The 143436-nt window shown below is 39.4% G+C and overlaps 8 protein-coding genes, 3 long non-coding RNA genes, 4 other non-coding genes and 1 pseudogene across 19 annotated transcripts; 8 read left to right on the top strand and 8 right to left on the bottom strand.

Moving 5' to 3' along the window:
* Positions 1-25145: 25145 nt before the first annotated feature.
* Positions 25146-28962, bottom strand: LOC133741200 (uncharacterized). The gene is made up of 3 exons (XR_009861682.1): positions 27133-28962; positions 26358-26434; positions 25146-25427 (listed from the first exon to the last, which is right to left on the bottom strand). It is a non-coding gene; the product is annotated as an uncharacterized LOC133741200 (long non-coding RNA).
* A 1733-nt stretch (positions 28963-30695) lies between these two features.
* Positions 30696-34974, bottom strand: LOC133741059 (uncharacterized). The gene is made up of 3 exons (XR_009861584.1): positions 34237-34974; positions 33462-33538; positions 30696-32531 (listed from the first exon to the last, which is right to left on the bottom strand). It is a non-coding gene; the product is annotated as an uncharacterized LOC133741059 (long non-coding RNA).
* Positions 34975-48660: 13686 nt separating this feature from the next.
* On the top strand, positions 48661-49719 carry LOC133737090 (E3 ubiquitin-protein ligase SINA-like 10). The gene has a single exon (XM_062164713.1). It carries the CDS (start codon positions 48661-48663, stop codon positions 49717-49719), a length of 1059 nt encoding a protein of 352 aa, XP_062020697.1.
* Positions 49720-50321: 602 nt separating this feature from the next.
* On the top strand, positions 50322-54251 carry LOC133740365 (endo-1,4-beta-xylanase 5-like). 2 transcript variants are annotated; one of them, XM_062168315.1, is made up of 7 exons: positions 50322-50473; positions 51456-51502; positions 51603-51822; positions 52280-52389; positions 52489-52587; positions 52703-53491; positions 53778-54251. In XM_062168315.1, the coding sequence occupies exons 1-7, from the start codon at positions 50416-50418 to the stop codon at positions 54117-54119; spliced, it is 1665 nt and encodes a 554-aa protein (XP_062024299.1). In that variant the 5' UTR covers positions 50322-50415; the 3' UTR covers positions 54120-54251. The 2 variants fall into 2 exon arrangements, with proteins under 2 accessions (XP_062024299.1, XP_062024298.1); XM_062168314.1 differs by having other exon boundaries at positions 52223-52389.
* Positions 54252-56957: 2706 nt separating this feature from the next.
* On the top strand, positions 56958-59924 carry LOC133741067 (uncharacterized). The gene is made up of 3 exons (XR_009861595.1): positions 56958-57874; positions 58550-58625; positions 59675-59924. It is a non-coding gene; the product is annotated as an uncharacterized LOC133741067 (long non-coding RNA).
* A 554-nt stretch (positions 59925-60478) lies between these two features.
* Positions 60479-64633, top strand: LOC133740978 (endo-1,4-beta-xylanase 5-like). The gene is made up of 7 exons (XM_062168911.1): positions 60479-60597; positions 60735-60781; positions 60859-61078; positions 61161-61327; positions 61432-61530; positions 61653-62444; positions 64204-64633. The coding sequence occupies exons 1-7, from the start codon at positions 60540-60542 to the stop codon at positions 64543-64545; spliced, it is 1725 nt and encodes a 574-aa protein (XP_062024895.1). The 5' UTR covers positions 60479-60539; the 3' UTR covers positions 64546-64633.
* A 9843-nt stretch (positions 64634-74476) lies between these two features.
* Positions 74477-75562, top strand: LOC133737089 (endo-1,4-beta-xylanase 5-like; annotated as a pseudogene).
* Positions 75563-79839: 4277 nt separating this feature from the next.
* LOC133739035 (endo-1,4-beta-xylanase 5-like) lies at positions 79840-83114 on the top strand. The gene is made up of 7 exons (XM_062166748.1): positions 79840-80034; positions 80195-80241; positions 80376-80559; positions 80674-80840; positions 81027-81125; positions 81234-82028; positions 82280-83114. The coding sequence occupies exons 1-7, from the start codon at positions 79980-79982 to the stop codon at positions 82628-82630; spliced, it is 1698 nt and encodes a 565-aa protein (XP_062022732.1). The 5' UTR covers positions 79840-79979; the 3' UTR covers positions 82631-83114.
* Positions 83115-85282: 2168 nt separating this feature from the next.
* Positions 85283-88140, top strand: LOC133740352 (ADP-ribosylation factor-like protein 8a). The gene is made up of 6 exons (XM_062168298.1): positions 85283-85596; positions 86442-86523; positions 86629-86661; positions 86793-86914; positions 87297-87458; positions 87704-88140. Exons 1-6 carry the CDS (start codon positions 85559-85561, stop codon positions 87819-87821), a joined length of 555 nt encoding a protein of 184 aa, XP_062024282.1. The 5' UTR covers positions 85283-85558; the 3' UTR covers positions 87822-88140.
* Positions 88141-90986: 2846 nt separating this feature from the next.
* On the top strand, positions 90987-96281 carry LOC133739574 (LIM domain-containing protein WLIM1-like). Of its 3 annotated transcripts, XM_062167357.1 has the most exons (9): positions 91336-92870; positions 92948-93128; positions 93324-93422; positions 94635-94648; positions 94737-94919; positions 95231-95327; positions 95488-95534; positions 95757-95840; positions 95939-96281. In XM_062167357.1, the coding sequence occupies exons 3-9, from the start codon at positions 93407-93409 to the stop codon at positions 96134-96136; spliced, it is 639 nt and encodes a 212-aa protein (XP_062023341.1). In that variant the 5' UTR covers positions 91336-92870; positions 92948-93128; positions 93324-93406; the 3' UTR covers positions 96137-96281. The 3 variants fall into 3 exon arrangements, with proteins under 3 accessions (XP_062023339.1, XP_062023341.1, XP_062023340.1); XM_062167355.1 differs by lacking the exons at positions 91336-92870; positions 92948-93128; positions 93324-93422; positions 94635-94648 and adding exons at positions 90987-91166; positions 91269-91317; XM_062167356.1 differs by lacking the exons at positions 91336-92870; positions 92948-93128; positions 93324-93422 and having other exon boundaries at positions 93469-94648.
* On the bottom strand, positions 91516-91587 carry TRNAP-UGG (transfer RNA proline (anticodon UGG)). Its single transcript has one exon. It is a non-coding gene; the product is annotated as a tRNA-Pro (tRNA).
* Positions 92448-92519, bottom strand: TRNAP-UGG (transfer RNA proline (anticodon UGG)). Its single transcript has one exon. It is a non-coding gene; the product is annotated as a tRNA-Pro (tRNA).
* On the bottom strand, positions 93049-93120 carry TRNAP-UGG (transfer RNA proline (anticodon UGG)). Its single transcript has one exon. It is a non-coding gene; the product is annotated as a tRNA-Pro (tRNA).
* On the bottom strand, positions 93591-93662 carry TRNAP-UGG (transfer RNA proline (anticodon UGG)). The gene has a single exon. It is a non-coding gene; the product is annotated as a tRNA-Pro (tRNA).
* A 349-nt stretch (positions 96282-96630) lies between the features above and the next one.
* On the bottom strand, positions 96631-107153 carry LOC133739572 (uncharacterized). Of its 2 annotated transcripts, XM_062167353.1 has the most exons (18): positions 106928-107153; positions 106564-106627; positions 105311-105404; positions 105065-105173; positions 104948-104986; positions 103836-103919; positions 103651-103712; positions 102952-103054; positions 101316-101456; positions 100294-100362; positions 100137-100193; positions 99797-100060; positions 99119-99202; positions 98855-98965; positions 98210-98280; positions 97666-97854; positions 97474-97567; positions 96631-97345 (listed from the first exon to the last, which is right to left on the bottom strand). In XM_062167353.1, exons 2-18 carry the CDS (start codon positions 106622-106624, stop codon positions 97043-97045), a joined length of 1935 nt encoding a protein of 644 aa, XP_062023337.1. In that variant the 5' UTR covers positions 106625-106627; positions 106928-107153; the 3' UTR covers positions 96631-97042. The 2 variants fall into 2 exon arrangements, with proteins under 2 accessions (XP_062023337.1, XP_062023338.1); XM_062167354.1 differs by lacking the exon at positions 106928-107153 and having other exon boundaries at positions 105065-105168; positions 106564-106605.
* A 14454-nt stretch (positions 107154-121607) lies between these two features.
* On the bottom strand, positions 121608-129690 carry LOC133740135 (tricyclene synthase TPS4, chloroplastic-like). The gene is made up of 7 exons (XM_062168055.1): positions 129471-129690; positions 129107-129383; positions 123448-123829; positions 122970-123188; positions 122669-122810; positions 122283-122531; positions 121608-122196 (listed from the first exon to the last, which is right to left on the bottom strand). The coding sequence occupies exons 1-7, from the start codon at positions 129600-129602 to the stop codon at positions 121888-121890; spliced, it is 1710 nt and encodes a 569-aa protein (XP_062024039.1). The 5' UTR covers positions 129603-129690; the 3' UTR covers positions 121608-121887.
* Positions 129691-143436: the final 13746 nt, after the last annotated feature.

Below are 143436 nucleotides of genomic sequence, written 5' to 3'. Positions count from 1 at the left end.
AGTATCAAAAAATAAATAAATTATATATATATATATATATATATATATATATATATATATATGAAGACAAAATAGAGTTATTTTGAAATACCTCACCTTTAGAAGTTGTTGGTGATCATGGCTTGGAACTAGTTTGCTGCAAAACCACCAGGCCAGAAATGGACCAGCGCTAAGCTATGCAATAGTTTATGCAGGTAGCCAGAAGAGCTTTTGGCCTTTTCCAGAGAGGTGAGTAATACTACAAAAGAGAAAGAAAACAAAACAGAGGTATTTTAGAATACCTCATCTTTTTTATATTGCTTTCTTCTTTCTTCTTCCTCTTCCTCTTATGCCGGTCGAACTGATGACTTGACAGACCTTGATATTTGCTCAAAGCCAACAAGCCACGCAGGGACCAGCGATAGATCCCCTTGGTTCGATATATTTGTATAGTAGTGCAAGTCTGGTTTCATACAAAGAGAACACCGGTGAAAAGCCAAAAAGTGAAAAAACACGAGTGAAAATCCACCAAATTTTCAAAATGGATTGTATCAATATATTAAATCTGAAGAAATTATAATTGAATAGGGGTATCAACAATAACGAGGTCGATCACAAACCTTCCTTCAAAAACCTGATAAAAAATAGGGTCCTTGACCAAAAGCCCCAAAATGAGCCAAAGTTATCCTACTTACCCCAGCAACAGATTTTTATTCCCCACTACCCAATTTAAATTAAAAAGACAATTTTACCCTCACTCAAATTAATAAATTACACCATATGCCATCTAGCTCTCTCTCCTCTCTCCCCTCCAATCTGACTCTCTCTCCTCTTCGATCTGACTCTCTCTCCTCTTCGATCTGATTCTCTCTCTCTCTCTCTCTCTCTCTCTCTCTCTCTCTCTCTCTCTCTCTCTCTCTCTCTCATCCGGCGATAGTCGTGCAGTCCAGAAGCCGGCGACGAGTTTGTGCAGCCCAGAAGACGGCGGCGAGTTCGTGCAGCCGGCGTCATCGATCGTACAGCCGGCGGCGAGTTGGTGCAGCGAGCTCGGAGCTCCTTTACGTCACCTCCGTGCAGCTAGGTCGGAGTTCCGGTTCGTGCAGCGAGCTCGGAGTTCGCGCCATCCATTGCCGGCGGCGAGTTCGTGCTGAAGACTGAAGTTACCGGTTGCTTGGCTTCGCCGATCACGAAATCAAAACCGCAGCTCATCTCCGGCGGGAATTGGCACTCGAGCTCGACCTCTGGTGCTCGACCCAGGCTCTCCGGCCTCGACACAGGCCGGTGGCAGAGGAGAACATGGATCTGGTATGCCGGTGGTGGAGGAGAACCACGATTTGGTGCCCAGAGCTTTTCTCTGGGTGCCCAAATCAACTTCTTTTTTTTTTTTTTGCTGTAAATTGGTTCAGAAGCCCAAAATGAAAAGAAAGAAAAAAAAAAGGTTCTATTGGGGCAATAGAGGCCTCTTAAAGATCTATTGGGGGGGCAATAGACGTCTATTGCGTCTATTGGGGGGCAATGGACGTCTATTGGGGGGCAATAGACGTTTTGAATTGACGTAATCTCCTCTTTTTTTTCTTTAATCAAAGTTTTATTTGTGTAATTTTAGGAAAATTAGTTCCCATTTCGGTAATCGAAACGTCTATTGGGGGGCAATACATGACTGATAGTCGTCTATTGGGGGGCAATACATGGTTGATAGTCGTCTATTGGAGGGCAATAGACGTCTATTAGGGGGCAATAGACGTCTATTAGGGGGCAATATACTATCGGGGCAATAGGCGTCTATTGGGGGGCAATAGGGGGCAATAAAGGTCTATTGGGGGGCAATAGATATCTATTGGGGGCAAAAAAACCTTCCGGTGAGATTTTCAGCAAATTCCGGTGGGCGGAGGTCGGTGACCAGATTCCGGCGGCCGGTGACCGGATTCCGGCGAAAGTTGACCGGATTCCGGCGAAAGTTGGCCGGATTCCGGCAACCGGTGACCGGATTCCGGCGGCCGGTGACCGGATTCCGGCGGCAGTTGACCGGGCTCCGGCGAAGTCCCCTATGGTTTCTCTCTCTTCCATTCTCTCTCTCTCTCTCTAAGTAACAAAGGTGAGGGTAAAATGGTATTAAAAAAAAAAAAAAAACAAAAAAAAAATCTTAATGGGGTATTAGGGAAGACCTCCTTAGAGTGTTTTGGGTAAGAGGGAATTAAAAAAACTTAGTGGGGTAAGTGGGAAAAAAATCTCTAAAAATGGTGTAAATGGACAAAAACCCTAAAAAATATTTACAAGAAAGGTAATGTACTTACACAATGTGTTGTGAATTTTGTGGATACTGATAAGTAATTTCTAATGAAGGAGGAGACTTTGCCACTAGCTATATATAGTAAAGGATAGAACAACATGAAAATAAGACAACTGTAGTGTATCTGTGTATGCAACAAGTTGGACTTGGATCTGATTAATTTCATATTAAGAAGCTAACCGATTAGCTCTAGAGCGCTCTTTCTAAAACATATTATTAATTATTGAAATTTCCATGAATTATCTGATTGTCTTATGGCACGTTTACTTACTTGGAATGGAAAATAATCATGAATCGGATACAAGTGGAATGAGAGAAGAAAGGAATCGGTATTGATCCCGGAGGATTGATTCCTAAACCCATCTCTCCCCTTCGTAATCAAATTCCTGAGTATTTAGGAATCAATTCCTGATAAGGAGGGCATCCATTCCGATTCCTTTATGTGTTAGTAAACGTAGGAATTCTTTTACCCGGAATCATTCCGATTCCTTTATGTGTTAGTAAACACTTCAATGTTTTTACTCCGTAATGTTCCAAGTAAGTAAACGTGCCCTTAATCTTTTTGGTATGATGTTGATTGTCATTTTCTCAACACTATCGATGGAAGGGTAGAGTCGTAATTTCATTGTTTAATTGATCTAGTATTAGACTATTAGTAGATAATTATTCCATGACCTAGAATAATTCGGAATGAATTCCTAGCTGGAAACAAAATTCAATTGCAAATACAGCTAGGAAATCTACAATAATTTTGAATATATATATATATATATATATACAGATCCAATCCAGAGCGGAGCTCCGCTTTGAAATTAACGTGTGAAGTTCGAGTTTTGGTCCACTTTTCGGTCGCATATCCACATCTCAACCGTTCAGTTTTTAGGTACTAGTGTATAGATCATCTCTACAAATTTTCAGCCAAATTGATTATCGTTAAGGTATCTAACTCGCTTAAACCAATGGACGGACTGAATCTGTCAACCTGAACTGTACTAGCTTTAAGGCAATTATCAATGCCTTAACGATCATCATTTTAGCTGAAAATTTGCAGAGACGATCTATACACTAGTACCTAAAAACTGAACGGTCGAGATGTGGATATGCGACTGAAAAGTGACCCAAAACTCGAACTTCACACGTTAATTTTCAAAGCGGAGCTCCGCTCTGGATAGGATCTGTATATATATATATATATATATATATAGTCGGAACATGAATTTTTGGAAAAAAATAACTCAAAACAAAGTTGCACGTAGTTTCTCTGCGAGGTGAACTATGAAACGAAGCAATGTAGAAGACGATGATGAAGATATTGGAGGACCCAGCCAGCAATCTGAACCTAAGAAACCTTCTCCTGAACAAAAAGTAAAGGAAAGCGAAGATCAAGTAGAACAAGAAGATCAAGAAGAAGAAGAAGAAGAAATAGAAGATGATGACTATAATGACGGCCAAGATCAAGAGCCAAATAACGAACTACTTGATTCGATCAAACCCATCAATCCTATTAGTGTCATAACCTTAACGGAGCCAGGTCATCCCGGAGTGCTTGACTGCCCAATTTGCTATGAACCTTTAACCGTCCCAGTTTTCCAGTGTGACGATAATGGCCATCTAATTTGCTCTTCCTGCCAATTCAAAATACATAAATGTCCCTTGTATTCTGGCCCCTTCGGTTCTAAGCGTTGTCGGGTCATTGAGAAGCTCTTGGAATCAAGTACATCATGTCAAAATAACCAATTACCACCTGTTAGGGTCATAACCTTAACAGAACCAACGTTGCTTGACTGCTCAATTTGCAAAGAACCCTTGAACATACCTGTTTTCCAGTGTGATCATAATGAGCATGCGGCTTGCTCATCATGCATCTCCAAAAAACTTAAATATCCACCTGGAACATGTTCCTTTGGCGGCCGTTGTCGGATCATCGAGAAAATTCTAGAATCAAGTACAACTTTATGTCGAAACATCAACTATATATGGCTGCAAAGAAACCATGACTTCAACTAGCAAAGAACATGAAAAGGCATGCATGCATTCTCCTTGTACATGCCCACATTCAGGTTGCAACTTTGTCTCTTCAGCTAGGAGCTTGTATAAACACTTCAAGAGTAATCATGTAAAACCTGCAAAACGATTCGTGTACAACAGCAGGTTTTCCGTTAGAATAATAAAGAACATCCACATCTTTCTTGTTCTTCAAGAAAAGAATGAAGGTACGTTATTTACCTTTGAGAATCACTTTGTTGAATGTGTAGGGAATGTGTTGAGGGTTACTTGTATTCAACCCCGGTTCATGAAAGGTGCTCCCTTTGAACTTGTTGCTGAAAAAGACGAAGGAAATTCTCTCAAGTTGGACGCTTTCACAAAAAGCAGTCCAAACCCCGTTAATGATGCCCCTCCAAGTAGTTCTTACTTTTGTCCTCCAACTTACGGGATTCCATGTGATTTTTTTGATTCATGTGATCGGCTCAAGATCGACCTCTGCATAAGTAATAAGCCTCATGCTGTAAGACCTGCAATTGCATCATATCGAACTACTACAGCTCAAGATCGACCTCTGCATAAGTAAGCCTCATGCTGTAAGCCCTGCAATTGCATCATATCGAACTACTACAGAACTCATGTTCAGGATTTACGTACTTCCCCTCCCCCCAAATTTTAGTTGGTCACTATTATTTAGATTTTACATTTATGCTGCCTTTTTTGAACTGGCCTGACTATTTGTTTCCTTTGTTTTCACTTCCAAATCTTGAAATATCTATACGAATCAGCTCCTGTTTATGGGAGTACAGGCGAAAATAAGGCCGGTATCTTCTTTATATTGATTTGTTATAAGTGATGTTCAGTAATGTTTTCATGTTTGTATTTTTATTTTATAAAATAAAAATATAGTGAAAATATATTCAGCGACCTATTTCTAAAAATGTAAAAAATAAAATTGAAAATCATTTTAATTTTTACTCAAAGAAACTAAAGACAACAAAGTGAGTGAGAAAGGGGTCAAAACCTAACCTCCCAAACAAAAGCAAAAAATTATACCAACACAAACCACCAAAAACGAATTTATTTTATAGTCTTAATAAATTGCAATTACAATATGTGCATGAATAAAGGAGCTAAAAGAATTATGCATAATTCCATCAGCCATATGACAGCAAGCCAACAACTTGGATATCAACCAAAAGAGACCAAATCTCGTCAACTAAAGTACTCAAATCTGTAATCTATCAGTCTTGTACAATTGATGAATAAGCAATCAATATCAATTGAAGCTAAGAATGAACAATTAATCTTAAGTGCGAAAACAAGCACTTCTTTAAGATGTTGTAAGTCCACATGTTTCAGAGAGTTGACTTGTTACATCTATCAGATGTCAATTTAATAAACAAAATATTACCCTTTTAAGGTGGGAGACACTAAGATAGTCAGTAATAATGAACCACAATATGTGATATAGATTTAAACTTCTTAGATTTAAACTTAAGGACTTAATACTCGTTACTCCTGTAAGGATTATATTGATGGTCAAGATGGTCAAGGTTCACAAGTCTTACGAGTAAGCAAAGCAATAGCTGTGGCTACTAAGGCTGACACGTGTGATGATCAGAGTGGTTGTCAAGAATTAGTTACTATAACTAATTAGCTGAGTTTGTTAGAGTAAAACAGAATTTGTTAAGCCTAATTCTATATACATGCTATGTAAGAATCCCGTGGACCATTCATTCAATATTAGTCACTATTCTTCATCTTCTTCACTCTCTTTCTCTCTCTTACTTCTCTGTAAACTCCAGATCTTACATTTCAGCATGGTATCAGAGCCATGGATCGATCTTTCTAAGCTTTTAGATCTTCAATTTCAAGTGTTCTAAGCCTTCAATTTCATTTCAGCTTCTCTGTTCCTAAAAATTTCTTCTTCGATCTCTCAATCTTTCTTCTCCGATCTTATCAAGATTCAAGTTTTTTGTTCTTGAGCAACAATGGTGGCTACTGCTGTGACTCTTCTTGCTAATCTCTCAAGCATCGTCTCGGTCAAACTCGATGACAATAACTATCCCACATGGCATTTTCAGCTGTATTCTCTGCTTCGTGGTCATGGCCTTCTCAAGTTCGTGGATGGTACTGTTTCTTGTCCATCACAATATATCATATCTGATGATGGATCTCTAACCTCAACTCCATCTGAGGACTATGAAGATTGGCTCGAGCAAGATTGGAATCTGGTATCTTTGCTCACTGCAACTCTCTCTCCTGAGGCTCTTTCTCATGTTGTAGGTTGTAATTCAGCTTTAGAGGTATGGACTACACTCAAAGATTGTTATGCTACTGTTTCTAGGGCTAATGTTGTTCAGTTGAAATCTAATTTGCAATCCATAGAGAAAGGGTCTGACAATGTTGATAAGTACTTGCTGAGAGTCAAGAATGCTAGGGATCAGTTGTCTTCTATTGGTGTTAAGATTGCAGATGAGGATATTATGATCTTGATTCTTAAGGGTTTACCATCTGAGTTTAGCACAGTTAGAATGATGATTAAGGCAAAGCATGCTCCTATTTCTATGTCTGAGCTTCGATCTTTGCTTCTTGCTGCTGAGTCTGAGTTAGAATGTGACACAAAATCTATGTCTATGACCTCTATTACTGCAATGGTGGCAAAGAATGGTTCTGTTACTTCTCAAGATTCCAAGGGAATTTTGCCTACACTTGTGCAAAATGGCTATAATGGCTTTGCTGCTTTTAATAATGGAGGCAGAGGTAATGGTGGAGGCTATAGGAACAATGGAGGAGGTTATAATGGGGGATTCAGAAACAATGGAGGATTCATAAACAATGGAGGCAATGGTTTCAACTCTGGTTGGAACAATGGGAATAGGAATGGGAATCAGCAGCAGTTTGGTGGAAATGGAAACAGAAACTTTGGTAACAATGGAGGTTTTGGTGGTTATAGGCCTCGGATTGTTTGTCAGATATGTGACAAACCAGGTCATTCAGCTCAGACATGCTGGCATCTCAGCAAGCTCAATGGTTCTACTTCAGCTTCAAACATTCTTGAGTGTCAACTCTGTGGCACAAATGGACACTCTGTAGTTGAGTGTAGTCAGAGACTTGAGTTTGCTAAACTGCAAGGTCAACAATGTGCAATGACTGCTTCTTTGCAGCAGAATCATACAACTCCTAATCATGAAGTGTGGATCACAGATTCTGGTGCTTCTTCTCACATGACATCAGACATTCAAGTTCTCAATAATGTCACATCCTATTCCGCTTGTGATCAAGTTCAAGTTGGTAATGGTGCAGGTCTTGCTATCAAACATATTGGCAATGGTTCAATATTTCTTAACAAAAATGCTTTGTTAACACTTAGAAAAATATTACATGTTCCAAAGCTTGCTGCACAGCTTCTGTCTGTCTATCAATTATGCAAGGACAATAACTGCAGAATGATTTTTGATGAGTTTTCATTTTTCATACAGGACAAGGTGACGGGCAAGGTGTTGTTTCAAGGCCTCAGTGAGAATGGACTTTACCCTATACCTGTGTCAACCTCCAGAAATCCCTTCAAGCCATCTTCCAATTCAAAGTCAGCTTTTCTTGGATCAAAGGTCACTCAGTCTCTATGGCATAAAAGATTGGGCCATCCTTCCAATGCTATTACATCATCCATGTTAACAAAGTCTAGAATACCTTTTCAGTCTGTTGAGTCATCTAGTGTTTGTGAGTCTTGTCTTGCAGGCAAGTTTACTAAACTGCCTTTTCCTACATCTTGTACTAGGTCATCTACACCTTTTCATACAATTCATTCCGATGTATGGGGTCCCTCTCCACATGTATCCATTGAAGGTTTTAAGTACTATCTCACCTTCATAGATGATTGTACTCGATTTTGTTGGATTTTTCCACTACATAATAAAGCAGAAGTTTGTTCCAAGTTCATTGCTTTTCATTCCTTTGTGACAACTCAGTTTGCCTCTGTTATTAAAATTTTACAAACTGATGGTGAGGGTGAATACCAGAGCCATATTTTCCAGTCCTTTCTTGCTAAAAATGGTATTGTCCATCAAAAATCATGTCCATACACACCACAACAAAATGGACTTGCAGAAAGGAAAAACAGACATATTGTAGAAACTGCACTTACTTTGCTTCATCAGTCTTTTCTCCCTCCAAAATTTTGGTTCCATGCTTGTGCAATTGCAGTATTTCTTATAAACAGAATGCCTACGTCCACTCTCTCTATGTCTTCTCCCTTTGAGATGTTACACTCAAAACCACATTCTCTGGAGTCATTAAAAGTCTTTGGATGTGCTTGTTTTCCCTTAATCAAGCCTTACAATTCAAACAAGCTCCAAGTCAAAACTGTCAAGTGCATCTTTTTGGGGTATGCACCAGGGTATAAGGGTTTCATTTGTTTTAATCCTTCCAATTCCAAGTTCATCATTTCTTGACATGTTGTGTTTGATGAGTCCTCCTTTCCTCATCAGTTTCTTAGTTCATCATCTGAGCCTACTTCATTTACATCATCATCTTCTCATCCTGTGCAAGTTATCCTTAGACACCATTCTAGGAATAAAACTTCAAGTTCCACAGTCCATTCTGCACAACACCTAGCCACACCTGTCCTCCCTGCATCAACACAAGATCAGCCTTGCTCAAGTCCAACACCTGTCTCAGCAGTACAACCTCAGATTTCAGTGCCTTCTAATGTAGGGCAATCTCAGAATTCAGTGTCTCCTATTGCAGGGCAACTTCAGCTTTGTGCTCCTCATTTATCTGATATCGATAAAACTGTTCCCAGTTCTTCAAGTGATTTTGTTCTTCAGCCTGGAGAAGTGTATATTCCTATCTCAGCCGTTGCGATTCATTTGAATCCTCCTTCTACAGAAACAGCTGGTATTATATCTACCTTCATTCCTCAATCTGAGATTTCTAAAGTTTCTGTTAAGCCTCATGTCATGACAACTAGAAGCAAGAATGGAATATTCAAAAAGAAGGCATTTGTTGCTTCTGCATCGTGTGACCTCAATGCTATAGAACCTTCTTCGTATAAAAAGGCTATGGAAATACCAGTTTGGCAGCAAGCAATGCAAGAAGAATTTGACGCATTAACCAAACAAGGAACTTGGATTTTAGTTCCTCCTCAAGTTGATAAGAATTTGGTAAGTTGTAAGTGGGTTTTTAAGGTAAAGAGAAATTCGGATGGTTCCATTTCAAGGCAGAAAGCAAGATTGGTGGCAAGGGGTTTTAGTCAAGAAGAAGGAATTGATTATGCAGAGACTTTCAGTCCAGTTGTTAGGCATACAACTGTGAGACTTGTTCTTGCTATGGCAGCTCAATTTGGGTGGAAATTACATCAATTGGATGTTAAGAATGCTTTTCTTCATGGTATTTTGAAGGAAGAAGTATATATGTCCCAACCACCTGGGTTTGAGGATCCAAAGTGTCCAACTCATGTCTGCAAGTTACAAAAGTCACTTTATGGACTTAAACAAGCTCCAAGAGCTTGGAATGAAAGATTTACCTCTTTTCTACCTCAACTGGGATTCAATTGTTCTATTGCAGACCCCTCTTTATTCATTAAGAGTTCTGGTTCTTGTCAGGTATATCTACTCTTATATGTAGATGATATTATACTTACAGGCAATAGTGCTTCTGCAATTCAGTATGTTAAAGATGCTCTTCAGGAGAAATTTGAAATGAAGGATTTGGGACTATTACATTACTTCTTGGGATTACAGATTACCTATTTACCAAATGGAGGTTTATTCATTTCACAAGCTAAGTATGCAAAGGATATTCTTGATAAAGCTGGAATGACTGATTGTAATGCCAGCATCACTCCATGTTTACCTTATTCCAAGTTGCTCAAAGATGAGGGAGCTCCATTTAAAGATGTCAAAACATACAGGAGTATTGTAGGATGCTTGCAGTATCTAACTTTCACCAGACCTGACATTGCATATAGTGTCAATTCTGTGTGCCAATTTATGCAAAATCCAACTGAAGTACATTTTCTGGCAGTCAAGCGCATTCTAAGGTACATCAAAGGTACTATGAACTATGGTATTACTTTTAGAGCTGCACCATTGGAGTTAAGAGCCTATACAGACTCGGATTGGGCTGGTGACCCTAATGATAGAAGGAGCACAACAGGATTTGTCATATTTCTTGGTAACTGTCCAATCTCTTGGAGCTCACGCAAGCAAACTTCAGTCTCAAGGTCTTCAACAGAGGCCGAGTACAGAGCTATGGCCGACACTGCTTCAGAAGTTCTTTGGCTGCGACATTTGTTGAATGATCTTCATGTTAAGTTACCTTCTGCTCCTACATTACACTGTGACAATGTTTCAGCCTTGGCCCTTGCTTCGAATCCAATTCATAATTCCAAAGTCAAGCATGTGGAAGTGGATGTGCATTTCACTAGGGAAAAAGTGGCCAGAGGTGAGCTAGCTCTTCAGTTTGTTCCTTCCTTGCAACAACTAGCAGATATCTTGACAAAAGGACTTGATTCTCCTCAGTTCAAATATCTCTGCTCCAACCTGATGCTTGGTTCCCTACATCAGTTTGAGGGGGGATGTAAGGATTATATTGATGGTCAAGATGGTCAAGGTTCACAAGTCTTACGAGTAAGCAAAGCAATAGCTGTGGCTACTAAGGCTGACACGTGTGATGATCAGAGTGGTTGTCAAGAATTCGTTACTATAACTAATTAGCTGAGTTTGTTAGAGTAAAACAGAATTTGTTAAGCCTAATTCTATATACAGGCTATGTAAGAATCCCGTGGACCACTCATTCAATATTAGTCACTATTCTTCATCTTCTTCACTCTCTTTCTCTCTCTTACTTCTCTGTAAACTCCAGATCTTACATTTCAGCAACTCCTCATACTTTTGCATGAAAAACAGTTTAGTCCAAAATTTTAAAATTAAACAGTTTAGTCCTTATTCTTTCTAATTCTCACACAACAGGTCCTAAAATGACTATTATACCCCTCACTTTTTATTTTTTTAATTTTCTCTCTTTTTATTTTACACACACACACACACACACACACACACACATATATATATATATATAGAGAGAGAGAGAGAGAGAGAGAAAATAAAAAGTGAGGGGTATAATAGTCATTTTAGGACCTGTTGTGTGAGAATTAGAAAGAATAAGGACTAAACTGTTTAATTTAAAATATTTGGACTAAACTGTTTTTCATGCAAAAGTATGAGGAGTAACGAGTATTTAATCATAAACTTAATGTATGATAAGAGCGTCGCTCAACCAAAAGAGATTGAATTTCATCAACTAAATTACTCAAATTAATATGTAATCTATCAGTCTTGTACAATTGATCAATAAACAATCAATATCAATTGAAGCTAAGAATGAACAATCTTAAGTGCGAAAACAAGCACTTCTTTAAGATGTTGTATGTCCACATGTTTAGGAGAGTTGACTTGTTACACCTATCAAATGTCAATTTAATAAACAAAATATTACCCTTTTAAAGTGAGAGACACTAACATGGTAAGTAATAATGAACCACAGTTTGTGATGTAGATTTAAACATCTTAGATTCAAACTTGATGCATGATAAGAGCGTCGCGAGCTAAATAGTGAGCAACACCATTAAAAACTTGATGGACTTAAAATAATTTTTTAAAACAAAGGTATTTTATATAGAAAATTACACACAAGTGTCAATTTGAAACTTTAATTTGTGATAAGGCCACCTATATGTTCTTGTACACATAAGGCCACTTACTTCTTCAAAATATTTCATATCTGACCATATTGCCCTTTCACCGAACGAAATCAATTAGATCGCTTTATAGAATTACATATCTCTCTCTCTCCAGCAAACCCTGCCTCCGACTACAGATCTCTCTCTCTCTCTCTCTCTCTCTCTCTCTCTCTCCAGCAAACCCTTCCTCCGACACCAACTCGTTCGGCTCGGGAAGTACAGAACCGCCTGGCGCGAAAACGCCGTCATCGATTCCGGAATAAAGCTCTGATCATCAAGCCTCCAAACTCCTCAGTGGCGGCCCCAAAGCTCCGATCGAAAATGAATCTCTCTCTCTCTCTCTCTCTCTCTCTCCAGCAAACCCTTCCTCCGACACCAACTCGTTCGGCTGCGACAGTACAGAACCGCCCGGCGCGAAAACGCAGTCATCGATTCCGGAGTAAAGCTCTGATCGTCAAGCCTCCAAACTCCTCAGCGGCGGCCCTAAAGCTCCGATCGAAAACTAATCTCTCTCCACCGGTTAATCGAAGAATTTAACCGGTGGCGGCGAGCGGCGGGTGTCGAATTTGAGTCATGATGAGCTCGGCTCCGTCGTCTCAAAGCCACAACTCTGTCGTCTCCAAGCCTCGGCTCCGTTGAATCCTAGCAAGGCGAAAATGGAGTGGTTAAGAACATATGGAACGCCATGGAAGTAGCAGAAGCTGCAAATTGCTCTCAGATCTAAATCCAATCTTCTTGTCAATCTGTTGACCCTTTGCTCCCTCTTTCTATTTACGTTTTCAGGTGCTTGATTTTCATTTTGTATTTCCGGCATCTAGCTTGATTTTTGTTATCGGAAAAAATTTAGACGGTATTTGGTTTGATTTGATTGTGATTTATTGGAATGAATCGGTTTGGATTTGTTTGAATTCATTTGTTGTGGAATTTTGCAGGGGAGAGAAAAAGAGTTGTGCTCTTGCATGATGGGGGGATGGTTTTGTTAGTTTGTATTGTTTTGATTTCTTTTGGTTTTAGTGTGTTATAGTGGAGTAGTTTTTTAACACATTAACAGTAGTTTTTGTTATGCTGGAGTAGTTTTTTTTTGACACATTAACCGTAGCTTCGGTTTGAGCATTGCAAGTCTTTAAGAATAGCTTTTAGTATTAGTGATAGTTGTTTTTCTTACTGGTGACAGTAGCTTTTTGTATTGGTGATGGTAGCTTTTGTTGATGGTCAAAGTAGCTTCTGTTACTGGAGTAGCTCTTTAGTGTAAGAGTAGCTCACTGGTGTTGGTGATAGTAGCTTTTGTTATTGGTGACAGTAACTTTTGGTGTTGTTGGAATTGTATCAATGAATTGAAAATTTGCGTCTACAATATATAAATAATTACAGCAATAATTTATACAATAGTATATGGATCACAATACACAACATGTATATAAGATAAAGGAATTGTAATTGCAAGAGAACTGACTTGTGATTCGATAGAGGCTTGCAGATTGGCAATGTCCTTTAGACAGAATTTCACCCCTACTCAGTGCTTGTAGTTCGTTAGGCTTCTGTCCACCAGGATACAACTATCGATAATCCAAGAGCCTAGCACCAGACCTTGAATTCTAGCGAACGTACTAAGTGTTTTTCTCTCTGAAGGAAAGGAAGGAAAAATAAATCTGTATCTGGAGAGGAAGACGTACCTGTTGGGTTTATATAATGTTTGAGACACCACTTCAGTTTAAATTGAAGAGGTAAGTTGCCTTTCAATAACCTCTTTAGTTCAAATTCAAAAGGTAAGTTGATCAGACTTGTGCTTTTGAATTCAACCGTCAAAAACTGAATTCTATTCCACCACCGTTTGGAAATCTCATTGAGGAAGATCCAAGTGAGGTGAAAATCCCCTTGAGATGGATCCGAGTGAGGAAGAAAATCTTGGAGAGGTAATATCCCCTTGAGATGGATCCGAGTAAGGAAGAAAATCCTTGACAGATCCCTTTGAAACAGATCTAATCCTCCTCAATAGAAACTGATTTCTATTCAAACTCTAACAGTCCCCCACATTTGAATAGAAAGATGAATATAAGGAACTACGGCAGAATTGTACTAATGATGAAACATTTCGAGAGAAATTTGGAATTGATACGCATCAGGAGAGGTGTCTTTTGGACTTGAACCTACCTTAGTGAATACTTATCGGACATACTTGGTGACGCAGTGGATATAAAATCTTGAACTGTTCACCGTTGTAGTAGGCCAAGACAACAAGCATCACACGTATCACTTCCGACACTTTTCAATTCATACGTTTGTGTTCATTTTGGTCCTGAACAAATCCCGGATTCATGAGAGCTTTAGAGAATTTAGCCATGTAATTCTCATAAATGCGACCCCACATTTACTCTCGTATAGGTGACACCTAATTTATGAATATCCTGCTATATTCCTCTTGAAATGTAAGAGATTAGTGTCATTAAGAATATTGAATTCAACCTTTCACTTCGTCACAGGTAACACACTTCTCCATCTTAGGAATGAGTTTTGTTGTGTGTTCAAAGTTTTGAATCTCACTCAACTAGTTTGTCTATTGAACCTAGACCATGGGATCTCCAATCAACTAGGTTAGGTTTCCGCCAAGTTTGATTCATTGAATTGGCTTTAAACCCATTCCCCTCGATGTATACTTTACTTGCTCTCTAGGTATACCCTTTGTAAGAGGATCTGCAATATTCTCTTTTGATTTAACATAGTCAATGGAAATAGTTCCATTTTTTAGCATTTCCTTGATAGTATTATGCCTACGTCTTATGTGCCTCGATTTCCCATTATATATATGGCTTTTTGCTCTAGCTATTGCTGACATGCAGTCACAATGTATGCAAATAGGTGTAAGAGGCTTAGGCCACAATGGAATGTCATCTAAGAAATTGCGAAGCCATTCTGCTTCTTCTCCAGCTTTATCTAAGGCTATAAATTCAGATTCCATTGTTGATCGTGCTATACACGTTTGCTTTGATGATTTCCAAGATACTGCTGCTCCTCCAAGAGTGAAGACATATCCACTTGTGGATTTAGATTCATTGCAATCTGAAATCCAATTAGCATCAGTATAGCCTTCCAATACAGGAGGATATCTTGTGTAGTGCAATCCATAATCAATGGTATACTTTAAGTACCTTAGTACTCTTATTAAAGTCTCCCAATGATCTTTTCCAGGATTGTTGGTGTATCTACTAAGCCTACTTATGGAATAAGCTATATCTGGCCTAGTACTATTCATAATGTACATTAAACATCCAATTACTTGGGAATACTCCAATTGTGATACACCTTCACCAACATTTTTCTTTAACTTGCAGTTGGCATCAAAAGGAGTTACGGCAGGATTGCTATCAAAGTGACCAAATTTCTTGAGTACTTTTTCCACATAGTGGGATTGAGTTAAAACATATCCATTTGCACTCCTTTGAATGCGAATGCCAAGAATCACATCAGCTCTTCCCATATGTTTCATATCAAACTTAGAGTTCAACATTTTCTTTGTGGAGTTTATGACATCTAAGTTGGATCCCAAGATGAGCATGTCGTCTACATATAAACATATAATGACACAAGAATTTTTAAACTTCTTTATGTAAACACATTTGTCACATTCATTGATCTTAAAACCATGTGTAGTCATTGTGTGATCAAACTTTTCATGCCATTGTTTGGGAGCTTGTTTAAGTCCGTACAAGGATTTGACAAGTCTACAAACCTTCTTTTCTTGACCTTTTACCACAAACCCTTCCGGTTGTTCCATATATATTTCTTCATCTAATTCACCATTTAAAAATGCAGTCTTCACATCCATTTGGTGAATTTCCAGATTGTACACCGATGCAATTGCAATTAGCATCCTTATAGATGTAATTCTTGTGACCGGTGAATAGGTGTCAAAGAAATCCAACCCTTCTTTTTGACGATATCCTTTTGCAACTAGACGAGCTTTATACTTGTCTATGGTACCATCTGGTTTCAATTTCTTTTTGAAAATCCATTTATATCCAATTGGTTTATTACCAGGAGGTAAGTCAACCAATTCCCAAGTGTTGTTTTGCAAAATGGATTCAACTTCACTATTAATTGCTTCCTTCCAAAAAGGAGCATCTGGAGATGTCATTGCATCTTTGTATGTTTGTGGTTCCGACTCAATTATATAAGTAAGAAATTCGGGTCCAAAGTCCTTGGCAATTTTGATTCTCTTACTCCTTCTTGGTTCCAAGTCTGATTCTTGATCGTCATTATTGATAGTATTTGGTTCCAGATCATTTCCTTGTACACCAGATGATGTAGCATCATCAATATGACTTGAATCATATTTCCTTTTATTTGAAGATACTCTAGTTTTGTATGGAAATATATTTTCAAAAAATTCTGCATCCACAGATTCTATAATAGTATTTACATGTATATCAATCACTTCTGATTTAAATACTAAGAATTAATCTATATGCTGCACTATTATTGGCAAATCCAATAAACACACAGTCAATTGTTTTTGGTCCTAATTTGCTCCTCTTTGGTAAAGGAATTTGAACCTTAGCAAGGCACCCCCACACTTTTAATGTTTTATACGTAGACATTCTTCCTTTCCATATTTCATATGGAGACTTATTAGTTCCCTTGTGTGGGATTTTATTCAAGATTGCATTAGCAGTAAGTAGTGCTTCACCCCACAAATTGTGAGGAAGTCCAGAGCTATTTAACATGGAGTTTATCATATCTTTAAAAGTTCTGTTCTTTCTTTCAGCAACTCCATTTTGTTGCGGGGAATATGGTGCAGTAGTTTGATGAATGATGCCATGTAAAGAGCAAAATTCTGCAAATGCATTAGATTCATATTCACCTCCTCTATCTGACTTTAGGATTTTAATTTTCTTATCAAGTTGATTCTCAACTTCAGCTTTATATGTCTTAAACATATTCAAAGTTTCATCTTTGCTATGTATTAGATACACATAGCAGTACTTACTGCAATGGTCTATGAAAGTAACATAATAGTTCTTTCCCCCACGAGTTGGTGTGGATTTAAAGTCACATAAGTCACTATGAATCAATCCCAACACCTCATTTGATCTACCAAAAACTGATTTAAAAGTTTGCCTTGCAAATTTTGATTCTGTGCAAGTTTCACATTTATGTGCAGCATCTATAGTGCATTTTAGTAACAAACCAAGATTAATCATTCTATGTAAAGAACGAAAGTTGACATGTCCTAATCTAGCATGCCATAAATTAGAAGACTCAAGCAAATAAGTAGAAGCATTATCTATATTATTATTAGCAACATCATATACATACAGATTGAGTTTGAAGAGCCCCTCTGCCAGGTAGCCCTTTCCTACAAAAGTTCCCCTCCCTTAGTGAGAACAAACTTGTCAGATTCAAAAAAGTTTAAATCCTTTGTTGCTCAACAAAGGACCAGACACAAGATTTTTCCTAATTTCAGGAACATGTAGCACCTCAGTTAGAGTGAGTTTTTTCCCAGAAGTGAATGTCAAAACCACATTACCCTTTCCAGCAACACTTGATGCAGATGCATTTCCCATGAACAATTGCTCCTCACCATTAAGTGGTTGATAGGTGGTAAACAGATTTCTATCTCCACAAATGTGCCTTGTCGCACCAGTATCAATCCACCAGTCCTTATTGTCATTCACCAAGTTGACTTCAGATCCAACAACCACCAGTCACTGATACTGATCCAACAATCTTTGAAAACAATCTTGGAGACAACTTTATTTTTCCTATATCTTGAGATACTCTCTGCTTTATTCTTGCAGTTCCTCCAATCCATTACTTCCCTACTTTACAAAACAAATCTGGAAATTATAAGCTGGAGTTTTAGTTTCCAGAAACCTTGAGCCTCTTGTAACTTTCAATTGAGTGTTTGGTTGATCTTCGTAAGTGCAAGACGCCGATCAACAATAGCAGGATTGCTAGGCTGCATTGTATCCTAAAGGCTTATTTGATCAAACCCCTTTGCACACTTGTTGTGGGGCAAATAAAGTCTAAAGGAAAGCGTAAATTCATACGTGCCTTTGAAGCATTTTCCTTCACTAGCCATAACCCACAGACACTTAAACTCAACAATCTTTAGACTTTATTATCTGCTATGGCATCTTTGAAGGAGTTTACTGCAAACTTTGTTAAACTTGATCGTTTTGATGGAGCAAATTTCAGACGATGGCAAAAGAAATTGCATTTCCTACTTTCAAGCCTGAAGGTGGTCTATGTGCTTACTACTCCAAAACCTCAAGAAATAGAAGATGAAACCCTTGCTGCACAGCGTGAACGAGTTAAGTGGGAACAAGATGATTATATTTGCAAGGGCCATATTTGCAACTCCATGTCTGATGCATTATTTGATATCTACCATGAGATGACTACTGCAAAAGAAATATGTGACGCACTTGAGGCTAAATTATTCACAGCGATGTTTGTGATTTGCATAGTACACCTACTAGAGGAGGAAAGAAATATTTTGTGACTTTCATAGATGACTTTAGTAGATTCTGTTATGTTTATCTTATACATTCCAAGGATGAAGTTCTGGAAAAATTTAAGATATATAAAAATGAAGTAGAGAATCTTTGTGAAACCAGAATAAAATATCTACGATCGGATAGAGGAGGAGAGTATCTGTCACGCCCCGGATTTTGAATGATAAATTCAAATCCGAAACCTGAATAATTACAATTACAAAAAAACCAAATCTCGAAACTTCGAGTTCATTATTACAATTCACTCTCACAATATATTATAAAGCTCAAATGAGCATAACACACCTCACAACTTACAATTGTTGTAAAACTCTAACAATTGCTCTAACCGCACGATCACCGTCCTGGTTCTCCTGTCCTGTAGGATTACCCGCTACACAATTTGAATAGTGTACCGGGAGTTGCAACAACACAAAACCCGGTAAGCTTTTTACAGCCAGTATGAGTAAACAAGAAAGAACTGTTGATTTATTAGATTTCAAGACTACCACAAACCCACGTTACTTTCTCACTCTCATATATATATATAGACACTTATGAGTTACTCTCAATTTAGCTCATAAGATCACTCACTCTCATATATATATGTAGACACTTTTGAGTTACTCTCAATTTAGCTCATAAGATCACTCACTCTCATATATACATATAGACACTTATGAGTTACTCTCAAATTCGCTCATAAGATTTCCCAACATTTGGTAGACAGACTCATATATATATATAGACCCTTATGAGTTACTCTCAATTTCCCTCATAAGGTTACCATATATATATTGACACTTATGAGTTACTCTCAATTTCACTCATAAGGTCACTCCACATTTGGCAGACAGACTAGAGCTCTAACTGAACGTAACCACTCGTCCGGCCACAGACGTGATTACGATTTAATACTATTAATAACCACCAGCCCGGTACGAGAGCGTGATTCACTAATAGATGCCATGGTCACCTCGTGACCTAGTGATCTCCACAGATCACAACAATTTATTGTTCCTCAACAATAAAACTCAACACCTCTCACAATATATTGTTTCTCAACAATAAACTCAATACAACTCCAACAATACATATTATTTCACGTAATAATATATATACAGACATTCACACAGGAATGTCTAATACACCAACAATAGTTCATATGATTGCAAAATAAAGCAATTAAATATATTGGGTTCGTAATATGAACCACGTGAGGTTTACTCACCTCTAATCCAGCTGCGTCTTCTTAACAGCTCCATTAACAATCTCACGAATCGTCCGCCAAATAAATCCATCGATCACCTAATCCAATAATGATCTTAACTTAGCCAACAACTCAAAAGCACACATATACGGAAATCCAACGGTCGGATTCTAATTTAATGATGATCCAACGGTCAGATCGAATTTATACGATGATCCAACGGTCGGATCCTCACGGATCGCCCTTAGGATCATCCTCCAAAATTATCATTAAAGACTCAGATCTTCTTGAATCACTCTAACAAACATCTCCATAAAATTATATGAAAATCCGACGGTCAGATTCTCACGAATCGCCTTCCGAATCACTATTTCTCAATTATACGAAGATCCAACGGTCGGATCTTCGCCCGTGACCTCACAAGGTCACCGGGACAGTCATACGATCAACATATCCAAAATTGAAGCAAAAACGATGGTCAGATCTTCACAGATCGTAAACCGAAGATAAACGTAAAAACGTTAAATAGTAACGTCAAAACGTAAATCCACTATTTATCAACTTTTTCTAACATGACCATGTTATATATCAAAACGCTCGTATGGATGCATAGATCATCGCCTAGATAATGAAAACTCGAAATATGGTCTGATGCGCCGCCACAAGCGGTGGTCAGTGGGCGGTCAACGCGGCGGTCAACGCCGGTCAACCACCTCAGATGGCAAAGTGACCAACTACAAACTGGTTCAAAATGAAAGGGTGGTCGACTTTCATACCTGGAGCTAAGCCTGGTTCGGCCTAGATCGTCCTAAATCAAGCGTTGAAGTTGGATTAATCTCGTGCGTCTGATCAGATTCCAGATTGAATCAGGGACGTCGAAATCTTCAACTCGTGATCTTTCACTCCACACTCCAAATCGTCAAGCAAGGCCTATATGGGGATGATCAGGGGGAGGAGGAGATCACGAAAATGGGGAGGATCGGCCCGTGCAACGCCGGCACGGCCAAGATCCGGTCGGGTCGAATGCTAGGCTCTGGGGGGCTTCGATCCACGTCTGGGGGCAGCGGCGGTGCAAGGGGAGGCCACCAGGCGGCTGGGCGTGGCACGGCGAGTCCGGAGAGGGCCGGGTCGTGGCCGGAGGACGCCGGAGGAGGGAGATGGGTCCGGGTCGGGTCAGTCGGGTCGGCTGCGTAGGGAGGAGAGAGAACGGAGGAAACCGGGGGCCAAAATGCAAAATTTGCATTTTTTCGTCCTTAATGAATAAATCTGATATTTTTCCTATTTATAGAAAATTCCCAATTTTCAAATATTCATAACTTAATCATACGAACTCCGAATATTGCGTTCCACATGTCCACGAACTCGTATCGACGAGCTCTACAACTTTCATGAAGGGAGTTTTCCCAAATTTTGAACGTATAAAAAGTCAACTTTGTTGACCCCCTAAAAACGTTCGTTTTCGAAAATAAAATCGTTCGAACTAATTCCACAACTTCTCCAAGCTTCGTACTCGCTCCTACTATCGTGAAATCATTTCTAAAAATCCACGGAATTTAATTTGGATTTTCCGGGGTATTACAGTCTACCCTCCTTAAAGAAATTTCGTCCCGAAATTTGAGCGTAAGTCAATTCCTCTCGATTAAGGTTGACCTAACCATCGAATATCCATCTTTCCCAAAGCTGTAGTAATCTACAAAGCCTCAACCCTTGTATAAAAATACATTCCTATGGCCACTAAATCCTTTCATCACAAACGTAAACGCACAACACAATTGTTCAACATCAATCCACATCAATTACACAAAATCATCACATGGATCATCTCATAGATCCTCACATAGATCTTCACATAGATCATCACATAGATCTTCACATAGATCATCACTCTGTACTGGCATACAAGCACAGTAAACACTCTCACAAAGTGTTTCGCTACTCAATTAGCATCACGGTAAATCTCCATAGTAAAACTTAAGATGCATCACTCAAAACAAATCATCCCCAAAAGCACGCCAATAAATTATGTCATCCAATGATGATGACTTGGGCTTGCTCAATCCTTGGGTTAAGCACTAGGGCTGGCCAATTGGGCCTGAAGAAATCGGACCATCCACATTTCGAACCGGCCCAAACCACTTTGGGTTTAACATTTGGGCCTACTATTCGGGCCGAACAATTGGGCTTACCATTTGGGCCTACCATTTGGGCCTACCATTCGGGCTTACTATTTGGGCTTACTATTTGGGCCTACCAATCGGCCCACCAACTTCCAGCTCGGCTACGGTATGAAATTGTACATACCGTATATACGTATGCATACCGTACAGATCGTATATACGTATGCATACCGTACAACTGTATATTCGTATGCATACCGTACAGACCGTATATACGTATGCATACTGTACAACTGTATATAAGTATACATACCGTACAGACCGTATATACGTATGTATACCGTACATACCGTATATACGTCCGTATATCAAGCATATACGAGATCCAAAAATATTTGTAAGAGGTAAGGTTCGAACTCCCGACCTCAAACACGAAGGTTTTGCTCCCAACCACTGAAGCAAGAGCTGCCTTCATTAATATATGCTCACGTGTTATATTTATTATGTCATAAGCGACATAAATAAAATAACGGGGGAGGCAAGGTTCGAAACCTTAACCTGCTGCACAAGGGCTTTGCCCACCAACCACTGGAGCACAAGCTGTGCTTAATATAATGTGTACAAATGTTTTACTTATTATGTCATAAGCGAACATAATAAAAATAAACGAGAGGCAAGGTTCGAACCTCTGACCTCTTGTACATGAGCCTTGCTCTTCAACCACTAGAGCACCAGCTGCTCTCGTTACTATCCATGCAACTTCTTTTATTTATTCTATCATAAGCGATAGAATAACAACAAACTGTCGGTACACTCCACGTGCCACGACACGTCTCTTCCGTGATTTACGGAAAGCAAATCACTTTCGGCTAAAGCTGTCTGCCACAGCGTCTCGAGGTTCGGCCTGTCCCCTTACACGCTCAACACGCGCCAACAGCTTTTCCGGGTTTCGGGGCGACTTTAATCCAACGCGTGGATTCAAATTCTGAGATCGTTCATCCAACGGTGGAGATCTGCTCACCTTGTTCTATAAATAGGTGCATTCTGGAGAAAAACTGTTCACTCCAAAAGAAAAGAAATTTTTCTTCCGAGCTCAAGTCTTTCTCTCTCAACTCTTCAGCCTTTCTCTTCTCAAATCCTTTCTTCATCAATTTCAATCCTTCTCTTCTGATCTTCTCTCCCATCTAGTTGATTCAATCCCATCTTTCCTCTGAACTTTCAGATCTTCAATATTTTCCTCCAAATCTTCAATCCTTCTTTCTCAGATCTTTTCTTCCATTTGAAGATTCGATCTCATCTTTCCTCTGAGAATCTCAGATCTCCAATCACCAGTTCAACAACTCCAATCCTTCTAACAAAATCTCCCTCAAACACTAAACCATGTATTCCTCGATTTCCACATCCTCTCACCCCATGACCCAAGAGCCACGAACTCTGCAACTAATGGAGCTCCAAACCCCGCAACAAATGGAACCACAACAACAGCAACCAACAGAGGAGGGAGGAAACACCCAAGCAGCTGGAAGTAGTGCCAACATGGATTTCTGGCGAAGCCGTACCAGGTGGATTCCTACTCCAGAACAAATAAGAATCCTCAAGGATCTTTACTACGTCAAGGGATTTAAGTGCCCAACTACAGAGCAGATTCACGAGATCTGTCTCCAGCTGAACCAGTATGGGTATGTTGAGGGTAAGAACATTTACTTTTGGTTCCAGAACGTCAGGGCTCGAGAGAAGCAGATGAATAGGTGTAATCAGGCTGCTCCAGTGCCCATGAGAACTAGTTCTCTTGGTACTGGTAGATCCATTGATCTCAATTTTGGGTCCACTGGTTCTACTGGTGCTGGTGGATCCATCGACATCAATTTTGGGCCAGCTGGTGGATCCATTGACATCAATTTTGGGTCCACTAGTTCTACTGATGATGGTAGATCCATTGATCTCAACTTTGGTTCCACCTATTCTACTGGTAATGAAGGATTTCTTGATTTAAATTCTGTTTCATATTCTTCCTCACACTTCAACACTAATACTAGTACAACTCTTTTGGCACAACAGGAGGACAAACATCCCTGCAACAACGAGGAGGAGATCACCAGGAGGTTCAAACTCTTCCTCTGTTCCCCGTGCACGGCGAGGACGTCTTTGGTAACCTGAAGGCTACTTCCGAGGAAGGTAGCGCTTTTGGTTACTATTCTGGTGGCTCAGGCGGTTACCACAGTGGCTCAAACGTTTCTCTTGAGCTCAGCCTCAACCCATCCGGAGCTGCTGACTAGGCTTAGTATAGCATAGTCCTCGTTTCCCTTTTTGTAATATAAAATCAATAAGATTGTGTGCATGTTTTCTTTTTCTTTTTTTGTTTAACCACAACAACACCAAGGATCGAACCTTGGTCACTTAATACTCTTTTCAAAACCATCGAGACTCTGCTGCACACATCTTTCAAAATGATTTATCACAAACAATCATTCAAAACCTAGCAATCAATTAAGTCACACAGAGGTCAAGCTAGTATCCTCTGAGTCAAACCAAACACAATAATTTCGTCGCTAGAATTAGGGATTAATAAAGCTAAACACTTCCTGAGTTAGCTAGGAAAAACCCACATCTTTAGAGTCACACTTACAACTCTAAAAAAAATCTCGATCACTCCATCTATCAATTGCTTCAACAAGCAATATGTACCATCTTAGCATCCACTAATCGATACTGGTACCACACTCAGTATCTCACCCACGAATCACCTCACTGCTCATTTGGTGGTAAGTCAACATCTAGTGGGTCAAAATTCTGTGATTATAGCACTTCACACTAACCACGTCATAATCCATAATCTGTCCTCACAACAGTATCTGGCCTCATAAATTAGTTATACAACCCTAGCACTCCTAGAGTTGAAAACAACGTTATTACCTAAGCTCATACATCAACACAATGTCTCTTCACAGTCAATCCTATCACGAGGTCATATCAATCTTTCCATAAGTCAACCATACACAAAATCCATCATAGTAACAACGAATTATGCATTACTACTCAACAATAGTCAGTGAACCAGCACTCCACAATAATTTCCAATACCATCCGCAGATCTCAAACCACACCCCGACATTTAGCTAATATATAGTAGCTATCCTAAACACCAAACAACTGTGCATGAATGAATGCTCCATTATAACACAATTCCATCACTAAGCAACCAATAACTGCTAAGTATTCTTCAACTCAAAACATCTGCATATCCAACTAATGGAAAGTATCACAACTACTAGTCAAATACTCGTAACGACTTTAGATACAAGCATTGGTCAAACACCATGACTGTCACGCCCCGAATTTTGAATAACCAATTCAAATCCGAAACATGAATAAACAATTAATACAAATAACGTTCTGAATTTTTTTCTCACAAACAAACATACCACTCGCCACTCAACACAAAAACTCGAAAACCTCGAGTTAATTATTACAATTCACTCTTACAAAGTAAAATTGCAAAGCTCTAAATGAGCATAACAAACCTCACAATATAATGCTGTAATTCACATAACACTACTCTAAGCAGCCCGATCACCGTCCTGGTTCTCCTGACCTGTAGGATTTCCCGCTACACAATTTGAATAGTGTACCGGGAGTTGCAACAACACAAAACCCGGTAAGCTTTTTACAGCCAGTATGAGTAAACAAGAAAGAACTGTTGATTTTAAATTACAATTCTTATAACTCAACAACACAACCAACAATCTCAACATCCACGACGCAAACGTCAAACCCATTCAATATCACCACTTTGGTCCTATCTCACAACACTATCACCACTTGGGTCCCATCCCATAACATGTTAGAGCTCTAACTGCCTCGTTACCTCTGACACCTTGGCCTAGGGTCAAGCAACGGCAAAAATACTTCGGTTAACACTATAACCGTCGCGCTTTGGACATCCCCGTCCTCAGCACCATATACTTCGGTTAATAATAAACCGTCGCGCTTTGGACATCCCCGTCCTCAGCACACAACTTCGGTTAATAATAAACCGTCGCACCTTGGACATCCCCGTCCTCAGTACACAAACACTCCGGTTATCCTTAACCGTCGAACTTCGGACACCTCATCCTCAGAACCCTACATTCTCTGACTCTATACATCCTCCAATGTAAATCATGAATATTAACAAGAACTCATCAATCATGTTCATCACATATAAATATGGTAAGTCACATGTCAATTTATAATAATTTAATCATCTCAATTTCACACTCTTCAATGTCACGCCATTCACATATAATCACGTAAATATATATATACGTAATTATCCGCTCAGGGATAATCACTAATACCAACTATAGTTCACACAAGAAAATCGTGAAATTCATTTTGTATAATTAAAATCATTTTACTTACCTATGGACCGTAATTGATCAAGTCCATATGATTTTAAAACAAATATTTATTCCATAAATATTTTCACGCAATTACGACAAAATAAGGTAATTAAATTTATTCGGTTCGTAATATGAACCACGTGAGGTTTACTCACCTCGATAATCCCGCTGCGTCTTCAATTCAGCTCAAAATACGATCCACAATCGTCCACCAACTCAAACCGTCAATAACCTAATCCAATAATGATCTTAACTTAGCCAACAACTCATAAATGTAATTAAACGACGATCCAACGGTCAGATCTGAATATAATGATGATCCAACGGTCGGATCCTCACGGATCGCCCTTAGGATCATCCTCCAAAATTATCACGAAGATCCAACGGTCAGATCTTCCTGAATCGCCCTTACTAACATCTCCACAAAATTATATGAAAATCCGACGGTCGGATTCTCACGAATCGCCTTCCGAATAACTATTTCTCAATTATACGAAGATCCAACGGTCGGATCTTCGCCCGTGACCTCACAAAGTCATCGGGACAGTCATACGATCAACATACTAAAATTTGAAGTAAAACCGATGGTCTGATCTTCACAGATCGTAAACCGAAGATAAAACGTAAAAACCGTAAATAGTAACGTAAAAACGTAAATCCACTATTTATCAACTTTTTCTAACATGACCATGTTATATATCAAAACGCTCGTAAGGATGCGTAGATCATCACCTAGATAATAAAAACTCAAAATATGGTCGAATACGCCGCCACAAGCGGCGGTCAGTGGGCGGTCAACGGAGGTCAACGCGGCGGTCAACCACCTCCGATGCAAAAGTCGTCAACTACAAACTTGTTCAAAATGACGAGTTGATCCACTTTCATAACTAGCATGAAGTCTGAAAACGAAAGGAAGTGGTCGGAAATTACCTAGAACAGTCGAGGTGGCCGGAAAATTTCCAGAATCCGGCGAAATTTGCAGAATCCGGCAAGGCTTGATTTCGACGTCAAAACTTCAATTTCAGGCTTCGATTCCTTCTAGAGAGTTGTTAAGAAACTCAAGACGAACGCATTGGTTCAAGAATCACAGAAAAATATGGTCTGTAGCTCGAGATATACCGATCGAAAGCTTCGGTGGTCGGAAAATTTGCAGAATTTTGCAGAATCCGGCGAGGGCTCCGATCGACGTAAAAACTTCAATTTCAGGCCTCGATGCCTTCTAGAGAGTTGTTAACAACATCAAGGGGAACCCACTGGAAAAAGAATCAATCAAAACGATGCACTACAGCTCGAGATATACCGATCGAAGCTTCGGTTTTCGATTTGATCGGGTCTGGCTTCCAGCCGCCACCACGAGTAGCGCCGCCGTGCAAGGCCACTTCTGGGAGCTTCAGGACGTTGAGGCGAGCTCGTGGGTGAAGTTTGGTGAGGATTGTTGGCCGGTAGCTTGAGATATCAAGCTTGGAACCAAAACGAGCTCAAACCGGGCGGAGCTTCCCGCCGCCGCTGGTGGCCGTGTCGTGGTTCAAGGCTGCCACCTGCAGCTGCGCAAGGTCGAGGCGAAGCTATAGGAAGTGTTCTGGTCTTGATTGGTGGCCGGTGGAGTGAGAGAGAGTTTGGAGAAGTTTTGCTCTGTTTTGGGTGGTTTCGGACGTGAGAGAGAGAGAATTCGTTTCTTAGCTTAATTGATTCGTTCTTCCACTCATGCATAATCATGTTAAAGCACCGGCCTTCAAATTATGCAATTGTCCACTAACCTTAAATCACGGAACCGGTGTTTGCCACCAAATTGTTTGATTAAAAAAAACTAGGTTATTACAATCTACCCTCCTTAAAGAAATTTCGTCCCGAAATTTAAGCGCAAGTTAATTGCTCTCGATTACAGTTAACCTAACCATCGAATCTCCATCTTTCCCAAAACTGTAGTAATCTACAAAACCACAGCCCTTTGTATAAAAATACATTCCTATGGCCACTAAATCCTTTCATCACAAACGTAAACTCACACAACGAGAATTCACAAATGAAATCCTCATCCCCACTTAAGTCATCAACATGACATTCCTTCACCGCATCATTTCTCAAAATTACAACACAACAATTGCCTCAAGCAACCCACACTCAAATCACCACGTGGCATTGCACATATAGCTGTTTTCACACAGATCGTCATCCTGTACTGGCATACAAGCACAGTAAACACTCCCACAAAGCGTTTCGCTTCTCAATTAGCATCACTCAAAACAAATCATTCTCAAAAGCACGCCAATAAAACATGTCACCCAGTGATGATGACTTGGGCTTGCTCAATCCTTGGGCTAAGCATTAGGGCTGGCCAATTGGGCCGAAGAAACCGAACCATCCACATTTAGAACCGGCTCGAACCAATTTGGGTTTAACATTTGGGCCTACCATTCGGGCCGAACAATTGGGCTTACCATTTGGGCCTACCATTTGGGCTTACTATTTGGGCTTACTATTTGGGCCTACCAATCGGCCCACCAACTTCCAGCTCGGCTACGGTATGAAATTGTACATACCGTATATACGTATGCATACCGTACAGATCGTATATACGTATGCATACCGTACAACTGTATATTCGTATGCATACCGTACAGACCGTATATACGTATGCATACTGTACAACTGTATATAAGTATACATACCGTACAGACCGTATATACGTATGTATACCGTACATACCGTATATACGTCCGTATATCAAGCATATACGAGATCCAAAAATATTTGTAAGAGGTAAGGTTCGAACTCCCGACCTCAAACACGAAGGTTTTGCTCCCAACCACTGAAGCAAGAGCTGCCTTCATTAATATATGCTCACGTGTTATATTTATTATGTCATAAGCGACATAAATAAAATAACGGGGGAGGCAAGGTTCGAAACCTTAACCTGCTGCACAAGGGCTTTGCCCACCAACCACTGGAGCACAAGCTGTGCTTAATATAATGTGTACAAATGTTTTACTTATTATGTCATAAGCGAACATAATAAAAATAAACGAGAGGCAAGGTTCGAACCTCTGACCTCTTGTACATGAGCCTTGCTCTTCAACCACTAGAGCACCAGCTGCTCTCGTTACTATCCATGCAACTTCTTTTATTTATTCTATCATAAGCGATAGAATAACAACAAACTGTCGGTACACTCCACGTGCCACGACACGTCTCTTCCGTGATTTACGGAAAGCAAATCACTTTCGGCTAAAGCTGTCTGCCACAGCGTCTCGAGGTTCGGCCTGTCCCCTTACACGCTCAACACGCGCCAACAGCTTTTCCGGGTTTCGGGGCGACTTTAATCCAACGCGTGGATTCAAATTCTGAGATCGTTCATCCAACGGTGGAGATCTGCTCACCTTGTTCTATAAATAGGTGCATTCTGGAGAAAAACTGTTCACTCCAAAAGAAAAGAAATTTTTCTTCCGAGCTCAAGTCTTTCTCTCTCAACTCTTCAGCCTTTCTCTTCTCAAATCCTTTCTTCATCAATTTCAATCCTTCTCTTCTGATCTTCTCTCCCATCTAGTTGATTCAATCCCATCTTTCCTCTGAACTTTCAGATCTTCAATATTTTCCTCCAAATCTTCAATCCTTCTTTCTCAGATCTTTTCTTCCATTTGAAGATTCGATCTCATCTTTCCTCTGAGAATCTCAGATCTCCAATCACCAGTTCAACAACTCCAATCCTTCTAACAAAATCTCCCTCAAACACTAAACCATGTATTCCTCGATTTCCACATCCTCTCACCCCATGACCCAAGAGCCACGAACTCTGCAACTAATGGAGCTCCAAACCCCGCAACAAATGGAACCACAACAACAGCAACCAACAGAGGAGGGAGGAAACACCCAAGCAGCTGGAAGTAGTGCCAACATGGATTTCTGGCGAAGCCGTACCAGGTGGATTCCTACTCCAGAACAAATAAGAATCCTCAAGGATCTTTACTATGTCAAGGGATTTAAGTGCCCAACTACAGAGCAGATTCACGAGATCTGTCTCCAGCTGAACCAGTATGGGCATGTTGAGGGTAAGAACATTTACTTTTGGTTCCAGAACGTCAGGGCTCGAGAGAAGCAGATGAATAGGTGTAATCAGGCTGCTCCAGTGCCCATGAGAACTAGTTCTCTTGGTACTGGTAGATCCATTGATCTCAATTTTGGGTCCACTGGTTCTACTGGTGCTGGTGGATCCATCGACATCAATTTTGGGCCAGCTGGTGGATCCATTGACATCAATTTTGGGTCCACTAGTTCTACTGATGATGGTAGATCCATTGATCTCAACTTTGGTTCCACCTATTCTACTGGTAATGAAGGATTTCTTGATTTAAATTCTGTTTCATATTCTTCCTCACACTTCAACACTAATACTAGTACAACTCTTTTGGCACAACAGGAGGACAAACATCCCTGCAACAACGAGGAGGAGATCACCAGGAGGTTCAAACTCTTCCTCTGTTCCCCGTGCACGGCGAGGACGTCTTTGGTAACCTGAAGGCTACTTCCGAGGAAGGTAGCGCTTTTGGTTACTATTCTGGTGGCTCAGGCGGTTACCACAGTGGCTCAAACGTTTCTCTTGAGCTCAGCCTCAACCCATCCGGAGCTGCTGACTAGGCTTAGTATAGCATAGTCCTCGCTTTTTTTTTTTCTTTTTTTTTTTTTTTTTTTTTTTGTAATATAAACTCAATAAGATGGTGTGCATGTTTTCTTTCCTGTTTGTTTAACCAACAACAACACCAAGGATCGAACCTTGGTCACCCAATACTGTTTTCAAAACCATAAACAACTCTACTGCACACATCTTTCATAATGATTTATCACAAACAATCAATTAAGTTGCACAGAGGTCAAGCTAGTATCCTCTGAGTCAAACCAAACACAATAATTTCGTCGCTAGAATTAGGGATTAATAAAGCTAAACACTTCCTGAGTTAACTAGGAAAACTCACATCCTTAGAGTTACTCGTGCTAGTCTTATAAAATCTCAACCATTCCCTCTAAAACATGCTCCATCAAACTTACCATAATTCAACCCTAAGATTTCACGATTCATACGTCGAATCAACTCCATACCGCATAGTAATTCACTTGAACCACTATGGATACCCAATCATGTCACTATCATCAATACCCAAAATTGTATTTAACCATTTCACCTAAAATCCATAACCATAGAAACACACTCTCGTCCAAGATCATTAACAAAGAGTTGATTCTAATTCTCCCCATTATCTATCAACTAAAAATCAAACTCTATTTCAAAACTTTAAGTGTCCCGTCTACATAAACTTAAAACACAAAACAACCTCAAATATATAGTCGTTCGTCTCAATCACTCAAACACGAGATCAAACTCCTTTCTCACAACTTAAACCCTGCTCATCAACTTACAAACACATGGAAGAATTAACCACAATAATTCATTCCCAAACCGCAATACTACCCACCACTCCACATGAGTCAAGAATCAAATCAAAAACATCTGTATATCCAACCTAATAAGGCAAAAATTCCATCAATTCATACTCGTATCCACACTAGGTACGTGCATAGGCCAACATCATGCCTTCAACCAAACACCTCAACATCCAAAAGAACCTCACTTCCATAAAACAATCACCCTAACTCAATAGAGTTAAATCCGAAGGTTTCCATCCCTTAAAGATTATAACTCGCGGTAACTGAACTTATTCAAATACGAACCTACAAGACAACTCTGTAGTTCTAAGTACTACTCCTTCGAATATTCAACACCTAAGAAATATAGTATGCTTGGCTAATACACGTATAACACTTAAAACACAGTATAAGTCAAATACAAGTCCATATTAACCAAGTCAATACTACAGGGAAGGTGTTAACGTTCCTAAAACGACTTAGCGGCCTAAACAACTTCCAACACTCACACATACCCAATGACTTAGCCAATACCGAAGAGCGCACGATGGGGATCCGCTGCAGACGGGCCATCACTCGGAAGGTATTGACACGTCACCAAATATGTACCTTACGCTCTGATACCAAACTGTCACGCCCCGAATTTTGAATAACCAATTCAAATCCGAAACATGAATAAACAATTAATACAAATAACGTTCTGAATTTTTTTCTCACAAACAAACATACCACTCGCCACTCAACACAAAAACTCGAAAACCTCGAGTTAATTATTACAATTCACTCTTACAAAGTAAAATTGCAAAGCTCTAAATGAGCATAACAAACCTCACAATATAATGCTGTAATTCACATAACACTACTCTAAGCAGCCCGATCACCGTCCTGGTTCTCCTGACCTGTAGGATTTCCCGCTACACAATTTGAATAGTGTACCGGGAGTTGCAACAACACAAAACCCGGTAAGCTTTTTACAGCCAGTATGAGTAAACAAGAAAGAACTGTTGATTTTAAATTACAATTCTTATAACTCAACAACACAACCAACAATCTCAACATCCACGACGCAAACGTCAAACCCATTCAATATCACCACTTTGGTCCTATCTCACAACACTATCACCACTTGGGTCCCATCCCATAACATGTTAGAGCTCTAACTGCCTCGTTACCTCTGACACCTTGGCCTAGGGTCAAGCAACGGCAAAAATACTTCGGTTAACACTATAACCGTCGCGCTTTGGACATCCCCGTCCTCAGCACCATATACTTCGGTTAATAATAAACCGTCGCGCTTTGGACATCCCCGTCCTCAGCACACAACTTCGGTTAATAATAAACCGTCGCACCTTGGACATCCCCGTCCTCAGTACACAAACACTCCGGTTATCCTTAACCGTCGAACTTCGGACACCTCATCCTCAGAACCCTACATTCTCTGACTCTATACATCCTCCAATGTAAATCATGAATATTAACAAGAACTCATCAATCATGTTCATCACATATAAATATGGTAAGTCACATGTCAATTTATAATAATTTAATCATCTCAATTTCACACTCTTCAATGTCACGCCATTCACATATAATCACGTAAATATATATATACGTAATTATCCGCTCAGGGATAATCACTAATACCAACTATAGTTCACACAAGAAAATCGTGAAATTCATTTTGTATAATTAAAATCATTTTACTTACCTATGGACCGTAATTGATCAAGTCCATATGATTTTAAAACAAATATTTATTCCATAAATATTTTCACGCAATTACGACAAAATAAGGTAATTAAATTTATTCGGTTCGTAATATGAACCACGTGAGGTTTACTCACCTCGATAATCCCGCTGCGTCTTCAATTCAGCTCAAAATACGATCCACAATCGTCCACCAACTCAAACCGTCAATAACCTAATCCAATAATGATCTTAACTTAGCCAACAACTCATAAATGTAATTAAACGACGATCCAACGGTCAGATCTGAATATAATGATGATCCAACGGTCGGATCCTCACGGATCGCCCTTAGGATCATCCTCCAAAATTATCACGAAGATCCAACGGTCAGATCTTCCTGAATCGCCCTTACTAACATCTCCACAAAATTATATGAAAATCCGACGGTCGGATTCTCACGAATCGCCTTCCGAATAACTATTTCTCAATTATACGAAGATCCAACGGTCGGATCTTCGCCCGTGACCTCACAAAGTCATCGGGACAGTCATACGATCAACATACTAAAATTTGAAGTAAAACCGATGGTCTGATCTTCACAGATCGTAAACCGAAGATAAAACGTAAAAACCGTAAATAGTAACGTAAAAACGTAAATCCACTATTTATCAACTTTTTCTAACATGACCATGTTATATATCAAAACGCTCGTAAGGATGCGTAGATCATCACCTAGATAATAAAAACTCAAAATATGGTCGAATACGCCGCCACAAGCGGCGGTCAGTGGGCGGTCAACGGAGGTCAACGCGGCGGTCAACCACCTCCGATGCAAAAGTCGTCAACTACAAACTTGTTCAAAATGACGAGTTGATCCACTTTCATAACTAGCATGAAGTCTGAAAACGAAAGGAAGTGGTCGGAAATTACCTAGAACAGTCGAGGTGGCCGGAAAATTTCCAGAATCCGGCGAAATTTGCAGAATCCGGCAAGGCTTGATTTCGACGTCAAAACTTCAATTTCAGGCTTCGATTCCTTCTAGAGAGTTGTTAAGAAACTCAAGACGAACGCATTGGTTCAAGAATCACAGAAAAATATGGTCTGTAGCTCGAGATATACCGATCGAAAGCTTCGGTGGTCGGAAAATTTGCAGAATTTTGCAGAATCCGGCGAGGGCTCCGATCGACGTAAAAACTTCAATTTCAGGCCTCGATGCCTTCTAGAGAGTTGTTAACAACATCAAGGGGAACCCACTGGAAAAAGAATCAATCAAAACGATGCACTACAGCTCGAGATATACCGATCGAAGCTTCGGTTTTCGATTTGATCGGGTCTGGCTTCCAGCCGCCACCACGAGTAGCGCCGCCGTGCAAGGCCACTTCTGGGAGCTTCAGGACGTTGAGGCGAGCTCGTGGGTGAAGTTTGGTGAGGATTGTTGGCCGGTAGCTTGAGATATCAAGCTTGGAACCAAAACGAGCTCAAACCGGGCGGAGCTTCCCGCCGCCGCTGGTGGCCGTGTCGTGGTTCAAGGCTGCCACCTGCAGCTGCGCAAGGTCGAGGCGAAGCTATAGGAAGTGTTCTGGTCTTGATTGGTGGCCGGTGGAGTGAGAGAGAGTTTGGAGAAGTTTTGCTCTGTTTTGGGTGGTTTCGGACGTGAGAGAGAGAGAATTCGTTTCTTAGCTTAATTGATTCGTTCTTCCACTCATGCATAATCATGTTAAAGCACCGGCCTTCAAATTATGCAATTGTCCACTAACCTTAAATCACGGAACCGGTGTTTGCCACCAAATTGTTTGATTAAAAAAAACTAGGTTATTACAATGACCCCAACAACCAACGACTACAATGCACATAAGGATACTGTTTTTCGTGAAAACCATCCTCAATAACTCCACCAGAGTTTAATCCAAAGGTTCCCATTCCTCAAAGGTGATAACTCAAAGAAGCTACACAAGCTCCACCACTTCACTTACAAAGTCAACCTATGCCATGATCACTTGACATACTACCCTTATTAAAGGTAACATAAGTATCTCCCAAATTACATCACTACACTCGAACACCAATATAGTCTTAAGAATTCTGTCTCATAATCTCTCACACTCCTATCATCTTGAGTTGGTGAGATCAATTCTCTTTTCAACTATTCCTAGGGTCTCAATCTCTTTCACCATTTCAACCCAAGAATAACATCCATCACATCAACTACAGGTAGACTAGGCAACTCAACCTCTAATGCCTCCACCTCATCCTCAACTGTCTCCATAGAAAGGTCCTGTCCCTACATCAGACTCGACCTCTACCTCACCGACTCATCAGAGTTAAATCCAGAGGTTCCTATTCCTCGAAGATCACAACTCGCGGAAACTAAACTTATTCTAATACGAACTTAGTAGACAACTCTACCGTCCTACGGACTTACACGTTGTCTAGACCCCATACTAAGACATACCCAATGATTTTACCAGTACCGAAGAGTATATGATGGGGATCCGCTGCAGACGGGCCATCACTCGGGAGGTACTGATTATCACCAAATATGTACCTTACGCTCTGATACCAAACTGTCACGCCCCGGATTTTGAATGATAAATTCAAATCCGAAACCTGAATAATTACAATTACAAAAAAACCAAATCTCGAAACTTCGAGTTCATTATTACAATTCACTCTCACAATATATTATAAAGCTCAAATGAGCATAACACACCTCACAACTTACAATTGTTGTAAAACTCTAACAATTGCTCTAACCGCACGATCACCGTCCTGGTTCTCCTGTCCTGTAGGATTACCCGCTACACAATTTGAATAGTGTACCGGGAGTTGCAACAACACAAAACCCGGTAAGCTTTTTACAGCCAGTATGAGTAAACAAGAAAGAACTGTTGATTTATTAGATTTCAAGACTACCACAAACCCACGTTACTTTCTCACTCTCATATATATATATAGACACTTATGAGTTACTCTCAATTTAGCTCTGATACCAAACTGTCACGCCCCGGATTTTGAATGATAAATTCAAATCCGAAACCTGAATAATTACAATTACAAAAAAAACCAAATCTCGAAACTTCGAGTTCATTATTACAATTCACTCTCACAATATATTATAAAGCTCAAATGAGCATAACACACCTCACAACTTACAATTGTTGTAAAACTCTAACAATTGCTCTAACCGCACGATCACCGTCCTGGTTCTCCTGTCCTGTAGGATTACCCGCTACACAATTTGAATAGTGTACCGGGAGTTGCAACAACACAAAACCCGGTAAGCTTTTTACAGCCAGTATGAGTAAACAAGAAAGAACTGTTGATTTATTAGATTTCAAGACTACCACAAACCCACGTTACTTTCTCACTCTCATATATATATATAGACACTTATGAGTTACTCTCAATTTAGCTCATAAGATCACTCACTCTCATATATATATGTAGACACTTATGAGTTACTCTCAATTTAGCTCATAAGATCACTCACTCTCATATATATATGTAGACACTTATGAGTTACTCTCAAATTCGCTCATAAGATTTCCCAACATTTGGTAGACAGACTCATATATATATATAGACCCTTATGAGTTACTCTCAATTTCCCTCATAAGGTTACCATATATATATTGACACTTATGAGTTACTCTCAATTTCACTCATAAGGTCACTCCACATTTGGCAGACAGACTAGAGCTCTAACTGAACGTAACCACTCGTCCGGCCACAGACGTGATTACGATTTAATACTATTAATAACCACCAGCCCGGTACGAGAGCGTGATTCACTAATAGATGCCATGGTCACCTCGTGACCTAGTGATCTCCACAGATCACAACAATTTATTGTTCCTCAACAATAAAACTCAACACCTCTCACAATATATTGTTTCTCAACAATAAACTCAATACCTCTCACAATATATTGTTTCTCAACAATAAACTCAACACAACTCCAACAATACATATTATTTCACGTAATAATATATATACAGACATTCACACAGGAATGTCTAATACACCAACAATAGTTCATATGATTGCAAAATAAAGCAATTAAATATATTGGGTTCGTAATATGAACCACGTGAGGTTTACTCACCTCTAATCCAGCTGCGTCTTCTTAACAGCTCCATTAACAATCTCACGAATCGTCCGCCAAATAAATCCATCGATCACCTAATCCAATAATGATCTTAACTTAGCCAACAACTCAAAAGCACACATATACGGAAATCCAACGGTCGGATTCTAATTTAATGATGATCCAACGGTCAGATCGAATTTATACGATGATCCAACGGTCGGATCCTCACGGATCGCCCTTAGGATCATCCTCCAAAATTATCATTAAAGACTCAGATCTTCTTGAATCACTCTAACAAACATCTCCATAAAATTATATGAAAATCCGACGGTCAGATTCTCACGAATCGCCTTCCGAATCACTATTTCTCAATTATACGAAGATCCAACGGTCGGATCTTCGCCCGTGACCTCACAAAGTCACCGGGACAGTCATACGATCAACATATCCAAAATTGAAGCAAAACCGATGGTCAGATCTTCACAGATCGTAAACCGAAGATAAACGTAAAAACGTTAAATAGTAACGTCAAAACGAAAATCCACTATTTATCAACTTTTTTTAACATGACCATGTTATATATCAAAACGCTCGTATGGATGCATAGATCATCGCCTAGATAATGAAAACTCGAAATATGGTCTGATGCGCCGCCACAAGCGGTGGTCAGTGGGCGGTCAACGCGGCGGTCAACGCCGGTCAACCACCTCAGATGGCAAAGTGACCAACTACAAACTGGTTCAAAATGAAAGGGTGGTCGACTTTCATACCTGGAGCTAAGCCTGGTTCGGCCTAGATCGTCCTAAATCAAGCGTTGAAGTTGGATTAATCTCGTGCGTCTGATCAGATTCCAGATTGAATCAGGGACGTCGAAATCTTCAACTCGTGATCTTTCACTCCACACTCCAAATCGTCAAGCAAGGCCTATATGGGGATGATCAGGGGGAGGAGGAGATCACGAAAATGGGGAGGATCGGCCCGTGCAACGCCGGCACGGCCAAGATCCGGTCGGGTCGAATGCTAGGCTCTGGGGGGCTTCGATCCACGTCTGGGGGCAGCGGCGGTGCAAGGGGAGGCCACCAGGCGGCTGGGCGTGGCACGGCGAGTCCGGAGAGGGCCGGGTCGTGGCCGGAGGACGCCGGAGGAGGGAGATGGGTCCGGGTCGGGTCAGTCGGGTCGGCTGCGTAGGGAGGAGAGAGAACGGAGGAAACCGGGGGCCAAAATGCAAAATTTGCATTTTTTCGTCCTTAATGAATAAATCTGATATTTTTCCTATTTATAGAAAATTCCCAATTTTCAAATATTCATAACTTAATCATACGAACTCCGAATATTGCGTTCCACATGTCCACGAACTCGTATCGACGAGCTCTACAACTTTCATGAAGGGAGTTTTCCCAAATTTTGAACGTATAAAAAGTCAACTTTGTTGACCCCCTAAAAACGTTCGTTTTCGAAAATAAAATCGTTCGAACTAATTCCACAACTTCTCCAAGCTTCGTACTCGCTCCTACTATCGTGAAATCATTTCTAAAAATCCACGGAATTTAATTTGGATTTTCCGGGGTATTACAGTCTACCCTCCTTAAAGAAATTTCGTCTTGAAATTTGAGCGTAAGTCAATTCCTCTCGATTAAGGTTGACCTAACCATCGAATATCCATCTTTCCCAAAGCTGTAGTAATCTACAAAGCCTCAACCCTTGTATAAAAATACATTCCTATGGCCACTAAATCCTTTCATCACAAACGTAAACGCACAACACAATTGTTCAACATCAATCCACATCAATTACACAAAATCATCACATGGATCATCTCATAGATCCTCACATAGATCTTCACATAGATCATCACATAGATCTTCACATAGATCATCACTCTGTACTGGCATACAAGCACAGTAAACACTCTCACAAAGTGTTTCGCTACTCAATTAGCATCACGGTAAATCTCCATAGTAAAACTTAAGATGCATCACTCAAAACAAATCATCCCCAAAAGCACGCCAATAAATTATGTCATCCAATGATGATGACTTGGGCTTGCTCAATCCTTGGGTTAAGCACTAGGGCTGGCCAATTGGGCCGAAGAAACCGAACCATCCAAATTTCGAACCGGCCCAAACCACTTTGGGTTTAACATTTGGGCCTACTATTCGGGCCGAACAATTGGGCTTACTATTTGGGCCTACCAATCGGCCCACCAACTTCCAGCTCGGCTACGGTATGAAATTGTACATACCGTATATACGTATACATACCGTACAGATCGTGTATACGTATGCATACCGTACAACTGTATATACGTATGCATACTGTACAGACCGTATATACGTATGTATACCGTACATACCGTATATACGTCCGTATATCAAGCATATACGAGACCCAAAATATTTGTAAGAGGTAGGGTTCGAACTCCCGACCTCAAACACGAAGGTTTTGCTCCCAACCACTGAAGCAAGAGCTGCCTTCATTAATATATGCTCACGTGTTATATTTATTATGTCATAAGCGACATAAATAAAATAACGGGGGAGGCAAGGTTCGAAACCTCAACCTGCCGCACGAAACCTTTGTCCCCCAACCACTGGAGCACAAGCTGTGCTTAATATAATGTGTACAAATTTTATACTTATTATGTCATAAACGAACATAATAAAAATAAACAAGAGGCGAGGTTCGAACCTCAGACCTCTTGTACACGAACTGTACACTCAACCACTCGAGCACGGCTGCTCACGTTATTATCCATACCAATCCTTTTATTTAAACCAACTGTTTCAACTGTTTCAACAATTCGGCCCAAAACATCCAAGACTGTTGCAGAAACCCAGCCCAACGTATCCAAAACTGTTACAGAAATCCGGCCCAACTCATCCAAAACTGTTTCAGAAACTCGGCCCATCATGTCCAAAACTGTTTCTGAAACTCGGCCCATCAGGCCTCCACCCACAGCTACAGTGATGCCTTGATCCGAGACAGGCCCAAGTACGGCCCACTTGTGTCACGGCTTATCCCTTCCGTGATTTACGGCAGTCAAATCTGCTTTCGGCTAAAGCTGTCTGCCACAGCATCTCGAGGTTCGGCCTGTCCCCTTACACGCTCTCCACGCGCCAACAACTTTTCCGGGTTTTCGGATGACTTTAATCCAACGCGTGGATTCAAATTCTGAGATCGTTCATCCAACGGTGGAGATCTGCTCACCTTGTTCTATAAATAGGTGCATTCTGGGGAAAAACTGTTCACTCCAAAAGAAAAGAAATTTTCTTCCGAGCTCAAGCCTTTCTCTCTCAACTCTTCAGCCTTTCTCTTCTCAAATCCTTTCTTCATCAATTTCAATCCTTCTCTTCTGATCTTCTCTCCCATCTAGTTGATTCAATCCCATCTTTCCTCTGAACTTTCAGATCTTCAATCTTTTCCTCCAAATCTTCAATCCTTCTTTCTCAGATCTTTTCTTCCATTTGAAGATTCGATCTCATCTTTCCTCTGAGAATCTCAGATCTCCAATCACCAGTTCAACAACTCCAATCCTTCTAACAAAATCTCCCTCAAACACTAAACCATGTATTCCTCGATTTCCACATCCTCTCACCCCATGACCCAAGAGCCACGAACTCTGCAACTAATGGAGCTCCAAACCCCGCAACAAATGGAACCACAACAACAGCAACCAACAGAGGAGGGAGGAAACACCCAAGCAGCTGGAAGTAGTGCCAACATGGATTTCTGGCGAAGCCGTACCAGGTGGATTATGAGTTACTCTCAATTTAGCTCATAAGATCACTCACTCTCATATATATATGTAGACACTTATGAGTTACTCTCAATTTAGCTCATAAGATCACTCACTCTCATATATACATATAGACACTTATGAGTTACTCTCAAATTCGCTCATAAGATTTCCCAACATTTGGTAGACAGACTCATAATATATATAGACCCTTATGAGTTACTCTCAATTTCCCTCATAAGGTTACCATATATATATTGACACTTATGAGTTACTCTCAATTTCACTCATAAGGTCACTCCACATTTGGCAGACAGACTAGAGCTCTAACTGAACGTAACCACTCGTCCGGCCACAGACGTGATTACGATTTAATACTATTAATAACCACCAGCCCGGTACGAGAGCGTGATTCACTAATAGATGCCATGGTCACCTCGTGACCTAGTGATCTCCACAGATCACAACAATTTATTGTTCCTCAACAATAAAACTCAACACCTCTCACAATATATTGTTTCTCAACAATAAACTCAATACAACTCCAACAATACATATTATTTCACGTAATAATATATATACAGACATTCACACAGGAATGTCTAATACACCAACAATAGTTCATATGATTGCAAAATAAAGCAATTAAATATATTGGGTTCGTAATATGAACCACGTGAGGTTTACTCACCTCTAATCCAGCTGCGTCTTCTTAACAGCTCCATTAACAATCTCACGAATCGTCCGCCAAATAAATCCATCGATCACCTAATCCAATAATGATCTTAACTTAGCCAACAACTCAAAAGCACACATATACGGAAATCCAACGGTCGGATTCTAATTTAATGATGATCCAACGGTCAGATCGAATTTATACGATGATCCAACGGTCGGATCCTCACGGATCGCCCTTAGGATCATCCTCCAAAATTATCATTAAAGACTCAGATCTTCTTGAATCACTCTAACAAACATCTCCATAAAATTATATGAAAATCCGACGGTCAGATTCTCACGAATCGCCTTCCGAATCACTATTTCTCAATTATACGAAGATCCAACGGTCGGATCTTCGCCCGTGACCTCACAAGGTCACCGGGACAGTCATACGATCAACATATCCAAAATTGAAGCAAAAACGATGGTCAGATCTTCACAGATCGTAAACCGAAGATAAACGTAAAAACGTTAAATAGTAACGTCAAAACGTAAATCCACTATTTATCAACTTTTTCTAACATGACCATGTTATATATCAAAACGCTCGTATGGATGCATAGATCATCGCCTAGATAATGAAAACTCGAAATATGGTCTGATGCGCCGCCACAAGCGGTGGTCAGTGGGCGGTCAACGCGGCGGTCAACGCCGGTCAACCACCTCAGATGGCAAAGTGACCAACTACAAACTGGTTCAAAATGAAAGGGTGGTCGACTTTCATACCTGGAGCTAAGCCTGGTTCGGCCTAGATCGTCCTAAATCAAGCGTTGAAGTTGGATTAATCTCGTGCGTCTGATCAGATTCCAGATTGAATCAGGGACGTCGAAATCTTCAACTCGTGATCTTTCACTCCACACTCCAAATCGTCAAGCAAGGCCTATATGGGGATGATCAGGGGGAGGAGGAGATCACGAAAATGGGGAGGATCGGCCCGTGCAACGCCGGCACGGCCAAGATCCGGTCGGGTCGAATGCTAGGCTCTGGGGGGCTTCGATCCACGTCTGGGGGCAGCGGCGGTGCAAGGGGAGGCCACCAGGCGGCTGGGCGTGGCACGGCGAGTCCGGAGAGGGCCGGGTCGTGGCCGGAGGACGCCGGAGGAGGGAGATGGGTCCGGGTCGGGTCAGTCGGGTCGGCTGCGTAGGGAGGAGAGAGAACGGAGGAAACCGGGGGCCAAAATGCAAAATTTGCATTTTTTCGTCCTTAATGAATAAATCTGATATTTTTCCTATTTATAGAAAATTCCCAATTTTCAAATATTCATAACTTAATCATACGAACTCCGAATATTGCGTTCCACATGTCCACGAACTCGTATCGACGAGCTCTACAACTTTCATGAAGGGAGTTTTCCCAAATTTTGAACGTATAAAAAGTCAACTTTGTTGACCCCCTAAAAACGTTCGTTTTCGAAAATAAAATCGTTCGAACTAATTCCACAACTTCTCCAAGCTTCGTACTCGCTCCTACTATCGTGAAATCATTTCTAAAAATCCACGGAATTTAATTTGGATTTTCCGGGGTATTACAGTATCATTTTCCTTCGTATTGTGAATCAATAGGTGTTGTACATGAAACTTCAATAGCCTATACTCCACAGCAAAACGGAGTTGCTGAAAGGAAAAATAGGACCCTTGTAGAAATGGTTAATGCAATGCTTCAAAACTCTTACTTAAGTAAGGGATATTGGGGAGATGCCTTGCTCACTGCTTGTTACATCCTAAATAGGGTACCTTCTAAGGTATTAAAAATCACACCTTATGAACTATGGTTTAAAAGAAAGCCCAACTTAAACTACCTTAAAGTTTGGGGCTGTAGAGCTATAGTTAGATTACCTGAACCAAAGATCAAGAAGTTGGGACCAAAGGCAATAGAATGCATTTTCTTAGGATATGCAGAACATAGCAAGGGATATAGATTTCTTGTTATAGAACCCAATGATTCTATATCAGTTAACACTGTAATAGAGTCAAGAGATGCCGAATTTTATGAAAATAAGTTCACTTCTTTATCTAAAAATAACAATGAAGAGGTGGAGGTTTTGCCAAGAAATAATGATAGTAAATCAAATTCATCTAACATATCTAGACTCCGTAGTGAGTCTGAAGAACATACAGAAATTAGACGAAGTAAAAGAAGAAGGATAGAAAAATCCTTTGGACCAGATTTTATTGTGTACCTTGTAGAAGGTACAAGAGACTCACACAAAAGGCATACAATGATTACAATCCCAACAATCTTTAGACAGAATTTTGATCAAATATCAGTGAATGGCATCAAAACTCGTGGTGAGAAACCAGAGTCAATTGGAACAATCTGTATGATTTATCTTCATGTTCAAATCAAAGATACAGAGGATGTTGTATTAACAATATCATGAATCCTAGCCAGCGAAAAATATTTGGCAGAGGAATGTGCTCAGATCCTTTGATTAAGGAGAGTCACTCAACAAAGATTTAAAATATTAAAGGGCTAGATGAGAAGTTATACATCTGATGTATATTTAGTATACATAGAACGTAAGATTGATGAAAGATGTTCTAATTAAGGAAGAGAACAGAAAAATTTGTAAGATATATATAATTGTTATTTTTATTTTTTTATTTTTTTATTTTTTTTTGTAAGATATATATAATTGTTATTTAACTTAGCATGCAGTACTGCAGATTTCAGTTTATTGTCCATGACTTTGTGAAGTAATATGCTTGAAGAGCTACAGTACATGCAGTTACATTGTAGTTACAGGTTATTTTTAGAATTGATTTTCATTAATCAACTTGGTTAGAAGATATATAATTGAAAAGGCATGTTAATTGTATCTGCATTTTCTGAAAAGTTGCATCAGTTAGCTTTTCTTCACCCAGATATATCTTGATATTTTATTAATGCTTGTTTGAAACTATGGATTAGTTAGTCAAGTTCCATATATATAGTCATGCTTTAATAAGACTTGACATGATAACCTTGATATCATTGAATCTCTTTGTACGTAGAGAGATGAGAAGAGCCTGCAGCCCAGTGCAAAGGTCTCTGTGAGTGATATTGAGAAGAAAATTGTTTGAAGAACAATTACATCTTTTGGCTTTTATGCCATGAACATGAACTACATGGTTAGAAATGTGATCTCACCTTTGATAAGAATCATGTGAATGCCATAACAGAAAAACATAATTGCTGCATATGTGGGCGTCTAGTTCTTGATCCAACTGCATATGGATTGTGTTTCCTTATGGGCATCGATTTGTGAAACATATGAATATCATGTCACAAAAGATTGACGTGTTGTATATGTCCTTCCAATTTAATGGACAAGTTTCTCTGCCTCAAGAACCACAATAATATATATTTCAATAATGCATGATATATCACATTGAGAGGAGAGATTAAAGAAGCACTACGCTTAAGTCTTTACAACAGATGGTGGGGAGATGATTGTATATTGCTTGATACAATCATATCAACTTGTTTGATGCATTCCAGATGCATGCTTCAAGTAAGATTGATAAGTTTCTGTATATTAAAATATATTTGAAACAAAAGGGACTGTTAAAAGTAACTATCATATTTTCTCTCGTGCACTTATTATCATGCTATAATCAATCTAGCATGAATGATGCAGTAAATTCGAGTAGAGTTTTGTATGCCTTTATAGTTAAGCATATGTATGAAGGCACAAAGGTCTACAGTGTTGCTCTCTTTTAATTTTTCTGGTATTCTGGTATGGTATTGCTGCAATGATGATTAACCATATTCCTCATGGTCAGAATTCCATGAAGAATTGAAGATCAATAAAATTGATCTCTAGTGAAACAACGAGAAGTGGTGTATTTGGTGTCTTAAATGGAAGAGCCAATTTTGATGTTATGGGAGTCCACGGAACTCATAAAGTCACTTGAAATTGAAGAACTAATTATATGATCTTTGAAAGATTTCAAGATATTTATGATCATTTATAAGTGAGAAGCATTTTACAAATTTAAGTGAGACTCTCGCTGTAAGAACCTTGAAAGTTCAAAGGTAAGAGAGATGTTTGAGGAATATTGCCTCAAAATCACTAAAGATAAACCCAAAGTTGGAGAAGTGCATAAATAAAGATAGAAAATTTATTCCACAGATAATCAGATAGTAACCCAATATTAGTAAGTTTACTCCTCAAATGTGGGGGTTCTCTATAATGTCTAGAAGCTGTAATAAAATCAAAAGTGTACGTTGGTATGCTTTGGCATCTACATCGAAAGGGAATAGCAACTACTCTTAAGTGGAATTTGATTCCTTTGTCAACCGTATGGATCCAATTATAAAGGTTTGACTAGAAAGATAGTTGATGATCGAGGGGAATGGGATAAAGCCAATCTACAATGAATCAACCCGGTGGAAACCTAACTTAGTTGATTGGAGATCCCATGGTCTAAGTTCAATAGACAAACTGGTTGGGTTTCGTTCAATTAGTTGAACACACAACTAACTCATTCCTATGATCAATGTGTGTTATCTGCAGCCGTAATAAGGATATGTTATTACATTTAATGATACTAACATCTTGTTATCAAGAGGAATATCGCAGAATATTCTTAATTAGTGATCACCTATACGAGAGTAAATGTGGGGTCGCATTTATGAGAATTACATGGCTAAGTTCTCTAAAGCTCTCATGAATCCGGGATTTGTTCAGGACCAAAATGAACACAAACGTATGAACTGAAAAGTGTCGGAAGTGATACGTGTGATGCTTGTTGTCTTGGCCTACTACAACGGTGAACAGTTCAAGATTTTATATCCACTGCGTCACCAAGTACGTCCGATAAGTATTCACTAAGGTAGGTTCAAGTCCAAAAGACACCTCTCCTGATGCGTATCAATTCCAAATTTCTCTCGAAATGTTTCATCATTAGTACAATTCTGCCATAGTTCCTTATATTCATCTTTCTATTCAAATGTGGGGGACTGTTAGAGTTTGAATAGAAATCAGTTTCTATTGAGGAGGATTAGATTTGTCTCAAAGGGATCCGTCAAGGATTTTCTTCCTCACTCAGATCCATCTCAAGGGGATATTACCTCTCCAAGATTATCTTCCTCACCCGGATCTGTCTCAATGGGATATTACCTCTCCAAGATCTGTCTAGAGGAGATTTCACCTCACTTGAATCTTCCTCAATGAGATTTCTTCTCACTTGGATTTAGCTCAAGGAGACTTTCAAACGGTGGTGGAATAGAATTCAGTTTTTGATGGTTGAATTCAAAAGCACAAGTCTGATCAACTTATCTTTCGAATTTGAACTAAAGAGGTTATTGAAAGGCAACTTACCTCTTCAATTTAAACTGAAGTGGTGTCTCAAACATTATATAAACCCAACAGGCCTTCCTCTCCAAAATACAGATTTATTTTTCCTTCCTTTCCTTTAGAGAGAAAAACACTTAGTACGTTCGCTAGAATCCAAGGTCTGGTGCTAGGCTCTTGGATTATCGATAGTTGTATCCTGGTGGACAGAAGCCTAACGAACTACAAGCACTGAGTAGGGGTGAAATTCTGTCTAAAGGACATTGCCAATCTGCAAGCCTCTATCGAATCACAAGTCAGTTTCTCTTGCAATTACAATTCCTTTATCTCAGATACATGTTGTGTATTGTAATCTATATATTATTGTATAAATTATTGTTGTAATTACTTATATATTGTAGAAGCATATTTTCAATTCACTGATACTGATCCAACAATCTTTAGACAGAAATTTGATCAAATATCAGTGAATAGTGTCAAAACTCGTGGTGAGAAACCAGAGTCAATTGGAACAATCTGTATGATTTATCAACTGATTTCTATTCAAACTCTAACAGGTGTTTGTGAGAGTAGCTTTCTGGTATTTGTGAGAGTAGCATTTGTTGTTGGTTAGAGTAGTTTTTGGTGTTGGTAATAGTAGCTTTTGTTTGTGGGGATAGTAGATTATGGTTTTGGGGAGAAAAGTTTTTTTTGGTAACAGTAGCTTTGATTGCTGATGATAGTAGCTTTTGTTACCTCGCTGGAAGTTGTCAGTAGCTTTTGTTGTTGATGACAGTAGCTTTTGCTACCTCACCGGAGGTTGCCGGAAATTTCACAAGAGTATCTTTTGTTACCTGCGACAGTAGCTTTTGATGTTAGTGACAGTAGCTTTTGTGGTCGCCGGAGGTCGGCCGGAGACTCACCGGGGTTGGGCGGAGACCCGCCGTAGTTGACCGGAGGTTGACCGGAGACTCGCCGGAGTTGGCCGGAGACCTCGCCGGAGAAGAGAGAGAGGATGATTGTTGACTTTTTACTCTAGTGACATTTATGTAAATATGTTGGTTTTTTATATCCAAAATTTAACACATTTTTTAATCTAGTGGCCTTATGAGGGAAAAAAATAGTTGGTGGCCTTATGGCAAAAAAAATATTGAAATATGCACTTATATGTAATTAACCCTATTTTATAATATCTTATTTTTCAAATGGGGAATTGGAATTTAAGAAAGTTTGGGTAGTGCCTGTCGAACTCAGGACCAAGTGGATTTGGAATTTAAGCCGAAGCCACCGTCCCAAGTAGAGACTAGCGCAAAACTATTGATAATTTATTATCTATTCCGACAAGAATTGGTAAACCTAGTTATATTAGGAATAAGGCCCTACGAAAACCCAAACCAATTAAGATTAGAACTTTTCAAGAGACTAGTATGTCGGTACATGTCAACTCTCTATATATATCAACTAGACGATCGAGGAGTACAACAAAATCAAATCAAAAGTCGGTACATCTATTGATCAATTAGTTAGGGAGAGACGCAGAAAGAGGAATTAATGGTGAGACGAAGTCGACTTTTTGGTGATTTTGAAGATGATGAAGGTGTTGGAGGTTCCAGCCACCCGGTACTGAAGAGATATCGTCGAGATTTCCCTTCCATGACCTCCTGGGAAGGACAAAGAGAGGAGAGTGAGCATGATGGATCAGAAGAAGAATATCAAGAAGATGAGGAAGAACTAGAATATCAAGAAGATGAGGAAGAACAAGAATTTATCGCAGATAATGGTTATGATGAAGATGTCTATATCGAAGATGAAGAGGAAGAGCCAAATTATGAACCCATCGGTGATGAGCCTATTAATGTCACCTTAAACGACCCAGGAGTTTTTGACTGCCCAATTTGTTTTGAACCCTTAACCATCCCAGTGTTCCAGTGTGAAAATAATGGGCACATAGCTTGCTACTACTGCAGCTCCAAAATACACAAATGTCCATCATGTTCTAGCCCCTTTGGCTCTAGTCGTTGTCGGGTCATTGAGAAGGTCCTGGAATCAAGTACGACTTCATGTCGAAATAGCAAGTATGGCTGCAAACAAACCATGACTTATGACAAGAAAAGAGAACATGAAAAGGCATGCATGCATTTGCCTTGTTCATGCCCCCATTCTGGCTGCGACTTTGTCGCTTCGTCTAGGAACTTATACAAGCACTTTGACACTAATCATGTCAGTTCTGCGACCAAATTCAGGTACTACCGTGATTTTTCCATTACATTGAAAAAGAATGAAAGGTTTACTGTTCTTCAAGAAAGAAATGAAGGCACAATGTTTATCCTCAAGAATCGCGTCATCGAAGGTGTAGGGAATGCGGTGAGGCTTAATTGTCTTCAACCTAGCTTCATGAAGGAGTCTTACTATAAACTTGGTATTAAGACCAACGGAAATGTTCTCAGATTACAGTCTTACACTAAGAGCAGTCCATGCCAAGTTTATGATGGCCCTCCTTCTGCGATGGCTACTTTCCTCTTAATCCCACTCGATTTTTTCGGATCAAGTGATGAGCTGTCCATCAATCTCTTTATATGGCCTAAGGGAGTAAAACCTCCAATTGATTAATCCTTCTTGCTTAACATAATTTCTTTGCGAGTTTATTGTTTTTTTTGTTCAATTATCAAATAATTATCCATGTTAACTGAAAATGATGTCGACATATTCGTTTGAAGTTTAAATTTGAAGTATTAGTTACTTTGAAGGCAGACACCCTTCAATATATGGTACTGTGATGCTCAGAGAAAGAGGGAAAAAAAAAAAACAGAGGTATTTTGGAATACCTCATTTTCTCTTGCAAGAAGAGGATCAAGGTCATGGAATGTTCGATCCGGTGACCTGCCGGACAGGGAAAGTATCCCCAAACCAACAGGCCAGTTAGGATAAACGGTCAACATGCAATCGTCACTTAATATAATTTAGGAACGTTGTCATTAATATATACACTTGCCAAAAATTGCTCTCATTAAATTGCTTTTCTGAGTTGGGGGACATGCCAAATTTGTTAATAAATAAAAACTATCCCAAAAAAGAGAAGAAAAATAAGGATATATCCTCGTATCGTACAAAGATATTACATGGATCCATAATTTTCATAAAATCTGGAAGGTTTTAATTCTGAGGATATATATATTTGTGGACTGTTTTTATACACTTCAATACATACCAAATCTTGCTATGATGAAGGGAATCCCCAATGTCATATCTCTCATATAAATACAAAGCCTGATTATTGTCTCTTATTTGTTAACATCCTCCTGAAGAATGAAGATGAATGGGTTCTACAATCTGCTTCTGGTGTTATGCACTACTATTTTTTCAGGTTCGTCCATATAAACTCCTAAGCAAAATTGATTCATACAGTTAATTTGCATGTGTCTCGTTGATAAGATTTTGCACTTACAAAATTCAACATATAATTTCAGTTTTTTGTAATAAGCTTGATAACTAATTTCCTCGTAAAAGCTCTATTCTTTTGTTATATTGAAGAGCAACCGAACCGCTGACTACCAACGTGGTTTGGTTGAGTTGGTATGAGCATGTTTGTGGTTGAGCCCCAATCCAAGTTCGATCCCCGCAGTCCTATGTTGAATCCCGCGATCTATAAATCTCTTCCAAAAATCCATACTTGGAGGCTGTAGAGACAGGTATATGTATCGAGGTTGTAGCCTCGTAGGTCTGCCGTGACACGGAGGACCTGTAGTATGGCCTTCCTCTCTCCAAACTTTTTTGTAACTACAAAAAAAATCGAGAGGTTGTATGTCTGCCTTAGCGCACAGATGCGTGATAGCCTTCCTCTCTTCAAACTGTTTTGTAACCACAAAAAAAAAAAAAAAAAAAAAAAAAATCTAACATGACCTGGCTTAGTTTTATCTTTAGTCAATCCATAACTCCGTCTCACCAGTCTCACCTATTGAACTAATCCCAAAACTTTCAATGCGTTTGTTTAGACAACGATATTGTTTTCTTTTCTTTTTTTCCTCTTTCCGGATGGTAATTAAATATTTGTTAAAACATGTCTACCTACATTAATTTACTATATAGTTTTAGGTGTAAGTACAATCTGGTTTAATATTACATCTATGCGGAATATGTGAGTCAATTGCAAGAATTAATTTCAATACGTTAATATTTTTGTTGTTGGTTTTGATCAAATGGAGAGGGGAAATCCAAACTTGAGACCTCTACTAATACTTTGGAGTTTTGTGCCTTGATCATGATAATAAGAATATAAGATTATGATGGGTTATTGCTTAATTATATTTGGTATAAAAGAACACTGTAACAGGATGAGTATTTTGCAGGGTTTGAAGTTGAAGCCTTACCCTATGATTACTCAGCAAGTATAGAGGCAAGTTAATTTTACTTCAATAGTATTTTAGCAATGATTACGTAGTTAAATTTATAAAAAGATATTTCAATTACCATCTTATCATCTTCCCTTTCTCCAGTGTTTAGCAAATCCTCAGAAACCCAAGTATGGTGGAGGTATCATTATAAACCCCGAGTTAAATGATGGGTTAAAAGGATGGACTTCTTTTGGCAAAGCAAAACTACAGCACACAGAATCACAGGGTAACAAATTCCTCGTGGCTCATAGTCGAATTCAACCGCATGATAGCATGTCTCAAAAGGTTTACTTACGAAGTGACAAGCTCTACACATTTTCTGGTAATTCATTGCTTTAATTTTCTTACTCATCAGTTAAAATCTCATTTAGTTGCCTGACCTTTACATCCTAAATTATTTATGTTTCTACACTTTATCAAATGGTTCTCATGTAATAATCAATATAATCAATCTTATCCAACTATTAATTTGTTTCTTTATTAATTTTTCTTTTTATCAACTATTGTAACGTGCATATTTTTTTTTTTTAATGATATGATTTTCATGTCACGTCGGTGAAAAATTAATTATTATAAAAGGAAACCTACTATAGTTGGTTAGCAATTTACGAAATAATTGACAAAAAAATAATTAAAATTGGTGAATACATGGAGACCAGACTGGCAAAACAATATTAACCCTTGCATTTAGATCTAAATTAATTTGTGTTGATATGATGCAGCTTGGATACAAGCAAGTAGTGGCAGTAGAGTTCTAATAGCAGCTATTTTCAAGACAGCTTCTGGATTTGTAAGTGCTGGTGAGATTATTGCGGAATCAAATTGTTGGTCCATGCTCAAGGGTGGTCTAACTGTCAAGGCTTCAGGCGATGCCGAGCTCTATTTCGAGGTATAAATTATTTGTCATCAAAGCAAGCAAAAACAATAAAGTTGGATTTACTGATCGATTATAGGTATCCTTTTATGATCTTCTTATGTCTCCTTTCAGAGCAAGAACACTTCTGTTGAGATTTGGGTTGACAGCATCTCATTGCAACCGTTCACCAAAAAGCAATGGAAGTCTCATCAAGATCAAAGCATTGCCAATGTAAGTACTAAAATCATATATGTGCGCACGTGCACCCTGAACCTCACTGACATTTTATTCATTAGTTAATATGTATACCAATGATGTTTCTGAACCTCATTTATTTACGTTGTAGAATCGTAAAACCAAGGTGCGAATCCAAGCAGTTGATGCACAAGGCAATCCTCTACCAAATGCTACAATCTCCATCCAACAAAAGGCTCCAAGTTTCCCTTTTGGTTGTTGTATGACCAATCTCATCCTCAACAATCCTGCCCACCAAAAGTGGTTCACGTCAAGGTTCAGAGTAACAACATTTGCTAACGAAATGAAATGGTATAGCACAGAGAATGTCCAGGGACGTGAGGACTACTCAGTGCCTGATGCCATGCTTCAGTTTGCACAACAAAACAACATTGCAGTTAGAGGCCATAATGTGTTCTGGGATGATTCCCAGTACCAACTCGGTTGGGTCAAATCGCTCAATGAGCAACAACTTGAAAGTGCAACTAACAAGAGGCTAAATTCTGTTATGCAGAGATACAAGGGCAAGGTCATTGCTTGGGATGTTGTCAACGAAAATTTACATTGGAATTTCTTTGAAAGTAGGATGGGTGCAAATGCTTCAGCAATTTTTTATAACTGGGCTATTAAAGCTGATGGAGCAACCCCCTTGTTCTTGAATGACTTTAATACCATTGAGGATAGCAGAGATGAAGCGGCCTCTCCAGCTAAGTACCTTCAAAAGCTCAGAGATATACAAAGCTTTCCGGGTAATGAGGGCGGACGATATGGGATTGGGCTTGAGTCTCATTTCAATATTACTCCTAACATTCCTTACATACGAGCTTCTCTTGATACTCTTGGGGCTGCAAATGTGCCCATTTGGATCACAGAATTGGACGTAGCAGATCATCTGGATCAGGTAATAGATTGAATTTCTCTACTTTATTTTGAATTGATGATGATTTTCTGTATGAATTCATACCATCCCAATACTTACAAGTTACAATTGAAGCTTAAAGGGTTGAAAAAAAGAGGGCAAATTAAAAACAATTAAATTTTTTGTGAAGTTGATGTTGAAAGTTTCTTCATCTCATCCTTGTGAAGGAAAACTATGAAACTGATCTGGTTTATGGTCTCATTTAGAATTTTTTATTCGCCTCGGAATGTAACTGATGAGTTTTGAATTCTGTTTATTTCATGGGCAGCCAAGTATATTGGAGCAGCTTCTTAGAGAGTTGCATTCTCACCCTCAGATTCAAGGAATCATTATGTGGGCTGGACGGGGACCCCAAGGATGTTACAGAATGTGTTTGACAGATGAAAACTTTAACAACTTGCCAACCGGTGACGTTGTGGACAAGTTACTGAAGGAATGGGGTTATTGGAGCTCAGCTTCTTTCACAGCAGACTCCAATGGTTATTTTGAGGCCTCCCTTCCCCATGGAGATTATGACTTGAAGATCAGCCATTCTTCAGCCATAGATTCCTCCTTGGTTCACAAATTGAACGTGGCATCAACAACTAGGTCTCTGCAACTTTCTTCTTAAGATTTATTCTGTTGGGTCATTTTTGGTTTAGACCGAGGTTGAAATGAAGAACAAAAAAACATGTTTATTATTTAAAGGACTTGGACTATGCGCGCTAGTTAAATAAATGGATCGGATTTGCATAATCTGCTGGAAAGCTCTAAGTAGCATACGTTATATTGTTTTTTTTTTTTTCTTTAGGGCTACTGCTCTAATCTTTTGAAGATATTCATATATCCTAGTCTTCACTCTTTGAGTTTCAACCTTTGTGATTGCCAATAACTAGTTACTTCGTGAGTCAAACTCATCAAGATTTTTTGTATAAACAAAGCAGAGAATGAACATGACTACCCACAATCATAACATTCTACCTTCATCAATTTGGTCTCTTGAAAAACTTGTTAAATTGAGTCTTTGTTGCTGCGAGGGCTTTAAGACTTCTACACGAAGCCCGTGGAAGATGAAATCTCTTATATATCTTCTTTTGAAAGCAACCAGTATCGAGAGAGTGCCCTCATCAATCGAGTGTATGTCTGCCATTGTTTCACTTGACCTAGAGGTTGCAAATGCCTTGTGAGTCTCCCAACCAGCATTTATAAGTTGAAATCTCTGAAAAGACTTGACCTCTCTGGTTGCAACAGATTAAAAAGCTTTCCAGAAATTTTGGAGCCTATGGAACGTCTGAATTCTGAAATATCTTTCTTTAAGTTGCACAGAAGTTGAAGAGCTATTCACATCGATTGAAAATCTTGTGGGCTTAAGACATTAGATTTGTCCGAGTGCAAAATCCTTGAAAAAGTTCCAAACGGCATCTACAACTTTACCCCTTCTTGAGTGCCTCTCACTTTCAGGCTGTTGGAAACTGAAAAAACTGCCTCCCTCCTGAATCATTTTGTGCCCTTTGATATCTCTAGAGCTCGGTGATTGCATATTGATAGAAAAAATCCTTGATGCCCTCATTAGCTTAACCTCATTGGAATGCCTAAATCTAGGTGGAAGCATGATTGAGGCCATACCTCCAACCATCAAACAAATATCAGGGCTAATTAAGGTCTCTAAAAATTGAGAATTGCAAGGACCTTCAATCTTTACCAACAGTCCCATGTCTTCTAAAAGAGTTGGTTGCAGATGGCTGCAGGGAGCTGAAGACAGTGTCAATTTCAATGCCTGCACTAATAGAAGCTTTGGATTAAATAATATCTGGGCTGAGGAATTATGGTTCTTCGAAACATTTTTCTATGAAACATGCATATTACGCTAATAAGGAATGCCCATATCATCCCTAAGCAAGAAACGAGATAGAGTAGATGGTGCGGTTGCGTACCAAACTAATGCAGTGGATGCCAAATCCATGTTTGTCAACCTATCAGCAACAGTATTCCCTTCGCGGAGCACATGAGAGCAATGAAAGGTCAACGAGCGGATAAGCGCTAAACAAGTCAACCAAGCAATCCGTAGAGGCCAAGGAGGGACAAATGAAGAAGAGACAATGCAAGCAAGAACACTAGTGGAGTCACTTTCAAGATACATTCTTTGATTGCGTAAATTTGGATGAAATTGCAAGGAGCAACATAATGGATGATGCACATCTCAAAATTTTGCTAATGGCAAAGCATCTCTCTCTCTCTCTCTCACACACACACACACACTCACTTTTATCAGCTAGATTGAAGGAGTGGCTTCCTCTGCTCTTTTAGTAATCCGGCTTCAGCGAGTCAAATATGTTAAACAGCGACAAGCGTGGCCCGTGGAAAAGTGACAAATAAAATATAACTTATAAGTGGGTGGATCTCACCCAATTGTACCAAGGCCTTTTGTGATTAAAACCCAACACCTAAAGGGTGGTTAAGTTGGGACAGTATCGGTACAATGGTGGGCCACGGGCCACGCTTGTCGCTGTTTAACATGGTATCAGAGCGGGTCCTTCTCCAATTGCGTCTCCACGTAGACACGTATCATGAGCCCAAATTGGGGTTCCCTGTATTGCCATCGAAATTACCAAGTGTCCAATGTGGACCTTGGATTGTATTGACCAAGTCTCCGATATGAGACTTGTGTCCCAATTTCCAATGTGGAAATTGGATTAATTAATTTCACGTGCAGACCTAGAGTTAGGTTGCACGTGAGGGGGCGTGTTGGAGAGAAAAGATCCCACATTGGAAAAGTGACAAATAAAATATAACTTACAAGTGGGTGGATCTCACCCAATTGTACCGAGGCCTTTTGTGATTAAAACCCAACACCTATCGGGTGGTTAAGTTGGGACAGTATCGGTACAATGGTGGGCCACGGGCCACGCTTGTCGCTGTTTACCTCGAGGCTGACTATTCAGAATTTCAGATCACGTGTTGGTGTGGTATGATAATGTGGCTGAACTGTACAACTTAGTGGATGCTATTCAGCAAGTCACAAGCTAATTAAGGTGAAACGGTGTGGAGTCTGCTTTTTGTATGCCCAAGGCCAACATGGGGCTGTGTTGAACTTTGAAGTCATTGATCCAGAACAAGTTACGACAACTAAGAGGCGTCGCACTGAGCATGAATCAAGTGGAAGTGAAATTTCTTAATAACTGAGATTCCAGTAGAAGCTTTTGAATAGTTGGATTGTAGTGTAAATCTTGCTATATGATTGAATTTTTTGTGTGCCGACTTGTACTGCTACATTTGTACAATCTGTTTTCTTAAGTATCTTCGACTGCATATGGGCATAAAATTTCTTGCAAGACATTCACGTACTTAATTACGGCATTTCTATATTTGGTATACAGCCAAAGCAATACATGGAGTAGGGGATTGTAAGCAATACATGGAGTAGGGGATTGTAAGCAATACATGGAGTAGGGGTGTAATACCCGAAAAATTCAAGTTAATTTCCGATGACGTTTTGGAAATGATTTCGTGGTCGTGGACACGAGTACGAAGCTTAGAGGAGTGTGGAATTAGTTCGAACGATTTTATTTTGAAAACTGAACGTTTTAGGGGGGTCAAAGGAGTTGACTTTTTATACATTGGGAAATTGGGAAAACTTCCTTCATGAAAGTTGTAGAGCGCGTCGATACGAGTTCGTGGACATATGGAACGTAATATTCGGAGTTCGTATGAATAAGTTACGAATATTTGAAAATTGGGATTTTCTATAAATATGAAAAAAAAATCCGAATATTGCAAATGAGGACAGAATTTCTGGAACTCCAGAAATTTCTCCCCATTTCTCTCCCGAGCCCAGCCGCGACCCCCTCCCTTCGTCACCTTCGTTCTTCCTCATCCGGCCACCGATTGATGTGAAACAAAGTGGGTTTTTCTGGTCTCGACCCCCTTTACGAGTTTGTAGAAGAAATCGAAGTGAAATACGAGCTGTATGAGGCTCTACAAGGTCGAGAAGAGAGCCTCGTCGGAGACGAAATCGCTCTTCCCCACTTTTTCTGGGCTCTACTTTGTCTGGCCATATCTTCCTCTACAGGCCTCCGATCGACCTGATTCCAAAAGCAATTTTTCTCACCGTGAAGTTTTCTACAACTTTCCAGAAGACATCGACTTGAGATAACCATCGTGGTGGCCGCTAGAAGACCGAGAAGCCGCACAGCCGAGCTGGAAATCGTCTTCCTTCGCCACCTTGGTTCTCCCAGCTCCGGCCACTATAGCTCGAGTTCTTTGAGGGCTTTTCTAGCCCAGAGGAAGTAGAAGCTATCCCCAAGAAGGCTTGCAGCGATTTAATCCGGGGTGATCGAATTTTGAAGATTGGGAAACTAGGGTTCTTCGGGTTTCAAAACTTGCGAGGTAAAATTCTACTTTTTGGTTTATAATCTGACTTTGGTGTAGTTATGAAAAGTGAAATTGGAGTTGAGTTGAAGGACTTTGATGTTGGGAGTTTTGTCTAATTTTGACTTTGGATGGGTGGCGGTGCCGCCACTGTGATGGTGGTTTCCGGCGACCTCCGGACACCCCAAGGACAGTTTCTGTCCATTTTTGTGTTCTACGTGTCGATACGATCGTTTGCATATATAATTCATAATTTTTGGATATCGTATGATGAAGTTATGAATTTTTAAGTTTCGATCGATTTCGATCGTTAGATTTGTGATATGTGAAGTTAGGACCGTCAGATGGACTTGTAGTTTTGATACGATGATCTTATGACTGTCCCAGTGGCTTTGTGTGGTCATGGGCGAAGATCCGACCGTTGGATCTTCGTATAAATGCAAAACAGTGATTAGGGAGGCGATTCGTGAGAATCCGTCCGTCGGATTTTTGTATAAATTTGTGAAGATGTTAGTAAGGACGATTCAGGAAGATCTGACCGTTGGATCTTCGTGATGATTTTTGGGGGGTGATCCTAAAGGCGATCCGTGAGGATCCGACCGTTGGATCATCATTTAATTTCGATCCGACCGCTGGATTGTCGTTTGAGTATGTTTTTGAGCTATTGGCTAAGTTAAGGTCATGTGTGATTAGGTGATTGACGGTCTCCCTTGGGTGAACGATTTCGGTGTGTATTGTGTTGAATTGAAGACGCAGCGGGAATATCGAGGTGAGTAAATCGCACATGGTTCATTCACGAACCGAAATTCGGTGATTTTATTTAATTGGGAAATTGTGGAAATTGTTTTATGAAAATAAATATTTGTTTTAAATTATATGGACTTGATCGACTACGGTCCATAGGTAAGTAAAATGTATTTAAACTATAAAAATGAATTTCTAGATTTTATTGCATGTGAACTATAGTTGGTATTAGTGGTCACTCTTGTGTGGGTGACTACGTATATATATATTTACGTGGAATATATATTGGATGGTGTGACATCGAGTGAAGTATTGATGTGATTTACTGAGTTATATTTTGAGCATTACCCTTTGGAATATGTGATTTATCTTAGATGTTGTGTTGTCTATGATAAAGAGTATTTGAGTAAAGTGCGATAGTTGAGTCGTTGAGGAGAATTAAATGAGGAGTTAAGTGAGTTGAGGCTTATCTTATGTTGAGTTGAGGATGATAAAGAGTAATTGAGTATAGTGCGATAGTTGAGTCGTTGAGATGAGTTAAATGAGGAGTCGAGTGAATTGAGAAATGCAGTCATTCGTAAGTGTGAACCTTGGCCCAGGTGACACACTACGATACAGTTAGAGCTCTAGTCTGTCTGCCATCATACTGCTTGGGGGATAAACGAGTTATCATATGCCCTTGGGTATGACATCACATACTGAATGGGATGATTAATATAATTAATCATAAGCCTGTAAGTATGATATACTGAATGGGGTGATTAATATAATTAATCATAAGCCTGTAAGTATAATATACTGCATGGGATGATTTATATAAATAAATCATAAGCCTGTGAGTATATATTGAGTAAGAAGTTGTTTATTTTTGAGTAGTCATGATGAGATGTGAGTTGATTGATGCTTGAAGTGACGTTGTACACTTCAATTCTTATGCAAAACAAAATTAAAATGTGCTTGAGTTGATTGTGTTACTTTAAATCGTGCAATCCTTTCGTTTACTCATACGAGCTTTGCAAAAAGCTTACCGGGTTTGTATTGTTGCAATCCCGGTACACTATTCAAACGGTGTAGCGGGTAATCCTGCAGGTCAGGAGAATCAGGGCGGTGATCGAGCGGGTTAGAGTATTTGTTATAGTTTTACAGCATTTGTAATAGTGAGGTGAGTTAAGCTCATTGAGCCTTAGAATTTGATTTGGTGAGAGTGTGTTGTAATAATTAACTTGAGGATTTGATTTATTGTAATATTGAGAGGTGTGAAGTGTGGTTGTTTTGAGAAAAAAATTCAGGTTGTATTTATGTGAGTTGTATTAATTCATGTTTCGGATTTGAACTTATTATTCAAAATTCGGGGCGTGACAAGGGGATTGCATATATTAATGCTTGACGTTTCTTTAAAGAAAGAGAAAAACAAAAGTCAAAGAAATGGCCAAATACTATTTGGTCCAGTAGCATAAGTCTCTCATTTGTAAGTAGAATGTCATGAGTTCGACTCATAATAGGTTAGTTGTTGTATCTGAATTGTTAATTTGATCAGGAAAAAAAAAAAGTAGAAAAAATGGAGGTGTCGTTGTCCCTTAATAACACACCAAAAAATTTCGATATATCTCATCCTAGTGCCGACCCGTCAACATTTGTACATATAAATTCTTCTTTGTTCTTCGAATGAGGTAGCTCTGGTGAAGAAGGAATTAGTGACTCTTTACAGATAATTCTGGGCCAAGCCGTATTCTCCACTTGTCCACAAAATCTGGAGGATTACTTAAGGGTTTAACGCTGAGAATTCAATGTTATGTCTCGCATTGATGTAGCTATCCAGCCTATCCTCATGTTCGCTTTATAAATACAATACACTTCATTATCTAGAGCTTGTCTCCGTGGCTCTTCTTCTAGTACAAGCTAATTATTTCTCCCCTTGTTGTTTGTCAATATCTTCATCATGAAGCTTGAGGGAAAATATAGTCTGCTTATGCTGTTATGTACATTTATTTTTGCAGGTTTGTTTTGTTTGTTTCATAATTAATCTCTCACTGTTACTGCATCAATTACTTCAATTTCTCTTTGGGACATCTCCATGTGTTTATTGAAGTCATTTTGGATAATTGAAACTCTCTAACTGATGATCATTTTGCAGTGTTTGAAGTATCAGCCTTACCATATGATTACTCGGCAAGTATTGAGGTATCAGCCATACCGCAAATATCCTGCAATACCATAATTTTCTTCAAATTACAAACACATCTTTTCCCTTTCTGTAGTGTTTGGCCAATCCTCAGAAACCCCAATATGGTGGAGGGATCATCATAAACCCGGAATTAAATGATGGGTTGAAAGGATGGTCTATTTTTGGCAATGCAAAACTACAACACATAGAATCACAAGGCAACAAATTCCTTGTGGCTCATAGTAGAACGCAACCTCATGACAGTATGTCTCAAAAGGTTTACTTGCAAAGTGACAAGCTCTACACATTTTCTGGTATCTAATTACCTTTCTTAACTAATAAATAACAGAACATATATACTTATATATAGATCTAATTTTGTATTGATGCATGCAGCTTGGATAAAAGTGAGTACTGGTAGTGACGTTCCAGTAGCAGCTACTTTCAAGACAGCTTCTGGATTCAAACGTGCTGGTGAGATCATTGCAGAATCAAATTGTTGGTCCATGCTCAAGGGTGGTCTAACAGTTGAAGCTTCAGGCGCTGCGGAGCTCTACTTTGAGGTACTTATTTATTTATCATCGACGTATATAACAATAAAACTATTTTGATCTTATTAATTTACTGATTAGCTAGTTATGATCTCCTTTGTCGGACACTAATTAAGAGCAAGAACACCTCCGTTGAGATCTGGGTTGACAGCATCTCGTTGCAAGCATTCACCGAAAAGGAATGGAAGTCTCATCAAGATCGAAGCATTGCCAAGGTAATTAAGTTAGAGATTTATGAGTTGTACTAATGCGACTTCTTAGATCACAATTTATGTGATAATACTTTATTGTTCATATATGGGAACTCTAAAGTAAACCTCATTTATTTGCTTGGCAGAATCGTAAGAGCAAAGTGCACATACAAGCAGTTGATGCAGAAGGAAATCCTCTGCCAAATGCAACTATCTCCATCCAACAAAACGTTCCAAGTTTCCCTTTTGGTTGTTCCATTACCAAGCTCATCCTCAACAACCCTGCCCACCAAAATTGGTTCACGTCAAGGTTCACAGTAACAACATTTGGGGATGAAATGAAATGGTACAGTACAGAGAGTATCCAGGGACGTGAGGACTACTCAGTAGCTGATGCCATGCTTCAGTTTGCAGAAGAAAACAACATTGCAGTCAGAGGCCACAATGTGTTCTGGGATGATCCGCAATACCAACTCAGTTGGGTCAAATCACTCGATACACATCAACTTATTAATGCAACTTACAAGAGGCTAAATTCTATCATGCAGAGATATAAAAGCAAGCTCATTGCCTGGGATGTTGTTAACGAAAATTTACATTGGAATTTCTTTGAAAGTAGGATGGGTGCAAATGCTTCAACAATTTTTTATAACTGGGCTATTAAAGCTGATGGAGAAACCCCCTTGTTCCTGAATGATTTTAATACCATTGAAGAGAGCAGAGATGGAGCATCCATGCCGGCTATGTACCTTCGAAAGCTCAGAGAGATTCAGAGCTTCCCAGGCAACAGTGGGGGACGGTTTGGGATTGGGCTTGAATCTCATTTCAATAGTAGTACTCCAAACCTTCCTTACATAAGAGCTTCTCTCGATACCCTTGGTGTTGCAAATGTGCCCATTTGGATCACTGAATTGGACGTGGCAAGCCATCTCGATCAGGTACTAGATCTAGAGTAACTCTTTCTTTTCTTTTTTTCGTATTTGATATGATTTGACGTATGAAAATCATAAGCGTTTCACCGGAAGTGGTTTTCAAACCCTTATTTTCAGCACTTGCGCCCTCAATTTCTATGCTTGAGCATGAAGATACATAGTTACTTACAAATTAAGCATGAAGTTTGAAGTGTAGAAAAGAACAGTGTGAAAATCACTTCCTTGAAGAATTAGCACAATTTGCGTGGGTGATTAGGAATCAACATAGGAGAACTTAAAGTGTGTTAGAATAGCTCGATCAGAATCAAAATCCCAATGACACCTGAACCACTTTCTAATAATGAATCTTGACATATCATGATCAACAATGTTTGCTAACTTTTTTTTTCCATTTTGGACATTTTTTCATGACTTCGTGACAATGTGTTTTAATGAAATGTTTTGAAGAGACAAAATTATTAAATCAGCAACTTGAAGTTAAAAGTATCTTAACCTCATCTTTTTTTTTTTTGAGGGAAATGAGGTCAGGTTTTATTGAATAAAGATGTCTAAAAATTACACAACTTCAGCTGCTAATGCAGCTTGTAAAAAAGAAGGGGAAGAAAAATAAAAAGTCTCCACAGGGAGAGTCCTAGTATGAGCAGCCATCAGATGTGCCACCCTATTTGCACTTCTCTTTGTATGAACTACGCGCAGGTTTGCATAAGCATCCAAAATGTACTCCATATCATCATAAACACGTCCCAAGATGGACAAGTTACTCCCCTCTCGGCTAAGCAATTGTCGATACACCAATTGCGAATCAGTCTCCACAATAGCTGGCAAATAATGATTTGTAACTACAAACTCAATGGCCTGTTTGCAGGCTACAGCTTCCACATGTTCAGGTGATAGTAAACCCGAAAGAGATTTACCTCCTCCTGCTATAAATGAGCCCTGCCAATCCCTGACAACAAAACCAGTGCTCCCTTTTTTAGATGCTTGAAAGAAAGAACCATCTACATTGACTTTAAAACAGCCCACAGAGGGAGCAACCCACCGAGTCATTCTAATAGTACCAGCTCCACTATTCCCAATCTTCCCTTGCAGAAAACGAAATTCATGCAGCCTTGACATAGACACGATAACTACATCAACAGCCGTACCAACTTTGTTTTCCCAAATTCGATTATTTCGTTCTTTCCACACCCCCCAAAGAAGGTATACCAACTCACCAAGTAACTGTAGAGATAAGTCTCTGGCACAAGAACTAATCCATTCCAACATACCCAAATGAGCAAAATGAGGATTATAACAAACCTGTGACAACACCCCATGTGTTTGCAGCACTTGTCTAGTGAACTGACAGTCACGACACAAATGCAGTGTTGTTTCCAACTCCTGCATACACAACGGACAAGTCATGGAATCCAACACAACTCTCTTTGAGATTAATCTCTCCAAAGATGGGAGGATATTGTGACACACCCGCCATACCTCATCTTTGTAAAAGAGTATAATGAAGGGAAGTTTTATGATAAATTACCGATACATTAAGTAGACTTAGTTCGATACTGAGATAGGTTAGATTCACATGTAGAATAGTCTCAAACTAATTTATGACTGCATAAAGCATGTCTACCTAGCTACCTTTGAATCAAACTATTCTGCTTCGTGTACCATAGACAAACTCTATTATGGAATGCTCCAGTTTGTGCTCTCAATAAGAATTCTAATTCACTGCAGAATATCACTAAAGAATTTTACCTTCTGTTTACATGGGCAGCCATTTTACTTGGAGCAGGTTCTAAGAGAGTTGCATTCTCACCCTCATATTCAAGGAATCATTATGTGGGCTGGACGGGGACCGAAAGGATGTTACAGAATGTGTTTGACAGATGAAAACTTCAACAACTTGCCAACTGGTGACGTTGTGGACAAGTTACTGCAGGAATGGGGTTATAGGAGCTCGGCTTCTTTCACAGCAGATGCCAATGGTTTCTTCGAGGCCTCTCTTCCCCATGGAGATTATGACATGAAGATCAGTCATTCTTCAGCGACGCATTCATCCATGGTTCACAAATTCAATGTGGCATCAATTACTATGTCTCTCCAATTTTCTGTATGAGATATCGATCTTATTCTGTTGGGTGTTTTGTGCATATCTGTAACTAGAAATTATGATGTTCGAAAAGAAAAACAAACACTATAACGCATAGGAAAAGAAAGAACTACGCACATTTATAATAGGAGATTATCCCCCAATTACTTAATATTGCACACCCCCTATATTTTTTTGTTATCAAACTTCCATCTATACCCCTCCTCATTAATAAATAAATAAATAAAAACAAACAAAGAAGAGTCCACAAAAATAAATAAGAATTAAATGTTTTATATATCAAAATATTAATTAAATAATTTCTTATAGGTTAAATGTTCTCCTCGTCTTTATAATACAATCGACGTCTCTTCAAAATCATACGTGAACGTCAATGACAAATATAATAATTGTAGTCAACATGCAGAATTAGCAAGCAACCAGATTGGTTGGACGTATAAACAAGTCAAGAAGGTGATGCTTTCGTCGAGTGTCCCTGAAGTGGTGGGAGCAGCGAGGCTGCCCCACCACGAGCAATGAGGATATTAAGCTGGAACGTCCGAGGGATGAGGGGATCCCAGACGTATAGAGACCTGAAGGACATTCTCTCTGTTCATAAACCAGATTTGGTTTTTCTGTTGGAGACAAAGATGACTGCGTGTCAAATGGGAAGATTGAAATCTAGGTTGGGATTTGAGGAGGTTCTTTGTGTTCCAAGGGTTGAGGATGGTGGTGGTTACTCTGGGGGGTTATGTTTAATGTGGAGGAATAATATTAAGGTGTCTTTTCTTTCGTCATGCTTTTTCTACATTGATGTTTTAGTTACTTGGGAGGATGGGTATGAATGTAGGGTGACAGGTTTCTATGGGGAGCCGGTGGCAAGCCAAAGATTTCTGTCGTGGGAGCTTTTAAAACAGTTGTCACGAGCTTGGGTGGGGCCTTGGCTGTGTTTCGGTGATTTTAACGAAATCTTAGCGATTCATGAAAAAACGGGTGATGCTATCCGATCACAGAGGTTGATTGATAATTTTCGTAATGCAGTTGCGGAGTGTGGTCTTTATGATTTTGCTTTCACAGGATTTGAGTTTACTTGGGATAATCGTCGTGAAGGGGAGGCCAACGTGAAAGAACGGATTGATCGTGGGTTTGGGAATCTGGCATTGATTCAAAAATGGGGAGGTTTCTTGGCCCATCATCTGGTTACGATGGCTTCGGACCACTGTCCTATCCTCATTGAAAATGAAGCTCCAGCGAGTGAGGGTGATGGCTCTATTAGGAGATTTCGGCGTTTCATTTTTGAGGAGATGTGGTCTAAAGAGGAGGAATGTGGGCAAATTATTGAGCAGAATTGGCGAAGCGGTTCTCATCTTAACGTTATGGACAGATTGGCTTTGGTTGCAAAAGAATTAAAGGGTTGGGAAAAAGAAAAGTTTGGGAGTGTTAGGCGGGCTGTTAATGAATTGAGAGAGCAGATTGATGCAATCCAACGTCAATACCCTTCAGAAGAGGTCTTGCAGCAGAGGAGAGATCTGGAGTTAAATCTGGACAAAGTTTTAGAAAGAGAAGAGGTTATGTGGTGTCAGCGGTCAAGGGTGAACTGGTTGAAGCATGGGGATCGCAACACTAAATTTTTTCATAGTTTTGCTCGGCAGCGTGGAAGTATTAACAAAATAAGGGGTATTCTAGGGGAGGATAATAGGTGGAGAATGGGGCAGGTTGATGTTGGATGTGTATTTGTTCAGTATTTTCGTCAACTTTTTACTGCTGATAGTAGGTCCTTGGGTGATGAGGTTTTTGGTGCTGTAGAGGGAAGAATTTCTATGGAGCATGCTGATCGTCTATCAAGACCATTTACTAGAAGTGAGATTGAATGTGCTTTGAAGGATATGGGACCTACGAAGGCCCCAGGGCCTGATGGTATGCCTCCAATTTTTTATCAGAAGTATTGGTCTACAGTTGGGGATGATGTTGTGGCTAGATGTTTGGGTTTCCTTAATGGTCAAGGTACGATTGATGGATTGAATCACACTTTAATTGCTTTGATCCCGAAGGTTGATGATCCTAAGAAGGTTACAGAGTTTCGACCAATCAGTTTGTGTAATGTGTTATATAAGTTGATTTCGAAAACTTTGGCAAATAGGTTGAAGCAGGTTCTATCATCAGTAATATCGGAGTTTCAGAGCGCATTTGTCCCAGGGAGATTGATACATGACAATGTTATTGCTGCTTTTGAAACAATTCATAATTTGAAGAGACGGGGAAAGAAGAGTAGACAGAAGGTAGCGGTGAAGCTTGACATGGCCAAGGCGTATGATAGGGTGGAGTGGGATTTTTTGAAGGGAATGTTGATCAAGTTGGGATTTCCGGACAGATTTGTATCATTGGTCATGGCCTGCATCCAAACGAGTTACTTACTCAGTGTTAATTCAAGGGTGCCCATTTGGTAGAATTATTCCGACAAGGGGTCTCCGTCAAGGGGATCCAATTTCTCCTTATTTGTTTCTCTTGGTGGCTGAAGGTTTTTCTTCGTTGTTGAGAAAAGCTGAGAGGGAGAAACTTTTGCACGGGGTGGCTATAGCACGAGGTGCTCCTTCGGTCTCACATCTATTTTTCGCGGATGATAGTCTTCTTTTTTGTGATGCCTCGATGCCGAATTGTCTTAAATTGAAGGAGATTTTTGCTGTTTATGAAGCTGCTTCTGGTCAGAAAATTAGTAATGAAAAGTCTGCAATGAGTTTCAGCCCTAGAACTTCAAACTCTGTGAAAGAGATGTGTGGTGAGGTGTTGGATATGAGGATTGTACCGTGTCATGAACGATATCTAGGGCTGCCTACGGTTACTGGAAGGAGCAAAAAGAAGATGTTTAAGGGTCTGGCAGATAGAGTTTGGAAACGTGTGCAAGGGTGGGAAGGCAAAATTTTGTCAAAAGGAGGCAAAGAAATCCTAATCAAAGCTGTCGCCCAGTCGATACCGACCTATACCATGAGTGTTTTTCAGTTGCCAGTGGGTGTTTGTGAAGATATTAATAAGCACTTAGCACGGTTTTGGTGGGGGAAGTCTGGAGGTAGGGGGATTCATTGGAGGAAATGGGAAGCAATGTGCGTACCAAAGAAAGAGGGAGGCATGGGATTTAGGGAGTTACAGAATTTTAATAAGGCTCTGGTTGCTAAACTAGGGTGGAGATTACTTGGTGAAGGGAACTCTCTTGTGGGAAAAATGTTAAAGGCTCGCTATTTCCCTCGAAGCTTGTTTTTAGAGGCTGAATTGGGGTCTAATCCGTCTAATATTTGGCGTGCTATTATATGGGGAAAGGAGTTGCTTGTTAAAGGGTTAAGGTGGAGAATCTGTAATGGTCGTAGTGTCAGAGTATTTCAGGATCCTTGGGTTCCGAGTATTCAAGGTTTTGGTGTGACCTGGAAAACGGGATTGGATTTAAATATGCGAGTTGCGGAGCTGATCTCGGAGGAGGGTGGTTGGGAGGTACAACGCTTGGAGCAGATTGGTACATGTCAGGAGGTGGAAGCTATTCTTGAAATACCTCTCACTCGATTTACTGGTCAGGATAGAATGATTTGGAATCAAAACAAGCATGGGAAGTTTTCAGTGAAGAGTGCGTACTGGTTGGCAATGAAAGAATCTAGATTGGAAAGGAATGGACAGCAACCAGTACCGGTGGTTTCGGATCATTGGAAACATCTTTGGAAACTCAAAATCCCTCCTAAGATGAGTCATTTTCTATGGAGATGTTCGACTGGTTTTATGCCGTGTATGTGGTCACTTTACCAGAGAAGTATTTCGAACAGTTCACTGTGTCCGAGGTGTCAATTAGCTAATGAAACGCCTTTGCACGTAACATGGGAGTGTTCTTTTAGTGTTGCGGTGTTGGAAAGGGCGAGATTTTATTCGAAATTGGAACCGGGTATGTGGACTGACTTTTCCTCCTATCTTGATTATGCTATTCAAGTTCTGACAGTGGATGAAGTTAAACTTTTGGTTATTATGATGTGGAATAATTGGAAAGAAAGGAACGTGATAGTGCATGGGGGTCAACCTAGACCTGCAGTGATCATTTATGAGCAATGTTATTCTATTTGGAATAACTTGCTTGCGGTGCAAGTACGAGAGCAGGTAGGTAGGTGTGGTACAATGTCTAATCCCATTGTTCAGGCTAGGTGGTCTCCTCCATCTCAAGGTATGATGAAACTTAATTGTGATGCATCTGTCCTTGATAATGGAAATCAGGTGGGCATAGGTTGTGTTATAAGGGGAAGTGATGGTGAACTGCTACTTGCGGTGGGTGAGCGGCTCCAAAGCCGCCTTAAGCTTTGTGCTGCTGAGTTGCAGGCAGTGATCCTGGGGCTTGAGATGATGATAGAGCATGGTTGGCGGCCTGAGAGGGTGGAAACCGATTGTTTGGAGGCTGTTAATTCGATAAACAGGGAGGAGGATTGTCTGGCAGGGGAAGGAGTGTTAGTAGGGAAGATTAAATTCTTACTGGGGTATGTCGGTATTCGAAGTGTTCATCATGTTTCTAGGGTGGCAAATGGTGCTGCTCATGGTGTTGCTCAGTTTGTAGCCCGGTTAAATGGGCGTCATAGTTGGTTCGGGATTGGGCCCTCTTGGCTCATGGATGTCATCGGTGATGATAGACCCGTAACTCGTTCTAGTAGGGAAGAGAGTGGGGAATTTTCCTCCACCGATTTTTCCCATATGGTGTAATCTTTATCTTATTTGAATAAAACTTTAGTCATTCTCAAAAAAAAAAGTTATTCAATTTTATAGCGATATATCAACCTCATTTATGTGAGAAAGATGGGTAATTAGTAATTGCCATATTGATATATGCCAAAATTAATTCCACAATAAAACAAAAAAGAATGTATTAAATAAAAATTTATGATACATAGTCGACCTATTTTTTTTCTTAAGTTTTTCTCATTTATTTATTTAATGAGGAGGGGCATAGATTGAAGTTTGATGAAAAAATGAGACAAAAAAATATCAGGAATTGAGGGGGTGTATTTAAAATTTCTCTTATAATAGACCATAAAAATAATCAATAAATGAAGGATTAAACAGGCTATGAATTTTTTTTTTTTTTTGACCAAGATTAAAGACGCTAGTAAGATGACACTCCCCAAGCGTACCTCGTTCTCTTCTTCATTTTCCTCGTCTGATTCTCCAATTGTTCCTAATAATTTAAATATGGAAATCGCACACTAATTTCCATGGGAGATAATAAGCCTTCAATTTTGAATCAATCGTCAATTTGATTACAATAAAACCTAGAATCTCAAGCTGCAGCACGTAATTATAAAATTAGAAATTAATATAATCAATGAAAATAAAACCTCGAGTGGAGATCGAGCTTCTTTATTATGGCGATAATCTGCAGAGGACGACGGTTGATTGAGCTTTCCGACTTCACAGCTGACAGAATTCTTAATTAAAGAGGTCAGTTTGAGGTCAGAAATGGAGGTCAGTTCGTTCTCTACTACTGTTTTGAGGTGTTTTCAGAAAGAAAGAAAAAAATACATCAAAATCTCACGTCTAGAGATTGGATTTCTGATAGTCTGCTATTTATACCAAACTATTCTAGAATCCTACACAATTAAGCATCTAATAATCTAGACATGGAAGAACTTCAACATCTTAAAGCCTGCCTTGATGAAGTGAAATTAAAACTTGATTCTGATAAGCTATTTCAAGATTGACAATTCAAAACACCACTAATAAAAAAATGAGAGCTTTACCCCTCTCTCTCTGGCGGCGGCAAACCTTAGCTTTAGGGTTTTGCTCGTCGCGATCCTTGGCCTCCGATGAGTCTCCTTCTCCTCGTGAAGCCTGTCTATCGCCCTCCTCAAGGTCGTGCTTCCCCTCTGTTCAACCGGTGGGTTGTGGTATCCGTTTTTTGGATTGCTTCTCGGACTTTTGTGGTGCTAACAGGTAGTCTGTTCTGGAGTCCGATTGGTTGAGAGATATTTTCCGGAGGAGAGCTTTCTCCAGAACCGATTTGTGTGCGGCAATTCGAATTTGGGATCCTGGATCTGTTTATTCTTTTTCGCAGGGGATGAGATGTTGCTGCGATGGTGGCCGGGCAGGCTTGGCGGTGGTTGCCGGTGACAGAGGAGGTTGGGATGCAATCTGATTTGGGAGGTTGAAGGCGTCCGGAGGTGATTGCTGGCTGGGTCCGATCTGGTTTACTAGGTCGGTCTGGGCTGGTGGTTTTCTACAGATGGCTTCTATCATGCTGGGTTGGCAGGCCTCTCCTTCTTCTGGTGGTGGTCAATCCTCGTCTTCTGGTGGTCTGGCAGCAAGGTCCGGGTAGCGCCGGTGGAGTCCACCGTTGCTGGGTTTCTCCCTCTGGTTTGCTTTCTTCTCTCAGGCGAAGGCGGCGCGACGTTTTGCTTCCAGAGGAGATGGCAGCGTGGCAGTCCGTTCCGGCGGGATGCCCAGTCGCCTGGGTGTCCAGAGTAGTCTCAACTGGGCCTATTCTTGGGTGTCCAATAGGTTGGGTGCCCAGAGCAGCTCTGATTGGGATTGGGCTTTTGTTGATTCTGAGGCATCCGCTTCGAACTCTGTTTCGGGGTGAATTTGGATCCGTATTTAGGACCCGGGTGGCACACAAATCCGGATCTTGGATCCAAGACAACTACTCATATTGATTTGGTATTGGTTCTGGTTCTTAGGAGTTCGATTGCTAATTTTCGAGTTTCTGACACCCTCGGTTACTTTCGAACTCCTGGTGAGCAAATCACCTCTCTTAGGTGATCATATCACCGGTTTCGGTTACGGTTACGGTTACTGTTACATTTACACTGCTCTCGTGACATATGCAGTGCAGCGATGTCGTTCGGCATCAAGTCACATCCTGGTTACCTTTCATTCTAGATGCGTCTGTGCATCTTGTTATCCTTTATTGTTTTTCTTCATTTTAGATGTGTTTGTGCATCTTGTTATGCTTTTTTATTTTCTTTCGATGCTTTTGCATCGCTCCATGTACTTCTTAGTTTGCATTTAATATAGTATGTCGTCTTTTCTCTCAAAAAAAAAAAGCATCTAATAATCTAATAAAATCCTTCAAAAACAATGGGCTTTTGAATATCACCAGATTTGTAAGGACTGATTTGTAAGGACTTTTAAAAATCTTAATTGAATACCACGAGATTTTTAAGGATTTTTTAAAATCTGAATTGAATACCACAAGATGTTAAAGGACTTTTAAAATACAAAAATCTAATAGACTCCTAATTGAATACACCCCCTTAAAAATTTTAGACATAAACAAATGGTACTAGTTATTAGAATGAGAAATGCATTGGCAAGTGATGGAGACTTGGATAAAAAAAAAAACACAAATTAGATGGATTGTTCTCAAGAATAGTGGTGCATATACTTTCTCCCTTCATTAACAAATTGTTGATTAGGTCTAATTTTCTAAAATGTCCTTTTGTAAGTGCAGGTTTTTTTATTGTCTGACAATAAATATAACAAACATATTTCTTTTGGTATATAAATGTCGTTTTACTGTTAGACAGTTTATTTTATATCCCAAGAGTGACCAGTTTTTAGCTATTGTTTATTTATTCGGCTTGTATTTTTTTTTAAAAATAATATCATGTTGATATATTAATACTCAGGCCAGAAATGACCATTACATATCCTCATTCTACCATCTATGGGTAGATAAAGAGTTTATGGTAAACCACAACGATACAAAGATTAGGTCCGATCATTTGACGATACCCATGCTCACTTATTTAAGCAAGCCTACAGACTATGGAATAACATAGTAATAAGCAAACATAAAGGTAAAAATTCATAGTTGCCCTAAAAACAATAGGAAATGAGTTGCCTAAACAAAGAGAATTATTGAGATATAGACAAACTGAAAAAATAGTAATAAGGCCTAGGCAAAACACTAGCCCAATGAATCGAGCCCGTGTGTGATGAGCAAGGAAGCCCAGCCTCCTTCCTCTCGCCAGAAAAACCAGTGCCACCGTCAAGCAGCCTACCAACGACACCCGTCAACCTTCCCGTACCCGAGCTGCCAGCCACTAACCCTCCTGCCATCATTAACGACCAGACGAAACACCGCCAAGATGAAGCAGTAGCTGAGCCGCGATGTCCTGCCATCTCCAGCAGAAGAATCCGCACCATCATCGATTGGGCTTCTCCATGACGTGTCGTATTGCCTCCAATCTTCGACGAGAAGGAGATCTGACTGGTTCCCTTCACCTCCAGCGCACAGACTAGACTAAGCTCTCGTTCGGCGATGCTTGCATCCCGTCAACAAAGCACAAGAGTCCTATCGTCCCAACGAGGCTCGAGGTCCTCATTTTATTGACGAGGCTGGAGGTCCACGTCGCGCCGACAAGGCTCAAGGCTCACGCCACCAAGGAGGGCTGCCGGACGAGCACTTGAATGGTAGAGAAAAAACTCTGAGTTTGGGTTCTTAGGTGAAAGATTGACTATGTACAGAAATCGTGGGAGACTAGGAGTCTAGGAGTACTCGGCTTGTATGCTGACTACATGAGTATTATTAATTACTTTCGAATATGTAAACTCCTTCAGGTCGTAATTTGAGATTGACGTCCATTAGACGCATCAAGAAAAATTGCTCTGAGAAACCAGCAAAGAATTCTAGGGTTGGAAATCTCAGGGGAAAGGTCGCAGCCTATCCGGCTTCGCCCCGGCTTCGATTGTGGTTCCCTGCTGCATCGACGAGCGGCGAGTGCTGCCGGATGGGTTATTGGGGTCTCTGGCCTCTCTTTCTTGCTTTTTGTCAGACGATCTAGGCTGTGGACAACTCTTCTCTCTTCCCAGGCAGCAACGCTGGGGTGGATGATGGGCAATGGGCGAACGACGGCGGCGCAGGCGGCCAGTGGCCTGATCATGGCGGCGGCACTCCATGGATCGTACGGCGCTGGGTGCTTCTCTGCGGTGGGATGCTAGGCGGAGATTGCAGTGGTGGTCTCGGGTTCTTAAATTGAAGGACGCAGACTCTTGGAGTTTTCTCTCTTCTAGGCGGCAAGGCACAGTGTTCTGGCTTGTTGCGTGTTTTGGGTTTCTCCGCCGAGGTGAGCTCGAAGGGGTAACATTGTGGTGGTGGTGGTCTGCCAGCGAGGCTCCTGGGGAAAAGGATGAGGATTGTGGCAGCTATATTTTATTTTTGTTTTTGTTTAAAGTTATGTTTTTGGTTAGGGTTTTGGTTAGGTTTTCTTGGTCATTAGTATGTCCCTACTCCGTTGAGCTAGGGTTGGGTCAATTTGAGGTGTCATGGATGTGGTGTCATTCCTGGGGACGAATTGGTTTACTTTCGGTGTTATCTTATGGTCAGTGTGTTGACGAGCGATCATTGCACGTGGTCTGGTATCTGTGGGACACGGTGTGGAAGAGGGCGTTGGTTTTTCTGGCAATTGTCCATGAGGTGGTATCAAGATACTCGGGATTCCTTGTAGCCTGAGAGGTTGGGCGTTATAGGTGGTTAGGGGTTGGGCCCTTTCGGCTCATGGAGGTCATTCATGATGATGGACCCGTAACTGGTTTAGGTTTTAGGGAGGAGAGTGGGGAATTCATGTCCACCACCGGTCATTCCCGTATGATGTAGGCAAGTGTTCTCAAGTAAATGTCATAATTTGCACTTTCATAATTGTCTTTCTGCACTCATTTTGATATATAGCGTACATTTCCCGGTCTAGTGGACAATATCGTTTTCTAAATTGATACAAAAAAAGGAAGAGAGAACATACATAATAAAAATGAACAAAATTTTGTGTAGATTCGTAAGAGCAAGGTGAAATTCCAAGCAGTTGATACGCAAGGAACCCCTCTACCAAATGCTACAATCTCTATCAAACAAAAGGCAGGAGGTTTCCCATTTGGGTGTGCTATGAACAATCACATTCTCTCCAACACTGCGTACCAAAATTGGTTCACATCAAGATTCAGAGTGACAACATTCGAAAACGAAATGAAATGGTATAGCACAGAAACTTCCGAGGGACATCAGGACTACTCGGTCCCTGATGCCATGCTTTGCAAAAGCAAAAGCAGCACAACATTGCAGTAAGAGGTCACAATATTTTCTGGGATGATCCACAGTATCAACAAGGCTGGGTCAAATCACTCCCTACGAAACAACTCACCATGGACGCATATTGGAGAGCACATAATATTGTGAAGAGATACAAGGGCAAACTCATTGCCTGGGATGTTGTTAACGAAAATTTGCATTTTGATTTCTTTGAAAGTAGGATTGGTGCAGCAGCTTCAGGCATTATGTATAATTGGGCTCTTAAAGCTGATGGAGCAACCCCTTTATTCTTGAATGATTTCAATACCATTGAGGATAGCAGAGATTGGAAATCCTCGCCAAAAGCGTACATTAACAGGCTCAGAGGGATTAAAAGGGTCGAGGATAATTTCAGAGGCCGATTCGGGATTGGACTTGAGTCACATTTTGTTACTCCCAACATTCCTTACATAAGGGCTTCTATTGAGTATTGATTATCTTGCCACTGCGAAAGTGCCCATTTGGATTACAGAATTGGATGTGCAAAGTGGTCCTAATCAGGTAAAAGTAATTGAGTAATACAATTCGGTTTTTGTAGGTAGTTTCTTTAACTTAACTAATCTGTGTCGAATTTCATATGGGCAGGCATGGTACTTGGAGCAGATTCTAAGGGAGGTACATTCTCACCCACAAATTTAAGGAATTGTGATTTGGTCTGCATGGCAACCTCAAGGATGTTACAGAATGTGCTTAACGGATAACAATTTCAATAACTTGGTCACTGGTAATGTTGTGGACAAGTTACTACATGAATGGGGTTTGTGGGCTTTCGATTCGACTTCTACCACAACAGACGCTAATGGTTTCTTTGAGGCCTCCCTCTTCCACGGGGATTATGAAGTTAACATTACTCACCCCTCTGTCACAAATTCCTCCTTGGTTCACAGATTCAATGTGGCACCAAAATCTGAGTCCCAGGAACCATTGCAGCTTAAACTCTGTGTGAGAATACTCAATGAGGAATGCTAGGCCGCTGGCAACCTTCCCCTCCAACATTTTCCTTTTCACATTTCCTATTCATTGCTTGCTTGGTTATACATTTATCGAGTTGAGTGAATATTTCTTTCATCACCAGTCATCAAATGGAAAGAATGAATTTACGATCAATCTATCTAAGAAAAATGAACAGGCTTTTATGATTGTTTCAAGAATCATTGTTGCTCCAACTCCGTATATGATCAGATTTAGAATTAACTCATAGGGGAAGAATGTAAATTTTCCCTCCCATAGGTTGTATAATATATTTCTTGCAATGAATTCATAAAGTCATTGAATTATGGTTAGATAGAAAGTATATCGCCATCTTGATGGTAATGAGATTGTGAAGGTAGTTATAAGTTGATCGAGTGGTTGGCAATATTTTGAATAAAATATTCTATTTCATAATCTCTTAATTAATTAAGTGGTGAAGGTATTGACAAATTGGTAGAATGGGATACTTATGAGTGGTTCACACAAATTCGTTCGTTGATGGCTTGATGCTTCATGAAGCGTGCACTATCCCCAACTTTATGTCATCGATCACTCACGTGACAACAATTGTGAAGCATTCCTTTCTTGTGTAAAAAGAAAGCTAGTGTAGAGGCTACTTTGAGAAATGATGTATTGCACTTATGTATACCCCTTATTTAAACAAAATTGCCTAAACATGGTGGAATACGCTATTCTTCAATTAGTGGTGTCCAGAAGATGTAATATATACACTAATACACACACACTACCATTGGCCTATGTACACACACTGTATGCAGAAATGTTATTTTTTTTTTTCTCGAGTGTGTGAGGAGGTAGTTAAAAATATTGTTGGAGTTTCCACCCATCCTATTTCCACTACATTTAATTTTATTTTTTATTTTGTTAATTAGCTTTATTATCATTATTGATTATTTCTTATTTAAAGTATTTTAATATATAAGGGGTAAATTGGTAAAAAAAATTCAGTTAAGGAGAAAAAAAAATGGACATGATCGATTTGTTAAGGAGTGAAATAATTTTTTTTTTTAAATCATGTTCCTTTTTTTATTGAAGAAGGGCTAGTGTGGCTGCTCTTAGGCCTGAATTAATGAAACTGTCGAATACAAGGGGGGGACATAGAGCAGTAACTCCAAAATACAAAAAGCATTGAGAGAACGTCCCGAAATAATATCAGGAGTCTTTAAAGAGAATTAACAGGCACCAATTAGCAAAGACTGCTCTACTGGCTACTCCATTTAAATCATGGAGTGAAATAATTTTTTTTTAAATCATGTTCTTTGTGGTCAATAAATATATCTACAACACTTTTACTTAGAATTTACCAAACACTAAAAAGTTATTTTACGTACTGACAGTACTTTTAAAAGTATTATTTAAAAATACGAAACTGTTTTAATTCACAGCTGATTATTCTCATAACACAACAGTAACATTTTTTTTTTAAAGTCACAGCAATTCCAAACTAGCCCTACTAATAAGTATATGTATTAATCTATATTGTTCTCGGCCATATTACTTGAATGTGTCATGATTCCAAAACTATGTAACTTCAACTAGGTTACTTGGGTATAATTACCGTGCAAAATTATTCACTCGAGGCTTTCCTAATTTGGTATTTAAGTATATTAATTAGCAAAGCACCACATTGAGTATGGAATTTTTTTTTGCTTAAACCCCGACGGAGCAAGGGTAATTTATTAAAGAAAATTTTTTAACAACAGTACACGACAAATGGGTGACTCCGAAGTTCGGTACATGTTCTTTCAAATAAATCAAAATGGTACATGAACTTGTAATCTCGACCGAAAATATGTACATGCCGTTACATCCACCGTTAGTCAATGTGATTTTGGTCAAACTTTGAGGGGCAAATCAGTCACTCCCTAATTTAGTATTAATAGATTATTAATATTAATAATTAATGAAAATAGAGAAATAAAAAATAGGAGAGAGTATTGTTCTCTCTTTCTTTCGTCCCCTTTCAAACCCAGCAAACTCATGTTCTCTCTCTGTCTCGTCCCCATCCAAAACCGAAACCATAATCCAGGTATGAACCACTACCAACCATTGCCGCCACCACTCCCGCTATGAATAGTAAAAGATCACTACCAAAATCATAATTCAACATTTCTAAACCAAGAAACAATCTTTAAGCATGGACATCCTCACAACACGTTCCTGAGCAAGAACTGAATCTAGAATGAGCCCGGAAGACCAGCACAACCGTCACACACGGTGGTTTTAACTGTGCCCGAAATCATCCAAAACTCCAAATTTCTCAAACCTTCACTAAAATCAAAACCAAGAAAATAAACATGTAGACCTCGAAGAGTTGATCAAGTTTCATACCTCATTTACCATCAACAGTGACCGGAGTCGCCAGAAAACTCGCTGGAAGCAATGAAGCTTCAATTCTCTCTGCCTTATCATTTGGACAAACCAACACTGTGGATATGTTGGAGAGGACGATAGGAAGCTTCTGACATCAGTGAGCCACCACGATTTGGCCAGAATCGGAAAACCTCGCCGGAAACCCATGAAGCTTTCAAGCTGTGAGCATAGCCTCTCCTTCGCCTCCTCTACCACTCTGAGCCTCTCAAACGTCTTCTGCAACTCGGCCTTCATCCTCTCCTCTCTCTCTCTCTCTCCAGCTACTCATTCCTTTCTTCAACGACTTGTGATTTTTTTTGACAATTTTTAGTGCAGCTGAGAGAAGATTTGAAAGAGTAAGTGAGAGTGTTGGTGGTAGGGGTAGGGGTAGGTGGGTTGGGCTGTAAATTGCTTAAGGACTTGGCTTTGTCTGGGTTGAAATTTGCTATGGGTGTTGTTTGAATCACAGAGTAGAAAAAGCAGGCTGGGTGCGGTGGAGAGATTAGAGGAGAGAGAGAATGGAAAGTACTAAATTACCCTTGGACCAAATGAATAATGACATAGGGTTAACGGTGTTATCCATTTGTCGTGTACTGTTGTTAAAAATTTCCCTATATTAAAAAGGAAAAAGAGTACACCATAGTAGAAGGGATCTAAATCTTATCCCACCAAAAACAAACAACAAACCTATAACACGCAACTAAAAAGAAAACTAATAGAATCGAAAGTTGGGAAGCCCCAACCAATCGCTATTACAAAAAGAGAGAACAGAATCTAGTGGCAAGTCCCACCATGTTAAACCTAATGAATTTATCCCTTCATTTGCCAAAACATTTACAGCTTAGTTACCTTCACGAAAAATATGAGAAGAGCGAAACTCTATTCGGAAAATCCGGTACAAGCAATTGCTCCACTTTATACTTAGTTGCCAAGGTACCACATTGAGTATGGAATTTGCATAACATTGAGTATGGGGTTTGCATATATTATATGGTACGTTGATGATTCTTTAAAGAAACAGGAAACCAAACATTCAAGAAATGGAGATGGCATGGCGCCCCTCAATAAGACATGAAAAATTTGGATACATCCCATCCGAGTGCAGACACCACTAGCTAGCTCCAAATCTATATAATTGTAGTCTAACAGAGTTTGTTCCCTAATTGTTTAATTTCTATGCTTAACAATCACAGGTTCACAGCACTTGAAACTCTTTAATGCAACACTGATGAAAAGATTCACGGGACACCAGTCACGCCATGAAACCCTGCACTTAAAACAGTGATCTATATATATCTAACATTTTATGCAGGAATTGTCTTTATTTGGATTCACTAATAGGTACAAAACACAAGTCATGTAAGTTAACTATGTAAAAGGACACCAAAACAAAATTTTAGAGAGGAGAGTCAAGAAACATATGTTGTCTTCTTCGTTGAAACTAAACCAGAGGTAAAAACAGACATTTCATTAATAATTATGAATACATACTGGACTACTTTCCGTTCAATTTACTGGATTTTGACTCTAATGACAAACCTCGTTATTGATTGTTTATATTAATGCATTTACTACTTAAAACTGTTTGGAAACGTAAAGTTCCCTCGTCGGAAAATCTAAGCCTTTCATAATAATGTATAGCGTCTTAGTTCCCTTCACCTAACGCTCCACGTCTAGTTCTAGGCCGAGATTTCTTTAAGAACACTCGAATTCCTAAACTTGTTATCAAAGAGAGCATTCATCGGAGAAGAAAAAACAAAAAACGTTCAACAAAGAAATTTTTCAGCGTGACAGTCAAACTAAGTGTGAATAGCTGAGGTGGTTTGACTGTCAAACTAGATGCATTTACCTAATGTGTGGAATGCATTCATGAATTATATATATATGTATATGTGCTTTGAGAAAATCATATTATGCACCTTCTACTAATGAGGGATATACAGAGAACCAACAGAGCATATATAGCTTTTTGAAATATTGCAGATTCTTGGGCAAACACCACCGCAGTGCTGTTTGTGTTGTGAACTAGTGATTGATCAAGATGTTTAAAAAAGCTTGCACCAGTCTATTGTTTGCCTGCATTTTTCTGTATTTTGGTTTTGTTCTCTCTCGATCTTTATGGTTCAATATATTTTAACCGTGGGAAGAAAACTGATGATTAAGCATGTGGATTATCTAAATTTTATTTTTTCTGAAACATAGTTGTAACTAATGTTTTTTGCAATATGTTCTTGCTAATTATGTTTTCTGTTACAGGGGATGGGACCTCTGCTTCTGCCTACAACTACACGACTACAACAAAGGCAAGACTTTAACTCATATTGTAATCATCAAACATATAGAAACATAAAGATATGAAGTTGTTAATGACTAGAGTATTGCGAATATTCATTAGCCCCTAGAAGCATTGTTGATTTTTATCATTTTGGTCAAACAGTGCTTGAAAGAGCCCCTAGAAGCTTTATATGGAGGAGGGATTATAGTTAACCCAGTTAATCACAACATTGAAGGATGGAAAGCATTTGGACAAGGAAAAATCAGAGAACGAATATCAAAAACTGCATCAAACAGTTTCTCGCAGAAGGTTCAAGTTGAGCAAGGGAAAATCTATACTCTTTCTGGTAAACAATTTCAGAACCATCAACTTACTGTTTATATATATATATATATATGCGCTAGTGTCAATTTGATTATTGTATTTGTTACATGGTTTTGATAGTTTGCTTAAATTTCAGCTTCTGTCCAAGTCAGTGAAGGAAGTGAGATTGTAGCTGTTGTTTTTAAGTTCCCCACCGGCGAAAACATACGTGGTGGTGATGTGGTAGCTGAGCATGGTTGCTGGACCCTGCTAAAAGGTGGCGTAGTAGCAAATTTCACAAGCTTGGTTGAGATTTTTTTTGAGGTAAAGTGAAATATGAAGTTTGGATCGTCTCCTTCTTTTGGAAATCATTGATTGCTTAGAGGAATCCGTGCGTAGAGATCCTTGACTGCAAATCTAACATATCCAAAGTTTTCTAATCCTTTTTAAGGTCAAATTCCAATTAGTTTTTGGACTAAATGAATTTTTTTACATGCATCTCCTATGTAGAGCAAAAATACATTAGTGGAAATATGGGTGGACAATGTCTCGTTACAACCATTCACCAAGGAGGAATGGAAATCACACCAAGACAAAAGCATTATTGTGGTAAACCGAGATCCTTGTTAATTTGTTATGCACATCACATTTGACATATAGAGAGGAAATTCGTGTCGTGTCATTTTATGAAGTCCTCAATTGATTTAAACCCTGCAGGGACGAAAGAGTAAGGTGAGGTTGCAGGTAACTCAGGCAAATAAAGCTCCTCTTACAGGTGCTAAAGTGTCCATCAAGCAGACGAAGTCGGACTTCCCATTCGGATGTTGCATGAACCATAACATCCTCACAAGCACCGACTACCAGAATTGGTTTGCATCAAGATTTAGATATACCACTTTCACCAATGAGATGAAGTGGTACAGCACTGAGAAAATAGAAGGCCAAGAAAACTATACTATTGCAGATGGCATGGTGAAATTTTCCAAAGAGAATGGCGTATCTATTAGAGGTCACAATGTCTTCTGGGATGATCCAAAAATGCAGCCTGGCTGGGTTAACAGTACCATTTCCCCCGAGAAACTACGAACAGCATCAGCACAGAGAATCAATTCAGTGGTTTCTAGATACAGAGGACAACTAATTGCTTGGGATGTAATGAATGAGAATCTTCACTTCCGATTCTTTGAGGATAAACTTGGCGAGAACGCTTCTGCAGCATTCTACTACACAGCTCAACAGCTTGATCCTGGCACAATGATGTTCATGAATGAGTATAATACCATGGAATATAGTGGCGACGAGGCATCAAGTCCAGCCAACTACAAGAAGAAACTTGAAGAGATCCTGTCATATCCTGGAAATGCTAATCTGACAGCAGGAATAGGTTTGCAAGGTCACTTTGGTTCTGGTCAGCCAAATCTTGCTTACATGAGATCTGTTTTAGACTTTTTAGGTGCAACTGGATATCCAATATGGCTTACAGAAGTGAGTGTGGGAGTAGGCCCATATCAGGTAATTCTAATAATTTGTTTTAAGCAATACTACAATATGTAAAGACAGAGAAGTAAAACTAGAGATAGAGAATCTAGCATCCCTATAGGTTAAGCTAGCTCCACCTCGGTTGCAGGATCCGTGCAGCCTACTACAGCTCTGATACCATGTTATACAACAATTTGACATACACAAACTTAATATGTCGGTACATGACCAACAATGTATATCAAGCCGACAATAAGGTTACTTATCAAATTGTTTGTGTGCAGGCCCAGTACTTGGAAGAGGTACTAAGGGAGGGTTATTCGCATCCTGCGGTCCAAGGGATCATCATGTTCGTAGGTCCAATCACAGCTGGTTTTAATGAAACCACTCTTGTAGATAAGAACTTCAACAACACTCCATCAGGAGATGTTGTGGATAAGCTGATTGCCGAGTGGAAAACAGGGCCTCTGGAAATGACAACTGATGATCAAGGATTTATAGATGTTTCCTTGTTTCATGGAGATTATGAGGTTACAGCTGCTGAAGACAATGTCACCAATTCCTCAGCTACACTAAGCTTTAAGGTTACAAAAGACAAACCACAGGCATTTGTTCAAGTTCAGATTGATACTTGATATACTACAATGTATAATGTCAATATCAATAAGAAGAAATAAATGATCTAAGACTTCGAACGCAGAGAAAGTTCAACAATTTTTTTTTTTTTTAATGTAAATGTAACAAGCATAGGTAGGAAGGTAGTATATAACAATATATACAAAAGGGAGCCAATCCCTTTGCTTAGAACAAATTTAGTACAATAGCATTTGCAACTCTTATGATCTCCTAGTAGCAATGAAGCAGGATAATGCAGCCAAGACAACTGTGAGTGCAAGAAAGCTAACATCTTCAAAAACGGCTGCAAAACGCATCTCTTGCAGATCCCAAATAGTCGAAACGAAGCCACTCAGCCCCTCGCAAATCAGTAGCAGAAGAGCCATCCCCCCTTCCTGGTCGATCAACCCAAATTGCATGCACAGAAACTCCGACTGATTAAATTGAAGTAGTTCTATAGGAATGACTGAAAGGCAGGCTAGTCTGGTAGGAGGTACTTATAATTAGAGTGCTTGGATTTTTGCCCATAATAACACAAGATTGAGCTGCTTCTAGGATGCTTCCTAATGCCATAGGAAGTCACACTTGTCCTCGTTTAGTACGTACGAGAATGCTCTCATGCATGTAATTTCCTGGCTACTTTATATATAGTATAAATGATTGCAACGGCAAGAGTGCGATACCTGTTGCCATATTCAGTATTATTACTTGGGCCCCGAATTGAATTTCTCCATGGTGTCCATTTTTGGTTAGTTGGTCCATAGAATCTGATTGATAGGAACAAAGGAAAATGCAGAAGGGAAAAGAAAGGAAATTCAAAATAAGTTCGTTCATATTTTCATTCATGTCTCAAAATGGGATTCCAGTACAGCATATAAACTACTTGGGATCAAGATCCTTACAGCTGGAAGCAAGCGACACCTGTCCATAGGACTTGATCTAAGATAATTAGCTATTCCTAGTTGGGCTAGAAGACATGGGCCTATGTAAAATGGTTTGGATATATAGTGAGTGCTATCACTCATCTTGATTAGCTTAAGATTAGGGTAAGTATGGTTTAGTGTAACACGGGTATTGTTTCGTATCCAATACAAGTATGGGCAGAAGATATATTCAAGAAGGAAATGTTACATGCTAGGAGCAAGTTCACCCGTTGGGTCACCAAGTCACCCGCTATTCACTACTTTTTAGTGTTAATTTCACGCTCTGGGTCACGAGCACAGTGTATTTCGTGCCCTGGGTCACCCTGAACAGTGTTCTAGGTCACCATGATGACCTGCACAGTGTATTTCGTGCCCTGGGTCACAGACACAGTGTATTTCGTGACCCAGATAATGAAAATATACACTAAAAAACAGTGAATAGTATGTGACCTGGTGACCCAACGGGTGAACTTGCTCTAGGCTCAAACCAAAATTGAGATGGGGCTTGAGATAGGGCTCATAAATTTTCCACATGGATGATGGATGTGATTCATATTCTAACTCTCTCTCTCTCGATCTCTTCATGGGAGATTGGGTCGACATACCTTATATAGTTATATAAGAGCTATTCAAAGACTTGAGATGATAATGGAAATACCACTCCTCTCATTAAGCTCATTCAACATCACAAATTCACACTTACCCAAATAAAATAAAATAAAAGAACGTTAGACCTGTTTGGACTTATCGAAACTATTCAGAGACTTGGGACAACAATGAAAATACCACTCCTCTCACTACCAAAATTGAGATGGGGCTTGAGATAGGGCTCATAAATTTGCCACATGGATGATGGATGTGATTCATATTCTATCTCTCTCTCTCTCTCTCTCTTCATGGGAGATTGGGTCGACGTACCTTATATAAGAGCTATTCAAAGACTTGAGATGATAATGGAAATACCACTTCCCTCACTAACCTCATTCAACATCACAAATTCACACTCACCCAAATGAAAATTATGAAATTAAAAAAAATTAAAAAAAAAAAAACGTTAGACCTGTTCAGACTTATCGAAGCTATTCAGAGACTTGGGGCAGCAATGGAAATACCACTCATCTCACTACCACCAGCAAGAAGAGACCAAGCTTACTTTTCCATAGATTAACAATCAATGGAGTGAGAGTTCTAATCTAATTATCATCATATTTGAAAGGTAACAAGTATTTGGGTAATTATAAAGATGCATTTAGCAAATTCACTGATCAAGGCTCTTCAAAGAAAAAGTTACATCAAACTATCACAGTACTATATTAATAGTCTGGCCCGTCAATTAAAAAAGAGTAACTAAAACACTATTTCTCAAATTTCATCATGTAGACTTTCAATGATACAACCTCCTAACCCAAGGTATTAGTAAAATCAATGGGTATATAATTCTGCCCTAAAAATGAATATATGTATGTCTGTGTGTAGACGTGTCACTAATCTAAGCAGGAGCCAAGGAGACGACAAACAAGGTTGAGAAACAACAGATCCCAACCCCCATGAGACTTTTCCCCTCCCATTCCAATCAAACAAGATTTAATGATTCGCTGGCTGCAGCCTGGAACTTGGAGCCGCCTAACCACGACAAAATCACCCCCCAACAAAACGACCTCGTTTCACCGCTCCCCACCTTCGATTTTTGTCACCACCACAAAACCCACCCACCCACCCCCACACCTTCTCCTCCGCGCGTCTCTCTCCTCCTCCAATCACTCCCCTCCCATCACCCCAACACTCTCCCTCCACCTCCCCCTCCGCGCGTGGAGAGAAACGAACAAACTCCAACATTCTTCGATTCCTGTCTGATTATTATTATTATTGTCATCCTCATCATCATACTGTTTCCTCTTTGTTTCAAAAAGCTGTTAAATTTCCGTTACCAAGTTTTGAAACTCTGAAATTCGTTGGAAACCCTTTAATCTGACGCAGGTGTTGAGTTGTTTGTTGTATTGGGGTTTTTGAGTTTTTGAGTTACCAATGGGGTTGTGGGAAGCTTTTCTCAATTGGCTAAGAAGGTAAAGTTGATTCAATTTTTTTTTTTTTTTCACTATTTGTTTTCATTGTTTTGGATGCTGGGAAATTGAAATTGTGTTTGAATTGTTTGCGGAAATTCGTACTCTTTTTAGATTTTTGTTGCTTGGTGCTTGGTTAATGAGAAAAATATATGGGGAATTTGAAACGAAACAGGGGAATGAAGAAAAGAGTTGAAATTTTGAGTCTGGAATTTTTGGTTTGTCGAGACGTTGAATTCAGAGATAGTTTGGAGATGGAATTGATCTGAGGACAATGTTCATGGTTGTTTATTTGTACTCAAACTTGTGTCAGAAGAATAGCTTTTGATCCTGGCTCTGTATTTGAGTGTTTCGAATTTGTGTGATGATGTTGGTGGAGCTTTGTAGATTAGGGAAGTTAGAGGCTTTAATCCTGATTACTTTGATTGTTTTGTGATCTTCGTAATTGATTTGCTCTGTTGGAGAATGGTGTTGTAAGTCGGTATGGTGTTGCTTGGATAGGCTTGAAACGTTTGGATACATAATGGTGCCGAATTGTGTCCAGTTTATGTTCCATAATGACTACTTGTTAACATGTCAAGACATTCTTTGAGCGACATCTTCGAATTTCATTTTGGTGACTCCTAGATTGGTTTGTGGAAGATACCTGGGAACTTGATAACTAAGAAGCCACTGAACCAGTATTGCGTTACTGATAATTGTTGTCAGTTGCACAATTTATGGAAGGATAGAGCGATGTCATAAGTAAAATATTGAATCTGTTCGTTAGACATCAATTTTTATCAGTGACAACCTATTACAGTTGTTTAAACTATGTTCTTACTAGTTCCTCTTTTTCCCACTTGTAGCCTCTTTTTCAAGCAAGAAATGGAACTATCTTTGATAGGCCTTCAAAATGCCGGAAAAACATCACTTGTGAATGTTATTGCAGTAAGTAGCTATGTTTTCTGGGATGAAATACATACTGTATGCTTGTTTCTCTGTATTTTGGTTTGATACTGATCTCGTCATGTGTTTCTTGATCTTATTCTATAGACTGGTGGATATAGTGAAGACATGATCCCTACGGTATGTCATCTTTTTCAAGAATGCATCTTAGCCTCTTAGGCCTTTACTTTTGTCGGAAAATGTGTTTTTTTTTCTTCAGAATTTGCTTCTTTAAATATCTCACTCAAGAAAGGCATATTCTTTGTCTACAGGTTGGATTCAATATGAGGAAAGTTACAAAAGGGAACGTCACTATAAAGCTGTGGGATCTTGGTGGTCAACCAAGGTTTCGAAGCATGTGGGAAAGATATTGTCGAGCAGTTTCTTCTATTGTGTATGTCTCTATCTTTTTTGTATGTATGTTTTTGTAGGCAACTGCATATATCATTCAAATGCTCTTTTCTTTCTTCAGCATGTCTTTGTAGTATTGCTGGTCAGATACTAGAGATGTTTGTATTTTCCATGTGTTTACTTTTCTTCTGTAAGATGTTTACCTTTTATAAGCAATTTTCTGCTGAGATTTAAGTTGATCTGACCTTGTAACTGAATTTATTTGAAAGCCTTGCTTTCTTTACGCTTTTTACCTTTTACTACTGACATAAACTTTTCCTGCATGACTCTTCATGCACCTGTGTTTTAATTGACATGTTAAGTCACCAGTATGTTGTGCTATATTTCTATCACCTACTTATTCTTCTGATTTTTCCATGTTGCAGTTATGTTGTGGATGCTGCTGATTATGACAACTTACCTGTTTCGAGAAGAGAACTTCATGATCTGTTGAGCAAGCCATCGCTTAGTGGCATTCCATTGCTTGTACTGGGTAACAAGATTGACAAAAAGGAAGCTTTGACCAAGGAAGATTTGACAGAACAAATGTAAGTGGAGAGTGTTTGTCCAAGCCTTGTTTACGAACTTCTTCTGTTTGATACATATTCCATTCATCCATTGTATCGGATGGAACATGGTCATAATTGTCATGTTGCATAAAACTGGCTGGCAACATTGATTTTTACATTCTTCGGCTTGGGAAATGACATGTACTGTTCATTTTCCAATGGCCATTAACTGCTGTGCACTTCATATATGGATTTTGTAATAAGGATCCTTTTCTGGCGTGCAGGGAGCTCAAGTCCATTACTGATAGGGAAGTTTGTTGCTTCATGATTTCTTGCAAGAACTCCACCAACATTGATACCGTCATTGATTGGCTTGTAAAGCATTCAAAAGCCAAAAATTGAGCTGTCCTGCTCGTATTCAACATATGACGATGTTCCAGTTCCGTAGAGTGTGGATTTTCAATCTGCTTTGGAGTGACTTTTGCTGTTTGCCTCCTCGGGTTTGTCAATATCTGACCATCGTCTTCTGTTATGTGCTTCGTGCAGACTAAGTATCTATTGCTTTGGTTGACCTATGGGTCTTTGCTGCACCCTTGTCTCAAAACGTAGTGTTGGATACTATGATTTGAGTGTCATGTACAGAATTTGACTCTATGAATTGTAATGTACAGACTTTGGATTTCATTATTTTGGTTAACAAATTTGAGTTTGTGTAGTGTAATGTGCAATGTCTGTGTTCTTGTCTGGTGAGGCAATGTGCATTTTTTTTTTCCTTTGGTGAAAGAGCATTGTGCAGTTTGGTTGGTGCTGCCCCTAACCTCCGTTATTCCTTTTTAACTCATACGTTGTTGATCAAGAATTGAAATTAACTAAATAAAACCTCACATGATCACGTCTGTATCTTTGACCCATTTAGCTAATTCCATGTGGATAGCCTTCTTAAATTTTGTGTGTTTAGTGTTTCTCAGTTTTTATTAAAATTATGCATTTGTTGGGAGTCACGTACTAACTGAAATAGAAAAGATAGAAAAACGAAAGAGAGGAGTATAGAGAGCAAAAAGTTGTTTTGTATTGATATGGTTGTGAATGATTCGATTGACATGTGAAATGGTGATGCGTCAAATTCTTTATAAAATGGAGAAGTTGAGGTGTATTTGTGGTACATCCTAGTGAGAAGTAGCTCTCTAATTACCCCACTCTTACCACTAACCCCACTAACCATACAACTAATGTTATCTCATAATTAAGTAGTGTAGTAATGTAGTAAATTGAAGAACACCAATGGCCTTCAAGAATTGATGTCTTGCACAATATATGTAGTCTACTTCTTATATCTCTGACAAATGTTAGTTTCTGGACAACCACTCCATTAAGTGTCCTACAATAGTATTGAAAATCTAATTATATAAGAAGAAGAAAAATCTTTAAACTTGCCGGGAAGTTCTACAGTACATCAGTTACATCAAGTAAATTTAGTTCTACATAGAAGTAGACTAATTCAACACATTAGTAGACTTGTGATACTACTAATATCCTGTAAGTATTGCCACTCAAAATCTGAAGTTGAGATAGCCTTTCTTGGACAAGCTTTTAATGATTATAATCAGGCTACAGTTTGTCGCCAACATCCTAAAACTCTGATCAAATGGGATCCTCCTCCTAGTGGCACTTTTAAAGTTAATTTTGATGGTGGTGTTACGTAGAACGGTGTTGTTGTTGCTGGTTTCATATTGAAAGATGTAATGTTATTGTTGATTGAAGAAGGATTCATTGATCGCACAAATGTCCTCTTGGTAGAGAGCATTGCTTTAAGAGATGTCCTTCTTCATAGCTAAAGATAAAAGCCTTGTGCATTGGATGGTGACTCGGAACTTGTTATCAATTGTGTTAATGGCAATTGTGGTCGTCCTTGAAGACTCAAAATGATTATTCATGACACGGGATTGTCGTTTTTTTTTGCTTCAATCAGAGTCGTTCATATCTTTCGTAAAGCAAATGTTTGGCTCCAATTTTGTTGCAGCTGGTCAACAGTCTCTTTTCTTGCGCGGGCGTGCCAACACCGTTCGGGTGCGGTCGTCGGGGGTGTCCCTTGACCTGACTTCTTTCAAGCAATTGTGGACGAGGAGAGCACCAACCTCGTAGTGGGATTCTTTGTGCCTCGTGGCGAGGACTTTTGCTGAGCTTCTTGAAAATCACAATCGATACTCGATGTTGTAGATCGAGCAGAGCGAGAACCACTGGGAAGTGAGGAGAACTTGCTAAAGCGTGACTTTAGCTTGGCTGGGTTGCTAGGGCGTTACCCTTGCTTGGCTGGTTCTGTAACCGTTGTGGTCGCGGCACTACTGTCGGCTCCCGAGGAGACTAGGACCGAAGTACGTTGACAGAGGGTTTGGTGGCACTGAAAGTCGGCTTCTGAGAAGACTAGGACTAGGAGTGTGATCACCGCTAAGAGAAAGAGAAGGAGAGGAGTTGCTCTTAGAGAGGTTTGCTCTAGAGAGAACTTAGATCATCTTAGAGATGTTGTTGTTGTATGTGAATGGGTGTGTTAGAATGAGAGGAGAAGGTGTTTATATAGGGAAGAAAAAGAAGAGTGAAATGATGAGTGGAAGAAAAATAATGAAAGTAGATCTAAGTTCACTTGTAAAATATGGAAAAGATAGAGAAAAGATGAAATGAAAGCAAAGCATGAAGGTGCAGCAACATGGAAGTGGTGATGATCTATTAAAGAGATTGTAGAAGAAAAATATATCCAAGGAAAAAGAGAAAAGCATCTAGCTTTCTTCATGTGGGTAGGAAACATGAACATGTGAATATTGAGCTGGTTTTAGGTCAGTTTCTGCCCCTTTATTCCTTCAATTATTTCTCTAACAAGACTTCATTATATGCCTTCGACTTCTTCATATGAAATGTTCCACTATGAGTGTAGATCATCCTGACAAATTTTCAGATTTTTATTCCATGTGGTTGGGCCGAAAATGCTGCTGGACCTCTTACAGGTCCAGTTTTCCAGTTTTGCTTCTGTAGAAAATTGGGCTGATTGTTTGAAGGCCTTCCACTCAAAAAAAGCTCTTGCACTCTTCATAAGAAATGATCCTTGGGCTGTCTAGAATGGATCTGGAAAGTTTCAGCACATTTCGATTTCATTTGGTTAGTCTGCCACCCCTCCTTCCTTGTCTAGCTCGGTTTTTCCTAGCCGAAGTAGGAAAATATGCTAAAGTTGACTTGTCATACTTCCATAGTAGACTTTATTTAGCCTCTAAATATATATTTCGAGCTTGTCGACAATATATAGCTTGAGCCACTGACATTGGCTCAATTTCTCCAACACATGCCTTGTCAGGCCAAAATGCTTATTTTGGGTCCAAACAGCAAACTTGGACCATTTTGGGTCAAGACAACTTGACTTGAGAGGGAAAAAAAAAAAAACACAAGCTTTTTTCTTTTTTTTTTTGAGAATGAGAAAAAAAAAAAAAAAAGAACTTGAATTGCCACGTATTTCGAAATATAAATTGATGATGTAATTGGTTCGTGGGAGATAAATCCAAGAGAGGAAGGTTCGAGAGGCCCAGTCCAAACCACGCGGCGCGAAAAATAAAGCACAACAAGTGAAGAAGAAGGTGATCAGTGCCCTTTCACTTTCCCTTTTGGCATCACCTACATGAAAGGAATCAAACCCCGCCATGGCAATCAAACTCTCTCCCTCTCCCTCTTCTATGTCGTACTGTGCAGTGTCTGGCCACCCAGAAAGTAATTCAAAGTCTCAACCAAATGTTTTAAGAGACTCCATGTATAGAGTCAAACTGCGCAATCACATCTTCATTTTTCACTCTATTTTCTGTTTATGTGCAGAGATGATGAAGAGAAGGATCAGATGGAAGCGCAGCAAAACTTTTCTCAGGTAAGAAAGCGTGATTATTTTCCAAAAAAAAAAAAAAAAAAAGCTTGATTCTGTATGAGACTGTGCTCTGTTGTTTGGTTAATTTTTGTGCTCAGTTCAAGTTCTTAGGAAGAAAACTGTGTTTTATTTTGTGGGTATCTGGCTAAAAAGGAAAGGGAAGAAGAAATAAGAAGTAGAATAAAAAGTAGCGAAAAAATGGGGGCATTCCGAGAATCGAACTCGGGACCTCTCGCACCCAAAGCGAGAATCATACCACTAGACCAAATGCCCTCATTATGATAATGTACATGTCAAATACGTCATTAGCGTAATAATTTATTTGTTTTGTTTTCGTGGTCCCTGATTGGCCCAGTTACTTTTCTTTTCCATCATTTTGGATTACTGGTGGTATGCATTTTCCACAAGATATGGTATCATGGTAAAACAGAAGGTGGAATTAACAGTCCCCACATCGAAAGACTGCGATATTGTTGAGCGATATCATTGGTATAGTACTACAATAGTTTTAGTTTGAGGACAGCACTATAAAATTCACGTAAAAGAATACACTAGGATCTTAAAATTAAGTTTAGTTCACAGTAATGAGTATGAATTCACATATGGAATCGTACTGCTAGCGGGGAGACTGTTGTCGGAAGCTAGTTATTTGGAGAACTAAATTGAAGTCTTGAGTTTGTTTGAGTTGACTTCCATGTAGGTAAATTGTTAGAAGTGGGAAAGGTACTGGAAGTACAATCATACCACTACAGAAACCAAATAGTCTATCAAGGGGGTTTGAAGAATGGGAAGAGTTATGTTATATGTTAATACTTACATGAAAGACATTTTCTTTTCACATGAATTGATCACACTACATAGATCTGAAGAATGAGCAGAGTTATGTTATATTATAATCTTACATGGAAGATATTTTCTTTTCACATGAATTGATCACACTACATAGGTCATGAGTGTTCATATTCTGTTCATTTTTTTGTTCATTCCATATGTTTAAACACTTCAGGAATTCTTGGATCATATATAATTTTTTGTTCTATAGTTGGGTGATTCAGTCTCATTCAAGTTTCGACTCATTAATGAAGTGTTATATGTCGGGTAAAGTCTAGGAAGACAAAAAAGATTGCCCTAGTGGGGCATTCCGAGAATCGAACTCGGGACCTCTCGCACCCAAAGCGAGAATCATACCACTAGACCAAATGCCCTGATTATATTACTAAACATGCCAAATAAGTAATTAATAATATAGCTTTGGTTCAATTATTCCTTTTCTTTTCCATCATACTTTTATACATGTTCCCGGGGATAGATATACTTGTTTTCCTGAAGTTATATCACTGTTAAGCTAGAAGTCTAGAAGAGGGAAGTACTGCTCGGTAATATGGAAACTTAATTGAACTTTAGAGTTCATTTGAGTTCATATAGCCTATCGATGGGATTTGAAGAATGAGAAGAGCTCAAGTTCTTATTGCTAACATATGTTACTATGTAATGTCATGCCGAAGTTTGCCATCTAGGAAGTTTTATCCTGTGATAAGTGGAGCCAATGCTAATTCGTGAGTACTACCATTTTGCTAATGATTTAGTTCTGCGTAATCTACAGTATTGTAAATCTCTTCTGGAATTTCTGCAGCTTGCTATGTTTGAATGGAACCCGATCCAAAGAAGGTTAAGGGGAAAATCTATGTGAGTGGATTTGTGAAAATATTAGACAAGACAAAAAATTAAACAAGTGGGGCATTCCGAGAATCGAACTCGGGACCTCTCGCACCCAAAGCGAGAATCATACCACTAGACCAAATGCCCGTACTATGGTATTCATAATGTGCAATAGCTATTACACTGACAGAGATTGATTTTCTTTTGTTATCTCATAGACCCACTTGTTTTTCTTTTGTATATATCATTGACCCAGCTGCAGTGCTGGTACTAATAAATTATTAACATCAGGGACTTTATACGTTTCCTGGCTGTAGCTAATTCATTTTGAACACTTTCTGTTCCTACAGGTATCTGCATCTCTACGCAGTTGGTTAATTCAGTCGGTTTTCCTCGGGTCTGTAGTTGGTTGGTTTGAACACTGCAGTTTGCAATGAATATTTTTGAAGGTAATGTGATTCTTCTGCTTGAAGTGTTATTGAATCTTGACTCTGCTCAGTGCTCAAGTTCTCGTTGAGCCTAAGACTCATAGACAAGGTATGTTATGTGGGTGGATTTCTGGCAGAAAAACAAAAGGAATGAGAAATGAAAAAAATAACAAATATCACCCAAAAAAAGGGGCATTCCGAGAATCGAACTCGGGACCTCTCGCACCCAAAGCGAGAATCATACCACTAGACCAAATGCCCTCACTATAACAATTAACACGTGCGAAATAATGTAATTAGTTTTCTTTCCCATCTGAGTGATCTGACCCTTCCTGCCTTTCTGCATTTATCTACATGTGCACATGGAAATTATCCTATACAGTTGGACAAAAAAGTAGAATTTGGATTGTGACAACAATCATTAACCTGGAAAATTCGAGATATAGTTATTCATAGGAGTGAAAGAAACCTTTTGGGACTCCAGCTAGCAACTTCGTGATGAAATTCTGCTAATGGAGAACTTTAGGGACAGACCCCATCACCTTTAAAAACGAAAAAAGCATCCTTTTGGTGATCTACCTATTACTCACTTGTGTTTACTAGTACAGTTTCTTACCACTTTAGTCCTTAACATCTGCTTTTATCCATGTTTTGGAGCCATGATCCTGTTCATGATAATTCCCAGCACAAAAAAAATTGTTTCAAACCAAAAATGTGCATTACTAATATCGCATCTCACAAGTCTCTCAAAACTATTTTGTGGTATTATTATGAACTTTTACAATGAAGAACAATCTACAAGTATTTCATCTATTTCCTTTTTCTTTTTTGGTTTACAAGGAAAATTTTACTTAGATCTACCTTCTACACGACCTCATAAGTTCAGATCCTTGTGTGTTGATCTGGTATTATGTCCAAAACTATTTTTTAAGGATTTTATTACTGATCTGTTCAATTTATGAGGATACTAATACTTGGAAAAAAGAAAAGGCAATCTTAGCAATGCAAAGATGAGTAAAAAAAAATTGAAGAATCTTAAGAATAGCAAAAACAATTTTTTTTAATAAAGGACCGGTTGGGAATATTCATGGAATGGATTTGCTTAAATTTCGGACAAAATGATTGCCAAATGGCCCTGTAGTACTCGTCTGTAAATATCCATGAATAAATTTGCTGCATTTGGTGTCTTCCGCAATTGTCTCTCACCCACTGCTTTAATCTCCTCTCCTGTAGTTTTCAATAAAGAGGTAGGGTAATGAAAAGGAAAGATCAAGTATCTGAGAAATTAATTCACTACTAGATTAAGGTTGCTGATTTCTAGCTTGATGTTCATAGCTTTTTGAAGGGTTGGTGGTTGTGAGGTTGGATTGGAAGCTGTCCATGGCCACCTTCGCAGGAACCTCCCAGAAGTGCACAGCCTGCGAAAAGACGGTGTATCTGGTTGACAAGTTAACAGCTGATTCCAGATCCTACCACAAAGCCTGCTTCCGATGCCACCACTGCAGAGGTACCCTAAAGGTATAACCTTCCTTATCTTGGTCTTGTTTCTTGGATCATAAGCTTATATGCTTATTCCATGTATACTTTCATTATTTGCAGTCTTTAAAGTTAGTTTGTATATAGTTTGATATGCATTGTGCATTTGTGCATGTACTTGTTCTTTAGATCTAACACGGTATTAGATCTAACACGGTCATATGATGAAAATTTAATTTAGGTTCAAATTTTTTTTATTCAATCCTCATTACTGATCTGAAAATAAAGCAAAATAAATAAATCAGGAATTCAAAGAAACTCGATTTTGATTCTTTATTTTGGTCTATCTACAGCTCAGCAACTTCTGCTCATTTGAGGGAGTCCTATACTGCAGGCCTCACTATGATCAACTCTTCAAGCGAACTGGTAGTCTGGATAAGAGTTTTGAAGGTGGGTGTGTGTGTTTGTGTGTGTGTGAGAGAGATATATATTTCTTTTCTTTTTTTTTTGAAGAACTGTAAATGTTTATCAATATCATGAGTTAGTTTTTTTTTTTTTTTTTTTTTCTTTAGAGGGTATCCTTAACTTTTCTTTGTCATCTTTCTTTCAGGCACACCGAAAATTTTGAAACCAGAAAAACCTACGATTGAGAATGAGGTAAGTATCTTAGTTTTTGATAAGGGAAGCAAAATTAATTGCCACATAGGCTTTCATTTTGGATTCATCATAAGATAAATCACTCGAATTTGTTAATTATAGGGACATTTATGGTTTCAAGATTGAAACAAATACGAATAATCCTCTGTGAAGAGAGTACAAAAAGACAAAAAGAAACAGTTTTACAATGACTAATAAGAATTACATTTGGATTTCATGCAGAATAGCAAGGCAGTATCAAACATGTTTGTTGGTACCAAAGATAAATGTGTGGGATGTGAAAAGACAGTGTATCCCATTGAGAAGGTAATAACCCGAATGTCATTAAGTAATATGTTTTGACATTGCTTTTGAGAACAAAACATCGATCCAATTTTATTAAATTATTTTCCATGTTTTTAAAGGTCTCGGTGAATGGGACTTCATACCACAGGAGGTGCTTCAAATGTACCCATGGAGGTTGCACCATAAGCCCATCTAACTATATTGCACATGAAGGAAAGCTCTACTGCAAACACCACCACATCCAACTCTTCAAGGAGAAAGGGAATTACAGCCAGCTTGAGAATGAACGTGAAAAGCAATCGGAGACTGGTAGTTAGTCATGAGCCACTCCTAATGTTTAAGGCGCTTTTCATTAATTTTAACTTGTAATCTTGTTTTTGGTCATGCATTTGATGTAATGTGAGGTTGATCTGCATCTGCTTAATGTGTGAAATGTTTTTCTGCGGCATTTTTGATTGGTCATCTCTACTTTTGAGTTTCTTCTACTTTGCCCTCTGTTGAGCCGCGGTTTTTGTTCATCCGCCGAGAAGGGTATCAACTTTTAAGAATAGAACTTGGGTATAAAATTTTGGGGTTTGGAGAAGAGAATTTGGAGGAGATAGAATTTCAATGGAAGTTTCTGTTCTTCCACCAAATTTTTGTACTCCAGCTCTGAATCCTATATTCAAGCCCTAGATACGAATTCTTGCCTCGAAACTGAATGTCTACTCAGAACTCCGATTTCATTATCAACACACCAGATTCTAACCAGGATTCATGCAAGCTCCATTTATGAAAGACCCGGGTGGAGTAAAAAGAAAACCAAGGGCAATTGGTTAACATGCAAAGGAATTACTATACCATGAAGCAAATATCATACAAACTTGAAAAAAGATTGCACTTGGTTCAGCTTTTGTTAGACAAACTCTGTACATAAATAATGAGTTAATACATCTAAAGTATGCCTGACTTCTATGGGTTATCCCTGGTCTCTGAGGAATATCAACTAGACAATAATCAGTGACAGATTACAATGAGAAGAAACCGCACATTCTGGTACTTGGCCCTCTACTGTGAGATTTTCATTTTTACCTCCATGTGCTGTAGATATCTGCTCTACTTCGTAAATAATCATGATTTCATTCCATTCTTGATAGCACTTTTCCTAAAATAAATTTGTGAGGAACCAGTTATGCTTTAGCATCAACACCATTTCGAACAATTAGCTAGCTAGAGCTTCCATTTCAGGACCCACTTTTGCTTGTGTTGTCCTTTAATATCTGCGATGCTAATGTCAGGAGTTCCACCATCTCAAACCCCACAGCATAAACTGAATCTATCTTCTCATGGATGGGCTCCCCATATACGATACCAGCCTCACTGCTAACATTATGACCGCTGAATTCCACATCTGCTTCTGCTGACCAACTAAGTGGTAGGGAACTTCCTAGTGCGGTCTTCACTAGTTTTGCCTCATTAATAATGTTGTCTAGAGTTTCTAACATGCTACTAAGCATCGAGTCTCCAGAAGTCACCATCTCCTTGGCCTGCACAGTAAATAAAAGGAATACTATTAAAACAGTGTAGCTTTTGGTAGACAAACCAAGTGTTTCATTGCTTGCAATTGACTATTCTACAATGAAAGTTCCCACTATAACACTAACTGCTATCAGACCTTTAAAAGCGATAGACGAAGCCTATGAACTGTAGTAGTCAGATGTTCGATACTTCCAATGGTTTCCCTAAGGGTCGCATTTTCAATCTTCATCCTGAGAAAACACAGATATATACTAAATGCAAATGGAAAAGAAGGTTTTATAAAGAACCACACGTGATGCATCATCGAACTCAAAAGATATTCACAAACCTCACAAACTCCATGCTATTTAGGTCAGATTCAGCTTCATTTCCCCTAAGGTCTAGATTTCCAACCCAATGGCTCAAGTACGTTTTCTTCAGCAAGCTCTTTAGTTTTCCACCTCTTTCATGTGTAACTACTCTCCTGTCCCCAACTTGAGCAGATGAATTGCCTCTTTTCGTCTCCTGACCCATTCTCCTGCATGTACATTATTGGTTGCAGTACTTTAAAAAAGTTGCTGATACTTCTCAAAGAACCAGGATAGTTCATGCAATCAGACTGGAAGAAAGGAAAAATTTGGGAGGGTATGGATCTTTGACAGATTGCTATCTTATCCAGATAAAGTGGGTATGCCAATTGGCAGGGTCTTGGTCGCCAACAAAGTATTTCCAGAATTATAAATTCTCTATTCATCTTTACCAAAATTTCAAGCAGTGGCATACAAAATGAAAATATCATTGACACGATTTTAAAAGTAAAGAAAATTTCAAGCAGTGGCATACAAAATGAAAATATCATTGACACGATTTTAAAAGTAAAGAAGAAATCTGACTCTTTGAGTTGATGATATTCCTGCTTTAATTGTGCCATCTCCATTAGAGCTTGGACCTTCTCATTGGTAACCTGGATCAAAGAGAAATAATTGCACAGTTCATCACTTAACCCAAATGACAATATCACTAATCTTTTTTTCTTTTGGTCTGAAATATTACTAATCTTTGAAGGTCACAAACAGGAAAAGTAAGCTTTGAGCAAGTACACCAACGAATTTATGCAAATGATGGAATAACAAACCATTCAATGCATCAACAGTCAGCAAGAAGGCTGTGGTCCACAAAGGCCACTTAAAATCTCTTAAAACATTAAGTGAATAGTGATACCTTCAACATATAGAGTCTCTAGCCGAAATCTGAGTGAGTGTCAAATTAAGAGCAAAGTGGCCTTACTAAAAATAGAGACACATGTATGATTTACGGATTTCCACATGTAAAGTTCACAGTATGTTAGTTTTGATCCTGTAGCAGTGTAATATATCTAAAGCATTTGTCCAAATGAAATTCAATGACTTATCACTTAGTGGCATATTGTTAAGCATAAACAGATTAGGTTTTTATTATATACACATGAAATGAACTTATCAATGGTCAGATACCAGAGAACAAATAACCCTGACAGACAAGTACTTTACAGAAACTACCTGCAATAGGTTTCTCTGAAGCTCATCTATTTTACTTTGAAGAGCTGCATTCACATTTCTGTCCAGTAAATGTCTTTCTTCCTGCTGTGATAAAAGCAATAACGTTGCAACCTGAAAATTTTCCATAGTTGAGGAAAAGAAAAGAGAACAGTTACTAAAAAACAGTAGGAGAGAAAGAACTTCTATTTTTTTTTTTTTTTTAAGAGATTAACCATACTGTGTGACATTAGAAAAAGTGCAACCAAAATATTCTTTGCAGAACACCTTGTCTTCCAGTGCCTGTGCAAGGGCTTTAGAGGAATCACCCTCCCCAACTGCCACCATGTCTGATAAGCTAGGGTCACCATCCTGCAACCAGATTAGAACAATTGGTACTAACATTTAATCTTGAACAGCAGATAGAGCAAGCCACACATTTCTTGAGCTCATTGCTCCCTTCAAACTTCTTTTCCCAACTATTATTAAAGCGAGAAAGACTATTGGGTCATCTGTCCATGTCAAATTTGGCCAACAGTCTACCCGTCATATCAAATTAGTACTATTAATATTTTTCTTGATTTATTGAGTCTTCTTGGGTTCATCAAAAACAGGATGACACTTGGCTAGTATCACCCTCAAAATTTTCCAAAAGAACTTAAGGAAACAATGTGTTTTTGAGTAGGTGTAAGGTGCTTAGGTTTCACAGTTCTCTTCTGAATATCAAGTCAACTTCTACCAGCAGCGTCCTATTTCAGAGGCATGGCTAACTGTCTATAGAATATGCAATTCAAAGGTGCCAAGACAGAAATATGTTATCACTGGATGTGCAAAATGTAAGTGAACCCTACCAACTTACATATACATACAGTCAGCTATGATGATAGAATCCCACATTTTTGAAGTTGCATAGATTCTGTGTGTGTCTGTGTGAGATAGAGAGAGAGAGCCAGCAGTAAAACTAACCTTAAATACCACTTGGGGATCAGCATCTGTAATTTCATGTACATCTTGACATTCAGATTCACCTTGCTTTACATCTCCCATAGGTGGCTCCAACTTTTGTAGTCTGCTTGCATCAATTTGCCTACACTTTTTCTCCACTGCATCAATTATTGATTTGATACAACTGCTTCCCTCATTAAGTAAACTTATGATGTGAACTTTATGCTGAGAATGGTGATGACGTAACTCTGCCATCTCCTTTTTTAACATTCCATCTGAACGGATCTGCATGTAAACCAATAGAATTAAAAGTGAGTAAAGGAAATTGAGATTGAACTTTTCTTTTCCAAAGAGTACTTACTTTCTTCTTTTCCAATTCCGAAACTCTCCTCTTTAAATGATTTTCAATTTCCAAACCCTACATGCCACAAGACCCAGAACACAGTCAACTAAAGAATGAGAAACAAAAAAAGTCCATTGTGTAATGCAAAGCTAATATGCAGAAGCAGGTTCCTTACCACTCGTAGCCTGTTTTGAAGATTACCAGCAGAGATCCTCACCCTCTCGAGCTCTTCTTCTAATGAACTCTGTCTGAGGATAAGTTACTCAAATTGCATATAGAACATAAAACATAAATCGAATGACTAGCATAACGACTCTAATCTATAATATTCAAATTTGAAGCATGTTCCCAATACAAAGTTCAAAAACTAAAACAAGTTGAGTAATGTCTTTTTGATTCACAAGGTGCACAGAGAGCAAAAGTATACTGGCCTACTGGGCCAATATATACTTCTCGTCCATGGACTATGATCAATCATGTTTTTATCGCTTATACACTTATACTCTTTCCTCTGTTTTCAGTGACAAAATGCCATAGAGGATCAACCTGGGAGATTGCATATAGCAACAAACATGGGGGATATACATGTTTCTAAGACTCGGGAATCATCAGGAATGCCAAATTATATGAGTAGGGGTCTATTACAAATTTATGAGCTCAAATAGTTCCAAAAAAAAAACTAATGGACCTGCCTAATATCAGGTGATATAATTTTTTGGCAACTAGCGCAACATCCGCAAATATAAGTCATCTAACAAGAAAACGAGTATCAACTAGAAACTTCAAATTTAATCTTATAGCTTCATTACAAATAAGCTGAAATATAGATGAACAGACCTGCCTACTCAAGTCTTTACATAGGGTAATCTAAATAATAATCCTAAACAACAAGACAAACTAATAACCCCAGAGGGAGAAGAAATAGAGATGTTAACAATTTGGAATTTCTTAGATGCTACTTTACATCTATATTCTCTACTGAGCTCAAACTCCGGTTAGAAAATATCAAGTCCATGTTATCTGCTAGTTCTACATCAGGTATCACTAATTTAGATTGATTTTGATAATAACCAAATCCACTTAATACTTCTTCATGAAAAAAGAAATATAATATTAGGAAGCTACAAGATTATGCAGACTTACAATATATTTAGAAGTAGAAGTGTATTGAAACTCTACAGGATTATGCAGACTTACAATATATTTAGATGTAGAAGTGTCATTGAAACTCCACCATTCTGCAGGATCATCCAAAAGGCATGCACATTTGGTGTCCCAACTTGTATTCCCAAATCCCTCCGAAGAATCCTGCCTGATCTCATAAAACTTATCGATGACCTGTTTTGAAGATAAATATTTCATTAACTATGAGAAAATAAAATGCAGGAAAAACATATACTTAGAAATAAACAACATTCAATTACTTCAACATAATTTCTAGGCTTCTAGCTATACCATAAAAACTTTTAATTTTCTGAAAAACTATACTATATGTTTATAAGTTTAAAATCTCTTGCTAACTCTTAGAACTGAATGTGTAAGAGTTATTATTTTATGTTTTGAGTAGCATCATATCAGAGGGAATTTCATTATGATGTAGGAACACAAATATAAATACAGCTTCCCTGAACATATTGTAATACAGGACTAGATCAGATACAGCATTCTACATCAAGAGGAGCTGCACGATATCTTAAGATATTATAATCTGCATATCAATACTAGAAAACTGTATACAACCAGAACAATACCATGCGTACCTCTCACCAGTAATAAATTAACATATGATCTGTGTCAGCCCCAATAAAAGTTTAGTTGAATGGTTAGGTATTCATAGTTTGTTCCACGTGCTCTGCAATTTAAACCCCCTCAACGTTGGTACCTAGCTATTTTCTAGAGTTTCCTTTTGAAGATTGTAGGGTTCAACGGGATGGCCCCAGATTTGAACCAGGGTACGCAAAACAAGGTATGGGTATTTTTGGTATCAGACAGAGAAATTTCTAAGGTTTTCTGTCCTCAACTCATAAAAAAATATTGTGGAGCAGGTTTCTGATCCTAAACTTAAGTGAAACAAGAGAAATAACACAAACATAAAAAGTCACAAACTCACAATATTGGTGGATGCTGTCATTGACCAGAAGATACATAATTTTGAAGGTAGATTGGAATGGGGTGTTAGTAAGCAGTCACAAGACAGATTTATTAATTTTCATTTTTACTTTGTTTTTTGTGAGCTACTCATCTGCCCTATGGGTTCTTTGTTTTACTACAAAAAAAGACATCACAGCACAGACACTGACAGTAGAAAGTCACCATCAGGAAAAACCTAAACATGGAAGCCATGACCCCAACTCAGGCATAATGGGGTAATTATGATAGTAGATGTCCAGAAGACCACAGGAGGGATGGATGACGAAGAAGATGGTCTAAGAACATGATCCATCAATGAATACAGAAACAGAAACAGACTACTCGCATCACATTGTCACTAATTTGTTAAGAAGGTTAAAAAAAAAAAAAAGGTTCTAGATATGAAAATGTCAAAAACACGTATACAAAGCACATACAGAAGAAAATGTCAAATTCTCAAAACTGATTGTTACTTGTTTAGGCTTGATGACATGAACATAATCATGCAATGCACACTGACTCAAATGATATTTGCATAAGAAGGAAAGAACAAGAGTGCAGTATCCAGAGAAGTATTTCAAAACAAAGAAAGTCACTATGGATCATACTATTCCAGTTATTCCCCTTGCTATTGCCAAAGAAATTATATAGCTTTACCATGGGTAGCATGACAGGAGAAAGAGAGAGAAAGCCAAGTCATCACCTTCTTAAAAGTTGCATTCTGCTCCTCTTGCATTGCTAAATCAGTTTGCAATTTATCATTAAGTTTCTTCTGTTCAAAACAATCTGCAGTATGCTCTTCTAACCTGTATCACACAAAAGATGCACACATTTATGACAGAAGAAATCAACTACTTGCATTGTAGTTTCATTATAACCAACTTCAACTTCTAGCTTGGCTTTAAAGGATGCTCAACAGAAAGAGAACGAAATTGATAAAGTTGCCAAATCAAAATTGACAAATATTAGACTTGAAAGAGAAGTGTAGCGGGAGAGAATAAAAACAAACCAAAAGTCAATGCCTAACATTTACAGACAAGAAAAGCACCACATGAATAGGATCAGGACCTAAGATAGTCAAAAGCATATGACAGTAAAAAAATTACCACACACATAGCACATAACTTCAGAAAGAAAAGCAGAAGCATAGCATCTATATGGGAGGTTTCAATTCATTTTCTTTCTAAAGCAAGCACTAGATGTGTTGAACAGCCATACATAAGATCCATAGTAAGACAAATCTAGTTTTGTTTTTCTAAAGTTCTTAGTCATGATTAATTCGCCATTCATGTTCTGTTTCTTGGTAGCGGATTGGTTTCCCAGGAAACAGCATTAGCATCATCTAATTCATGCATACTGAATAAAACTTTGAACACCGAAAACATACTAGGAAATTAGATACCTCTTCTCTATCTCACTCAATTTCTTTGACATGAGCTCCTCTTTCTCTCTAGCCGTCTCAGCCTGTAACAAGTCATATAGCATCTTTTAAACATGCAGTTTTCTTATATGACAAGCATAAAAGCACTTTCTAAGAAATATACATGCAGAAAATAAGTTTAAACTAAAAATAGTTGCTGTCATAACCTCCATTATGGACTGATCCCGTTCGGCAAAAGCTGCAGCTACACAGCCCTGGAAAAATTTAAGCTGCTTCTCAGCTTCCAAATTCTGAGTAAAGAAATTCCACATATCAGTCTTGCATAAGAAACTATGAAACTAATATGCATTCTTTCCATAAAAGACAACAAAGGAATAAGATGTTGATGCATCCCCACATTCTAATTCAGTTGCAAAAGCACTCGAATTAACACCATCTGATATCAAAACAAGACCCACATGATGTAAATATCTTTTATTCTAGCTTCCGAAACTATTAAGGCTTCGGTTTGGCTTATCAACTGATCATTTAGAAGACATGCATTAATACTGTTGTTAATCAATGCAGATGTTCCTATTATCATACTGATCATTGCACAAGTAGTTATAGTTACAAGATTCCTCAGAAGGATATAATGAGCCCCTCTTTTTTATCATCTGCTGTCAAGGCATGTGAACACTAGTCAAGCTAGATTCTCAAGAAGATGATGAAGAAAAATTTTTGCAAAGTTTTAATCAAATATGTGAGTGTGCACACGCAGTCATACTCAGCAGTGAGTAGAAAAATCTATACTGAGAAAATCTAACAGAAAAATGAAAATTATAAAAAGGACTACCTTACTGGTATTTGATTGTTATTGTGGGATATTAATCCAACAGTTGATGAACATCGATTTTCAAAGTCACAGTGAGTGGGAATTCATGACCACAAACACTCATATTCCATATTAGTCATTGGTTTTATTTGGTAGAAATCAATTTGGTGCTTGCTTTTGAAGCTATTTACACATGTTTTTCATCGGTAAGCTTCTAATGGAAGTTGAGATAAAAAAGAACTTCCCATGATATCCTGCCATAACCATTTAACGTTTCCTTGATAAGTCAAGAAAGATAAGTATGAAGTAATCACCGGTCAGTTGCTTGTAATTGTGTGAATTCCTTTCACATTTTGTCTTTCTAAACTAGATTACGTGGGGAAAACCATAATTTCATCAGTGATTATGCAGGTTATAGTGCAATTTTCTAGCTACAGAAGGGAGGTAGAGAGAGTGTGTGGTGGTGTGTCTGTGTGCGAGAGAGAGAGAGAGAGAGAGAGAGACCTTTGCAACCTCTGCATTATGCAAATCAGCCAACTGGCCCTGGAGGTAGGAAGAAAACATATTAGCTTGTATAAGCAGTTACATTAGCACTGAGAGGAGAATGTTTATTGATCTCACTTTGATTCTATAAGCCTCAGAGAGCTCCTCTTGAAGATTCACGTTCTCTCTTGAGCAAGTAGCTAGCTTCTTTTTCAGGTTCTCAATCTCCTGCTCCAAGCCAGCTGTCCTAATAGGGAAAAAAAAATTTAAAACATATTTATTGTTATCTTCATAATACCATTCCATGAGTGACCACTTTTCCATACCCACTTATCAAAAGTTGGAAAGAAGAAAACCATGTCGTCTGGGAAAAGAAAATTACACCTTTGAAAATGCATCTTAGTAGCCACAACAAGGTAGCCTGGCCCAGCTTGCTGCATACACAATTGTTCGATGTCTTTACGTAATTCATCACGCTCTGCAAAACATTAAAATTGACAAATTATATCTTCACTTTTCTTTCAACTTGACAGCAGATGAAAACTCAGGATCAGAAACTGAAGAAAATGGTATGCAGAAGAACTTACATGTTTGCAAAATGCGGAACAAGGATTAGTTTTTGATCATGTGATGCAATGCAGAATAAATAAAATCCCAATACAAGGAAAAACTATAAAATTAGGTTTGGATTATGTAACCACAGGACTGTTTGTTTATATCTTAGTGTATGAGGTGTACCCAATACAAGTCAACAACTATCCAGCAAGTATCAGAAATGAGAGTTTAGTGAAAATGTCAGGCCCTCTCAGGTGGTCTGAGGTTCGAAACCCTCAAGGTACCAACCTAGCTATTTGCCAGAGTTTTCTACCTCCTAATGATTGTAGAGTTCAGGAGAAGGCCCCATTGTTGAGCCGCAGATGAAAAAGGGAAAATTACCAAGAATCACACGTGATTCCTATCCTACTTGCATCTTTCTAGAGTGGGAAACTACAGTTATTAGTTGCAACTTGCAAGTAAAGGTCAAACCAATGATATTCTTCATCACCATGACAACAAGAGCGGTAAGAGATTCCTTTTCAGAGAGTTTATTCTTCATATTTCATCCATTAAGACACTAGTTGGGATACAATTTCTTCAAGTTTCACAAATGGAAGTATAGAATTAAAGAGACAACCAGCTCTCTTTGACATTGCATTTGCATCCTTGATAGACTATATGCTAGTTCGTCAGTTGAATTGGGGTTTCGTGCAGGCTGCCACCTAATAGCCACATTGGCTCCTTCCTGCATGGTTTTAAGACAACTAAGCTGTTTCCCAATTCTTACCCTGACCCTATGGATAAGTTTTCAGAAGCCTTCTGAAAGATGTCAAATGAGTTGCTAACACTTCTTTTATACTCCAACGGTCATCGGAAACAAAATCCTAAGCTAAACCCTATGTAATCACCTACAAACTACATGTCTCAAGTAACTAAAAAGGTTTCCCACCACTAGGACCAGCCACCAATCCGCCATCATGGCCAAGCTAAGCAGGTTTCGGCACACATTCTCGATCCTCATGATTCTTTTCGAGTCAAATAAATACAAAACCAAAAGCACTATTCTCTTCTTAAATCAATGGCATGACAGTAGCACATACCATGTTCCACCTGCTGAATGCGAGCCAGCAACGACTCCTTTTCGCTTAAATCTTCATCCATAGTCTGAAAAACAGAGACAAAATCACAAATTGGCCCCAAAGCTCAAAACTTTATCACAATTTAGCCAATAGCACACTTCTGTATCTTGATTCCAGAGTAAAACGACTACGTTTAACAAAAGTTGGGTTACTTTAAAAAGCACATATACCAATTTATTCACGAAAAAGATCAAAACTTTTGTCACCAAGCTCCATAATTTCGTCCATAAAAATCAAAACTTTGGTCATCAGAAATCAGTATATCAATTTTTAGGTTTTAGGGAATTGAAAGAAAAGAGAAAAGGTTTTGGGAGTCAGTGATTACCTGAGAATTGGGTTAAGAGCTTCGGACAGAAATCAGAATCAGCGTTCAAACAAGAAAAGAAGTTTCGTTTCGTTTTGCTTTGGTTTTGGTTTGCTTTGCTTTGCTGGGCTTGCTTGCCTTGCTGCAATAAATGTTTATATAGAATGATTGATATCAGGCCAAAACATATTGTTTGACACCTATTGGCCGTTGGCTGCGGAATCAATCTGAATGTTATTCAGTGCACCAACGCGCACTTGCAACGACATAAATGGATTGTTAGATTATATTAAAAGGGAAAATTCATGAATAGTACCTGAAGTATGGTCCACTATTAATTTCAGTACACCAAGTTCCAAAACATAAACTTTGGTACATGAGGTTTCAAAACTGACCCGGTATACATACACGACGTCAATGGCGCCGTTAGTTTGGTGCCAGCTGTAGTATTTTAAGGGGTAAAACGGTCTCTTCACATTTTTTACTCTGAGCACCCAGCTATCTCTCTTCTTTTGTTTTGGGCACCCAGCTCTCTCTCTCTCTCTCAATTGGAAATCTGAAGCAGGTTCAAGGATCTGATGCTACCATTGGCAGCGGACCACTATTCGGCTACAAAGGAGGAGTCTTGGCTCCATAAGCTTCCTTCACTCTAACTCCACCACCAAACTCCAACTGACGCTCTTTCCTTCCCCCTCTCCCCTCCTTCTCTAGCTTTCGGACTCTCCCGACCCGACCCGCCATGCCATGGTCGTGGCCTTCGCCTCCCCAAACAGGATCGAAGTCACGCCGCAATAGCAGCAGCACCCTGTCATCGAGCCCTCGCCGTCCAGATCCTCCACCGACTCCGACGCCGCCTCGTCCTCACCGCTCGTCTCCTGCTCCACCGACACACCTGATCATACTGATCCTTCGTTTGCTTCTCCCAACGCCGATCAGGTCCTCCCAGTCTTCTTCTTCTTCTTAATTCACAATGTTCTTGTTTTGGAAACTTCGTGTTTGGAAATTTATGCTTTCCAATCCAATTGGATTTTTCACACACTCGGGGTCGTCAAGGAAGTGGCATAGCAAAGCTCAATTCTTGTTCACTCTCCGCATCAAATTCTCACTACCAGTCACAGATGAGTGAGAAGCTGTGCGTAGCTATTAAGCAAAATTATTAGACTTCCGTTTGGTCTCTCAGAATGAACAACCCACACCATCAATCAATGGCTGAACCCAAAACCAAATATGATCGTCAGCTTAGGTACTCTCTCTCTCTCTCTTCTCTCTGTTTTGCCCTTCACCATTCTCACGGCTCTGCTCTCCTCCGAGCTTTTCCGTTCGTTTTCGCCGTAAAAATTCAAATCTGTTTGCCCTAAGGTTTTGACTCCGGTTGATTTTGCAGAATCTGGGGCGAGCAAAGCCAAACAGCGCTCGAGAAAGCCAGCATTTGCTTACTCAATTGTGGCCCTACTGGCTCCAAAACCCTCAAGAAGAGAGAGGAAACACGTTGACAAACGAAAAACCAATTTTGCCCTTCATTATGTGCGTAATGGCATGCTGACTGACGGAGTCATTGACGTCGTGTACGTATATTGGGTCGGGTTTCATATTTGACGTACCGAAGTTTATATTTTGGAACTTGATGTACTGAAATGCATAGTGAGCCTTACTTTGGGTACCATTCATGAAATTTTTCCTATATTAAATACACTCTTAAGTTATTAATAAAAATATTAGAGAAAAATGCACCAACAGTCCCTCAACTCTTGTGCACCGCCCAGTTTGATACCCAGACTCACAATGGTATCAATGTGATACCTATACTCAAAATTTGCCATCAACGACATACTTCCGTTAAATTTCCGTCACGGTTCCGTTAAAGAGCTGACGTGGCAAGCACGTGGAGAAAACAGAGATGGCAAATGACCAAAATAACCCTCAACTTCTACCAATAGCTTAATTAATTAATTAAATGATTTTTTTTATAATTTTCTCTCTCCTCTTCTTCTTCTTCCTTGGTTCCTGGGTTTGTCGTCTGTGTTTCTCTTTTATGAAGGTGATGGCGTCCAAGCGGATCTTGAAGGAGCTCAAGGATCTCCAGAAAGGTCCTCCTACCTCTTGTAGGGCTGGTATTTGAGATTTCCAATCCCGATTTGTTCCTTTCTTTAGTTTTAATTTTGAGATTTTTGTGTTTGCTGCTGAGTTTGTTCGATTGGTGAATATTGATGTCAAGGGATGTATCTTGCTATGTGTTTGAATAGCTTAGCTTACTTGCTGTGGGATTTAGTTGTAGTTGTTGGATTTGAACGAGGAAATGAGGATGGATTTGACTTCAAATAAAAAATAAAAAAAATCCAGACAAAAAGGAAAAAAAAAATAATAATAATCGAAGCAATAACCCAAATCATCTATCATCATCAACTCTGCCTTTCTCTCTCCACAATCCACACCATCATCTATCATCTTCTTCACAGCTATAACCCAAATGAATTTACATCTGGTTTTAATTCATCAAGGGAATAGCAGATATGTAAGGAGCCGTAGCCATAAAGGAAGAACCTGCAAAACCCAGATTAGTACAAGGTTTCATTGAGCGGATAGAGAGGAGTCTCCGATGACGCGATGCGGCAGAGGAGCCGGGAAAAGCCATCTAGAAATGGCGAGTCTGGGCCGACCAATTGGGGCTGGAAACATCGAGTTGGGATTTGGAGACGAGGGCTTTGCTGGGTTGATGGGTAGAGATGGGAGGTGGGGTAAAGAAGGTGTGGAATGGAGGATTGACTGAGAGTAGGGCGGAGATGCGGCAGTGTGGATTGACTGAGAGTAGGATTGATTGATTGAATGAGGGTGTTTATTATCTTAATCAGAATACGTCATCTGGGCTTTGATTTGTACTGATGGATATCCATTCATGGAGTTTACTTACTTGAATGGGTTTGAAACTAAAAAAATGGACTCGTTCCAGATTAAGCAAGAGCAAAAGAAAGGGAAAAAAAATAAAAATAAATAAATAAATATTATCATGATGTGACCAACAATTTTTATTTTTTTTTATGTAATTCAATTTAGGAAAAAACTCACAAACAGTACCTGAACTTCAAGCCACTAATAACTTTCGTACCTCAAGTTCAAAAAATATCAGATTGGTACCTGAACTTCTGACCCCGACCCAATATCAGTATCTGGAAACAGTAAAATCGTTAATGGAGTTAATTTTTGAAAGGTAAATCTGTCATTTCACTGTTCATCATCTCCAAAACTCTCCCCTCTCTCTCTACAAACCCAGATTTTTCATTATCTTCTTCATACCTCACACACACAAACCCAAATCGACCAAAGGAGAGGTGAGAGGTGAGAGGAGTTGGTGGTGGATGGGACGGTGGCTATTGAAGAAGTGAAAGGTTGGTTGATAGTGGTTATGAGGTATGAAGAAGAAGAAGAAGAAATCTGGTATTGCAGAGAGAGGGGAGAGTTTTGGAGATGATGAATAGTGAAATGACAGATTTACCCTTCAAAAAATAACCATGTTAACGATTTTACTGTTCCCAGGTACTGATATTGGGTCGGGGTCAGAAGTTCAGGTACCAATCTGATATTTTTTGAACTTGAGGTACGAAAGTTATTAGTGACCGATAGGTCAGATACTGTTTGTGAGATTTTCCCTTCAATTTATTTTATCAACAAGTTAAAAAGACGTTTTTGCCCCTATCTTTTGCCCTACGTATATGCCATGTCATCATATTTGACGGACGATTGACAGAACATTGACGGAAGTATGTCGTTGATAGCAAATTTTGAGTCTAGGTATCACATTGATACCATTGTGAGTCTGGGTATCAAACTGACCGGTGCATAAGAGTTAAGGGACTGTTGGTGCATTTTTCTCTCAGAAATTATAAATATCAAAGGTTGAGATCATCTTATAAGTGTTAGGTCATTTGCACCGTCGGTGCATAGAATAATTTTCAAAAAAAACGAGGCTCAGTTTGTTTGTTGTTGTTTTTGTTTTTTGTTTTTGTTTAAAATTATTAGTTTCTTATTTATTAATGAAAGAGTAATTGTGGGTAACATTATATCATGACTCACAACTCATCATGTACTTTCTCAAAAAAAATGACTTATCATGTAAGAGTCAAGTCAAAATTGAACTGACTTTAGGCCTCGTTTGGTTCACGGAATTGAGAGCTTGGGAAAAGAAATTTATTCCTTTCCTATGTTTTGTGTGCACAAGGAAATGAACAACTTTCCTTTAAGAAGGGAAAATATGGAGGAAAGTGAATCCTCTCATCCTCCAAAGGATTCATTTTCCCTCCCATTTCCCAGCATTAAATATGCATTAATTATATGATAAAAATACATTTATATCCTTGTTAAAAATTGTTATTGACAATTTTATTTGAAAAGTTTATGATTCGTGTTTTAATATATGAGGATATAAATGAAATTTTAGTAAAATTTAGTTTCATTTCTTTACACAAACCAAACACTAAAATGGAAACAAACATAAGTTTTCCCGTTGCTTTCTCAATGTTTCCAAACAGCGAAAAGGAAAGCTAGTGGGAAATTTGTTTTCCTTTCCCATGAGATTTCTTAAGGAACTGATTTCCTTTCAGTGAACCAAACGAGGCCTTAAGCTAGCCTAAAGCAATCCAAGTAAAACCGAAATATTCAAGTAGCAAGGTTGGATTACCTATATGCAACAGTAGCGCAACATTGGTTTTTGGTTTTAATGAAGGGCATCTGTTTGATAGCTTGGTGGGGTTTTTCTTATTGATTTGATTTATTTATAGTGTGAGACGTTAACCGGTGGTTGGACATAAAGAAACTTTGTCCAGTGATGTAATGCTCAGAGCCTCAGAAGGATGGTATAATATATAGCGCCCTAATATATAAATAAGAAAGAGTATCTACAACTACTCGTGTGTCAGTGGTATTAAAAAGTTGATGAATTTCTAACTTCTAAGATATATTTCCATTCAGAAAAACCCAAGATATGGCTCATGTAATTGGTTGAAAATCTCAAAATACTGCATTTGAGTTTATTTCTTTTAGACCAAAGATATGGCTCTATTAGTTATGTTAAGAGAGAGTATTAGTTTACCACTTCAATCTTGGTTGTTTGAAGGATTTGTAAAGGTAGCCTGGTAGAACAAAATATGATATCAAAGCGGCAAAGATATTAGGAAATCCTGCAGACATGCATCTTTTATGTGAATCCCATTGACCTTTAATTTCATATCTTACAACTACATGTAGTTCGAAATGCACATGCAGCTACTTCAAACCAAGACTAGCTGGAAGGCAAGCTAGTTAGATACCTTCAGAAACCTAGCTACAAAACCACTTGGATCAGTCTTCCAAGGAAAACAAAGTCTACTGATCGAGCTTGCTCTCATGAACCAAGCCACTTCGAACATAGACTTTCTTTGTTGCATGGTGAAGTGGGAAAAATGCACCAGAGTTAGTTGTGTTGTGCTGCCATACTGTACTAATTGACATGGTGCCTCGAGTTCTTTATATGAGGCCCTCTCAGCTAGCTCCTCCCATTTGGTAACTGAAACCCTTGAAAGTTCCGGATCCAGTGGACCTTTATCTCTATGATCATATCAGGCAAACCCGGACAAGATTCACAAGAAAGTACTCTAAATCAGAGACTACATTCTCAAACACCTTGGAAGTAGGGGTCATCATTTAGCCCGTGGGCCGATGGAGGCCCGCAGGGCCAAAAGCTCGGCCCGGCCCGCCAAAAAGCCCGTCATAGGCCCGACCCGGTGGGTAGAGGGCCGGGCTTGGTTTAGGGGTTTGAAACCCAGCCCGGCCCGCTAAAAACCCGTAAACTATTATATACATATATATATATATATATATATATATATATATGTGTGTGTGTGTGTGTGTGTGTGTGTTTGTTTATATATTTAGGTATATATATGTGTGTGTGTGTGTGTGACTGTGTGTTATATATATGTATATGTATATATAGATATGTAGGGGTGTGACTGTGTGTTTATATATATATATATATATATATATATATATATATATATATATATATATATATAGATAGAAATGTCTCTGTGTGTGTGTGTTTACATATATATATATATATATATATATATATATATATATACATACATACATATGTGTGTTTATATATATAGATACAATATACATATGTGTGTGTGTGTTTACATATTCATATATATATATATATACATATTTATCTTATGTACACGCACATCCATCGATGAAATATTTACAAACGTGATGTAAAAAAATAAGCAAGTTTTGCGGTCATCACGCCATCGGTCATTCAAGAAAACATACAAGCGACTACGGTTGACCAATCCGATCGGGTTTGAAACTATGGTGAAATTGACTAAATTTTTAACCACACTCATAATTTATTGTAATAATCATATCCAACGGCCGGTTTTCCCATTTTCTTTGAACTGATAGAGGTTGCTCTTTGGAGTGTGTAATATATAAATATAGGTTTATAAGAGTAATTAGGTTTGACCAAGTTGATCGAATTCGAAACGAGAACCAAATTGGCTGGATTTTTTACAACCACTATAAAATATTACAATCTCTCTATCAAACGGTTGGTTTTTCCAAATTCATTTTCCATTTCATGGTTGCTTTAGAATAAACCTCAACAATTTAAATGTAATGTATAAGTCATACAACTTTAAAGAGGCCAATGTATTTGTAATTAAAATTGAAATTTTTATCTTATGTCCACGCACATCCATCGATGAAATATTTACAAACATGATGTAAAAAAATAAGCAAGTTTTGCGGTCATCACGCCATCGGTCAATCAAGAAAACATACAAGCGACTACGGTTGACCAATCCGATCAGGTTTGAAACTATGGTGAAATTGACTAAATTTTTAACCACACTCATAATTTATTGTAATAATCACATCCAACGGCCGGTTTTCTCATTTTCTTTGAATTGATAGAGGTTACTCTATGGAGTGTGTAATATATAAATATAGGTTTATAAGAGTAACTAGGTTTGACCTAGTTGATCGAATTCGAAACGAGAACCAAATTAGTTGGATTTTTTACAACCACCATAAAATATTACAATCTCTCTATCAAACGGTTGGTTTTTCCAAATTCATTTTCCACTTCATGGTTGCTTTAGAACGAACCTCAACAATTTAAATGTAATGTGCAAGTCATACAACTTTAAAGAGGCAAATTGGTATAGGCCAATGTATTTGTAATTAAAATTGAAATTTTTATCTTATGTCTACGCACATCCATCGATGAAATATTTATAAACGTGATGTAAAAAAATAAGCAAGTTTTGCGGTCATCACGCCATCGGTCAATCAAGAAAACATACAAACGACTACGGTTGACTAATCCGATCGGGTTTGAAACTATGGTGAAATTGACTAAATTTTTAACCACACTCATAATATATTGTAATAATCACATCCAACGGCCGGTTTTCCCATTTTCTTTGAATTGATAGAGGTTGCTCTTTGGAGTGTGTGATATATAAATATAGGTTCATAAAAAATTAGTGTCTTTAAAAATTTATTTATAAATGAATTAGTCTCTATATATAAATATAGATTTTTTTTGGTATAATATAGATTTGTTCCCTTTGGTTGTATTTGATCATTATCCAATGAATTTTCAAAGCTTGATTAAAAAAAAAATATTAGTGTCTTTATATTTATTTATAAATAAAGCCCGCAAGGCCCAGCCCGAAAAAGCCCGCAAGGCCCGCTTTATATGGACATGCTTGGATCCTTCGATTTACAATAAAGCCCGGCCCGCCATTATTTAAAAATATAGCAAGGCCCGGCCCGGCCCAAGCCCGCTATGAATGGCCCGACCCGGCCCGTTGACGAACCCTACTTGGACGTAATGCACAATCGTGCGTACAGAAAAGTGAAAAGCAACAATGGACATGATCTGTTTCCAAGTCCAGTAAAATGACTAGTTGACCCCCTATGCTCACATCTCAACAACTTATAAACTGTTAACAATGATTGCAAAATTATTAGAATATCAAAGATGTGATCTTAATTAATTTGAATCTTTAACAATGATGATCATGTCCTAATAGGCTAATATATACTATATTTCACATATGAGGTTTTTAGAAAGAAGGAACCTATTTGTGAAAGGTAGAGTTATAACAACAAATATACTGCTGGAACTATTAGAAGATCGAGACCAATCAAATTACCCATTGCTTTGGCATGATCTTGGTTATAATTTATTAACAATATACGTCCTGCTTGGCTATTACTAAATGCATATTGCCCTGAGTTTGAGATCAATTTAATTTCCCTCTCTAAGTCTCTAACCAGGTCTAATTACACATGTTTTTCCCCTTTCTAGGCACTTGAGCTAGTAGATTGTATTTAGGGTATGATTGTGAAATAGCTTGTATTGTTTGTAATGGCAGGAAGTTTAGGGGACAAAGATGTCACCTTTATATGGGTTAAACACCGTAATTCATTACTTACTCTGTGAATGTCTAGGGTGAGAGGTCCCTCTTCTCCTCTATATCTACTTTGTACTAGCAATAACTCTTCTATGAGTCTCCTTAGAAATATTAGTTATTTCTCATACTGCAGTTAAAAAAATACCATTTGTCTTTATTTCTTCTTACCTACAAATACATGCAGTCAGGAGTTCTTTGAGTTTACTAAAGATGTTTGACCACCTATGAACTTTTTTTTGAGTAAATGATTGAGATATCATTCATCCCAAGGCAAGAACAACACTCACAATGATTTCCTCTGCTCATTATTTGCCAATACATGCAAATAAATGCCTTTGTTTCTTCTTACCTACAAATACATGCAGTTACGATTTCTTACCTACGATTTTTTTTTTTTTTTTTTTTTGAGTAAAAGATAGAGATATTCATTCCAAGACCAGAACGACACTTACAATGATTTCCTCCGCTCATTATCAGCCAAGCGAGATAGGAAATATTGGTACCATCCACTATTACAATGAAGCTCACTTATTTAGCAAGCCTACACTTATTATGATTAGCATTCTAACACAAGATCAAAATTTAGCGAGATCTTCTTCGCCAATGCATTCAATTGTGGTGCTCTTGAAATCTCTTGAATTTGTTGCAAAGCACGACATAGCAGTAAGCTTTAAAAAGAAAACTTAATTCATCTTCAACACCAAACACGAAATTAGTCTTCTTGATTACTAAGTTAGCTTGAAGTTTGCTAGTATAAGCCACCCCAAACAAAAGCACGATGTCTTGGACCAATCCCCTAGGAACCAAAATTTGATATAGGCCCGTCAGGCTAAATTGGGCCCAAAACCCAATAGCACCCCATTATGGGAATGTTGATTTTTTTTGTTGTTTTTTTTTTTTTTTATGAAAATAAGAAATTACAAGGAGAAACCTCTATCGTAGCTAATGTGGCATATCCCTGTCATTTAATAAAATTCTTCGATAAGTTAAACTTTGTGCTACATCCATATAAAGTAAGACACATATGGTACCTAGAAAAGTGATTCAACTAACATTACTCAAATAGCTGATTATCTTCATTGCCCTAATCACGCGCCTCACGCGCCCGACGAATTTTTCTCCAGAACCCTAGATCGGGCTTCCGCCCTTTGAGCGTTGCGGCTCCGGCGGTCTCTTTGACTCCGGTTCAGCGACTCCTTTCCGGCGGCGTTCGCTGTCCGTGACACCATATCCACTCTACGAGTGCGATCAATTCGGGTCGTCGTTTTACGTCGTGCCTTTTACTTGTTCGTCTGTGTTGTTCATCGGCGATTGTCAGAGATGGAAATTCTGGCCTGAAATTGTCGTGGCATCGGCAATGAAGCTGCGGTGCAGGGTTTACTGAAACTGATTCATCAACATCATCCATCTTTCATCTTCCTGAGTGAGACGAAAGTTTCGGATCCTTCGTATATGAGAGACTTGAGATTGGAGATAGGGTATCTCAACTGTGAAGAGGTGTTCAGCCGGGGGCAAGCAGGTGGTTTGGCTTTATTCTGGAGAGATGGCATTGACGTTCGCTTCCGGTCGAAGTCGAACCATCATATTGACGTGGAAGTCCGAGAAGATGATGGCTCTGGGATTGCATGGAGGTTGACTGGTTTTTACGGTCACCCTACCTGTTAACGTTAGTGATCCGTGGGATCTCTAGTTAGCTATAAATAAAGAGAGAGAGGCAGAGAGAGAGAGATTGACACAAGGTGTATAGTGGTTCGCCTCCGCATGAGCGGGAGACTACGTCCACTTGAAAGCTATACTAGTGTGTCGAGCCTTGCGGCCTAACAAGATTACAAAGTATGTAATGGGATGTTGCTCTCTCTAGTTGTGGGATGTTGTTGGATGGGATTGGATTGTCTAGAGATGTTGTTGGAGCATTCCTTTTATAAGTGAAGGATTGCTCTCCCTTTACATTCTCTTCGATGTGGGATGAGATGATCTAGTTTGTGGGAGGAGGCATTCCTTTTATAAGTCAAGGAAGCCATCTCCTCTACTTGTTCTTCGATGTGGGACAAGCAACCATACAATTCTAGCTAGTCCAAGAAGCATGTAGAAAACCATGTTGTGGAGGCATCCTGGCAAGGGCGGGAACGTGGCTTCCCGGCGACGGATTTGCCTCTTCCGGATACCGTTGCATAGCCTGAATATAGGGCTACACGATGTATGTCTCGGTTGGGCCTTGCCATGTCTTGTGGATGTCCCAAAGTGGGCGTTACTTATGCTTGGTGAGATAGCAAATACTCCATATTATTGGAGGTATGTACACTACCCTTTCTGAACGTCACCGGACATGGTCTCTTCTCCGGGAGCTTTGCGAGCAGTCGGCCCTCCCATGGACTGTCATCGGCGATTTCAACGAAATTCTCCATTCCTCTGAGAAGGAAGGAGGTTGTGTACGCAGAGAGGGTCAAATGCAACAGTTTAGAGATGTGTTGACGTTTTGTGAGCTGTTTGATTTTGGATATTTTGGATCGCCCTTCACCTGGAGTCGGGCTGGAGTTAAATGTCGGCTGGATCGGGCTGTAGGTTCAGCATCCTGGACGGATATTTTTCCATCAGCTAGGGTTTCAAACTTGAAACCAATTCATGGCGATCACGTTCATGTTCTTCTTGGTGCGTATCGTTCTCCTCCTCCTCCTGCTGGTCAACGTCGGAGGCCTCGTTTTCGTTTTGAGAGTTTTTGGGTGCGTCACGAGGCCTGTGCGGATGTGATCAAGGTAGGGCGGGTTAGTGATAGCTGGAACCAACCTATGTTTCAGGTATCCCAGAAAATAATGCATACTCGGTTTGCTCTTAATGATTGGCAGAGGTCTACATTTGGACATAGGGGTAGGGAGATTGAATTCCTTCGAGGTAGATTACAATCTCTTCTTGCACTACCTATTTCGACTGTTAATCAGCAGGAAAGCATGGAGTTGTCCTCAAAATTGGATGGTTTGCTAGCGGAGGAACACGAGTACTGGAAGCAAAGGTCAAAAATTACTTGGCTTGCTGAAGGTGATCGTAATACTAAATTTTTCCACAGGAAAGCATCTAATCGACGCTCCAAAAATAGATTGACCGGGTTGTTTGATAATCAGGGGGTCTGGCAGTCCACATAGAAGGGTTTGGAAGCTGTGGTTATTGATTATTTTGGTTCGATGTTCAGTGCAGGGGATGTAGATATCTCTCATATGAATTCCGTAGTGGATTTAGTTCAGCCAAAGGTTACCACTGAAATGAACTCTATGCTTTGTGCTCCTTATACGGCTGTGGAAATTAGAGCTGCTCTTTTTCAGATGTACCCAACCAAGTCACCTGGACCGGATGGCATGCCTCCTTTATTTTTTCAGCAGTATTAGGACACCATCGGTACTGATGTAGTGGCTGCAGTTCAGAGTTTTCTCCATTCTGGTCAGCTGCTTGCTTCCATTAATTACACTCATGTGTGTTTGATCCCAAAGGTGAAAAATCCTACCTGTATGTCAGAATTGCGTCCCATTGCACTGTGTAATGTCATTTACAAGATCTGATCTAAGGTGATTGCTAATAGATTGAAGAGTATTCTATCCCAGATTATATCTCCTTTTCAGAGTGCCTTCATCCCTGGACGTCTGATTACAGATAATACTCTTATCGCTAATGAGGTATCACACTTTATTCATAATAATCGGTCGTCTGATGGAGTTATGTCTCTTAAACTGGATATGAGTAAGGCCTATGATCGAATGGAGTGGGTTTTCTTAGAGGCTGTGTTGACTCGTCTGGGTTTTGATGAGAGTTGGATACATGTTATCATGCAGTGTGTTAAGACTGTTCGTTATTCTTTTTTGATTAATGGACAGCCTAGTGGCTATTTGACACCTACTAGGGGCTTGAGACAGGGCGATCCCTTATCACCATATCTGTTCCTGCTCGGTTCTGAGGTATTTTCAGCTCTTCTAGAGCATAAGGTTTCTCAAGGGCAACTTCAGGGAGTTCAGATTTGCGTCGAGGCTCCTACTATCCACCACCTTTTGTTTGCAGATGATAGCCTTCTGTTTGGTAAGGCTAGTTTGGAGGAAAGTTCTCAGATCCAGGATGTCTTGTTGGATTATGAGTTAGCATCAGGTCAGAAGGTAAACTTTTCTAAGAGCAATATTGTTTTTAGTAAAAAAGTGTGCACTTCTTTACAGCAACAGATTGCAGACTCACTGGGTGTGGCTATTGTGGATAAGCATGAAAAATACTTGGGCTTACCTACTTATATAGGGAGGAACAAGACTGAAGCCTTTGCTTATTTACAGGAAAGTTTAAATAAGAAACTTGAGGGTTGGCAAGGCAAGTTACTAAGTAGTGCAGGGAAGGACCTTCTCATACGGGTAGTGGCTCAGGCTCTTCCTTCTTATACTATGAGTTGCTTCTTATTACCTAAGAATTTTTGTGATTCATTGCATCAGAAATGTGCCAAGTTTTGGTGGGGCAGTAAGGGTGAAAACCGCAAGATTCATTGGCTATCTTGGGACCGACTATGTCAACCTAAAGAGGTTGGTGGCATGGGTTTTCGTGACTTATATGCACATAATTTGGCTCTCTTGGCTAAGCAGGGATGGAGGATAGTGTGTAATCCAGGCTCTCTTTTGGCTCGTCTATATCAGGCCAAGTACTTCCCCGATGGGGATTTCTGGTCTAGTGGGCTTTCTTCATCTCCCTCTGCATGTTGGCGGGGTATCCATGCGGCTAAATCTATGCTAAGTAGGGGTGTTCGCTGGCAGGTGGGGAATGGACGGCGAATAAGGATTTGGGAGGATCCATGGATCCCGAGACCTTCTTCTTTTCTACCTATTATCCGGCATGGGGATGGGCCGGAGCGAGTTTCTGACTTGTTACTCCCAGGTTTTTCTTGGAATCTGGATCTTCTTAATCAATATTTTATGACTGATGATGGTGAGTTGATTTTGTCTATACCTCTTAGTCAGAGGGATGTCCCTGATCGTCTTATCTGGCATTATGATAAGAAAGGTAGATTTTCTACCAAGAGTGCTTATGTATTAGCTTTTGAGGAGCTTCATAACTATGGAGACGTTGCTACTAGTTCGGAGCATCTCTCTTCTTTCTGGAAAAGGATTTGGTTTGCTCAAATACCGGGCAAGGTTAAAGTTCATTGGTGGAAAGTGTGCTCTTCTATCCTTCCCACATCTGCTTTATTGCGTACTAAAAGGGTTTCTGTTCAGGATGGTTGTTGGTTTTGTAATGATCATGATGAGTCTATTACTCACATAACAAGGGATTGCCAGTTTGTTCGGGACTTGCTCTCTCTTTTCCCTGAGCTGCACGGGGTGCTTCAGTTTGCTTGTATTGAAGGTACGTCAATCATTACTTGGTTGGCCTCTTGTTTTGATATTCTATCTAAAAAGAGTGTGGCTCTCTTACTTATAGTTGGATGGTTTGTTTGGAAAGAGCGAAATCTGAGAGTGTGGTCAAATAAGTTTGTTTCATTGACTCACCTACAGTTTCAAATTAGATCATTTGTTATGTTGTTTCAATCTACTTTGGCTGCACCTCGTACTGCATTGAGGGGTAGGGCAGTTTGGTCACCACCTCCTTCCGGCTGGCTTAAGGCCAATTGTGATGGAGCCTTTGATTTCTCTTCCAAATCTGGTGGATTAGGAATGGTTTTTCGAGATGCCATGGGTGATATTGTTGGTGGAGTTTGTATTAAGGTCAACTCTGTTGTCTCACCAGAGATTGTTAAGGCCATGGCTTGTAGGGCTGCTTGTTCCCTAGCAGTACAGTTACATCTTTCTCCTATTATATTCGAGTCAGATTGTCAAAGTTTAGTTTCTGCTATTGAGGCTGAGGGGGAGGAGACTTCATCCTTGGGTCGTATTATTGAGGACATCAACTTTTCTCTTGGGATGTTAGCTGGCTCTTCCTTGAGACATGTGTATCGTGAAGCTAATATGGCGGCCCATAATTTAGCTAAACTTGCTTTACATTCTTCTGTCAATCTTTCATGGAGTGGGCTTGTCCCTCCTGATATTAGAAGCTTTGTGGCTTCTCATTGTACTCTTTGATTAAGTAATATAATTTGGTCGTTTTTCCCCTCAAAAAAACTAACATTACTCAAAAAAATTAATTATAAATATTAAAACATTGTGAAAAAATAGATAAAGCTCTGGGTGAGTTTTTAAAACAAGTGAAAGTGGTTTTGAGAAGAACTTTAGTGTCCTAGTCGAGAAATATTATTGCTAAATCAATGATGGTACACCCAGACCCAGTTACATCCTCAAATCTAACAATAGCATGCATATCGACAAAACTTATTTAACAAATTTGAGAAAAGAACTTAACCTTATTCTTGTCAACAAATTTATTTAACACAACTAAATTAATGTTCTTGGGAATTTGGATAATGTATAAATTTTAGTCCTAAACTTTAAATGTGGGACTTTATTTTGAGCTAAACCAGTTCCGATTATATCTACTTTTTTCCTCGGATGACATGAACAGAGCTCCATTCCATTAAACGGGTTCTACAATCACTGCTAGGATCTGATTCTTTACTCTTTTGTCTGGGGCACCAAACCCGTCTCCATATTGGTAAATGCATTGGGCAATCCGAGCAAGGTTTATTGCTGCTGCTACAAATTCCTTTGTGAATGGAGAAGAAGCACTACTAACACCAAATAGTAGTCCATCTTTATTCATCTTCTTCCAACTATTCTCAATCAAATTAGTAATATATTTGATAATAGATTCCTCATCAGAAACAACACCATCACGTTTGATGCAGGATATAGAAGTTGCAGTTTCACCTCTCTCTAGTTCTGCCTGCAGCGTAGCACATTACCAATATGTGAAAAGTGAGAAAATATATGTCAAAGATGGAAATGAAGAGCAATTAATTGAAGACAGACCTTCGAAGTAACCAAATCATTTGAGAGCCGAAAAATAAGAGACGGCCAACGCAAGAGATCATGGTGATTCTCTAAGCATCTAAGTGCTTCATCTGAGATATTTTGATTCAGTAGAAAGTAGATATGGACTAGAATTACCACCCCGGACGCTGATATCCATGCATTGGCAAGATATTCTTCAAATGTAGGTGTGTACTTGTTGTGACGCCACTTTGCCTCCGTTAACCAAGATTTGCACATATCAGCCCACTGAGAATCAATATGCAAGCAAGATGTGAGAGCACAGATCATCATCAACATATGGCCATTGCTGAAAAAAAAACTTGAACAATCACAAGACTCTAAAACTTAAGTATGTGTTTAAGGAATTGTATACATGTACTTACAGCTTTTGTCACGTAAGGAAGGACATTCACTCCTTGCTCCTTCAAAGTTTCATAAGTCATTTCATTCACAGTGTTATAGAGAGCAAGGAAACAGAGCTTCAGCTGGTACTCTGAAAGAATTTCCATAGCATTCACATCCCATCTGAATTACCACTAATTGGGATTAATATATATATATATATATAGTTACATACACATATTTTCGCTCATTATATATAAGTATATGACTAATGACTTGCTAGTTTACTTTTATTGCCCTTTCGAAAATTAGTCTAATGAAAATATCGAACCAATTAATTACCTTTCAACAACAGATGTGAATAGCTCCAGTTCATCCAAAGTACCATAAACGTCATAGACATCATCAATAGTCATTATTAGAGCACTGACTTTAGCTATCCCTTTTCTAAGATTGCTGAATTGAGGTTCAGACACTATACCAACTGACCAAAAGAACAGCTCCATCAGTCTGTCTCTGTTGAAGGACAACTTCTTTGCTAACCCTGTATCCTTCCACCACCTATTTAATGGAATTGTCATTAGAGAGTCTAAGTTAGTATGGAATATTTTGCACGTATATAGGATCTACAAGGGCCGACTTTAGGGGTGTCAAGTAAGGCAACCACCTTGGCCGGTCCCAAATATTTCAAGAGCGCCTACTCAATTCATCCCCCCCTTACAAAATGCATGTTAGCTTGAGCCGGTCCTGCAAGTTAATTAGTAACTAATAAAAGTAGAACTGATAGGTACTAGTATAATCTATAGGTTTTATTTTTCACCTTGAAATGTCTTTAAAATCTCTTTGGTATGTTTGTTGCACCACATTGTAATCTAGCTTGGCAAATTCAAGTAGCACCTGATTTGCATATGCCTTTTTACTGTATGCCTCAATATACCATCTAGCTTCTAATCTTTGCATTCTGTGGTGCAATGGCATCTCCAATGCATGACTGACTTGCTCTAATACACCTTTGTCTTGAGTAACATGGAATATGCTGAGGTTCTTTAGATGCATGCTGGTGAATGCAAGGGCCTCATCCAAGAGGGTTTCTCCTTCAATACCAAGGAATGAAGCTTCGTACAGACTTAGCATCCCTTTGACATCTTTGCAAAGGCAATCCTTAAAGCTGCCGTCGTAGTCTGTGAAAATTTTGAAGACATCTGATAGGAACATATAAATGCATGTTAGACTGAATTGACATGTGAATTAATCAACAGCTACAACAGTCTGTGAGGTTAACCTAATTAAAGGAAAAAAAGAAGAAGTTAGAACTAGATTCTACAGTCTGATATGTTTGAATAAGACTAGAAACATAGATGATCAATAAAACAATAAGAAGAAATATCTAATTAATATAAAATAAAAATTGATGGGTGAGGGGTTTCAACAAATGTTGGTCTATTTCGAGATTCTATGTAGCCGCTAGTATAAAACATACTATCTTGTGAAATTTCATCTACGGTACAAGAATATTGATTTCTAGAGAAACTTTTACAAACAATATCCCAAATAAATTGTGATGCCCCGGAAATTCGTATTTATTTTCCGAGGATTTTCCGGAATTTAAATTGTGGGTATCGGACGGTTTCGTGGCTCGTGGACGGAGCGGAAGTGTTTCAGACGAATTTTTATTCGTAAAGTGTGGAATTAGGGGGGGTTTCAAGGTTGACTTTTGATACGTTGAGATTCTCCAAAAACTTCCTTCACGAAAGTTGTAGAGCGCGTCGATACGAGTTCGTGGATATGTGGAACGTGGAAATCGGAGTTCGTATGAGGAAGTTATGGCCGTCGGAAAAAGTTTCCATTTTGGTATATATGGGATTTTTCCGGAAAATTATTCAAAAAAATCAGATTTCCATTTTGGGAAGGATTTTTTCTCTCTCCTCTCTCCCGAGTTTTCCCGAGCAGACATCTTCACCGAGCTCGTTCTCCCTCCTCCGGCCACCAATCGACGAGATTCTTGTCCCTATCTCTTCGCCTCACTCCCATCTAGCACCCTGTGAAGTTTCACTGTGTGGGTAGACCTGTGCATGACGCTACAAGGCCGAGAAGTCGCACGGTGGAGCTGCAAATCGCCTTGATCGGAGTCGGAGATTCCGGCCACCTTTGCCGGTGAATCTTGAGGGCTTTTGGAGCTTGGAGGACGTTGATGCTTCCCACAAGGTGGCTTGCATCGATTCAACTCGTGGAGGTCGAATTTTGGAATTGAAATTCTAGGGTTTCAATCGGTCCGGTTTGTTCTAAGGTAAAATTCGATCGATTGGCTTATAATTGGACTTTGTTGTAGTTATGAAAGTTGAAATTGGGGTTGAGATGAAGAACTTTGGTGTTGGGAGTTTTGTCAAATTCCGACTTTGGGCCGGCGGCGGCGCCGCCACTGTGGTGGTGTTTTCCGGCCACCTCAGGGATAGTTTCTGTTCCTGAGTTCTATCTACTCGTCCATACGAGCATTTCGATATATTGTTTGTAATTTTTGGAGATCGTATGAGCATGTTGTGATTTTTACGGTTTCGGACCGTTCGATGTTTCGATCCGTGAGGATCTGAGCGTTCGATCGACTTGTGGTTGGGACGTATCGATCGTGGATGTATTCCGGAGACTTTGGGAGGTCTCGGATGTGGTTTCGCCTCGATTGGCGCCACTTTGGGGATTTTAGTTCAAAACAGGGGTTTCGAACTTAAATCGTTTGTGAATCGTTACTAAGTTGAAACCGTATGTGATTAGGTACTTGAGAAGTATTCTTGGACGGTTGTTTGGTGGTTTGGCTGCCTTGTTCTGTATTGAAGACGCAGCGGGAGTTTCGAGGTGAGTAATCTCACAAGGTTCAATTTTGAACGGATTTAAATTGGTTGATTTTGATTAGCTTTCGAAATAAACTATTGATGGTATTAGTGACATTTCTGAGTAGATGACTATGTGTGTACATATATATATTATGGGATATATATATATACAGATGTATTCATGTATTAGTGGTATTCCTGAGTGAATGACTACGTATATATATATTTACGTGAAATATATATGTTTTGGTGGATTGTGGATTGATGAAAACAATATGCATGAATTGATGCGTTTTATTGTTTTGGGTTGTGGCTTTTCGGAAAACAAATGGTGGGAAATGGTATTTCTATTGTTTTGAAAAGTGTTTTGAGGATGTGAGAGTCACAGGTTGTGATTTCTTCTTTTGATTTGATTTAATGTTTTGATCCGACGACCGGTGGTCTGAGGATGCGAGAGTCACAGGTTGTGATTTCTCCTTTTGATTTGATTTAATATTTTGATCAGACGACCGGTGGTCTGAGGATGTGAGAGTCACAGGTTGTGCCGTTGTGATGTCTCCGTTTGATTTGATTTGACATTTGGGGTCCGGTGCGACTCGTTTAATGTTTTGATCTGAGGGTCAGGTTGGCCTAAGGATCCGGGTTGCAGGTTGCATCCTCAGACAATGTATATCGTAAGGTTGAACCTTTGCCGAGGTGACAGGTTACGATATATTCAGTTAGAGCTCTAGTCTGTCTGCCATGGTACCTCATGGATCTAAGTAGGTTACTTTCGATTACTGGGTACATATTTTGTCCAGGTTGGACTAAAAGAATCATATGCTATTTGTTAGGTTAACGATAGGCATGATTGATGTGCTTATGTGCTTTGTCCAGGTTGGACCGATTTGACGTGTTTTGTCCAGGTTGGACTGATTTGACGTGTTTTGTCCAGGTTGGACTAAAAGAATCATATGCTATTTGTTAGGTTAACAATAGGTATGATTGATGTGCTTATGTGCTTTGTCCAGGTTGGACCGATTTGATGTATTTTGTCCAGGTTGGATCGATTTATCATATTTGAATTGTTAGGTTAACGATTTATATGATTTTGCCACTGTGTGACTTTTGTGATTTCCTTTTGGGAAAAGAGTATTGTTTTGGGAAGCATGGTATGTTTTCCTTATTCTCGAGTCGAAAGGTTTTCCTCGTGTTTGGCGTGAGTTGTGCGGGCTTTTATCCCGTGATTTGGTGTGAGTTGTTTTGAGTTACTCATACGGGCTTGCAAAAGCTTACCGGGTTTGTTGTGTGACAACCCGGTGCACTATTCAAATGGTGTAGGGGTTAATCCTGCAGGTCAGGGTAATCGTGGCTGAAGCTGAGGTAGCTTGTTGACAGCAGAACTGGTAGGAAGCAAATTTGATTGGCTTTGCCATTGTTATGACTTCCGCTTTGTAGTAAACTCTGAGGGGCAGTTACGTTTTATATTGTGTTGGCAATTTAATTGGTAAGCTTATGTAATATATGACTCTGTGGGCGGGTCAATATTGACATTGTGGGTTCAGGGCATCAATATGTATGTAGTTTGAAAGGGAAAAAGTTCTAGGTATTTTGTATTGATGGCTGAACGATCACGTATATATAATTATGGGGTTATATATCGATTTTTAATTTTGTTAAAAATCAGGGGCGTGACATAAATTCCATTCATCACTTTGGTACATCACATTTGACAACCATAATATTGGTATCTCAACATTTAAACTCGAGACTATTTCAATACCCTCCACTTATAACAGCTTCAAGTCTATTACTATGTAAGCTATTTCATGAGTAATTTTGTCTTTTCATTTTCTCTATTTTTTTCTCCCCCTCTCTTCTCCTCCTAATCCCAAAATTCTCTCTCTACTGGATTAAATACAAAGTTCAAGTCTGGGTCAGTGCGAGGAGCAAGAAAAAGCAACATAGCAGCAGAAGAAGAAGATGGTGAGCTAGTTCTGATCTTAATCTTAAGGCCATGTTTGGATCACATCTTTTTTACTATGAAAATCTCAAGTTTTATGAAGTAATGGGCCCACTTGCGATTGGCTTATCTGATTGGTCCAAAAGAATATTTAGTTCTTCTAGTCTATTTCTTTTTCTTCTAATTACCCACCCTCTTCTTCTTCTGGTGTGTTTCTACATGAGGGATTCGATTTTCATCAATAGCAATTTTGGTTCTAAGGTCGCATGGGATGGGGAGTAGGAAATTGGGTGGGAGGGGATTTGGGTTATGGAGTTGGATTGAAAATTTAGGTTTTGGATTGAATTGATGAAGATAAATATTTTGAACGTTTTGGAGTTACATTTGATGGAATTGTGGAGAATAGAGTTGGGGTATTGGGTGTTGGTGGATAATGGCTGTGGTGGGATTTTTTTATTTTTTTGTTTTATTTTAGGGTTTGAGGTTGTGGAGGGAGGGAATTACAGGGTGGTTCTAGTTAGACCTCTAAATTTGATATTTGGACCTCTATCTTTTTTTAATTATTAATAGACTTTGTCAACTCATATGAAAAGACAAATAAGGACAAAAAAAGAAAGAAAAAAAAAATACTCTTCTTACCTCCCTCATTAATATAACATTCAATTTTCTTTTGAACAATCGATTAATATAACATTCAAACTTTTTTTAGAATTTCCTTATATTACTTATAGAACTTTATAAATTTACCTAAAATAATTAAATAAAAATAATTAATTTCTATATATGGCCTTATCATTTAATACAAAAGTAAATTCAAAACAATCTGATTTGGATTTTCCTTAAACAAGTATATTTATTGAATATTTTGGTGTAACTATTACTAATTTATTTGAGAACCAAAGTCTTTTCTACAACTAATATTGAAAAAAAAAAAAAACTACGATCTGAATTAAAAGAAAAATCTTTATAACTGTCTACTTGTACGACCCCTCCAAAAATCACTTTCTGGTTCCGTCATTGAAAGTACACAAAAAATGTAGGCAGCTCCCCTCACAAAATTGTTAGTGGTTGAATTGATAGAGATTAAGGGGAAAAAAAAAAACAACAAATTGTTGAAAATATAAATTTAATTGTTCAAGGGTGTTTTGGTAAAATTAAGGAGGTGTACTTAGCTTTTTAAGTATTCAAAAAAGTGAATTGGAGGTTTAATAAGTAGGAGAGGTCCAAATATTAAATTTGGAGGTCCAATTAGAACCACCCTTGAGAAAATAGTTGTTAAATGAAAGAAGCAAAAAATTAAGAAATGGAGAGACGAAAATATCCAAAGAAATGTAGAAGTTTGAAACCGTCATAGATGGCATGTACTCGAAGTGATTAGAATTTTAATGTTAGGATACCAGAAAAATAAAAGAAGGGGAAAGTAAATCAGGAAAAATAAATAAATAAGTGAATTGAACAAGCTGAGAGTCGAACCTGGGTGGGGTGCCTCATGTAAAAAGTCACTAGGTTCCCTACTAACTAAACTACAACAGCTCGTGATATAACATGGGAGGAAGAAATGTATATAAAGGTTGTTGATGGAGAATCGCCGGTGGCCTGAGGAGGCCCTCAAGTCGACCTTGTTGCTATACAAGTTTCTTCATCTCGCCCACAACCACCAAAAAGAAATATTTTTGGATTAATTTGTGATTGGTTAATCCCTAGCTACTTACCTTGGAAGACTTGAAACCCACGCTGTCTAAGGAGCCTGAAGCTGAGAGCATTGAGGTGGAGACTTGGAGTATCCTCGTTTGTTATTTGATCAAGATTCTTCAAAACTCTATCAAGAGCTTCTGTTATACTGGCCTCAAATCGGTGTCCCAAACCTAATCGTTGGATGTCATCAATCAATTCAAGTGTAGTGACTAGCGATTGCGCATCATTATCATAATCAATCATATTTTTCACATCCTCCTCCAACAACTTCCACCTATTATCTTTGTCTTCTTCCTACAAAACCAAACATATACTAGTTACTTAGTTGAGTAATATTGAAAGTGATCACAATGTGCAGTGGATTGTAAACTTCGTACGTACATGATCATGATCATCAATCTGTAACGACTGAATAAAATCAGAACTCCACATGTTTGGATTATAATTTGCTGTCAGTCTTTTACCATCCAGATGTGAAGTTCGAGCAGCGGTAGCTAAGTGTTCGGTAGACATTCGAAGAGGCTTTAGATTACTCTCTACTATAAAGGAGCAATAGGCAACAAGAAGCAATTTTTAGTTCAATGTAAGCGTATTGATCATAATCAAGTTCTACTTGTGAATCTAATACTTAATAGTTGAGAGTTACATATATATAGGCAAGAAAATATCACAAACAGTCCCCAGTCATTTGACAGTTTGGTCCCTCAAGTTCATAAATTACCACTTTGGTACCTCAATTAATCTTTACTTTTATTTAATTTTCTTCTCATGTTTCCCACTATCCATAATGCCAAGTTCATCTTTCTCCTCACCAAAACCTTCAACTTATTTCTCTCTCCTGTAATCTCAACATACAATTCCTTTGCTCTTTAACCAACTGTTAACTAAGAAAAAAAATTTGGTCTATGTTTCAGCTGTCTAGGAAAGGGTCTGAACCAGCTAAATCACGGGATGTCTTGGTCTGCTATTATCGCTATCGGTCTCGCTTATCTGTAAAACAAACAAAGGTCAGAGGGAAGACCGGGTGTGCCGGCCTTCAAAGCTCTGATGCTTAAGTCAGTATCATTATAAGATAATGATAATGAAAAGCGATAGTAAACAGTTACCTCTTTGGGTTGTTGGAGATGACCTTAATGTAGCAGATTTGTGGGAGCTTGGTTTCATTTCCTTCGGTGTGGGACGTTTGGGATTCCCGATATCGCCCTGAGGGGTATCGGGACCCTCAGCTGGGAGCTCTTTCCTTACTCTGCACTGGCTAGACGAGTCTTGTGCTTCCGATACTTGTGCCTGGGAGGTATATGCATGCCAACAGATTAGAATAGGTAATTGAGAATGTCAACGAGTCTTGTGCTTCCGATCAATCAGACGAAAATTTTGACGTTAGGGACTTTTCAGATTAATTGAGAATGTCAGGGACTGAAACGAAAAAAGGGTCATAGTACAGGGACTAAACATAATTTAATCCTATTAAATAACATTAAACATACCTTATAGCCATGACATTAAATAAAATACCTCTAGAATAGGTAACTAATAAATCACATAGCAATGAAGTATGTAAAACTATATACTGAAAAAACTCATAACATAAAACAACTTACCTCATATTTATGAACATCCTTAAATATCATACCTTTGGAATGAGTATCCAATGAAACTCATAGTATAAAAAACATTTATTAAAAAACTAGTAGGCATTAACTTTTTAGAACTTAAAAGTCACGCCTACAACCTTATAGCCATGACGTTAAACATACATTATAACCACGACAATAAAAAACATTAAACATATCTTATAGCCATGACATTAAATAACATACTTCTAGAATGGGAACCTATAAAACACATAGCATAAACTATAGACCTAGAATGGGAACCTATATGAGGTATCTAAAACTATAGACCTCTTACATGGTATTGGAAAAAATTCATAGCATAAAACAATCTACCTCATAGTCATGAAATCACTAAATATCATACATTTGGAATAAGTAACTAAGGTAATTCATAGCATAAAGAAAATAATAATATAGAAAACCAGTAGACATTAAATTTTTAAAACTTGGAAGTCACGCCTCCTACCTTATAGCCATGACATTAAATAACATACTTCTAGAATATATATAACTAATAAATCACATAGCAAGGAGATATCTAAAACTATTTAGATCTTGACAAGGTATCGGAAGAACTCATAGCATAGGACAATCTACCTCATGGTCATGAAATCACTAAATACCATACATTTGGAATAAGTAACTAAGGTAATTCATAGCATAAAGAAAATAATAATATAGAAAGCCAGTAGGCATTAAATTTTTAGAACTTGGAAGTCACACCTGCTACCTTATACCCATGACATTAAATAATATAACTCTAGAATAAATAACCAATAAATCACATAGCAATGTGGTATCTAAAACTATTTAGATCTTGACAACTCATAGCATAAGACAACCTACCTCATATCCATGAACATCAATAAATATCATACATTTGGAATAAGTAACCAATGAAACTCATAACATGAGAAAATAAAATAAAATAAAATAAAAAAGCCGGTAGGTACTAAATATTTAGAACTTGAAAGTCACATATAATACCTACTATTTTTTTTTTTTTCAAGTATCACCTAAAAGTCAGGTGTTTACCCAAGTTAGTATGTGTATAGTAAGTATGGTATAGTCAAATGAATCTTTGTGTTAGGTATGCAACTAATTCAAAGTACTATACAAACTAAATTCTTAATGACATTTCATCGAATACACCAATGAAAATCCCTAATCTTAATCGTAACAATAATACTATTGATAGTAAGAATCAAGAGTTAAGTTGATTTTAAGTTGAAAATTCATTCTCTGTATTGGATGCAATCCACACAAATATTTTTTGTTAATTACGGTCCTATGACTCACCCGCCACATAGGATTTCTTTCCTTTTTCAGTTTTATCTAATTAATTATGTACTTTTGTTTTCCTCATAGCATAAAACAATCTACCTCATAGCCATGAAATCACTAAATATCATACATTTGGAATAAGTAACTAAGGTAATACATAGCATAAAGAAAATAATAATATTGAAAGCCAGTAGGCATTAAATTTTTAAAACTTGGAAGTCACGCCTACTACCTTATAGCCATGACATTAAACATACCTTATAGCCATGACATTAAATAGCATACTTCTAGAATAGGTAACTAATAAATCACATAGCAATGAGATATCTAAAACTATTTAGATCTTGACAAGGAATCGGAAAAAATCATAGAATAAAACAATCTACCTCATAGTCATGAAATCACTAAATACCATACATTCAGAATAAGTAACTAAGGTAATTCATTGCATAAAGAAAATAATAATATAGAAAGCCAGTAGCATTAAATTTTTAAAACTTGGAAGTCATGCCTGCTATCTTATAGCCATGACATTAAATAATATAACTCTAGAATAGGTAACCAAAAAATCACATAGCAATGTGATATCTAAAACTCTTTAGACCTTGACATGGTATCAGAAAAACTCATAGCATAAGACAACCTACCACATATCCATAAACATCAGTAAATGTCATACATTTGGAATAAGTAACCAATGAAACTCATAACATAAGAAAATAAAATAAAATAAAAAAATCGGTAGGTACTAATATTTAGAACTTGAAAGTCACGTATACTACCTACTTTTTTCTTTTTTTCTTTTCTTTCAAGTGTTTTAGGCATGTGTTTACCCAAGTTAGTATGTGATTCTCAAACAATAAACTCTTAGGCTTTGTTCAGTTCGCAAACTGGCTTGTCGGAAAAATGAACGATTTCGATTACAGGGGACTAAAAGGTGAACGATTCCCATTAAAGGGCAAGAACAAAACCAAAGCCCAGGTATAATTTAAGCTGACAAAAGGTCATCAACATGAGCCAAATCTCTCTACGGATTCCAGGGTGGTGTGTTTGCAGGTTTGCAACATCGGAAGCAACTTTCTCCGCCTCAACCACCGCTTCATCCGAAGCAGGTTTCGGCTTCAATACCTCACCCACCGCTTCGGTGCCGTCAACAGAAGCTTTCTTTGAGGACTCCACAATTGGAGAATTTTGATTCGCGACCTCAAAGACCGTCGTCGTTGCTGACGTTTTAGAGGCTGCGATTCAGGTACTCTTTCGGGGCCATCAGAGATTGTTGTGGAGCTGCTCGATTTAGAGCCCGCGATTCGGGAACTCTTTCGGGCACCTCCATCAAAGTTACTGGAGCTGCTTGGTTTCGGGTGCCTTCTTTGTGTAGTCCTTCGGCGGCATGCTTGGTCTGAGTGATTTGCATATATGATTATATAAGGCTCTGAGGTTTTAACTTAGATTCCATATTTTGTGTCATGCATATGTAATGGATGGACAATTCTTAGGTTCACCCCTAGGGTGAACTAGCATATTCATCCTCATTGTCAATTAACATACTTTTACTTAATAAATTTATAATCCAACCATTCATGTTGTACAACGTAATACAAAGATTAGCTCTGTAAAAAATCAATCAAATTGAAGACCTTTTAGTTATTCATTTCTATGAAATACATGAACGGTTCATGATAATAGTAGTAAGTGTTGTTAGAACCATCCATTTGTTTGGTTCAATTAGATAATTAAACGATTTCCGATTCGATTGATTTTTTGCAGAGATGATCTTTAAATACTAATTTAAGATATGGACCATTGGATTATAAATTTATTAAGTAAAAGTATGTTAATCAACAATGGGGGTGAATATGCTAGTTCACCCTAGGGGTGAACCTAAGAATTGTTCGTAATGGATTGCTATCTCACACCGTTTCATGATACTTCTTTGGAAATTTGCAGATTCATGTTTAATTACTAATATTGTCTGACCAAAAAAAAAAAATTCTCAAAGCTTTCAATTATTTGATATTTGAGTTTGAACTGCATTTTTCACCAAACAATGATTCAGTTTTTCCAATTGTTTGGCTCCAGTTTTCCTTGAGCTGGTCAACAGTCTCTTTTCTTGCGCGGGTGTGCCAGCACCGTTCGGGTGCGGTGGTCAGGGGTGTCCCTTGACCTGACTTCTTTCAAGCGATTGTGGACGAGGAGAGCACCAACCTCGTCGTGGGATTCTTTGTGCCTCGTGGCGAGGACTTTTGCTGAGCTTCTTCAAAATCACAATCGATACTCGATGTTGTAGATCGAGCAGAGCGAGAACCACTAGGAAGTGAGAAGAACTTGCCAAAGCGTGACTTTAGCTTAGCTGGTTTGCGAGGGCGTTACCCTTGCTTAGCTGGTTCCGTAACCGTTGTGGTCGCGGTACTACAGTCGGCTCCCGAGGAGACTAGGACCGAAGCACATTGACAGAGGGTTTGGTGGCACTGACAGTCGGCTCTTGAGAAGACTAGGACTGGAGTGTGATCACCGGTAAGAGAAGGAGAGGAGTTGCTCTTAGAGAGGCTTGGATAATCTTAGAGATTGTTGTTGATGAATTGTGTGTCGAAGTGTTTCATTGTAACCTCTATTTATAGGCTACCATGCCAAAGTGTTTATTCTTAAACAAATGATAGTAGAGATAAGGAATGATGAGTTTTGGAGAAAAGGAAGCATAATTGGAGATAAGGAATGATGAATTTCGGAGATAAGGAGATAAGGAAGCATAATTGGAGATAATGAATGATGAATTTTGGAGATAAGGAAGCACTTTCGGCTCCTTTATTCCTTCAACTATATCTCTATCAAGAATTCAGATTTTGACCGCGACGTCTTCATAACAAATGTTCCACTATGAGTTTAGATCATCCTGGTAAAATTTCAGAGCTTTTGGTATAGTGGTTGGGCCGGAAACGCTGCTGGACCTCTTACAGGTCCAGTTTTCCAGTTTTGCTTCTGCAGAAAATTGGACTGATTGTTTGAAGGCTTTCCACTCAAAAATAGCTCTGGCACTCTTCATAAGAAATGATCCTTGGGCTTTCTAGAATTAATCTGGACAGTTTTAGCTCACTTGGATTTCATTTGGTTAGTCTTCCGCCCCTCCTTCCTTGTTTAGCTCGGTTTCTCCTACCCGAAGTAGGAAAATGTGCTAAAGTTGACTTTTCATGCTTCCATGCTTCCATGCTTCCATAGTAGGCTTTATTTAGCCTCTAAATATATATTTCGAACTTGTCGACAATATATAGCTTGAGCCATTGACATTGACTCAATTTCTCCAAGACGTGCCTTATCAGGCCAAAATGCTCATTTTGGGTCCAAACATTGCCCCCCAGACCTCGAAGTCAAAAGTCTTCATCTTGACTGAAGAGGTCTTGAATCAACACTACTCTTATAATGTTGTTGCTCCAAAGCCACTTGTATTGGCTTGACTATTTCCATATAGGCCTCTAAATAGGCCATAAAGCTTGAATGCCACTACTGAATTGCCTTTGTCATGAACTAACGCTTCCTTTGCCAACTTTATTGCCCCCCATGGATCTGGCGAAACTTGGGCAGGTTGTAGGAGATCAGAACTTTAGCGTGCCCCCCATGCGAAGGAAACTGCTTTTGATCGCGAATGAGGATCCTTCTCTTCCTTGGTGGTAGCTTCGCCATGTGTATTAGCAACAAGTATCTGCCTTGTTCGTTGGTTCTCTGTTAATTTTCTCAAATGTAGGTGTTGGAGCCGCTTTCCTGGCTAGATCAAGGCCTATAGTACTTGGCGAAATAAGATGCAAAATAGCAAACTGTTTGCTGTCATTTAATCCTTCGCGAGTCTTATGCCGAAGAGGATGATTGGATCATGGCTATCGACATCATGACGTGTGACCAAGTGAAACCACCATATCTGCTGCAACTTTAGCATCTAAAACTGTATCGGTTTTAATCATGTTTTATTTAAAAAACATCAGGCCACTATGCTGGCCCTGCGGTGGTAGGAAAATGTGGAATATCTTCACTGTCGCCTTAGATGCGATTCTCAAGATGGAATAATGAATAATTAATTATCAACTAGGGCCACTCACTGGCCCAGCTAATAAATTAATCTCCAAAAATATCTGAGCTATAAATCAAGGTGTAATGGAGAAGTGTTCCTTGCGACCTAGAAATGGCATCCAAGAAACCATTCGTTATCGATCAGGCAGATGAAATCACTGAGAAAGCCGCATTCACCTGGCGGACTAACATGAGTGTTCGATGTAGAAGTCAGACCGGAGAGGAGAGAAGTCGACTGATGGGCTTTGGTGGCGGCGATAGTCAAGCGAGTCTGGGTCCCACACCTCGCGATCGTTTGCCAGATGATGCTATGGCCTATTATGGGCTTCCCATCCGCCATCCCATCCCGGCTCTTCTCCGGTCTCCTGCCGATCTTGGAGGTTGGGGCCAGAAACATCATAGAGTCAAAATTGGTTTCTGGCCCTCAATCCAACCTCCTGATGTAGCCTGGTACAATGAGGTTCGTGCCCGAGATTTGGCCCGCTGGCGCGCAGTAGGCATTGCGGATGCTATTGACTTGTGTCTTCAAATTCCCGGCGGCCTTAATCGCGCTCCTCTCGCCGCGGCCTTTTGCTTCTGGAACACCGCCAGCAACACTTTTGATTTCCGCTTTGGGCAGATGAGTATTTCCTTATTGGATATTCTCGCTATCACGAGCCTACCCATCCACGCGGCACCGTATGTTCAAGGCCAATTTGATGACGAGAAATTCCCGCTGCAGATGACTCAGACTGGTCGCAGCATTCATAGCAGATCTTACCCGTCTTGGCGAAATTACTACCGCGGACATCATGACGAAACCGGGGGAATTGCCTTCCTCGAGTGGTGGCTCTGTAAGTTTATTTTCTGTACTTCTGCTGGTAAACCAACTGGCACTTGGTCCTCTTTGGCCACTGCTCTTTATAATAGCACAGTCGTTGGCCTTGGTCAACCGGTTCTGGGTTCGCTTTATTGAGCCCTTTATCAAGTCGCTATGCATTCATTCGAAGTTCAATCCTCAGGCCCCTTCTGGATTCTAGATTTCTGGCTCCAGACTTATTTCCCCCATTTTTGCCGACCAGACGTGCCAGCAGTGCCTCCAAATGACGTTCTGTTGGGCTGGTGGCTCTGCCTCGAGGGAAGGTATGAATCTCCGGCATTTTCCGAGTGTTTCTCATTTTTGTATCTTCTGGATGAGATGCCGGATGTGAAGTTGGTGGTAAATAGAAGATTCCCCGCGATATTGGCAAATGAGTTTCTTCCTCACCCGGGTCATCGCAAAGAGGCTATGATGATGTTTCGCCGCACTATTTCTTGCTCCGACATTCAATTGGCCACGGATGAACTAACTTACGAACTTTATGCACCCAATCACTTTGCTCGTCAATTCCAGTTGGTACCCTGGCCTCTGGTTGATTCTGCCAATTACTACACCTCTTGGCGGAGATTAGCTCCGCCTGGGTCTGCCCCCTTTCAGAGTCAGTTTACTTTTATAGTGATTCCCCCTTGGGTCAGAGCGCTATACCCCCTCAACGATGTCGATGATGACTATGCTGATTGGTGGAAAGAAGTGTCTGTCAACTGTTGGACCATGAATAACCGTGACCTTTTCGCCATCCTTTTCTGCGACTTGGAACATCCCTTTGCGGTGGACAGCGAAATCCTTGAACAATATTATGCTGGCGAGGCTCCGCCTCCTGTTCCTGCTCCTCCGCAACATCAACCTGTTCCGCCCCCGCAGCCGCAACCTGTTCCGCCCCCGCAGCCGCAAAGGCCCTCGCGGCAAGCTCAACCGGGAATACAGATTCGTGAACATGGGGTATCAGTAAGTTTCCAACTTCCCTCACCATTTCTTTTCCTTGGCTTGAGTATCAATCCTTATTGCTAAGTGCATTTGTTTTATTTTTAGCGTACCACCCGGAGAAGGGCAGCCTCTACTCAGGCAGGGAAACAGAAGGCAGTAGCCGAGGAGCCTCCTGAGGGGGAGTCCTCTGATGATGACGATGTGAGCCTTGCTGAGGTAAACTGCCCCAGACTAATTCTGACTTTGCACATTTGGCTTTCCAAACCCCTTCTATTTTCTGAGTTGTGATTCCTCTTCTGTGCAGGTAATTGTTGCTCATACTCGCAAACGCGGTCGCGCCCAAATCGCTGAAGAGGACTTTGAGGATGACGAGCCTCTGTCAATGCGGCTGGTAAGCTCTGGCCCTGTTTTATTTTATTTAAATTTTAGAATCTGGGCAGGATCTTCATTATGTATCTTTTGACAGGTCCGTCAGAGGACCACTGATCCCTCTCGCCTGAGCGAGGCTGGATCCTCAGCCGCTGCAGAAGAGCCAACTCTCTCGCTAGTTCAAGCATCAACTAACCCCGTGGCACCTCTTCCATCTCCCACATCTACAGAGCATCTGCAAGGTCCTACCATTCTAATAACGATCCCTGATGACGACTCCTCGGAGGATGAAAGCGTGGAAAGCCACTCTGAGACTTCTGCCGCTTATGAGGAACTGATGACGACAGAGATTCTCGCGGCACTAGAGGTTCAAGAGGTGAATGAGGCGGGGCCTCTTCCTCTTGGTGACCACGTACCAGATATTGACCCGACAGCTCGAGAGGTAAGCCACTGTTTGGCCAATACTTTCCATTTCCCTTTAGATCCAACCCCGCTCTCTGACATTTATGAACCTGACCAGGATTCTGTTTGTACCGAGGAGGTGGCTGCAAACGCTGCTGGTCTTATCGGCGGGACAGTCGCCCCAGAGATGGAAAATGATACTGACGGTGGTGGTGCCCCCCAAGTCTCGCGAACAAATGAGACAACCGTCAAAGCTGAGGGCTCTGTGCTTGAATCTGCTCCACTTGCCCATGGTGAACCGTGAGTTGAGTTTCCAGATTCTCCCGCGGCTGAAGGGACAGACCAACCTATTGAAGATGAAGAAACTGAGGAAGCTGTCCACCCTTTTGCATTGGTGGTTCGTGATCCTGTGGCGCCTCCGCCGCCTCCTCCTCCTCCCACCAGATTCGAGAGACTGATGAGGGTGTTAGAGGTAACTCCTCCTTCTGTTGTGGATGAGGCTAAGATGGTGCTTCACGAACATCTGGGTCCTCGGGTATTGGAGACTGACATCCTCCCGCGAGTCTTGGAATCTCTAAGGTATCTTCGCCAGGAGAAGGCTTTGACTCCGTGGCAATTTAGTGATATTGACGATCTGCTGAATGAACTTGGTAGGGCCCGCCGACGTCAATCGGCCGCGAACACCCAGGCTCATGACACTCAAGAGGCTTTGAATAGTTTCTCTCGAGAAATGGACATCTCCAGCGGTATTTTAAATGAGCGAGCCATCTGCCTGCGGGAACTACAAATCCAAAGGTCCGACTTCAAAATTCGGATCGAGGACCTCCATGCCGGTTTAGCCTTTGTTGAGAATGCGATTGCTGCAGAAGAAGCCCAACTCGATGAACCTTTGGCTGCTTCTGAAGAAATGGGCCGCAACCTGGCCCGTCTCAGAGAACGGGCCACTCAAGCCGAAGCTAGTGCTATTGCGGCGAACCTCCGCGTGGAGGAACTTTGCTTGAAATTGAGCTTTGAGGGCCAATCTCTGTAGGCCCCCTCGAAAACCGTTCGGTCTCCTCACATGCTATTAAGTCCTTCTTTTCCGAGATTTAAGGCATTAATCACTCGTTGAAAAACAACGGTCGTGAAAAAAAAAAAAATCTAGTGAATAGAACAGTTACCTCCTTGAAAACCGTTCGGTCTCCTCACATGCTATTAATCCTCTAATAATAGCTAACTCCTCAAAAACCGCTCCTCACATGCTGCTAGTCCATTTTTTCCCGAGATTTGGAATCACTAATCTCGATTTACTGACATCGGTTTTGAAATTGAGCTTCATCCAAGGGTGAGGATTTGCCTGAAGTCCCTATAAATAGTTGTATTTCGGGAAGGGAATACTCACAACAACTTTTCTGAAATATTCAAGAAATGGCCTTTCAGTCCTTGCTTCTTTTTCTCCTTCTTCACAAATCTTCCCCTCATGAAATGACCTTTAGCCTCTAAATTTTAGGCTTTATGGCGTAATCTTAAGCCTGGGTTAGGCCTTATGGCGTAATCTTAGGCAACCCCTTGTTTCGTCCTTCTGGAATTCTGCAACAACAATGCCAGGCTTCAGATTGGTTTAGAAACGCGAGGGGGCTCCGAGTGTGGGATCCACGATCATGCTAGATCATCTTTGTTAGAATCCCACACGTGGAGCGAAACGGAGAAAGGGAGGACGGCCACTCTGAGGTTCTTCTTTCCTCCTCTGTTTCCTTCCTTCTGGACCCGGCCCGTGTTGTGCCCTCCAGATGGAAGGGCTTTGGTTCTCACCTCCTTCTCCCCCTTTCTCTTCTTGATAGAATCTTGGGGGGATGAGAAGGGATGGACTCTTTGAAGGAATGGGTTCAAGCTACAGAATGGCTGTTCCTATACTTCACGTCCAACTAATGGTGGTTACCATGGCTAGAGGGGGTGTAGAGACTCAAGCTGATATTCGGTTCCTTCACTCTCTGCCCCTCCCGGAGATAATGGCGCGGCTTAACCCGACGTTGGATTCCATATCTGCTTCCAATTGAGGGGGCTTGGAGGCTCTATTTTCTTTCACTGGAGTCTCCCCTTCTCATGGATAATGGCGTTGGCCAAGCCTATGTTGTATTCCTCTGCCGCTTCCATGTAAAGGGGGCGCGTGGGCTCCGTTACTCCTCTTTTTCCTTCCCTGAAGTCTGCCCCTCCTTGAGATAATGGTGCGGCTCAACCCGACGTTGGATTCCATAGCTGCTTCCACTTGAGAAAAGATTCAGAAGATATCCGAAGATTCCTGTTTTGTATTCTAGCCACTTTTGGCTTTGTAATGAATGTACTGCTTTTGGCCGCAAAGCCACTTTATGAATATAATAATATTTTCTTATCCTGATATCCAAATATCCGTGAGAAGCCAATAATTGTGTCTCGCAAGGCCCCAAATATAGGCCCCCATAGTTGTATATTGAAAATAATATGAACTTTTAAAATATGCTCCGCGTCAAAAAGAGCCTTGCGGCGAGGATTTTGAGAAAATATGTATCTTTTGGATCCACTTGCTGGCTCCCAACTCAAAACTCTTAGCGCCAATAATTCCTTCTTTTCCGAGATTTAAGGCACTAATCACTCGTTGAAAAACAACAGTCGTGAAAAAATAATCTCGTGAATAGAACAGTTACCTCCTCGAAAACCGTTCGGTTTCCCCACGCGCCAATAATCTATTCTTTTCCGAGATTTGGAATCACTAATCTCGATTTACTGACATCGATTTGACTCTTCTCTTTGACCGTCCATCCAAGGGTGGATATTTGCATGCCTATATCTTCCTCCACATTATAAACCCAAATTTCCAATCCAAAAATCATTTCATCAACTCGAATATTTCTAACAGCAATCTTTCTTAATTACTCATCATCACCACTCCTCAATTCTCGCATTCTCTCAATCCATCACCAATGGAACCACAAAACCGGCATCCAACCGAGGATGGAGGAAGTAACAAAGCAGCCGGGAGTAGTGCTAACATGCTTCGCAGGACTAGGTGGATTCCCACTACAGATCATATAAGAATCCTCAAGGAGTTTTTCTACAACAAGGGAGTTAGGTCCCCAACTATAGAGCAGATTCAGAGGATCAGTCTCCAGCTGAAATGGTACGGCAAGATCGAGTTCAAGAACGTCTATTATTGGTTCGTGAACCAAAGGGCTCGGGAGAAGCAGAAGAAGAGGTCCACTTCGGATGTTCATGTGCCCATGCAAAGATCAGGGCTTGTTGGTGATGACAATGTTACCAATTGGAAACATGAGGATCAGTATATTAACTTTGGATCTTCTGCACCTGCTTCTGCTTCTTCCGCTGGTGTGATGATTGCTTTTAACGGGCAGATGGGGAACTATGGCGGTTATGGATCCATGAACATGGAGAAGAGTGCTAGGGATTGTTCAATCTTAGCTGGAGGGGGAACTAGTTCTACTTTCTTTGACATGAATGTAGAACAAACTTTCATGGAACAAAAAGGAGAAGATCACCAGGAGATTGAAACCCCTTCACTGTTTCCCGTGCATGGTGAGGACATCTTTGGCAACATGAAGACTACTTCCGATGGAGGTGGCGGTCACGGTGGTGGCTCTCACACTTCCCTTGAGCTCAGCCTTTCCTGCGAGGGCAAAGCTGGAAAAAGTTTCCGGAGCCACTGACTCGGCTTAGTAGCTTTGCGAGTGTAGGAACACTTAGAATTGCCCCCTAAGAGTTGTATTTATGACGTTTTTTTTTTTAGGCTAAATGGGCTTAGTATTTTTTTTTAAAATAAAATAGCATGAATATTCATATACAAAGCTGTAAAAATTTAGGGTTTAGGCTTAGTATTGTATAGTGTTGCCCCCTAGTGTTGCTAGGCATAGCGAAGAAATGATTATGGGCCTAAAAAACAGGCCTTCATGAATGGGCTTTGCGAGTGTAGGAACACTAGAATTGTCCCCCATGTCTTATGCGAATAAACTGTCTACGACTCCTCCGAGTCCCAGACATTGGGAAAGTATTTCTTCAAGTATCTCCCATTGATAGGGTTATGATGGACATCTCCATCCAGGTCCTTGAGATGAAAAGCTCATTTCTCTAAGATTTTATAGATGATGTACGGGCCTTCCCATCTTGGAGTCCATTTGCCGCGACCATCTAATTTTTCGCCAAGCGGGAGAACTGCTTTCCAAACCAACTCTCCTTCGCTGTAACTCCTTCCCCGCGTCCGCTTGTCATAGGCGCGAGCGACTCTGTAACGTCCCGAACCCAAATTCACCCGTTTACTAGTCATTTGGACGGTAAACGACCTTTACTTTCACTTTTACTTTCGGTTTAGTACTTTTAGTGGCCCTAAAAGTTGACTTTTTGTTCGGGTCAAAATTTGAGAAAAGTTTCTTCATGAAAGTTGTAGAGGACGTTAAACCGAGCGCGTGCATATGTGGTACGTAAAAATCGGACTTAGTATGCGAGAGTTATGGCCAAAAATGTAGAATTTACTGTTCATGGTAAATTGGGTATATATATGGAAAGTTACCACAGTAGGTTTCCATTTCCGGAAACCCACTCAGTAACTCTCTCTTTCTCCTTTCCCGATCTGTCCTTCCTCTCCCCGTCGGCCTCTCCCTTTTTCTTCTTCGATTTGACGCCGTCCGGCCACCAAACGGTGAGCCCTCAATGGCGGTCGACTCGGCTCCCCCTTCCCTACACAGCGGTGGTCGTGGGTCACGGTGTCCTGGCCGGACAAAGGAGATCGAAGCCCAAAAGCCCGACGGTGGCAGCTGAGGAATTCCGGCGATTTCTTCCGTTTCCGGCCACGAAATTGGCATCGAAGGTTCGG

This window comes from Rosa rugosa, chromosome 3, assembly GCF_958449725.1.
Source record: "Rosa rugosa chromosome 3, drRosRugo1.1, whole genome shotgun sequence".
Lineage (NCBI taxonomy): Eukaryota > Viridiplantae > Streptophyta > Magnoliopsida > Rosales > Rosaceae > Rosa > Rosa rugosa.
This window is presented reverse-complemented; position numbering and strand designations above follow the sequence as displayed.

Bases quoted from the DNA above. Each gene is read 5' to 3' on its own strand.
- LOC133739035 (XM_062166748.1), top strand. From the start codon at position 79,980: ATGTTTAAAAAAGCTTGCACCAGTCTATTGTTTGCCTGCATTTTTCTG. The intron at 80,841-81,026 runs GTAAAGTGAAAT...TCTCCTATGTAG, and splicing joins TGGTTGAGATTTTTTTTGAG to AGCAAAAATACATTAGTGGA. The intron at 82,029-82,279 runs GTAATTCTAATA...GTTTGTGTGCAG, and splicing joins TGGGAGTAGGCCCATATCAG to GCCCAGTACTTGGAAGAGGT.
- LOC133740135 (XM_062168055.1), bottom strand. From the start codon at position 129,602: ATGTCTACCGAACACTTAGCTACCGCTGCTCGAACTTCACATCTGGAT. The intron at 129,384-129,470 runs GTACGTACGAAG...TTGGTTTTGTAG, and splicing joins AGATTGATGATCATGATCAT to GAAGAAGACAAAGATAATAG. The intron at 123,189-123,447 runs GTGAAAAATAAA...TCCATTAAATAG, and splicing joins GATTTTAAAGACATTTCAAG to GTGGTGGAAGGATACAGGGT.
- LOC133739574 (XM_062167355.1), top strand. From the start codon at position 91,078: ATGAAAGGAATCAAACCCCGCCATGGCAATCAAACTCTCTCCCTCTCC. The intron at 91,318-94,736 runs GTAAGAAAGCGT...TGATGTTCATAG, and splicing joins CGCAGCAAAACTTTTCTCAG to CTTTTTGAAGGGTTGGTGGT. The intron at 94,920-95,230 runs GTATAACCTTCC...GTCTATCTACAG, and splicing joins ACTGCAGAGGTACCCTAAAG to CTCAGCAACTTCTGCTCATT.
- LOC133739572 (XM_062167353.1), bottom strand. From the start codon at position 106,624: ATGGATGAAGATTTAAGCGAAAAGGAGTCGTTGCTGGCTCGCATTCAG. The intron at 100,061-100,136 runs GTAAGTACTCTT...GTTTACATGCAG, and splicing joins CGGAATTGGAAAAGAAGAAA to ATCCGTTCAGATGGAATGTT. The intron at 99,203-99,796 runs GTTAGTTTTACT...ATCTGGTTGCAG, and splicing joins ATCCCCAAGTGGTATTTAAG to GATGGTGACCCTAGCTTATC.
- LOC133740365 (XM_062168314.1), top strand. From the start codon at position 50,416: ATGAAGATGAATGGGTTCTACAATCTGCTTCTGGTGTTATGCACTACT. The intron at 50,474-51,455 runs GTTCGTCCATAT...AGTATTTTGCAG, and splicing joins ATGCACTACTATTTTTTCAG to GGTTTGAAGTTGAAGCCTTA. The intron at 51,503-51,602 runs GCAAGTTAATTT...CCCTTTCTCCAG, and splicing joins ATTACTCAGCAAGTATAGAG to TGTTTAGCAAATCCTCAGAA.
- LOC133740978 (XM_062168911.1), top strand. From the start codon at position 60,540: ATGAAGCTTGAGGGAAAATATAGTCTGCTTATGCTGTTATGTACATTT. The intron at 61,531-61,652 runs GTAATTAAGTTA...TTTGCTTGGCAG, and splicing joins AAGATCGAAGCATTGCCAAG to AATCGTAAGAGCAAAGTGCA. The intron at 62,445-64,203 runs GTACTAGATCTA...TTACATGGGCAG, and splicing joins TGGCAAGCCATCTCGATCAG to CCATTTTACTTGGAGCAGGT.
- LOC133740352 (XM_062168298.1), top strand. From the start codon at position 85,559: ATGGGGTTGTGGGAAGCTTTTCTCAATTGGCTAAGAAG. The intron at 85,597-86,441 runs GTAAAGTTGATT...TCCCACTTGTAG, and splicing joins TTTCTCAATTGGCTAAGAAG to CCTCTTTTTCAAGCAAGAAA. The intron at 87,459-87,703 runs GTAAGTGGAGAG...TCTGGCGTGCAG, and splicing joins GAAGATTTGACAGAACAAAT to GGAGCTCAAGTCCATTACTG.
- LOC133737090 (XM_062164713.1), top strand. From the start codon at position 48,661: ATGGTGAGACGAAGTCGACTTTTTGGTGATTTTGAAGATGATGAAGGT.